The 136,760-nt window shown below is 57.5% G+C and overlaps 7 protein-coding genes and 1 long non-coding RNA gene across 21 annotated transcripts; 5 read left to right on the top strand and 3 right to left on the bottom strand.

The window, feature by feature from the left end:
• The first annotated feature begins 37,174 nt into the window (after positions 1–37,174).
• ATP5MC2 (ATP synthase membrane subunit c locus 2) lies at positions 37,175–39,964 on the top strand. Its single transcript, XM_090128308.1, has 6 exons — positions 37,175–37,186; positions 38,013–38,293; positions 38,869–38,941; positions 39,183–39,260; positions 39,472–39,632; positions 39,710–39,964. The coding sequence occupies exons 1-6, from the start codon at positions 37,175–37,177 to the stop codon at positions 39,822–39,824; spliced, it is 720 nt and encodes a 239-aa protein (XP_089984434.1). The 3' UTR covers positions 39,825–39,964.
• A 551-nt stretch (positions 39,965–40,515) lies between these two features.
• Positions 40,516–88,198, top strand: LOC116234944 (cyclic AMP-dependent transcription factor ATF-7). 3 transcript variants are annotated; one of them, XM_031602798.2, is made up of 12 exons: positions 40,516–40,627; positions 58,079–58,147; positions 74,546–74,642; positions 76,356–76,474; positions 78,695–78,829; positions 79,775–79,932; positions 81,900–81,999; positions 83,091–83,204; positions 84,019–84,165; positions 84,913–85,110; positions 86,272–86,380; positions 87,845–88,192. In XM_031602798.2, exons 2-12 carry the CDS (start codon positions 58,100–58,102, stop codon positions 88,054–88,056), a joined length of 1,437 nt encoding a protein of 478 aa, XP_031458658.1. In that variant the 5' UTR covers positions 40,516–40,627; positions 58,079–58,099; the 3' UTR covers positions 88,057–88,192. The 3 variants fall into 3 exon arrangements, with proteins under 3 accessions (XP_031458658.1, XP_089984670.1, XP_089984671.1); XM_090128544.1 differs by lacking the exon at positions 40,516–40,627 and adding an exon at positions 41,195–50,239 and having other exon boundaries at positions 87,845–88,198; XM_090128545.1 differs by lacking the exons at positions 40,516–40,627; positions 58,079–58,147; positions 74,546–74,642; positions 76,356–76,474 and adding an exon at positions 77,081–77,971.
• Positions 58,154–70,863, top strand: LOC149913927 (uncharacterized). The gene is made up of 2 exons (XR_016460832.1): positions 58,154–65,177; positions 66,164–70,863. It is a non-coding gene; the product is annotated as an uncharacterized LOC149913927 (long non-coding RNA).
• A 2,559-nt stretch (positions 88,199–90,757) lies between the features above and the next one.
• NPFF (neuropeptide FF-amide peptide precursor) lies at positions 90,758–91,697 on the top strand. The gene is made up of 2 exons (XM_031602797.2): positions 90,758–90,963; positions 91,586–91,697. Exons 1-2 carry the CDS (start codon positions 90,758–90,760, stop codon positions 91,695–91,697), a joined length of 318 nt encoding a protein of 105 aa, XP_031458657.1.
• A 214-nt stretch (positions 91,698–91,911) lies between these two features.
• TARBP2 (TARBP2 subunit of RISC loading complex) lies at positions 91,912–98,251 on the bottom strand. Its single transcript, XM_090128444.1, has 9 exons — positions 98,129–98,251; positions 96,621–96,802; positions 95,544–95,649; positions 94,975–95,058; positions 94,757–94,829; positions 94,210–94,327; positions 93,965–94,092; positions 93,190–93,379; positions 91,912–92,385 (listed from the first exon to the last, which is right to left on the bottom strand). Exons 1-9 carry the CDS (start codon positions 98,179–98,181, stop codon positions 92,228–92,230), a joined length of 1,092 nt encoding a protein of 363 aa, XP_089984570.1. The 5' UTR covers positions 98,182–98,251; the 3' UTR covers positions 91,912–92,227.
• A 1,945-nt stretch (positions 98,252–100,196) lies between these two features.
• MAP3K12 (mitogen-activated protein kinase kinase kinase 12) lies at positions 100,197–110,833 on the top strand. 3 transcript variants are annotated; one of them, XM_090128405.1, is made up of 14 exons: positions 100,197–100,441; positions 102,830–103,154; positions 104,774–104,954; positions 105,288–105,479; positions 106,027–106,185; positions 106,485–106,643; positions 107,055–107,163; positions 107,480–107,589; positions 107,921–108,037; positions 108,404–108,541; positions 109,006–109,453; positions 109,566–109,636; positions 109,864–110,119; positions 110,682–110,833. In XM_090128405.1, exons 2-14 carry the CDS (start codon positions 102,833–102,835, stop codon positions 110,772–110,774), a joined length of 2,355 nt encoding a protein of 784 aa, XP_089984531.1. In that variant the 5' UTR covers positions 100,197–100,441; positions 102,830–102,832; the 3' UTR covers positions 110,775–110,833. The 3 variants fall into 3 exon arrangements, with proteins under 3 accessions (XP_089984531.1, XP_089984530.1, XP_089984532.1); XM_090128404.1 differs by lacking the exon at positions 104,774–104,954 and adding an exon at positions 104,350–104,533; XM_090128406.1 differs by lacking the exons at positions 100,197–100,441; positions 102,830–103,154 and adding an exon at positions 103,246–104,533.
• A 564-nt stretch (positions 110,834–111,397) lies between these two features.
• Positions 111,398–126,129, bottom strand: PCBP2 (poly(rC) binding protein 2). Of its 9 annotated transcripts, none has more exons than XM_031602789.2 (16): positions 125,962–126,071; positions 123,643–123,778; positions 123,223–123,246; positions 123,085–123,117; positions 122,712–122,828; positions 121,283–121,414; positions 120,546–120,674; positions 119,996–120,070; positions 118,312–118,398; positions 118,071–118,136; positions 117,294–117,335; positions 116,209–116,281; positions 115,678–115,716; positions 114,773–114,825; positions 114,001–114,170; positions 111,399–111,932 (listed from the first exon to the last, which is right to left on the bottom strand). In XM_031602789.2, exons 2-16 carry the CDS (start codon positions 123,709–123,711, stop codon positions 111,896–111,898), a joined length of 1,146 nt encoding a protein of 381 aa, XP_031458649.1. In that variant the 5' UTR covers positions 123,712–123,778; positions 125,962–126,071; the 3' UTR covers positions 111,399–111,895. The 9 variants fall into 9 exon arrangements, with proteins under 9 accessions (XP_031458652.1, XP_089984561.1, XP_031458649.1 ...); XM_090128437.1 differs by lacking the exon at positions 111,399–111,932 and adding an exon at positions 112,847–113,233 and having other exon boundaries at positions 125,962–126,129; XM_031602790.2 differs by lacking the exon at positions 115,678–115,716 and having other exon boundaries at positions 111,403–111,932.
• A 1,709-nt stretch (positions 126,130–127,838) lies between these two features.
• Positions 127,839–135,953, bottom strand: AMHR2 (anti-Mullerian hormone receptor type 2). Of its 2 annotated transcripts, XM_090128430.1 has the most exons (13): positions 135,427–135,953; positions 135,048–135,197; positions 134,443–134,622; positions 133,859–133,948; positions 133,428–133,537; positions 131,842–132,066; positions 131,322–131,436; positions 131,079–131,236; positions 129,536–129,686; positions 129,284–129,420; positions 128,680–128,818; positions 128,037–128,075; positions 127,839–127,888 (listed from the first exon to the last, which is right to left on the bottom strand). In XM_090128430.1, exons 1-11 carry the CDS (start codon positions 135,437–135,439, stop codon positions 128,687–128,689), a joined length of 1,461 nt encoding a protein of 486 aa, XP_089984556.1. In that variant the 5' UTR covers positions 135,440–135,953; the 3' UTR covers positions 127,839–127,888; positions 128,037–128,075; positions 128,680–128,686. The 2 variants fall into 2 exon arrangements, with proteins under 2 accessions (XP_089984556.1, XP_089984557.1); XM_090128431.1 differs by lacking the exon at positions 134,443–134,622.
• Positions 135,954–136,760: the final 807 nt, after the last annotated feature.

Here is a 136,760-nt window from a genome sequence, read left to right as displayed (position 1 = left end):
AGAGGGACATGCCCAGATAACCCTCCCTGCTCCTAACAGAGCTCTGCAGTAAAAAGGGAAAACAACCCCACGGGTTTATATCCCCTGGGAGAAAGCATGTTGCAAAACTCCTCTTCCATTGAGCAGAGATGGTGCAGCCGCCATCCCAGCGCCGTCCGCTTGCACAACCCCCAAGCAACACCATGACGTGGCAGAAGGATTTTCCTTATAAAAATTTTTTCTGCCCTGCTCTGCAGGATTGCAGCGGGATGGAAAATTCAGCCGGGCATGTGCAACGCTGGGTCGTGCTGGATGCAAATTACCTTGATTACAGGTTGGGTAATTATAGCCGCAGCGTTGGCAGTTGGAGGGCTGTGGAGGAGGTGGTGGTGGTGGGGGGGAACAGGGGGGTGCCCTGTTTTTATTTTATGTATATATTTTTGTGAATTCATCTTAAAACTTTCAACAGAGGGGAGGTGTGCGTGCGTGGGGGAACTCCACCGGGCTGCTCTGCTCGGAGCATAAATCACTTTTAGGGAACCATAAATCCATCTCTTCCCGAAGCCCTCCAGCCCGTGAACGCAATGAGGCAGCAGCAGAGCTCATGCCTCAGCGGTGCATGCGGCTGTGGCAAGAAAAACACTCTCCAAACTGCTCAGAGCGTAAAGAAGGCTCAATGGTGTCAAAGCCCTTCATTCAGAGCGGGTTGACATGAGAGGATGGTGGAAGGGGCCACAGTACCTGCGGGTATTTGGATAAGGTGGGAGTGAGGAGGGCTGGAAATCTGCCCTGGGATGGGGGGAGAATGAGGGCTGAGTGTGGCTTTGTGTCATAGGGAAGAAATGGATCCCAATGGGATGTGGAATTTGTGTCCCAATGGGATGTGGGCTTTGTATCCCAATGGGATGGAGGCTTTATTCCCAATGGGATGTGGGCTTTGTGTCCCAGTGGGACAGAGGCTTTATTCCCAATGGGATGCAGGCTTCATGTCCCAGTGGGATGGAGGCTTTATTCCCAATGGGATGTGGGCTTTGTGTCCCAATGGGAGAGGTTTTGTGCCCCAATGGGACAGAGGCTTTATTCCCAATGGGATTTGGGCTTTGTATCCCAATGGGACGGAGGCTTTATTCCCAATGGGATTGGGGTTTTGTGTCCCAGTGGGACAGAGGCTTTATTCCCAATGGGATGTGGGCTTTGTGTCCCAATGGGATGTGGGCTTTGTATCCCAATGGGACAGAGGCTTTATTCCCAATGGGATTTGGGTTTTGTGTCCCAGTGGGACAGAGGCTTTATTCCCAATGGGATGTGGGCTTTGTGTCCCAATGGGATATGGGCTTTGTGTCCCAATGGGATGGAGGCTTTATTCCCAATGGGATGCAGGCTTCATGTCCCAGTGGGATGGAAGCTTTATTCCCAATGGGATTTGGGCTTTGTGTCCCAATGGGATGGAAGCTTTATTCCCAATGGGATGTGGGCTTTGTGTCCCAATGGGATGGAAGCTTTATTCCCAATGGGATGTGGGCTTTGTGTCCCAGTGGGACGGAGGCTTTATTCCCAATAGGATGCAGGTTTTATTCCCAGTTTGATACGAGCACACCGCTGTGTTCATCCCTCTGCTCGCCGTACCCAGCACTGAGGCACTGAGCTGCACTTTGCGGGTGGGTGACGCTGATTTCCCTCTGATGAGCATTTTGAGAAGAGTACGAAGCGCTCAGCATCCCGCCGAGCCCTCCACGCTCAGCATGGGTAATACATGCATTAATGTGCCAGCGAGACGCGGCATTATTCTTATTAAAAGTAATTTACGCAGCCCCATCACTTGACATTTATGTTTCGAAGCGGGGATAAATCTGGCGCGGCGCAGGCAGGGGGGTTCTGCATGGATGGGTGTCCCGAACGGGATGGTCCTGCCCTGAGAGCTCTGCTTTGAGATGAAGGGGAACCCAGGGGAGCATTTATGGGGGAAAAAAATAGAAAGACAGTGAAGAAATTAGGGATGAGGACCGAGGAAGCGTGCAGCTCCTTCTCCTTGTTTTGCCTCAGCTGTTAATTTGACAGTGAGTGACGATGGCTGTAAATCTGCTGCCTTTGGATGCAGCCGGGCCCGGCGCCGCCAGGTGAGGCACAGCCTCGTGGGGTTTGGCTGGGGGTGACCCCAGGAGGTGACACATCCCCACGTCCCCGGATCCATGAGCTCATCGCTCGGGGGATCTCTGACTTCAGCCAATGATCCGTCGGAAGAAGTGAGAGGGAACAATAGCGGTGGGGAGGGGAGAAATGAGAAAGGAGCAAAAGCTCTGGGATGCCAGATGGGTTTTGTGATGTTATCATGTCACCCACCCACTGCTCACCTCATGCCTCAGTTTCCCCATCCATAACCAGCTCACTGCATTGTGCAGTCCCCCTGCCTTCGTATGAATGAATGCATCGTGCCTCAATTTACCCATCCCCCTTCAGGGGTCCTGCAGTGAGATATGATGTGGGGAGGGGTGTTGGTATGGTTTATTCTTGGATGAATGGGAAGAAGACCCCAAAGAGCCCCAGAAGGTTTCCTGTGCACCCAAAGATGCCCCATTGCACCCCATTTCTCACTGCCAGCACCCAGACCCGGAGCAATTCTCATGAATGCTCCAGGCTGACCTACTTGTTGCAGAGCTTCGCTTGGTGCTAAGCACAAAATAAAGGTTTATAGCTCAATCTGCCCTGCGTCCCATGCCCAGCATCCCAAAGCATCTCTCCTTTGCCAGGGAATGCTGCAGCAGTTCCTCTGGTGCAATGAGGGATGAGGAGCCCACACACCACAAAATGATGCACAAAGGGTCTCTCCTTCAGCCTCCTCCTCTCCTTTGGGTGACTGAATTTCACTTTCCATCCACCCAATTTTGGGCAGACAAGCAGTGTTTTGCCAGACTTTCTTCCTTTTCACAGTGGAGTTTTCACCCCCCAGGACATGGTGGTGTGAACCCCTGGCACATCCCTGGTTTCCCATCCACTCTTCCTTAGGAGAAGCACAGCAAAGCGAGGTAGAAACGGGGGAGTGGATCCCTTGGCTCTGCAGAAATGCCCTTAATGCCTTAATATCCCCCTTTTTTTAGGGTACAATTATGGATCGGCTGCGTCTCGCCACTGTAAATCAGCATCAAAGGCTGCCCCGCGTCAATGGGAGAACGCATGTACTTACAAGACTCTGGCTGTTTGATGCTAATAAAACAAAGATTAAATGAGAAGTCGTCATCACAGCTCCCAAGCAGCGTGGGCAGCCTGAGGAGCTGGGTGCCGAGATAGAGCCCCCAGGGATGCCCCCACTCCAGGATCCCTCCCATGGGGTTTCTATCCCCTGCAGCCCCCTGCCCCACGCCCACACCCCGCGTTGGATTTCGGGTGCATTAATCACTCTCCATAAACTGACAGTCCGGCTCCTGCAGCCGCAGCGATTATCCAAGCGTTTTAATGACACCTTGGACCCAAAGGTATCAATTAGGCATGTCGGGAGAAGCAGTGCCCTGAGCTGATTCATCCCGACACGACCACGAGGCAGGGCCCTGTGCCAGGCAATCCCCAAAATGCGACTGAGCCTTTGGGGTTGGGGTGGCTCTGAACCGCCCCGGGGGGATAGAGGAGGGCTTTGTGTCTTTTATTTAGGTCTTCGTGCTGCTCACCCTTCTGCTTGTGCAACAGCTTCTGCAGAGTGCTCGGATGTGCAGTGTGGTGTTGGATAGTTTAGGATGCTGTTCAGGGGTGGTAGGGAAATCAGGTCTGGGTCTGGGTTGGATCAGGGGGAATTTGAGCTGGGTGGGATCACGGGTCTTTAGATCAAGGTCCTGCTCAAAGCAGGGTCTGCTATGGGGACAAGGTGTTCAGGGTTTGGTCCATTCTGGTCTTGAGAGCTTCCAAGGATGGGGAATGCAATAAAATGTACATTACTGGAGGGAAACGGGATGGGATGGATTGAGGTGGGTTGGGATGGGATGGGATGGGATGGCATGGCATGGCATGGCATGGCATGGCATGGCATGGGATGCGATGGGATGGGATGGGATAGGATAGGATGGGATGCAGAGAAGTTTTTCAGCCAGCCATTGGCATGAAAAGGACAAGTCCATTGGGCAGTAACCCTGAAAGCAGTCCCAGATATGAAACTGTGCTACCATTGCCCTGGCATCACTTCTCCTGATGGATTTGCCAGAACTCTTTTAGGGTCCTTTTGGAACTCTCTGCCCCCAGCATCCCATGAAGATGCAGTGCCACCAGGTGTGGTGTGGGGGCCCGGAGCTGAGCATCAAAACTTAGAATGCTGTACATACGAAGGACGGATGGGAACAACCCTCTGCCCACGCAGCTGTGGTGTGGGTCACACACTTCAACCCAAAACAGAGGAGCTGAAGGTCTCAAGATGACTCCTGCAGCCCCAGCTCCTTGTACAGGACACAAAGTCTCAGTCCCCAGTTGGGTCCATCTCTCCCTTTGAGTCCACCAAAACTCATGACCTCAAGGAGACCTCACACCTCCACTTCCTCCCATCAAAGCCTGAAATTCTGCAGGCTCCCTCTGACCCCAGGCGGTCAAGAGGAGGATTTCCACTCAGGGAGACCAAAACAAGGCAGAAAACCACTTGCTGTGAGCAGAGGCCGAAGGCTTGGGCAGCAGCTCGGCCCGTGGTCATTCATCTCCCATGGCCATGACTCAATGCGGTCATGGGCTCAGGTTCTCACATTCCTCCTTGCATTCCAGCAGCCTTCCCCAAGGGAAAAGCCTTGGAGAAGAGCAGGGAGTCCAAGCCAGCTGTGGGCAGCCAAGGAGCTCTTTGTGGTGACACAAGGCTTGTCTTCATCAGCCAGCCTGCCAAAAATGTGTCTCTGAAGGATGCTGGCAATGACAATTTTTTGGGAGCTGGCTGCCTCCTACTTTTCTGGAGCTAGAAGGGCTCTAAAGCCAACGAGCTGTCAAAGCCTGAGGGCTATAAACATGTGGTTTTGCCACACAAGGTCTTTCTCCTTGCTTTTGCCGTTCTGGTGTTGGGTGTTTTATTTTTCTTTTCTTATTTGAAGAGCCTCTGGGAGCAGGGAGATTTTGTGCACACAGCTATGGTTCCCTGCTGGTCCCGCAGGTTGGGCCAAAAACAACACAAGGCTGGGGAGAATTCACCACAAAAGCCACAGGCGTGCAATGCAGGACACCTCGCTCTTCTCCACCACAATGTCAGCCAACCTCTGCCCTTCAGTCATCCATTCCTGTGCCCGTGGGGAAAGAGTGAGGGTTGTCCAGGTGGGACATCACCTACACTCCCAAATTTATCCCTGATTTCATGCAATGTGCATCACCACGTCGTGCTGCACCCGGTGCAATTGAGATGGGCTCCTTCCCAAGAGGTGTCCAGTTAAAAGAGATGGAGGTGCTCCGGTTCTTTTAGGGAGGAAAAGAATGAGGTTTTTTTTTTGTCATCACACCTCCAAGGCCCTTTGGTACTTTGAGCCACTTCAGATCACACACTCCTCACACAGAGCTCAGCATTGGGCTGTGGTTATCATTAATGTCGATGGTCATTCCCAGCATTTTCCTCGATTTGTCCCTCGGATCGTTCCTGAAAGAGGAGCTGAGAAGCAGTGGCACAGGTCGGACCGGTCTGTGATAAGGCTGAGATAACAAACACTCCGTTATAATCAGAGGGGAGGAAGAGGCACCTGCAGAGGGTGAATCACCGCTGATCGGTACCCGAGATAGTGCAGGTGAATTGTCCTCGGCGTGCTCCCTGCTGCCATGCTGAAAGCCAGTGGAACCATCCTAACACACAGCATCCCAATGGCTCATGGGATGACAGCCTGGTGGGATTTTGCACCAAGTGAAGGAGGGTTCCATCCACCCCTCTCATTTATGGACCCCCATAGGAATACGCTGCCCCGGTCCCATTGCAGGGAGCAGGCTTTCCCCTTTTAAATCTTGCCTCGGAATCTTTATTTATTCATTTATTTAATGTGCCACAGAGCGTTGGTTTGATTCCAGGGCATTTTTCGAATAGCTTACAAAGCCAGCTGGAGGTGGGGCAGGGAAGAGCTCTGTTCTGGAGCTAAGCTGGGATATACGGGCTTAATTCAGCACTCCAAGGGAATTAATTCAGCACTCCAAAGGAATTAGTTTGCCACTCCGAGGGAAGATCGCTGATGCAAATGGGAGGCAAAGGTGCTGAGCTGAGCGTTGCAATCCCATCCTCTCCGGGGCACATGGGAACGTGGCGGTGACTCAAAAATCTGCGGTAGCTGCTGCTGGGAGAGGAGCTGTCTGAGCCCGTCAGTGCACGTGAGAGTGGGCAAGGGAGGGCAGGCAGGGTTAGAACCAGCACGGCAGAGAGGGGGAGAGAGCTGTGGCTTCTTAAAGCAAGGGGGAAAAAAATCCACGCTGGAAACAGCAGCTGTGGTGGCACAGTAGGATGGGAGGAGGAATATGGTGGGGAGCATCCATCGCCCACTGTCATCCTCATCCTTGAAACACGGTGGTAACTGAGGGCTGAATGGCAATGACCCGTGCATGGATGAGTGGATGTCCAACTCATTGGCTTGGGGTCCCAAAGGGCAACTCATCCCATCCCATCCCATCCCATCCCATCCCATCCCATCCCATCCCATCCCATCCCATCCCATCCCATCCCATCCCATCCCATCCCATCCTATCTCATCCCCATCCCCATCCCCATCCCCATCCCCATCCCCATCCCCATCCCCATCCCCATCCCCATCCCCATCCCCATCCCCATCCCCATCCCCATCGCATCATGAAGGCTGAGTGGAGGCCTGGCTTGGGTGGAGGACCTGGAGGAACAACAGGCTCCTGCCAAATCTCTTCCTATCCCCTCGGGTAAGCCTTTATCTTCTCAATCAACAGCCACAAAAGCATTTATTTTCAATGGACAGCTCCTCAACGAGTCCTAATCTGTCCATCTCAGAAAGCCCAGGTTGACCCTCACGAGGTGCCCATTTATCTCCAATGGGACACTGGCCAAGTTGACACCTCTTGGCCAGGGTAGGGCATCGTACGGACCACGCCATGCAGAAACCATCCCCTGCTCTACCTGCCATCTCCTTTAATCTCTTCGGAGATGAAGGCAGGGTTGGGAGGTGCACCAGAGATATAGAAGATGGTGAAGGCACCAACCATGCCCAGCCTTGCTCACCATCCCTGCGTGGAGACGTGCACCTAACGAGGTCATGGGTTGAGAAAAACCGCCTCAGCATCAACTGGCGGAGGCGAGGGGATGGGTTTGTTCCAGGCAAGGAGACAACCAGGCCAAAGAGTCATGAGTTCTTGGCTACGGAGGGGCCCATTCCTTGCAGAGAAAATTACTGGCAAGTGGCTGAAGCATTGAGTGCTGCTCCCCGGCCCTTCCCTCGCTGAGAGCGATGTGAAGGCAATTATTAGAGCTTCTGCAAGGGAAAGGGGGAGGGAGAGGAGGAGAAAAAAAAAAGGATATAAAAAAAAAAAAAAAAAGAAAGGGAACAACCTGGAGAGCTGAAAGCTGCTGCCTGGATATGGGTTTTCAACAAGAGTGCTTGGCACATCTGTTTGCCTAACCCAATGCATCACACAGGCTCCGAAAGCTATAATCAGGCAATTTTAGGGTGTGGAGCTGGGCACTAAATAAGTACTGAGATAAGTGCATGCATTGTTCACACGCCAAGAGTCAAAAAGACGTGCAGACAGTGAGCCCTGTGCTGGCCCAAAGGATGGGGCAAACCCCAAAATCCCAAACCCAACAGAGACTGGGGGTGGTGGGGGCACTCCAGGGCTGGATCTGAGCATCCCATAGCAAAGTGCCTGCGGGGAGAGGATGAGCGCTGGGGAAAAACCCACAGATCGAGGAGCAAAGAGCCTGGCTTTGCATCCCCACGCCAAAAAAACCCTCGGTGTAAGTGTCAGTGGCGTCATCGTGGAAAGGTGGTGCTTGTCACAAATAAATCACCCCTTGCCTTTTAGCTGTGATGATAATTATATGGTGTCTTAAGTATCTGTACAAACTGTCAGGGGAAATATATGGTGAGTAAAGAAACTTGGAGCTTGCTAGCAGGGAAATGTTAAGGTGTCTCAGCTTAGCTGCTACAAAGGAACCTTGTCTGGATTTATTTGGGGGTGGGAATGATGAAAGGTTGGATTCGTGTCCTTTCTTGTCCGTCAGGAGACATTTAACGCGGTTGTATAACCCTAATGGTTTTCTTTTTTTTCTTTCCTCTTTTTCCCTTCTCAAAAGGAAAATGAGAGCATTGGAGGTTGGGGAACACACACAGACCCCCCCCCCCCCCCTCCGGGGAGGGAGGGCAAAGGGGTCCCCTCTGGGTATAGCTGTATCCTGAGAACATCTGGATTCTGAGAACATCTGGATGATGGGCACAGCTGGATCCTTGGGTGCAGCTGGACGACAGGCACATCTGGATGATGGGCACAGGATCCCCATGCACAGCTGGATCCCATGCACAGCTGGATGCAGGGCGCTGCTCCATGCTGGGCACAGCTGGATCCCATGCACAGCTGGATCCCATGCACAGCTGGATCCTGGACACAGCCAGGTTCTGCTGCTCCCAAACAAAAGCCCCGGGGCCATCAGGGATTGCTGGTGCAGCCCCAAAAACCCCACCAGGGAGCTGCACAGAGAGCAGCTGCGTGGGGCTGGCACCCAATGGAGCCGATGTCACAGCGGGGGTGGGAAATCCCCAGATGTTGGGTCCCACACCGCACCCCATCCATCACCTCCCTGCACCCTACAGCAGATACAGCGCCATGGGAACGGAGCACGCTTTGCTTTGCCTTTACTCAACCCCCAGTTTTGGTTTCAGCATCCCCACGCAGAAATCTAATTTAACTAAAAATGCTCCGTTTTGCCAAAAATGCTCTACTTTGCCAAGAAATGCTCCGTTTTGCCCCAACCCCCCAAACCCTAACCTCGCTCTCTGCAATTTCTCCCCCTCGCTCTCTGCAATTTCTCCCCCTCTCAGATCTCCCAGTTTTGATGAATCCACACACGAGCTGGGCTCGGTCACAGCTCTTTCAGTTATAGGTGCGGTCTCTTACACAAACGATAATTACCCCAACAGAACCCCCACGGGGGATACGGCCCTGCACATAACGCTCCTCCAGCAAATCACAGCCAACTCTGGGGTCACCCTTGCTCGTCCCCATTGGGGAAACTGAGGCACGGGGCCTCAGTTGTGTTCAGAGCCAGTGCTGTCCCTCCTCCTCCTCCTCCTCCTCCTCCTCCTCCCTCCCATTGCATGATGCCCTGAGCACAGCTCCGGAGTGCAGGGATGCTGCATGCTCACACATGCTGCAGTGGGGTAATCCCCGCCTGCATTGGCTCCTGTGCTGCAGATGGATCCCAAATCTTTTTTCTTTTTTTTTTTTTTGGGGGGGGAGGAGGGGGGAGTGCCCTTGAGGGGGAGGTGAGGACCTGCTGGGGTGATTTCTTGCATTGCTCCCCAGTGCAACGGGTTTGTGGGGTGTTGTGGTGTCTTGTTGTCTTCATCCCCATCCTCAGCGCTACAGGATCGACCCAGTTTGCAACTGGGATAAGGCAGAGCATCCCTTAGGGATGGGGGGGCTGCACCCTGATCTGAGGGCTGCTCCCTGTTTGGGTCCCCCTGTCCACACAGAGCATCCCCAACCCCACAGCATCATCCCCCAAATCCACATCCCACCCTGCTCTCCCTATGGGGCAGCTCTCACTTATGGGGCTGAACCCTCAGCCAATCCCGCTCTGCCAGTTGTGCTCCTGACCAATCCCGTGCTGCCACCTGCCTTTGCTCCCAGCCAATACCACGCATCCACCCACATTCCCAGCCAATCCCGTGCATCCAGCCGGGCTCCCAGCCAATCCCATGCTGTCCCATTACGGGCTTTATAAACCCAGGAGGGGCCATACAAACCCCTCTGGTCTATTTTGGGGGGGAAAAATGGTGTTTTTTACTAAAAGAGGGCACGCCAAGCAGCCCATAACTTCCCCCATGCAGGCAGTGGGGCTGCCTGTATCCCACAGACCCTCTCCCCTCCATCCCTGCCTAATTAGTCCCCGATCCACAAAGCTCGTTAGGGCCTCATTAGGCCGTTAGGACTCTCATTAACCCCTGCCCAGTGTCCTTGCCCTGCTAACACATCCCACAAAGCCATAATTACGACAAAGCCGAGCTCCAGCTAACGAGCTCCAGGTAACGAGCTCCTCAGGCACCAGCGGGCATCCCATCTCTTGTTTTATTTTATTTTATTTTATCTTATTTTATAATCCCCTCTTTCCCCTCCCCGCTTCCTCTGCTCGTTTATTTATGGGCCTTTTATTGCGATGGATATTTGCACGGAAGCTGTTTCCTGCTGTTCCCGCATCCTCGGGTCGGGATGCGGCGGTTTCCATGGCAACGCAGCGCGATGCTGCAGAGGACCGAGCTGCCGTCAGGTGGGAGCAGGGAAGGAACAAAGAGGGGTCGAAGGGGAGGGGTGTGTGGGGGGGAAGGACCCCCAGTTCTGTGCATCTGTAGCAATCCTGAGCAGAGAAGAAGAGAGCAGGAGGTGTTGGTGGGGCTGATGGGGTCCGAAAGGGATTAGCTCCGCTCAGTGGGGTGATGGAGAGGAGAGGCTGAGGGCAAACCCTGAACGTAGCCCATTTTAGGGATCTTTTTGATGGGGATTCCAGCACTGACCTCAGGTTGGGTGCTGCTGTAGTTTCCATCTGTGTCCTAATGTGCTGCTGCCTCAATCTCACCCTCAATGCTCCCCAATAACACTGCCATCGTGTTTGTGAGCCCGAGACAAAGGCTCAAGGGCACACGTGGCAGTTTTCACTGCATCCCATTGCACCCCAATGGCTCCGTGCTTCCCCCAGAAAACCCATCTGAGGGCTCTACGAGGTGCAGCACTATGGGCAGCTGCCTTGGACTGAACCCTCTACCCTTTAAAACCCCATTTTCCTCCAAATTTGCCCCATTTCCCTCCAGATTTTCCCCTTTTCCCTTCAGATTTTCCCCGTTTCCCTCCAGATTTGTCTCATGTCCCTCCAGATTTGCCCCAGTTCCCACCAAGGGCACCATCTGGGACTGTGCCTTCCCTCCCTGTCTGGACATGGGGAATCTGGAGGCAATTAATCCCGATAACGTGTCCCCAAGAGTGAAGCAAGAAGGGGACAGCACTGGCCAATAAAACCCAGATCCCAGTGGTTCCAATGCATAGCCATGATTCTTGCATCTCCCCTTCCAACACAAAACAAGGAGCGGGATGTGTTGCAATGGGAAGAACCCCAAAGGTGATCATTTTTCCCCATGTTTCATGCCCCAGGAGAGGGCAGACAGCACATCTGCCTGCAGTGGGGAAACACAAACCACATCCATGCGTTGGCCTTCGCCACCGCACCCCATGGCTGCGGTTCTGCCCCACACCGCTGCCTCTCCGCTCGTATCTGGGCCATATTTTGTGCCAAACTCCATCTCCCCCCTCAGCCCCTCGGTACCTCTGTGCCTCCTTTCGTTGTGTTTTCATTTTTATTCCTCCACCAGTCTATAAAACGGCAGTAATAGGTGCTGCAAATCACGGGCGGCCGACGCTGAGCGCGCCGGTGCCGATGGGCTCTTTGTGACCCCGGTGCAGCAGTGCTGATTTTCTGTTTTATTCCTTTATTTATTTATTTTGTGCCAAAAAAAAAAGAAAAAAAAGGTAATTTCAGTGCCGACTTCCTGCAACAAAGGAAGGGAGCTGACTGCAAGAAATCAAACCAAATGATGAAATGGCTGCAGCCAGGGGTGCAGTCGGTGGCACATTGCTGCTCGTTGGAACCATTCCCTGCTGCACCCACTTCACCATATGTTTGTCCTCCTTCATTTTTTTCGGTTGCGCCGCTTTTGTTCCATTACGCATTTGGAACCGATGGGAGGAGAGGGAGGGGGGGGGGAAGGAGAGGGCTGGGAACACATCGGGGCCTTTTCCTTTTATTTTTATTTTTTTTTGCAGAACCATCCCCAAAAATCACGGCACGGCGCGACGCGGGCGGCCGAACCCGGCTCAGATTTCCATCCCAGCTCTGCAGTCCTATGAGTGCAGTGCAGGCATCTTCCATTTTTTGCTTCCCCGTGTGAGCCGCAGCGGAACAATCGGGTGCTGTGTTCAGGCTCCTCTCTATTCATACGGTAATTAGAAAGCTCGGAATGACAGCCCGCTTAATGACGGCTGTAATATGTACCTGCATCTCGCACAACAGCTGGCGCGCTGGAGAAAATGCGGCCATGTTTCTTTGAGATGGGCTAATAGGAAAATCTTGAGCTAACAAGGAAATAAATCTCCCCAAGGCTAAACTTCGCAGAAAATGGTTTTTGTGTGCAGAGAGAGGAATTTTAAATGAGTTGGCCAAATCCATCCCGGCTGCGGCGGGGCTGAGCGGCGCTTTATGGAGGGATAAATCGGGGCTGGGGGTCGTGAGCAATGGGGTTTGCTGTAAAAAGGGCTCTGAGATGGGGGAGGCGTTGAGCCCCCCACGTATGGCATGGGGTGAGGAGTCTGGAGGGGCTGATGTGTTGTGTTGGCTCTGGGATCCAGGAGGGAAAAATGGGATGAAGGCTGAAAAGAGCCATTCCCAGAGGCTGGATGGGCAGCCCTGTAGCTCTGTCTCTGTGATCATCATCTCCATGGGGTGGATGCCACTCCTGTAGGTGATGTGATGTCCTGGGGGCATTTTGCCAAGGAACAGAGGAACAGTCACCCCTCCCTCCCTCTCTCACGGTCTCCCTTCCCCTCTGGGTCCCATCTTCATTTTATTCTTTCAGCATTCCATGGAATGACAACAATAGGTGCCGCGAATCCAAAGTCTGGGTGCCCCATAGATCCACCAGCCCTGGTTGTTTCCCTCCTGGTGTCTCCTCAGAAAAGAAAAGAAGTCAAGAAGTTCCAGCGATGACCACAAAGCCCTTTTTACCCCCCTTTTTGCCCCCAGGGCTGGTCGCACCACGCACACACAGCTTGGTTTAGCACATGGGATGCAGCGTGGTGGGGATGGTGGGGATGGGTTGGGGATGGAGTGGATGATCTCAGAGGTCTTTTCCAACCCGAATGACTCCGTGGGGCTCTGAGCAGCCGTGGTTGGCTGATGGTTGGACTGGATGACATTACTCTTCTCCAACATGAGTACAAACAGTGGGGATGAGTTGGCCTTCGTGCTCTTTTCCCACCTGAACGACTCCAAGACTCTATGATTCCACCCCAAAGCTGTGCACCCACCCAATGCAGAAATCCCCACATCGCTCCCATCACCCAGACCTTTTGTGGGATCAGCACTGGAACCTCCAAATTCCCCTCCTGCACCTCACGACGGTGCTCAGCCCAAAGCTGGGAGCAGGATGAGATGAATTCCAGCCGGTCCCACGCGCTGCCTCTGCTCGATGATTTGCAGCACAGCGCAGCCCCTCTCTCTGCGTGCCTCCAAACAGCTCCGTCTGACCCGGCTCAAGTTCTCCCCAGCACTAATTGATTTCTGCTTCCTGCCGGTTCCCTTCCAGCCCCCCGCCAGTCCCCAGCCCTCGGGAACCCGCAGACAAAGCCTCCGGGCTCTCAGTTTCCTGCACTCAACCTCCAACCATCTGATCAAGTGTCTTAAAAAAATCTGTGAATTCCTTTATTTCTTTTTTTTCACCCCCCCATTTCTTTTTTTTTTTTTTTTCCCCTCTTCCCCTTTCTCAGGGAAGTTCCCAGAGCCCTCTCCCCATCTGCTCCGACCCACGGTGAGAAGAGTTCCCCCTTTCCTCTCCATCTCCCATTAAGGACCGTGTTAATCCGCCTCGCTCGGGTCGCACATGGCTGTTTGGAGGGACGTGGGAAATGGCTCCGTGAAGGAAGAGGCCTCAAAACCAATTTTGGGCGAAATTTCAGCCTTTTCCCATCTCAGCCCCCGGCCGTTATCAGCCCATAAATGCAAATCCTGCAAACAAGCCCTCGGTGCTCTCCTTCTGTCCTTCCTCAGGCTGTGATTTCAAATGAGGGATGGGGAATTTGTCGGTGTGGTTTCATCCCCAATAACCCATCCCCAAATCCTGCCCTGCGCAATGGTCCGTAGCACAGTGCCTCTCCCCAGCGTGGATTCTCTGCTGGCTCATAGGGTTGTGCTCCGTCTGCAGATTTCCTTTAGTAGGGAAAGTGGAGATGGGGCAGCAAATGGGCATTTCTCCCCCAAAACAAACATCCAAAAAGCACCAAAAGAACCAGGGGACGAAGCCAAAACGCAGCAAGCTTCTCACTGCACTCCATCCTGGCATCTCCCATCACTGAGCTCAGAACCACCACAGCTCACGGTGCCTTTTGCCCTTGGCAGAAGAGCTCTTCCAGAGCCCCACTCCACACCCAGGGGCAGCAGTTGGGCTTCGGGTGGACGCAGCCACACTGGAGATGCCCAACATTGCTTGCCACCATCCCAAGGCCACATTTTTCACCCCCCTCCCACCCCAACCCAACCGTTTTCCCACCCGACAGAAGCCACCATTTAACACCACCCACACTCCTCTTTTGTCCACTGAGTTCCCCAGCAGTGATTTCAGCCCTGAGGGCTCACATCCCCTCCCGGTTCTCCACACGTGGTGAATCACATCCCATTTTTTCCATCTGGGCTGAGATTTACGGCCCGGCAGCTCAGCTCAGATCTCGGGCTGATTCCGACGGTCGATGCTGGAATGTGATATTTTCCTAAACGTCCCCGTAGTGCCATGAAATCCAGTTATAAAGAAAACAAGGACATGTTTTAACAATAAAACCAATGTGCATGATCTAATTAAACGGCGTAATAAAATTAGGAAATAAATGCGCAAAGCATGAAAATCTGTTCCTCGAAAAGTGAATCAAATCGGCTCCTAAAAATGAACGTTTATTTCTGGTGAAAGCAGCCCGGATCCTTCACCCGGCTCCGGGTTTTTGGGGCCGTTTGGTCGCTTAGGGCCGTTTTTTCTCCCATCTCCGAGCTGAAGCCGGAGGCGGCCGGGAGGGGAAAAATGGGAAGCAATGTTTGCGAAAGGCTGCGTTTACCTGCTGGAAAACCCATCCCCGGTGCCGGGTTCATAAATACGGCACCGAGGGGCTGAAGAGAGAGAAGCGGGCAGCCGGGGGGGCCTGGAGTTGCGGGAGGATCGGAGCCGATGCTGCGCCCCCCCCCCCCTTTCGGTCCACAACAGCGGAGCCCCGCGGGCGACGCCGACAAACGGCCGCTTCTGCTTTTGCTCCCCTCGTTTTTCAGTTTTTCTCCCTTCGTTTTCATCCCTTTTTAAATTTTGTTTGTTCTCTTTTTGCTTTTTCTCTTTTCCCCCGTTTCCCCCTCTATTTTCCCCCTTTTTTACAGTTCGTCTTTTTATTTTTTTCCCTATCTTTTCTTTTTTTTTTTTTCCGCCTATTTTATTCTCAGCTATTTTTTTCCTCATCTCAATTTTTCTTTATTTTCTTCTCTTTCGTCTATTTTTTCTCTTTTTCTTTTTTCTCTCTCTTTTCTCTTTTTTTCTCTTTTCTCTTTTTTCTCTTTTCCTCTTTTTATTTTTTCTCTTTTTATTTTTTCTCTATTTTTTTCTTTTTCTTTCTTTTTTTTCCTCTTTATTATTTCTCTTTTTTTTTCTCTCCTCCTTTTTTCCTCTTTATTTATGTTTTTATTTTTCTTCCTCCTTTTTCTGCTCTATTTCTCTTTTTATTTTTATTTCCATTTTCTCCTTCTTTCTCTTTTTATTTCTTCTCTTCTTTCTTTTTTCCCCCCCTCATTTATTTTTCTCTTTTTATTTTATCCACTTCTTATTTTTTCTCTTTCTCCTCTTTTTATTTTTTCCCTTTTTCAATTCTTTCTCTTCTTTCACTCCCCCCCCCCTTTTTATTTTTCCCCTTTCCCCCCTTTTTATTTTCCCCCTTTCCCCCCTTTTTAATTTTTCTCCTCATCATTTCTCCCCACTCCCTATTTTTTCCTCCTCATTTTTTCCTCCTCTTAATCGTCCTCTTTTCACTTCCACTTCCCCCCTTTTTAATTCTTATTTTCCTCCCCTTTCCCCTTTCCCCTCCCTCTTTTCATCCCAACTGTCATTTATTTATTTACCCCCGTCTTTTTTTCTTTCTTTTCTTTCAAAATCTTTTATATCTTTATTTACTCCCGTTACTCCTCACATCTTCCCGCACGGATCCTGCATCCTACAAACCCCTCTCCTCCCTGCGCTCCGACAGCCCGCTGACGGCACGCGGTCTCACACCCATCCATCCCAACACCGTCGGGCTGCTGACCCCCCCCACCCCCCCCCAGCACCGCCCACCCCCTTCCCCTGCTCTCGGCGGAAGATTCCCTTTCTCTCCGCCGTTGGCAGCGCCGTCAGCCCCTCATCGGGCCCATCCATCAGCGACTCGGCGCGCTCAGCCTCGCAGTGTCTGTGTCATCTCCCGTCCCCCCGTGGTGTTAAATAATTAAAGCGTAGCACGTTGTAAAAGAGAGAGAGAGAAAAAAAAAAAAATAGCTTTCTGTCTTCCAGCTGCAAAATAAAACCGTTTGGCACCGAGGCTGAGATCGGATCCCTCCTGGCAGGCGGCGGTGCCGGCGTTTCTGAGCCAAAGCGATGCGAGGGGAGGTGGGATTTCGGCCGCCCCCGAGGCTGGGATGGGGGATTATTCCTCCTCGTTTGCAGCCTTTGTTTGGGGGACGACTGCAGAAACCCGACTGGAAAATAACGGTCACCCAACATCAGACTCTGTATGGGAACGTGAAGCATTTGGGGTCGTTGCATCCATCAGCACTGTGGGGCACTGCTATGGATGCGGGGTCAGATTTATCCCACTGGGGATTTCCAAGCACCTCTGTCCCACGGGAAACAATCAAACACCTCCAAACCCCATCCGAAATGGAGCAAAGGGACAAAAATGGGTAAAGCCCTCCCCCCCCCCAAAAAAAAGTGATGAGGTTGGGGGTTTTCCTGGCAGTTTTCCCCACTAAAAAACTTTCTGATTTATCCTCAGCCCCCATTTTTCACGCTTAAGGGCACGGCGCACATTATCATTCACCACCTTCGTTTACATGTAGCAAACATAGGTCAATTTATTTCTAAATCCCCTTTTTTATGGCTCTATTGAACTATTTGCCACATTATTTATACGTTAATGCGATGAATCCCTCTGGATATCACGCTGTCTAATAAATAACGCGACAAATCATTAAGCAGGGTGATAAAATCAAGCCATTTAAAAATACATCAACCTGTGTTGCTTTCGTGTAAAATAAGCTCCGGGGGCCCATCAGGGAGAGGAGGAAGGAGAGATACACGCACACACATATGTGCACATGCACCAAAAAAAAAAAAAAAAGGCAGAAAGCCTCTTTTTACCCAATATCCTGGAAAATGAAGGGTTGGTTGGCGGTTGTGGTGGGGTTGGTTGGGTTTTTTTTGTGAGGATGGAAGGGGAAGGCTGGGAAGAGAAGGGGAAATGGGGGATGATGTGGGGAGGAGGAGTAGCATCGCGTTCATCATTTGCTGGAGGAGCTGTGATGGGGGTCGGGTTGTGGGTGGGTTGGCTGTTGTGTCACTTATGGCACTCAAAATGCACCCAGGGATGAAGGAGGGGTTGAGGACGGCGGGGGCTCTGCTGGAGGAGCAGCAGCAGCCTTCCTTCCCTTTGTCTTGACTTTGCCACCCACCTCTGGATGGCACCACACAGCAGCTCATGAGTTCAAAGGCTTCGTCTTCCCCATCAAACATCCACCGGCTGCACTGGGATCCCACATCGACTCCAATAGGATCCCAAATCAGCTCCATTGGGATCCCAAATAGATTCCCACTGGTTCCTATATCAGCCTGGCTGGGACTTCAGGTTCTCTGTCTGAATCCCAAATCATCTTCATCTGAGTCCTGAATCTGCTCTGTTGGGATCCCACATCTAACCCAATGGGATCCTTGATCTGCTCCATTGGGATGCGAGATCTGCTCCATCGGGATCCCAGATCTGCTCTGTTGGAGTCCCACATCTACTCCATTGGGATCCTTGATCTGCTCCATTGGGATCCTTGATCTGCTCCATTGGGATCCCAGATCTGCTCTGTTGGGATCCCAGATCTGCTCCTTTGGGGTCCCAGCTCAGCCCCCTCTGCACCCCAAGCCATCTCACCCAAAGCCAAAGGAGAAAACCCGCAGAACTCGCCCGCTCACCGCTCCGGAGCCATCGCTTGCCTCTGGCACTTACAAATGATGTAATCCACTTTATTTGTGTGACAACAAAACGGTTATTATAGTAATAAGTATAATTAGCACAAGACAATTACCATAATAATACATTTCCCTTGTTCCAGAGGTACTTTTAAAAAACAGGTTTATTTAAGATTTTGAAGAAAGAAATCAAAATTGCTTAGCGAGGCACAGCAATAAAGCATCTCGTTGTGCTGATGCATGGCGAACCAAAAGCAGCCCCAGCCTGAGGCGAGCGCGTCCTCGGAGGTCGTCGGGTTCCTCATTGCACAGACTGCAGCAAACCTAATTCTGTCCCAAAGATCTCCTGCAAATGGGGAATGTGTGGGGAGTGGTGGAATCCCCCCTTGGGCGCCCCAAGACTTGCAAAAGGGTCTGCTTGGGGGCTGCCATAGCAAGATATTCCACCTCCTCTCCCTCCCCCCATGTTTCTTTGGGGTTTGTTGGAAGAGGCAATAAGGGATGGGGCCACCGGCTGTGGGGAGGATGATTACATCAGCTAAAACTCAGCTTTTTTGGGTTAAATCACACCCTTCGCGTCCCCCCTGGGAGCATGGAAGCGTGGGGCTGGCGGTGCTCCGGGGCTGGGAGGTGAGCATCACGCAGAGGGGTCAGGGTCTGGAGGCAGCATTTAAACACATAGAGGTTAAAAATAGTCCTGAGGGGTTGGGGAGATGAGATGTCACCATGTCCCCAATCACGATGGGACACGTTTGGCTCCGGCATCGCCTTCGTTGGACCGCGTGTCCCCACTGAGTGGAATTGGGTGAATTTGTCAGAGTGGTTTCATCCCCAATAACCCATCCCCAGATCCTGCCCTGCGCAATGGCCCGTAGCACAGTGCCTCTCCCCAGTGTGGATTCTCTGCTGGCTCATAGGGTTGTGCTCTGTCTGCAGATTTCCTTTGGTAGGAAAGGTGGTGTCCATGGAGATGGGGCAGCTCCGTGTTCTGGGGCAGCGTTCAGGATTTGGGTGGAGGCAGCCGTGTTGGAGATGCCCAACACTGATTGCCACCATCTCAGGGCCCGGACCACATTTTATCCCCCTTCCACCTCAATCCAACCAGTTTTCCACCCAGCAGAAGCCACCATTTAACAGAACCCATGCTTCCCTTTGCTGAATCCCCCAAACTTCTCGTGTTTGTGCATTTATCCCTTCCATTTGTCCCAGGGATGGGACCTACTGAACACCTTTTGCCCCTCTCCCTTCCATACGCTCCGACGTGGGGACATTTTCTCCTCCCATTTTCTCCTCTCACCCCAAGCCCACCGCAATTCTGCCCTCGGTATTTTTAAAAGAGCTTTGAAAATGTGCTTTAGGACCACTGTTCCCACAGCCTTATTATTTTCAGATGCAGAGTGAGCCGTCGGCAGCCGGCAGCCGGAGTTAATACGATGCAAATGCGATGAATCCACTGCAGCTGAACTCCCGACGTCCCCGCGCGGCTGCGCCCTTCATTTCTCAACAATGGGTCTTTGGAAAGACACCAACACATCTCCTGTGAAGGATTTGCTCCTCTCAAGTCTGGTTCAGCCGAAAGTTTATTAGTGGAAAGGGGGTAATGAAAATAACGTGAGCTGGCATCGTAAACACGCACACTCAGCCGGCGGAGCTGAGAGCAGTTTGGAACAAGCCGTGTAAGCACCACGGTGTCGTATTCCTCCCATCCTCCCAGCCAGCCAAATGCCAATAATTAGCCATAAATAATACCTAGGCTCCTCGCAGCAGGTTGATCCACTATAAACATGAGCCGAGCTGGGGAAATAACCCCGCGATGGAAAACAGCCTGGTAGCCAAGAGAGAAGGTTTGCACAGATGGAGCTGCTGCCAGATTTGGAGACGTGGATCTGAGCAGCTCCTTGGCTCGTCCTGCAGCTTCTTGGCCACCGGTGCCGCAGTGGGGGGTCGGGATGCTCCGAGGCAGCGGTCCTATCCCAAAATCCCATCAGGATGGTGGTGTGGTTGGCTGCGCCTGTGATGCTCAGCATCTCTTTGCTCAGAAGCGAAGCTTGGAGCATCCGAGGAGGGGTTGCCTACTGCTGGATCCAATTCCAGCTCAGGATGAATCTTGGGAGACACTGAGGAGCTCGTTGGATCTACAGCCCCTGGAATGGTCCATTGGTGGAGACAGGAGAGGAGAGCCAGCCAACGTGGAGATGTGGCTCCTGGGGGGCCACGGTCAGTGGCTGTGGTGGGGGTGGGCTGGAGTTGGACTCAGTGGTCTGGGAGGACCTTTCCAACCTCAGTGGCTCTTCTGATGTGTGATTCTGTGCAGCTTTCCTCCCATCTCCGTGCTGAGCCCCCAGTGATGATGACGATGGTGGTGATGATGACAGTGACAGTGATGATAGCGATGGTGATGCCCAGCAGCTGACTCACAACCAGGGATGGCCAAGAGGTGCCACAAAGAGATGGAAATGCATCCGGTCCCCATCCTGTCCCCTCATCTCCCACCTCATCACAGGGGCCTGGTCGTGCTCCCTTCCCCTCTGCAGGAGCCGCCAAAGCCTTGGCTAAATAGAGGACCATTAAGTCAAGCAAATTCCCACCCCGGCCCTCCCAGCTGCAATTTATAAAGCTGCTGCTTTCATTAGAGCCGAGCAGGAGAGCGAGGAGGGCTCGCACACGCTGGGGGAGGCGAAGCAGAGCAGAGTGTCTGGTTTGAAGACAGCGCCGTGTCCGTAACGCTGTGCAGATGTTTCACCAAAGCAATTTAGTCATCAGCTGCTTTCATTTTCCTAATGTGTTTTTTTTCCCCTCTTCCCCTCCCATATGCTTGAAACAATTTTTTCCATTTCCTTTTCATGCTGCAGCCCCCCCTGCCCCCCTCCCCAAGCTCTCTCTGCTCTCAGGCACAACACCAGTATACCCCAAAATGGGTCTGTATTGGTAGGACAGAGAAAGGACCCCAAATCCACAGCACATGGCAGTGCCCCAGGACCATGAGCCCCTCTCCCCCAGGTCCCTCGTGGTCATTTCTCTCCACCCCAGTCCTCCCAGTATGGGTGGGAGCTCCAGACTGGTCAGACGAGGAGAGGACTTTGAGAACCAGCTTTGGTGTCTAGAAGAAAAAGCCAAGGTCTGCCCTACATGGGATGCATTCATTCAGATCACAGAAAGGAATCCATAGCACTAAGACCCTGTGAAGGGGAGTGAGGGATTGATGGCCCCACAGCTTGGAGAAAGCCCTATAGCTGGGTGGTGATGTGGGTCTGGATATGGGAACAGGAGGGTAGCAGGGGGGCAGGGAGATGCAGACCCTAAGCAAAGCCACCACCTGTAGGGGTGGGAAGGGGCCAGAGCTGCCCTCATCCAAAGAAATCACCACGTCTCAGCCTGCCAAGAGGGCGAAGAAAAGTCGGCTTCAGTCCCAGCATAATTCCTCTTTGTCACTCTCCGTGAGGAGCTGCATTCCAGCAGCATCAGCCCGGGCCAACTTTCCAAAAATATCACTTTCACCGCCAGTTATGGTTTGCAGCTTCCTCTCCTGGGGGTAGAACTGCTCTCCACCCCTGTGGCTGTGATAGCACCGCTCCCCATCAGCCCCAGCAGCGTTCAGCCCCGCATCGCTCTGTCCACCGTTTGGATCTGCCAAATTTCATGGAATCCAGAGGCTGTCGAGAGGACCCTCAACCCTTTGTAGACACCAGAGAGTCCACACTGCCTCCCATTCATTCTCCAAAGTCCTTCACCACGATCCCAGGGAACCACTCCTGCCCTTCAGGTCCAACTTCCCACCCGAGATGCGTTTCAGTCGCATTTCAGAGAGGATCCCGTTGCCCAATCTCCTTCACATTAACCCCAAATCGTGGCTCTCTTACATAAACTGCATACCTCAAGGATGACACCGCTGCCAATTAGGGATCATGTGTTCGCAATTAAGTGCGTTGGTATCGTTGCGAAATAAAATAAAACTCAAATATCAAGTGGAGCCCATTATATCGGCTAATTGGCTGGCGGCATGGAGAGGGTGTTAAAATGGGTCTTTTAACTGTGTGTTAATCTCCCCGAAGACAAACTGTTTGTTTTCACGTTTTTACGACCCTCCCTCCCACACACATTGTATATTTTGACCCAGATGATGGACAGAGTTATGGGAGAGAACTGTAAAAAGTAATTACAAATTATGAAAAACATATATAGCCCTTTCAGCCCGGTGGATGCGGCGGTGCGGACGGTGTCGTGCAAAGATTTAATGCTCCTGGGCTTTATTATCTCCATCCAACCATCCATCCTTATAACTCGAGCGCGGCGCAGCGTGCAGATGGAACGGCCCTGTGCAGCTCCAGCGTCCATCGGCCGCTCCTCCAAGGTCAGGGAGCTCAGGGCCGACCCAAATCTCATCCATCCCACTGATATTAATGAGGGGGAGGGAATGTGGATGCCCCGGCTGAGCCCACCCCACTGCAGGGATGGATTTGGGGTCCCCACCGGGAGCGCAAGGCGATGGCATCCAGTTGAATTGGGTGCCCACGTTGTATTGACACCGAATGCGTGGTGCAACTCCGGTGGTGCAACACCTCATGCATGGCACAATGCGTGTGCAACGGCCTCAAGCCTCAGCACGTTGCAGTCCCACCATGCCAAGAGCTACGTGAGCCTTCGGTGGCAGTGGGGTTGCACGCACATCTCAGCCCCTGAGCTGCATTTTCTTGGAACGACAATCAAAAATAAGCAGGCGGATGGGGAAACCCATTGGTGGGGCTGCCCAAGGAAGGAGGTGCTCAGCACAGTCAGGATGAAGCCACTGTGCTCCTCCTTTGCGCTCGGAGAGCCGACGAGGCCGGATGCTGGCAAGGAGCTGATGGCAAAATGAGAACCATCAGCTTGGAGAGGCTCCAGATCCTCAACACGGCGACTGCTCGCACGTCACTGTGCCAGATGAGCGTTGGCCAAGAGATGAGGGCCAGCCCCCCCGGGGCACCGCTCCCCATGGCCGTGGCTGGGAGTGTGAGGGGGCTGGCAAAAAGATCTCCGTGCGTGGGATTTTGCAGCTCGCTTCCAAAAAGGTGTGGGTCCTCCAGGAGGAAGGCAGGGCGCTGACTCCCTGCCTGCTGCAATGTGCAGGTGGGTTGGAAACCATCCCCAAATGGTGGCCAACGCAACGTCAGTGGTGAGGTCTGCTCTGTATCTGGGACGTAAGGATGGTGTCCAAGCCCAGGGTGAAAGAGTCATAGAATTGTAGGATTGTAGAAGTGTAGAATCACAGCATCAGGTGACTCTACAGCTGTCATCTCCATCCTTGAGCTCTTCCAGCTTTGGCCATCTCCAACAACCTGATGTCAGCTGAGATTCCTCTCAGATCCCATCCAACGCTGCTGCTCCCTGCATTCAGCTGACACCAATCCTGCTGTGCCCCCCCTAGAACCCCTCCAGAGCCCCACACGTCTCCCACTTGGCACCAGAGCCATCCTTCACACCCACTCGAGGTCCTTTGGCCAAACTTGGAACCGCTCTGGGAAATCTGAACTCACCTTCTCCACTCCAGACTGCACACATTTAATTCACCATGAGATTCTAATATTCATTTACAGCACCCAGGCCCTGGATCTGGGTATTTTCACATTGATTCCAACCTGCTCTCTATTGATTTAGCTGAAGTTGGTGGGTGATCACTTTACATTAAGCAGCCACGAGGTGCTGTTAAATCAACCCATGTGGCCAAGCAGTGCTGGCATAGCAGCTTAATAGTGAAATATTCCCATAAAGCGCCGGTCATCTGGAAACCAATCCACACCATTACTGGGGCTGGGAGGGAATGCAGGAGGTGTTCTTTAACTTGAGACAAAGGCAAGGTTTGGAGGCAGAGGTTTTTGACAGGAGGGGTTCAGAACATCTTTGGGATTTGCAGGAGAAACATTCAGGTCAATTTGGGTTGGATGTAGTGTGGGCATTCCTGGGGTCTCCCCATCTCCATGGGGAGAGATGACCCCAAAGGACAGCACCCAAAGGAATGGGGCCAGGAGGAAACTGAGGCACGAGAGCCCACATCTACCTGCATCACAGGCAACAGTAATCTTCTGCAAAATGCCACCAAGTGTCTCCAGGAGGTGATCCAGATGGGTTACACCACTGCTTGTGATCCCACGTGAGCTGCTACAGGGGCCCCAGCACTACGACTCCCCTTTGGCAACATCCCTTTGCTTTTCTGTGGCTGGAAAACCTCACAAAATCATCTTCATTTTGTGAGTTTTATTGCACTATAAAAAGGTGTGGACCTTCCATTCCGGCCTGGCAAAGAAGGGAGAAAAAGATAAATAACACATCCTCATAAATCAAGCTGAAATTAATGGAGAGAGCTGAAGATAAAGCAAATAAGGGCACGTGCTGGAGAGGCAGCGTTGGGTCAGAGCTGCTGTGTCCTTCAGGGTGATGGTGGTGGGATGCTGCTGTTGTTGGATGCTGCTGGTGTTGGGATGCCACTGGTGATGGGATGCCACTGGTGATGGGATGCCATCCAGCACTGCTTGGTCTCTGACTGCTGCGTGCCTCAGTTTCCCTTCTCCATCTCTGCCTGGGTTGGATGCTCCCTGGGCTCTCTCTGCTCCTCCAAAGCCTCTTCTTCTCCCCATTCCCACCCCAAAACTGAGCTCAGCGCCCATCTCCACGCGCTCCCTGGCCAACAACAGATCCTGAACACAATTTGGTTCCTCCAAAGCTCTGGATCTGACTCCTGGAGCAAAACCCCTCCGCTCTCCTGGCTGCTCTGCCCGCTGAGCTGCACTCCCACATGTGCTGAAAGATTTATCCCTGGGTAGTTGGCTGAGTTTCTAACGAGAGCCGAGACGGATGCTCCGCTCGCCAGTTAATAGGCTGGGTCTTGGATTAGTCACACTAACTGGCATCAGTGCACTGATTTTCTTTTTATTGCACATTATAACTCATGCCTGGGGAGGCGAGATAGAGAGAGAGGACTCCGGTGGCACCGGGAGATACGGCTGCAGTCACTCATTCAAGGCTCTGCCAGGAGGAGTCTGAGCCCCGAATTGGGGACCCTTGTGGGAAGTGGGAGATGGGGAGAAGAAGAAGGGGGGACAGAATGAGGTGCTGGGTTGGAGTCCACCATAGGACGTTGTTTGGGGTTTTTTTTTGGTGCCTTCCCCACCCGGGGAGGAAAGAGGAGATTGATGGGAGCCCACACTGCACCTCCTGCAGCTCCTTTCACTGAGCGCTGGGCAGAATTTGGCTCACTGTGGGGGCTCCCCTCCATCGCCCCCTACCCCTGGAAACAGAAGGACCGTAGGGCTGGGAGGTGCCCAGGAGCGCAGCCCCCATCCCGAATCTGCTGTCTGGGTGCGGGGCGCGCACGGCTCTGCGGTGCCGGAGGAGCTGCAGCAGCGCGGAGCTCCGTGCTATCTCCCCATCTAGTGACCGCAGCACGCATAGCAAGGCGCTGCCGCTCGCTTGGGACGCTCCCAAATTCATCATCCCAACGCGGGATGGGGGAGAGAGCTCCAGGAAACCCCCTCCAATAAAAACCCGGTGGCTGAACGCTTCGATGCGCCGACAGCGCGATGTAACCTGCGATGCCAAAGCCGTGCGGTGCGTTGCCACGTCGCCACCGATTTGGGGACACATTGGACGCCCCCGGTGTCCCCATCGTCGGTGGCTCCGAGCGGAGGGCAGCTCCAACAGCAGCGCCGTGGGGATTCCCCTTCCGCTTCCCCCACTCAGCAGCCGGCTTTGATTTATGGCCTGACCCCCTCACCCCGACCCAAACCCGAAGGGACTTCTGTTCTGTTTTTGTGTTGTGTTGTGCTGTGCACGCCTTTTTTTTTTTTTTTTTGGATTTATAAAGATAGAGTGAAAGCAACGCTGCTCTGCAGTGATTTTTGGGGTTGTGTCCCATTGCCCCGCAGTGATTTTTGGGGTTGTGTCCCATTGCCCCGCAGTGATTTGGGGCGTTGTGTCTCAAAGCTCTGCGGTGATTTCAGGCTCTCTGTCCCACTGTGATCTCAGGGGCTGCAGAGGGCGCAGCGAGGCCGGAGGAGATGGAGATGCAGTGACTCCAATTTGAGGCTCCTCCACCCCAATTTCTTCCCCTTAGATGGGATGTGGGGATGGAGGCCGTGTTCTCCCTCCGACTCCATTCACCCTCACCCTCCTTGGCGACGCGTGGGCCAAACCCACATCCCACAGCCCACTTCCATCGGGGCACCCCCAGCACCGATCAGTATTTGGGATTTCAATCTCCCCGCTCCTCTTCTGTCCCAAGGAGGCACCTCCACGAGTTTGGGAGCGGCGGTGGAAGAGGCACAAAGCCGCATCCCAGCGCTGATTCACAGCGCCTTTTCTTTTTTTTCCAGACACTTCCATCCCTTTCCTAACCCCTTTTCCAGAGGCGGAACGCGGGTGATAATTGTTTTCATGCAAATTAGAGCCAATTAAACCAACACAGAGTTTTCCGAAAGGCGAGACGGACTTTCCACGGAGCGAAACCTGTTTGAATTTCATCACATCGTTAACGACCGATTAACGCGGAGGAGAGCGGTTGAGGCCAAGCGGCTGCACCGTGGCTGAACATCGGCCCACGGCGGGTTGGTTTTCGTTGTTTCTCGGTGTATTTATTGAGATTTCCAGCAAAAAAAAAGGAAAAAAAAAAAAAAAAAAAGCCTAAAACACACAGCAAACCAAACCGAGCGGCCATATAGAACCTGCCCTATAGAACCCGATGGGATCGACGGCAAAATGTGGGATCTGAGGGAGGGGAAAAATACTCAGAGAGCCATTTGCTGGAGGTGGGGGGGGGATGTAAAGGGGGGTCTGATCTACAGCCGCAGTGCCACGCAGAGCCCCAAAGGGGAGCAGAGCTGCGCCGACGCATCTGTAAAGTATGCAGGGAGCGAGCTGCAACAGGCCGGGCTGCGGGCGGAGAGCCCGGCGCGCCCCGCTGATGGGGAGAGGGGCCGACACTGCTCGGGGATGGGGGGGGGGAGAAGGAGAATTGTGCCGCCCCCCCCTCCTCCCCGCAGCCTTCTGCAAGGTTTTCCCCATTCCATCCCGGTGTCCTTGTCGCAAATGGCGCTCAGCGGTGATCGTGGCGGTGATGCGGGGTTGGGAGCTGCGATGGCGTGGAGAGAAGCTGATGTGGTGGAGTTCTGATGTTCACCTTTCCACCCCCCCCCCCCAAAAATAAAATAAAATAAAAGCTCAGTGACCCGGAGATGATTTTCACACGAGATGGGGGCACTTCTGTCGTGGTGAACCTGTGCCGGTGGTGCAAAGTGGGGGCTGCCACAGTGCGGGGGGGGGTGGGGGGGTGGGTGCGGGATGGAACCCGCAAAAAGTGGGGGTGGGAGCGCTGCCCCCCCTGCAAAAGGAAAGTGAATGTTGGGAGAGCTTCCAGCACAGTGTGACCCCACAGCCTCACACCCCCCCCCCCCCGCCCTCCCCATCCCCACAAACCCGACCGCGGTTCCCCCCTTTGGGTGCACAGAGCTGTGGCTGAGCTCTGAGCACGCAGCAGCCGACAGAGCCCCGGGGAGGGGGGGGGGAAGGGAAAAGAGGGGGGGGGGATTGTGGCTGGGAAATGCATCCTGCAAAGGTGACCCCTCCTGCAAAGCCTCACATCCTCCCAGCTCCCCGAATCCCCGCTCCCTCCCCCGTTTTCCTTTCGTGCAGCGCATCAAATACAACCATACAGCCCTTCTGTCGTCCTTTTCATCCCTGGGGGGTGGAAGGAGTGGGGAGGGGGGGAAAATTTCACCCCAAACCCGCAGCTCGGCGCCTCTGCAGAGCGCAGCTGCAGCGTCCGGCCCTTTGCAGAGCACTGCAGCACGGCTCCGTTTGCAACCATTGCCACCCCCTGCTCCCCCCCCCCCACGGGAAGCTCTCCCGCTCCATTTGCTGTCATTGAGACCCCCCCCCCTCCGGTGGGCTCCTCTTCTCGGGTCTCTCACACGGCGTCGTCGTGCTCCAGCACTGTCGGTGTTATTCACCACCCCTCCTCTTTTGGGGGTGATTTAAAGGTTCCCCATCCCTTTTCCCCCCCTCCAGAAAAAAAAAAAAAAAAATGCCCCCCGATCGGTTTAATTGTGACATCCCAGAGCTCTTCGCAGGGCGCGAGGACGCGTATACCCCCAAAAATAAGATTTGGGAAGGGGGGATGAGGGGGTGGGGGGCGATGGTGGGGGGGTTGGGGAGGGGAGTGAAGGACCCGGAGGTGCCGGGGGGGCTCCGCGCCGTCGCTGTGCGGTGCGATCTGCGGATCCGCAGCGGCATCGCTCCCCCTGTCGATACGCACCGCTGCGAAACGCCACTGCAGAGCCGCTCCGCACTGCGCTGCAGCCCCCACCCCAACCCCCCCCGACCCCCCCGCCGCCCCCCCCAGCCCCCGACCCAAACCGCCCCATCGCCCCCACAATTCCCGAATCAAATCCTCCCTCAACCCCCACCCCAAATTCACACTATTGCCCCAACAGCCCCCAACCCAAATCTCCCCACTGCCCTCATATCCCCCCCGACCCCCCTGCCTCCCCCCGGGGTTTGTTTCTAGAGGGTGTGGGGCTGTTTCCCCGCCTATTCGGGGCCCTCATATTTTGGGGGATTCAGCGCCGTTTCCCCACCGATTTGAGGTTCCCCCATTCGGAGACTGAATCTCCATCGATTTGGGGTCTCTATTTGGGGGATTCTATGCCGTTTCCCCACCAACGAGGGGTGTCCCCATTTGGGGGGATGCAGGGAAATTTCCCCACCGATTTGGGGTCTCCATTTGGGGGATTCAGTTCTGTATCTCCACCAATCCACCATTTGGGAACAGTTTCACCCCATCTTTGGGGTCTCCCATTGGAGCAGTTCTGGGACATTCCTCCCCCATTTGGGATCGCAGCATTTTGGGTGCATTCACCAAACATCTCCCCGACATTTTTGGGGGCAGCAATGAGGGTTTAGGGGCCGCGATGCCCTTTCCCCACTCCTCCCTTTTCCCATTTATGGACCTTTATTCCCCATCCCCATTTATGGACCATCTCTGCGGTGCTCATTACCGTCGCTTCTGTTCTTCTGGGCGATTTTTAACTTTATTTTTTATTATGATTATTATTTTCATTTTACGACTTTTTTTTTTTTTTTTTTTTTTCCCTTTCTCCAAAAACAAACAAGCAAAAAAAACCCCAAAAAAACCAACCACCCCAAAATCGGATCCCCCACCTCCCCTTTGCCCAAAGGGATCCGATATAAAACGTGGCTCAATGTGTCGGTTACAGCGGGACATAAAGATGATGGATCATCCCCCCCCCCTCCCCACCCACATCACTGCACAGCAAACACGTTTTGGGGGCAAAACTGGGGGATTTTGGGGCTTTGGCAATGTGGAGCTGTTTGTTTTAAGCATTACCCCAAAACCCAAAAGGACCCCAAAGTATCGGGGTGCGACGTCGTCCCTCCTGCAATAGGAATAGCACTGGGATCAGACCTGTCAGAATTCCTGAATCTTTTCCTCCTGAAAATAGCCAAATTTGGGGCTTTTAAAGCTCAAAATGACCCTTTTTGGTACTTCCAGCCCCCAAAAAATGAGCGGAGAAAAAAATTCATCCTGGAAAGATTGGGGGAAAAAATGCTTTTTTGTCATTCAATCCCTGATCAGAGCTACAGCAATAGGGCAGCATAAAGATCACCGCCCACCAGTAACCACCAGTAACCACCAGTAACCAGCAGTCGGGGAGAAATAAGACCTCCCAGCACTGCTTAATTAGCCGGGATAATTGCAAGGCTGATTAGCACTGGGGGAGGTTGGCATTCACCGCCTTCCTCCGGGGTTCCATCCCAGCATCTGCCTCAGAGCGCTGCAGGAGGACGTGATGCAATAATGGTATTTTTGGGGGAAAAAATGGCATTTTGGGGGAAAAATGGAGGATTTCACCCCGGGGGTAATAATGTCTGCGAAGGGAATTGGGGCAATTGGTTGGTCCCCATCTGTGGCAGCTTTGGGGCACTTATGGGGATAAAAGTGTTCGGTGCACGGTTTGGGTGAAAAAATGGTGAATTTGGGGCCTCGGATGGGAAAGTGATGTGTGGGTGTGGGGTATGGGGATGACCCCTGAATTTCTGCCCCTTTGTGTTTTGTGGGGCTCCAACACAAATGGATCCTCGTCCGATCCATGCAATGGATCCCATCCTGAGTGGAACTCATCCCTGATGGATCCCATCCCAAATGGAACATATCCCAAATGGATCCCATCCCCATGGGATCCCATCCCTGATGGATCCCATCCTAAATGGAACCCATCCCAAATGGATCCCATCCAGAATGGACACCACACCAAATGGATCCCATCCAGAATGGAACCCATCCCCAGTGAACACCATCCCCAATGGAACCCATCCCAAATAGAACCTATCCCCATTGGATCCCATCCCTAATGGACACCACACCAAATGGATCCCATCCAGAATGGATCCTACCCCAAATGGAACCCATCCCAAATGGATCCCATCCAGAATGGAACCTATCCCCAGTGAACCCCATCCTTAATGGATCCCATCTCCATTAGATCCCGTCCCAAATGGATCCCATCCCCATTGGATCCCATCCCAAATGGATCCTACCCCAAATGGAACCCATCCCAAATGGATCCCATCCAGAATGGAACCCATCCCCAGTGAACACCATCCCAAATGGAACCCATCCCAAATGGAACCCATCGTCAGTGGATCCCATCCCTAATGGACACCACAGCAAATGAGTCCCATCCCCATTGGATCCCATCCCAAATGAAGCCTACCCCAAATGAAACCCATCCCAAATGGATCCCATCCCGAATGGAACCCATCCCCAGTGAACACCATCCCCAAATGGATCCCATCTCCATTGGATCCCATCCCCAAATGGATCCCATCCCAAGAGAACACATCCCAACAGATCCTATCCCCGATGGATCCCATGGGAGGGATGGAGGGCCGGGGGTGGGGGGTGCCCCTCACCGTGGTGTCGGGGCTGCATCCCGCTGACATCCCAACGCCTTCCAACCACGCTGCCACCACCCCAAGCCCGGCGCTGTCCCTGCGATGTCCCCAAATCCAGTAAGAGGGAAATCACAGCGGTGACAAAGCAGCACCGTGAGGACAAAGGACCGCAGCGCTGCGCTCAGACAAAGGCTGACGGCGGGCGGGGGGCTGCCAGGAGCCCATAAATCACTGCTGTGCTTGTGGGGCCGCTGCCAGCACTGGGATGTGGCAGCATGGTGTCACCCGGTGGCGTCAACCCGGGGTCTGTGGTGTCACCTGTGTGCCATTGGGGGGGTCGGTTCCCATCGTGGCAGCAATGGGGGGTAATGGGGTGAGCAGAGGTCTTGGCTACAGGGCGTCTGTGATCTTCCTGATGGTGGAATTGGGGTGGGGGTGAAAGGGATGAGAGGGGAGAAAAGGGGGTGGGGAAATAGAAGGGGGGCAACGGGACAGGCAGGATCAGCCCCACCACCCCCTGACAACCAGAATAGATGGATGGAGTGGAAAGGATGGGGAGAGAGACTGGATGGATGGGAAGGAGAAATGGATGGGAAGGATGGATGGATAATAGGGATAAATTGATAGGAGGGAGAAGAAGGATGGATGGATGGATGGGAAGGACAGATGGGAAGGAAAGATGGAGAAATGGACTAGAAGGACAGACAAGTGGGCTGAATGGATGGACGGATGGATGGATGGATGGATGGATGGGTGGATGGATGGATGGATGGGCAGAGAGCAAGGACAGATGGACAGAAAGAGAAAGAATAGGGGGACAGAAAGGACACGTAGATGGGGAGAAAAGATAGGAAGGATAAACAGAAAGGACAAGGTGAGGAGGGATGGAAAGGGAAGAGACATAGAATGCAGGGTATGGGGAAAGACAGATGGACAGAAAGGACGGACGGAAAAGAGGGATGGAGAGAAAGGATGGGTAGGCAGGAAGGGCACAGAAGGATGGGTAGGAATGTGACATGGATAAGGACGGACGGATGGGAAGGACAGATGGATAAGGATGGATGGGAAGGATGGATGGACGGGAAGGACAGGTGGATGGGAAGGTCACGTGGATAACGACAGACGGAAGGGAAGGACAGATGGATGTGAAGGACAGATGAGGACTCCTCTCTCCTTGAGCACCTCTGCGCACCTCTCCCCCTCCACTCCCACCCTCCCCTCACCCCTCCTGTCCCTTTTTCCCCATCCCTTTTCTCACTGGGGGGGGTCCTATATAAGAGAGGAGCTGCACGGTGCTCCCACCTCCCTTACATCCCATCCCCTCCTGCTTCCTCCTGTAGGATTTTCTGCCTGGATTCCAGGCGCCGTGCGCCCGCCTGCATACAAATTGCAGCCTTAACCCCAAATGGAGAAATGCAGATGTAATTTTTTCTTTCTTTTTTTTTTTTTTTTTGTGTGCGGGTTGCCATGGAAACCATCCCTTGGTTGCTCTGTACTCGGAAGGTAGATGTGGTCGAGGTGGGATCGTTGGGATGGAAAGAGGTCCCCAATGGGCCCCAAAGGGATCCCAAAGGGATCGGGGATGGGAGGGGGTGCGGAGGTCCCCAGCACTGCAGTGCTGAGATCCCCACCCCAATGGGGTCACCCCAAGGACCCCTCCATCTTCCACAGGGAAAGGTGAGACAGCCCCTCACGCACCTCGTTTTGCCTGTTTTCCACCCAAAATGGGTCTCCCCAGCCATTTTGCAGCACATATCTTGTTGTCTCCATGCCCCCTTCCCACACTTCTGTGGTGGAATGGATCCCATGTTCTCAATGGGAACACTTTTGGGTTCAGAAGGGGCCCCAAAATGCTGCCCTATTGGGGGGGGCAAATCCTCAGCCCTGTCTTTGGGGTCCTCCATTGGGGATGTGTGTGTGGGGCGATGGATGGAGCAGGGGCAGCACGTGGCCCTGGCACAAACCTCTGCTTTTCCCCCATCATTTTATGGCTTTTCTCAAACAAATTTTAGGAGACGAAGAGAAAAATGCAGTGTTTACCAAATTGGGGTGAATTTGGAGGGAACTGGGCAAATAGTCCCATAGAACACAGCGAGCACAGCCCTTAGCAGCCATCGGAGAATCCACCGCCCGAGGGGCTGAACGGGGGAGCGGGGGGATTTGGGAGGGGGGGGGGGGGAGTCAGACGGACCCTGAGGGGGTTCGGGTCTCCCGGGAGGGGCGGCCACGTCGCTGCGTTCCTGTGCGATTCCGGAGGGTGGAGCAGTTGCCCCAAAAATGGGACGTGATGGAGTTTCTACCCCACGCACCAACCGGGTTGTAGGGCAAAGACCCGGCGGTGCTGCTGCCCTATGGGACATCCCAGCTGTCTGTGTCCCACCCCATGGCACAGCCCCATCTCCTGACCCATGGGTTTCCATCCCATTCCATCCTATTGCATCCATCCCATCACCCATCCTCTCATCCCATGCTATATCATCCCATCCCATCCCCGGCCCTTCATATCTCCCATTCCACTTCTCCAACCTATTGCCCCATCCCATATCCCACCACCCCACCCCGTGAACCACCCCTCCATCCTACAGCCCATCACCCCCCCAAACCCACCATCCTATCCCATGGTCCCCATCCATTCCATCCCATCATCCATTTTCCCACTCCATGGCTGCTCACCCATCCTACAACCCATCACCCACCCCAAACTCACCATCCCCATTCCCATGACCTTCCCCCCATCTCACCACCCCTCCTTTCTCTCCTACCTCCCCATCTCTCCATCCCAACATGGTGATGGGGATTGGGATCACAATGGGGTCAGCGTGGGGTGGAGGTCCTCACTTCCCCCAGAACAACTCAGAAGGAACCATTACCTCAAAACAGACAGAATAACCCCAAAAGGCTCAGCGCACCCAGACCTGGAAGCTGGAGGGGTTGGGGGGTGGGGGGGAACACGACGACACGACTCCTGATCAGAACCCAAATAACCACATTGGGGGTTATTTTCCCTTTCAAAAAATTATATCCAGTTTTATGGGGAATTTCTGAAAGAGAAGGGAAAAATACTACGACCCCACAGGCGGGGCTGTCCTTTCAACTCCCAGTGCTCTGAGAACAAAGGAATGGTTGAAAATATTGGGAGAAATATATGGGATTGATTCCCCCCCCACACCTTTGCCTTTTGTCATAGGTTCACAGTGTGGGGAGGGGGGAAACTTTGTGCCCATAAATCCCCACACTGCTGTAATGGGGGGCTGTTCCCCACCCTGACATCTGTTTAAGGGCACCCAAATGGCAATGGGGTATGGGGTTGTGGGGTTGTGGGGCTATGGGACCATGAGGATATGGGGCTGTGGGGTTATGGGGCTATAGGACCACTCCTGGTAGGTGATATTGTCCCCACCCTGAGATGATTCCCCAGATCTGATGCACAGTCTGTAGGTCACATCTCCAGGTCACACATGTCATCTTTAGGTCACATTTCCAGTACTGGGGCAGCACCTCTGACCCCAAACACATCCCTGAGTCCAAAACATGGTCCTTAAGCCATGCCCCCAAATGTTGTCCTTATGCTGTACCCCCAGCTCTGGGGGCAGCATGTCCCCAAACACATCCCCACATCCCAGGGGAAACACAACCCCATATTTGCCACTAGAGAATCCCCCCCACCGTCCTGGGGTTCCCATCACACCCCTTCTGGAGGAGGTGGGGAGCGGGGGGGACATCATCCCTGAGACCCCAATAAAGGGACGCCTACACCCGCAGTGCACCTCATGGCACCGCCAGGCGGACAGACGGACGGACAGACGGACGGACCCATAAGGGCGCTGCGCTATCGGAGTAAATCTCACAGCTCCCCCCCACCCCCCGACCCCAATAAATATCTCCATTTCCTGCTGTCCCGGAGGGAAGATCCGATCTGCTGTTAAATGTCAGAGACGTAAAGTGAAGTTTGCCATAAAAAAAAAAAAAGGGCCGTAAAAAAAAAAGGGAAAAAAAAAAAAAAAGAAGAGAATGACCCATAGCGGTGGCAGAATGGGGAGCTGGAGGGGGGGCAATGCCACCATCGGGTGATAGGGGACACCCAGAGGGCCCTACTGAGACCCCACACATGGGTGGGGGGGGGTTATTTGTGCCCCCAAATCCCGGTGGGTGCATCGATGCGGTGCAGTGCATCCCACCCCATCCTCATCACCGACACCAAAAAGGCCCAAAGTCGCCCCAAAAGAACCCCCCCCCCCCCCCCCCCCACCACCTCCCGTGGTTCTTCCTCCCCATCCCAGCGCCTCGCATGACGCCATCCCATTCGGGCCCCTCTGAATCACTTCGTTTCAGGCGCTAATTAAGCAATGAGCCACAACGGCGCGGATTTATGGGGCCGTATTTCAGACGGTGGCACCGCGACAGCGTCCCTGCTGGGAGCCCGGGGCCACCCCGGTATTGGGGGGGGTGGGGTCTGGGGGGGGGGTTGGTGGTAAAGTGGCACCCAGCACCCAAAGGTGCTGCTCTGTGTCCGGAGGGGAGGGGTCTGGTTGATCACCCACCGTGCAGATATGGGATTGTTCTCAGTGTCACGGGATCGACGTTGCTCTCTGCCCCCTTCCCCCCCACTCCCACCCCACCGCCCCCCCCCATCGGGATCCAGCTGTGCCCAGATGTGGCAGCGATCCCAGGAGCCAGCTGAGTGCAGGTGGAATGGTGATGCTGGGACCCAGCTGTGTCCAGATGTGGAGGCGATCCCAGGGCCCAGCTGTGTCACGGCAGCGCCGAGATCCAGCTGTGCCCAGATGTGGCAGCGAATCCCCCCCAAGGATCCAGCTGTGTGCAGCTGTGATGGCGATGTTGGGATCCAGCTGTGCACAGCTGTAGCAGAGCCTCACTCTGTCCCACCCCCTCTGCCACCGTCCCTCTGTCTGTCTGTCTGTCCCTCCATCCCTCAGTCCCTCTGTCCTCTTTCCCTACAACAGCCCCCCATCCCTCAGTCACTCTGTCTCTATGTCCACCTGTCCCTCTATCCTTCCATCCCTGACCCTTCAAGATGTGATCCTCTCTGCCCCTCTGGAAGTGTCCATCTTTTTGTCCCCATCCCATCCCCATCCCATCTCCATCCCCACCTCCATCCCACCCCCATCCCTCCCCCATCCCCATCCCCATCCCCATCCCCATCCCCATCCCATCCCATCCCATCCCCATCCCATCCCATCCCATCCCATCCCATCCCATCCCATCCCATCCCATCCCCATCCCATCCCCATCCCCATCCCCATCCCATCCCCATCCCCATCCCCATCCCCATCCCATCCCATCCCATCCCATCCCCATCCCATCCCATCCCATCCCATCCATCCCCCATCCCCATCCCCATCCCCATCCCCATCCCATCCCATCCCATCCTCATCCCATCCCATCCCATCCCATCCCATCCCATCCCATCCCATCCCATCCCATTCCAACCCCCACCCCCATCCCCATCCCCATCCCCATCCCATCCCATCCCATCCCATCCCATCCCATCCCATCCCCATCCCATCCCATCCCATTCCCACCCCCACCCCCACCCCCACCCCCACCCCCACCCCCATCCCCATCTCCATCCCATCCCATCCCCATCCCATCCCTCCCCCATCCCCATCCCCATCCCATCCCCATCCCATCCCCATCCCCATCCCATCCCTCCCCCATCCCCATCCCCATCCCATCCCATCCCATCCCATCCCATCCCATCCCATCCCATCCCATCCCATTCCCCCCTTCACCCCCACCCCCACCCCCATCCCACCCTGATCCCTCACTGGGACCCAGCAGGGACCACCACCACAGTGACAATGACACCCCCCCCTCCCCCATCACCCCCCCCTCCACCCCATAAAGGCCCCACACGTGGGCTCAGCAGCCGCTGTCCCTGCGGTGCTTTGGAGCCGACGTTCATCCCAAGGTCAAAGCCATCGCAGTGACATTAAAGCGGCGGCGGCGGAGGGGGACGGGGAGGGGGGATGTGGGGGGGGGGCCCCCCCGGGGGGGAGCACAGACACTGAGCTTTAATTTAAGCCGTTAAGGTCAATGGTGTTGGATGGAGCTGGGGCTTAAATCAGGGAATAAAGGGGGAAATGGGGAAAATGGTAATTAAAAAATAAATGAGGAGAGAAAAAATTGATGTTGGGGGGGGGGCATAATAATAAGGGGGTATAATAATAGGGATACAGTGATGGGGGTTTGTGGGAATTGGGTCAGGGGAGGGGGTGGGGATGGACCCCCCCCCCCATGACAGCTGAATGGACGGATGGATGGGCTCCTTCCAGCCCGGCTCCTCACTATTGATTTCCCTTTAATGAAAGTTAATTATAACAATGATTTAATTAATAGCGGCGCGCTCCGGCTTTATGGCTTCCCGCATTTGGGCGGCCCATAAATTCCCCCCGACAGCACCAATGGACCCCCCTATAACCCTCCCACCGCTGTGACCACATGGGAACGTGCACACATGTGTGTGAATGCACACGTTTGTACACGGGTACACACACACACACATACAAACGCATGCACACGCAAAGAGCATGCATGTACATGCATGTACACACACATACAGGCGTGCATGTGCATGCAAACACTTGCACAGAAGTGCAAGCACACATGCAACGACACGTGTGTGCATATAATCACATGCAAACACACGCATCCATGCACACATGTGCACACACATACATGCATGCACAAACACATGTGGGCAAACCTGTGTGCACATGCAAACACACGCACGCACACAGATGTACGTACACACAAACACACGAAAGTGTGCACACACGTGCGTGTCTGAACACAGACACACACACTCACACTCACACTCACACTCACACTCCGCCCTCCCGGAACGCAGCTCGCTGTTCTCCGCTGAGCCGCCAGGGGGCGCTGCATCTCTCATCGCATTTGGCCCCGCCCACCACCTAGCCCCGCCCACCACCTAGCCCCGCCCACAATTTGGCCCCGCCCCTCCTCCCTGCGCACGCCTCCTGCTCGTCCTCCAGCCCGACAGGCGGCGCTGGGCGGAAAGGGGACGCTCTGTGCGCAGGTCCCGCCTCCTTCCTTCCCGCTCTATGGTTTTTCCGGTGGCGCTTCCGGAAGCGCGTGCGCACTCGGAGCCCCGCGGTTTGCCCGCTGCCGGTGCGCCAGGTGAGCGGGCCCAGGGCTGCGGGTGGGTTCGAGGCGCTGGGGAAGAATCGTGCTTTATCGTGAGTGAGGGTGAGGGAGAGGGAACCCCCGTCCCGGGGTGGAAGCAGGGAGGGAGGAATCCCCCGAGGGGCTGCTTTGCGGTGAGGTCACCCCCACGTTGAGTTCTATGGGAACCTCCTGACGATGAGGGTGGGGGTGATTCTTCGTATTGCTTTGACGGGAGCCTTTCACTTCAGACTGAGCCCCCCCCCTCACGGCGCATCTTGGGGTCACCTTCCCCTCACACTGCACTTTGCCCTCCTCCCCCTCACCGTAAGATTTGGGAGCCCCCATTGGGACCCTCACCCACATCCCATCCCTCTGAGCTCCCTCACGTCCCCTCCCCGTGCTCTGCCCTCACCCCGTCCCTGTGACATCCAGGGTACCCCCCAACCCAGCCCCTCATCAGCCCCCCCCCCCCCGTGCCCCCCACCCTCTGACAACCCTTTAGGTAGCACTCAGCTAGCCTTGTCTCCTGGATGGCAGGGATTTGTCCCACCCATGTGGCTCAGCCCGCCTGGTGTTGCCTCAACCCCCTGCCTTTCTGCAGGGCCACCTTCCCCCTCATTCTCCTGTGTCCATGTGTCTCTTCCAGCTGTGTCCCACACGTGTGTCCCTCTTCCCTCACCATGTACGCCTGTACAAAGTTCGTCACTGTTCCTGCGCTGGTGAGTGGTGACAGCTGGTGACAAAGCATTGATGGGTGACAAAGCTTCAACCCCAACATCCCGTCCTGTCCCTCTGGTGTGGGGCTGGGCAGGAGTGACACGAAGTGGTGCCTCTGGGTTCAGGTGGGAGAGAAGTCTGGGGATGCTTTTTGCATCTGTAAGGCCACAGACTGTGATTGGGGTGGCTGGGGGGACTGTGTTATGTCCCTCCCAGAAATATGACAGCAGTCATGCCTTGCAGGTGTGGAGGAGCCCACGGGTGCTGTGCCAGCCTCTCTCTGCCTCCTTGCTCAGCATACCCAATGCACAGATGGAGCAGGTAACATGGTGGGGGGACATGTATGGACCAAGGGGATTCTGCACATGGGCACTTGGGGGACTCAGCACTCGTGGACATGGGGAAGGAGCTGAGCCCCGTGCCCAGTTTGGGGTCCACAGGAGGCTGCAAGGACAGAAACTAAGGCGTGAGGGAAGTGTGGTGAGGCTGCCTCCTCAACTCCACCACTTGTCTCCACCGCCCCATCCCCCAGGTGCACCCAAGTGCCCGTAGGACCATCGTGACGAGTGTGGCCCGCAGGGACATCGACACCGCTGCCAAATTCATCGGTGCTGGTGCAGCCACTGTGGGGGTGGCTGGCTCTGGAGCCGGCATCGGCACCGTCTTTGGCAGCCTCATCATCGGCTATGCCAGGTGAGGAGAGGACGGGGTGGGGGGGCAGGGGGAGGCACACCGGCTGCGTCCCACTGACCGTGTCCCCTTTCCCCCAGGAACCCTTCACTGAAGCAGCAGCTCTTCTCCTATGCCATCCTGGGCTTCGCCCTTTCTGAGGCCATGGGGCTCTTCTGCCTCATGGTGGCCTTCCTCATCCTCTTTGCCATGTGACAGAGCCATGGCAGTGATGCGGTGACGGTGACAGTGCCTGCAGCCCAGGCACAGCTGTGAATGTCCGGCGTGGGGCAGGGCGAGCCCCGCTCCCTACCCTCACCCCAACTGATGGGGAGAATAAATACGGTTGGATAATGGCTCTGTGTCCTCGTGCCTCCTTGGTGGCTCCAGGCCTTGTCACTTGGCTGGCCTGGGGACAGCACAGCCCCACTGGGTGCTCTGGTGGGTGACAGTGCCCCCAGAGCAGACACCTCGTGCTGAGTCCCCAGGGCTCTCAGCTGTGTCCCAAAGAGGCTGGAGGCATCAGCATCAGTGATTCTGCTGGGGAAAGCCAGGAGCCCGCAGGGCATTGGTCCAGGTTGAGTCAGCTCCAGGGACATCCTCGTGGGGACACTGAGCAGCACCTGGGGGCAGGACCTGGGCTCAGTCTGTCACTGGGTTGGGGATGTCACGGCCACGTCCCCAGTTCTCCCAGGGCTGTCCTGCACACCCTCAACCCTCCAGCGCAGCCCAGCTCTCCCAGTGCCCGCCGCGGGCGGAACAGCACTGCGAGGGCAGGGGGCGTGGCTAAAGCCCAGCCCACTTGCAGACCACGCCCCCCTACAGCGAAGCCCCGCCCACCCAGTTCCGCCATTGGTACCCACGGCGGCGTCTCCTCCCCTCGGGTCTCGCGAGATCTCGGTGCGCGGGGCGGGCGGGGGCTGGGAGGGGGCCGGGCCCGGCTGAGGGGAGGCGGGAGCCCGAGCGCGAGACGCAGCCAGCGCGAGGCCCCGGCAGCGGCGGCAGCGGCCCTCCCTGAGGTACGCGGCGGTTCCGGTGTTCGGCGAGGCCTCCCCGGTGGCGCTGGGGCAGCCCCGGAGGGAATGAAGGGCGGTGGGGAGCGCCGGCCCCTCCCCCCACAACTCTCCCCGAGTTTTCCTCAGGCGGCCGCTCTGCCCCCCCCCCTCCCACCCCCACTCCACCCTCTTCCCGCCTCTCCGCTGACTGACGGTGGGCGGCGGCCAATCGGCTGCGCGGTGGGCTCTGAATGACGGACGTCTCGGCCAATGGTGGTGTGGATGGGTGCTGCCAGTGGGGAAAGCCCCTCCCTTTTGTGGGCGGGGTTTCGGGAGGCTGAGAGGGGGCCCGGGCGGTGCCGGAGGGGGAGCGGGGAGGCCTCGGGGGGGGGGGGGGTAAAAGGGATGGGGGAAAAAGGGGAGAGTGAGGGGGGCTCAGGGACCCGGGGGGGCTCAGAGGTACAGGAGGGCTTTGGGGTGGGGGCCTCTTGGGGGGGGTGGAGGCTGTGGGGGGGTTTAGGAGTGGAGGGGGGTCTGGAGGAGCTGTAAAAAGGGGGTGGGGGTCTCCATACGGGGATATGGTGGGACATTGAGGTGAGGGGGGGTCTGAGGGTGGGGGCAGTCCCGGGGGAGGTTGGAAGAGTCCTGATTGTGGGGAGATGTGAGGGGGCTGGGGCAGGAGAGGGGATTTGAGTGAGTTCTGAGGTTTGGGAGAGGCTCTGATAGACAGAGCTGGGGAAACCCGAGGGGACGGGGGGTGTTTGGGGTGGGGGGGTGATCTGTGAGCCCTCCCCAAAGTGCTGCAGGGCTCACAGCTCTCAGGTGGTGTCCAGAGGCCACAATGCAGCTGTGGGTGCCCCGGGTTGGGGTGGGAGGTGGGGCTTTGAGCCAACCCCCACCCCACCGACCTCCAGGGTGATCCCCATAGCAGAGAGGGAGATCTGCAAGCAGCAGAATGTGGGGAATTTGGTGTTTGCTTCTCCAGGGCTGACCCCAGTGGTTCATTCTCGCTGGGGGGCTTTGGGAGCACTGAAGCATTGCGGTGCCTCTGGGCAGCTCCAGTTTGTGAGCACAGCTTCAGAGTTGCTTTGTAGAATTGTCAGCGTGGGATCGTGCAGCTATAATGGAGGGCTGCAAAGATGGTGGGGGGCCTGGAGCGTCTCTCTGATGGGTAAAGGCTGATTGCTCTGGGGCTGTTCAGCCTGGGGGAAAGAAGGCTGATGTCAGGGGATGAACTTCTGGAAAGCAGCTCTGCAGAGAAAGACTTGGGGGTCCTGGTGGCCAGCACGATGACCACGAGCCAGCAGTGTGCTCTGGTGGCCAAAAAGACCCATGGATTCCTGGTCACTGCATAGAGCACGGCCAGCAGGGCAGGGAGGTGCTCCCCACTCTGCTCTGTGCTGGGGAGGCCACATGAGGAGCACTGGGCCCAGTGCTGGGCTCCCCAGTTCAGGACAAACTGGGAATTGCTGGGAAAGCCCCACAGAGCATGCAGAGCTGTGGGGACATGCTGAGAGCCCCATTGGGCTGAGCACCTCAGGGAGAGAACAGTAGAGGGGATCTGATCAGTGCTGATCAATATCTCCAACCCTTACAATTCTGTCATCATCTGGTTGAGGTGTGAGGTGTGACAATGAGCATTCCTCATTCTGCCCAGCTCCAGTGCTCTGTGCTGCCCTCTCCTCGCTGCGTCCCACCGTTATCTTTGTGAAGTTATCCCTTCTCTCCCTGCTCAGGCCCCTTCCAACGACGACGTTCCAACGTAACATGGAGGAGTCCAACACGAAGGCGTTGCTCTCACTTCAGCAGGCTGCCCGATTTGCTTTGCCTCGCTGCAGCACTCTTTGAGTAGGGCCTTTTTTTTTTTTGGCCAGCGGCGCTGAAGTCTGAAGGGATTGTCTGGTTCTTTGCAAACTGCTTTAAAAATAGTTGTCACTGAAATGCAGTTGTTTCTGGAGGGAAATTCGGCTGCAGTTCTGAACCACGGGCTTTGTTGGATGGTTTTCTTGGATTGGGATTTTCTCGGTGGGGACTAAGAATAACTTCACTGTTTAAAAGTGGAGGAGAAGTCTGTGGGAGGTGGATTCAACGGCCAGATTTCAGAAAATGAGTAGGTTAAGTCCTCGCTCCTTGTTCTGTGAAGTGAGGGATTGCATTTACCTTCTGTGACGTGAGTGCAGGGATTGGTGTCACCAAGCATCATGGCTTTGTGGGCTGGAGAGTGCTGGAATGCTTGTTTGCCTTTGGTGTTAGAACAACCAACCCCAAAAGCAGTGGGGTCGGCTGATGGGAGCACCTCAGCAATGGAAATCAGAGAACTGTGGGGTGGTTGGGTTGGAAGGGTCCTGAAAGATCACAGAATCACAGGATGGTTGGGTTGGAAGGGTCCTAAAACCCCCCCTCAGTTCCACCCTTTCCCCTGGGCTGCTCCCACCCCCATCAGCTGCCCAGGTTCCCATCCGTGGCCCTGTGAACCTCAAGGGATGGGGCAGCCACACTTCTGGGTAGCACTGCCAAGAATTCCCACATCTCAGTTAGATTTCCCCTCCTGGAGCTCTACTTCTGAGCAACACCTTCTATTTCTGCCCTACTCCCAGCCTGGAAGCCCTAAAGTGGGACAATACGTAGCACCCAGCAGGGCTCACCGCTGTGAGAACTTTGACAACACAGCCACGATTCTCCTTAATTGTGTGCCAATCCTTTGCTTGTACCTAATTGCAGAATGCTAAACACTTCCTCTGCCTTTTGGCACTTGCCTGTCAACCAGCTAAAAATTATTCTGTCCACCTTCCTCAGCGCTCAGCCCAGCTCCACGCCCAGTTATTTTAATCTTCCCCTGTAAATCAATCCCTCCAGCTGCTTAACTCTGTTTTCCTGAATGCCTTCCAGTTTGCCAAAATCCCTCTGGTGGCTCTGAGCTGGACGTGGTTCCCTCCAGTGCTGGGGTTGGTTGGGGCTCTGCGCTGCGTCCCAGGTTATGAAGAAGGGAAAGCATTACAAAAGCTTTTAAATGAGTTGAAACCTTCCAATTGCATTTTCTGTTTCACTCCAATGTAACTTTCTCCCACGCTGAGGGGTATTACTGGCATTAATTTGTACTAATTCTTACTCTGCTCCTATTTCTGCTCTCTCAAGGTTCCTTGTTTTCCAGTCTTCTCCAGCATTTCCCACCGTGTGAGTTTGGTGCTCTGATTTATTTATTTTTTTTTCTTCTCATTGTGATTTATGGAGCTGTTGGGTGAAAACAAACTTCCCGTAGAGCCATGCTCAGTGCTGCAGTTGGATACACACCTTGGTATGCCTGTGTTGCCCTTCTTCAGCAATTCAGTGGGGCTGTGGATAGCCTGGAAGAGCTGCAGTCTGTATGGCACAGCTGCAGCAGCAGCGGTTGTGTAGAAGAGCAGTGTAGAAGCAGACAGGAATAATGGGACCAGGCTGCAAAACTGTAACTTCTCATCAGTGTCTTTATACAGAGCCCCTGGAACCTCAGCTGTGGGAGCAGGATGGCTCAGCAGGGCTGTAGGAAGGTCTGTGCGTGGTGTTGTGGGGCAGGCAGGAGGTTTCCTTCCCCTCTTATGAAAGGGGGAAGTTTGAGCGCTGGGCTGGCAGCGGGGAGGAGAGCAGTGCCCTGTGCTCAGCAGGACTCAATGAGCTCCACCAGCACTGTGCAGTGTGGTGGCTGAGAGCTGCAGGAGCCCTTTGGGGTGTGCACAGTGCTGGGGACAGCAGGGCATATCCACCCAGCACGCGTGGGGCCGTGCTCGTGGTGCACAGTGTTGTACAGAATGCATTACCACAGGATCTCTTCGGTTGGATATTGTTTTGGATTCGTTTTCTTTGGTTTTATTTATGCTGCTGACTTTCTTGGGGCCAGATTTCCAAACCTGCTCCTCCTCCAAGCATTCAGCACCCAAATACAACGCACATGCTACGGGAGGACTTTCCATTGCTGGCAGAAAACACATGTTATGGCAGACATTGGGGACTGGGGACCTGTTGCTTCCTAACTCCCTCCCCCCCCCCTACACTTCAGAGTAATTCTTTTTCTCATTTTCCATTTCAAGGAGCTGGTTGCACGTTGGGCAGGTGCAGAGCAACAGAGCAGAGGTGTGAGCGGGTCTGGGTGTCCCAAAGGGAACCCAAAAGCAGAGCCCTTTGGTGAGGAGGAAACCGCGCACCGTGAGCGCAACGAAAGCACATTTATAGCCTGCCTTCCTTCTCAGCCTACCACAGGTTCCCATCCACCACACGGTGCTGCAGCAGCGTCTGCCACATCTCATCATTGCTGGCAGATCCCCAGCTCGTGTCCCTTGGGAGTCCCCAGCAGATGGGTGCCCACACTGCGCCCGCAGCCCCTGCGTTCCTGGCCATGCCCTGCAGTGATGTTCTTTGCTCAGCCGCATTCTCCCTCTGCGGAGCTCGTGTTTTTCTTCTGTTTGGCTGCAATTAGTCTTGGCTGCTGGGAGCCTACCTTAATTGTTTCTGTGAAGCTCAGCTTTGTAGTCTTCCAGGAGGTTTCTTGCTGTTCTTTCCACCCTTTGCCACACCTGGTTGGACACGCGTGAGCGCACACAGCCATCCAGCAGCCCTTGCGTAGCACGCGCTGCGCGGTGCCGTGTGCCAAAGCTTGACATTTGTTTTTAAAACATGATTAATTCAGTGCCTTAAACAACTCCAACGCAGTGCGGTTTCACCAGAGCTAAACCCAGCTTTCGTGCTGGCTAATTACTGAGCGGAACAACTTTCTTGGATTGCACCTCTTCCCTCCAAGCCCTGCACACTCGGCTGGGAGGCCCGACTAGCTGTGGTGAGCTTTCCTCCCTCCATGCAGGAGCAAGGGCTGCTGTCCCACATGGGGACCATGGCAAAGCTGAGCTCCAGGATGCCAGCACGGCCATTTGTTGCACTTCCCAACAGCAGTGATGCACTCAGCTCGCAGGGATTGCCAGCAGAGCTGGCCCTGCAGCGGTCTGGAACGCTGCTGTGCTGTCCCACCCTCGTGCAGGAGATGCAGTGCCAGCTGCTTGGCCAGCAAACAAAGCGCTGGGCCGTGCTGCGCCATGCAGGGATTTCTCTCTGCACGCTCAGCCTCGCCTCTGAGCTCTCTTTGTGAGGCACAGCCACGAGCAGCCCCTGCAGGAGAAGCACCACGAAGGTGTTTTGCCCCCTTTCTCAAACTGCTTTGCGATGAAATGCTCATTGTGCTTTTGGTTCTGAAGAGTGAAGCTGCAAAATTCTCCACTTCCATGCTGTTGGGGACGGGCTGCCATGCTGTCAGTGCTGCTGCTTGCACAGTGCTTATGCAGCTTTCTCTTTTTTTCCTTTTTTTTCCTTATAGAGCTGTTTTCAGCCCTCGCTCCAAATACCATTGTTGCTATTAAAAATAACATTAAAAAAACCCCAAAGGCAGCCTTTCACAAACTTCAGCATATGAAGAACTTGGCTGGAGGTGGACTTGGCAGTGCTGGGGAATAAAGCAGAGTGTATTTATACCTGAGTGACTACGCTGAGCTGCGTTATACCCTTTAACTGTTTCCAACATGAGTAAAGCAGGCTTAGAGCAGAACACGGCGCTGCGTTTTCTGCCAAATGCTTTCATTGGTGCTGAGCCTGAGGAAGGACCAAACCTTCGTGGTGCAGAGCAGGTGCTGCTGGTGCTGCTGGTCGTGTCCCTGGTCGAAGGTGCTGGAAATTCATTGGGGTTTTTTGGAAGTGAGGGGCTGCTGCTGGACGAGCAGCCATGGGTTGCCATTGCATTACAGCTGTAACAACGCATGGAGTTTTCTTCCCCCCGTGCTACTCTTGTTGCAGTGGAGCTGTGGGGGGGGGGAAGGGAGGCTGTTCTCCTGCCATCCCTATGGCAGCAATGTCCCCCTCCTTGTGTGTGGTGGTGGAACAGGGCTGGGTGAGGAGAGGAGGGAGATGAGGAGGGGTGATGGCAACGGGGACGGCCCTGGGTCAGCTGTTGGGGCCCGAAATGTGAGAGCAGACACCACGAGCGCCTGCAGTGCAGATTTACTGTCTGCAAATGGGGCTGAGGAGGCCTGCCTGCAAGCTTAGCTGGATTGGAAGGAGTTTATATAAGAGCATTGCTCATCACCTGCACTGTGCTCATGCTGAGCAAAGCCAACGCAATGAGTCGTGGTTGTGGACGTCACCCTGAGCACAGTCAGCACCTCAACGAGCAGATGTTGTGATGGAGCTGCTGAGAGGCCCTGCGCTGCCTTCCTCTGGATGCTTTTCATCTATCTGCCCTCTGCTGCCTTTCCTTTGCTTTGGGAAGCTCTCTGCCCTTGTATGAGCAGCGTTTTGGTCACTGAATCCATCACCTAAGTGAGATTTTGAATGGATGTGTACTGTATGTAGGAAATGGTTGCTTTGTTCACAGCTGAAACGCAATCGCTCCAAAGGTGGAAAGCAGCTCTGGTTAAACAGTCGTGTGTTGAATTTCCAGACATGCCTTTTATTTGGAGGATTTCTTACTCCCCTCTGATTTTAGGGCTCGCATATCAAATAATGATTCCATAAAGCGTGTGTGCCTTCGAATGCTGAGTAAATAAAAACGCCTGCCTGCAGTGTAAATAATAACAGGTGGGACAAAATATTTTTCCTTTATGACAGCCCTCAAACAGAGCTCTGTGCCATCCCCCCCCCCGTCCTGCTGGTGCTGTTCCCATGGCTCTAATTCATGGGCAGTGCTTACATCAGAGCCTCGCAGCACCACGCAGCCCTGACTGGGATCTGCTGTAGAACTGCTTACACACCATCACAGGGAGAACGCATCTGAGTTTCACTCGGGCTCTTCAGTCCCATTTCTGGGAGCATTTTTTCTTGCTTCCATTGAAACATGGGCTCCTATCGACTGAATAATTTCAGGAAATGGGTTACAATTTTAGGTCACTTTGGCATTTCCTCGATAAAGCAGCACGTTCCGCAGGGCCTGTCACAGCTCTGCTGTAATTATCTCTGCTCAGTGAGAAGCAGTGGCTCTCTGAGGTTTTTCTCCCTTTCTTAAACTTGAGTTATTTCTCTCTCCTGTAGTAGATCTCTTGCAGCACGCTGTGAAGACACACACACCCAAAGATGTATTGCTGCTAATGAAGGAGCATGGGGAGAACCGGGGCTGCCGGCTGCTTTTTGGAGATGCTTTTGGAGTGCTCCTTTTGCTGCAGACCTGAGGGCAATACCCAAAGAAATCCCACCTGGTGATCTGTTCCGAGCATCTTTTCCTGCAGGCTGCGAGGGTTCGTTTGGTTGTGGCACGAAGGAGGGAAGCAGAGGTTGTGGGGAGGTTTGTGCTGTGTTGCTCAGTGTTGGGCACAGGTTTGCTCTCACCTGCTGTCCTTCTGGGTTCACACTGAGGTTGTTTTGTTCCCTGTGTCTGTGCTTAGCAGAGGAGCAGCATCTGCCCACGTCTTGGAGGTGGTGGAGCTGGGAGTTAAGTTGGTGTGACCTCGGGCTCAGGGGCTTCTGTGCAGCTCCCCCTAAGCTGGAGAGGTCCTGCAGCGGCCACTGGGTGATGAACCATGATTTGAGCCTTGCTGCTGCTGAGGAGCTGCTCTGTGCTCCCACCAAATCATATCCAGGTGCCAAGGAGCCACGCTCTGCCTGCTGCTGGAGTCCTTCAGCCCTTCTCTTACCAGAAACTGGAAGGGGAAGCACAATTCTGCCTTGTGAGTAATTGGACCATGATTTAGAAATGATCTTTCTCCATCTTCTTGCCTGGGGAAGTTGCTGACTTGCTGGTTTGTGTTGGATTTCGTCTCATATTCATCAAAGGCTTCCAGACCCTTTGGACAGATGCCTTTTTGTGTTAGGAATCTGATACTTGGCACTTCACTAGAGAAACCTTGCTCGTGTTAAAGCCTGTTGTGCCAAGCAAGGGCTGCTCTGGCAGTGTTTGGCGAGGCTTGGTGAGGGAAGGCGTTTCAAGAGAAGCCACTGTTTGTCTCCCAGGAATCTGCTCGTGAAAGGAGGAACAGGACGATGCACGGAAGATGGGGCCAACTCTGCTCAGTGGTGCACAGCAATGGGACAAGGGGTAATGGGCACAAAATAAAACCCAGGCAGAACTTTGCTGTGCGGTGCCTGGAGAGGTGGGGGGTGGGGGTGTCCCCAGACCCACCTGCGTGCTTCCCTCACCCTTCAGCTGTGTGTGTGACCCTCAGCATCCTTCCCTTTGTGCTGTGATGTGTGGGCAGCCCTGCAGCGTGGCTGGGAAGTGATGTGGGACCTCCATAACACCTCTCTCACATCAGAGGCCAAGCCAGATCTGATCTGGAGGTTGGCCAGGGCGAGGAGGATCACGGACAACCAGGCTCTGCTAACAGCTCTTATCCTGCCAGCTCCTGGCGTGGAGGCAGGGTTAAGGAATGGCACTTTTTGTTATGGTAACAGTAAACTTGTTACTGTTTACAAGAGTTATAAACAGTGAGTTGTGTGGCTGGGAGGACTGGTGGAAGCTGTGCTGGGGAAAGCATTCTGGCTGCCCGGGGCTCTGAGCCGAGGGGTTTGTTGATCTTACTGTAAGGGAAAGCTTTTCTAGTCCCAGCCGGGTGCCTTTGGCTGATGTGCTGCCCGGGGGCTCTGGTAATCCTGTGCTGGGGTTTTACATCTGACAGGACGCTGACAATGCCTCCCTGTCCCATCACATGTGTGTCTGGAGGAGGACAGAAGCTCTTGGTGGCGGCTGCTGCTTCATGTGAGATTTGACCCTTTTCCCAAAGCATGTGGGAATGCTCTTATTTGCAGCTGAGCTGCCGCTTTGCTCCTCCATGTGCTGCTGTCTGCTTTGTAAGGCCCTTCAGGGCCATGCCTGCTAGGAAGGGACATCCTGCTAACAACAGCTGCAGCTCACAGCAGTGGTGCAGCTCCAGGGCTGCTGGGTGGCTCTTGCAGGCAGGGAGCAAGGATGTATTTGGATGCTGTGTGGATCTCACAGCTCACCAGCAGGGCTGTTGTTGGGGATATGCTGTGGCCGTGCTGTGCGGGCTCAAGGCTCAGAGCTGTGCAGTCAGGAGGGACCCCCTTGGACTTTTTGCTTTTACTCTGAGCCATAGGTTAACTCGTAATGACTTGTTAAATATGGCGTGTCCATTGGAGATTTACCTCGTGGTAGTTCCTTGCCAATATTCCAGTTTATACAGTTGGGTTTACTTTATCAAGCTTATAAAGCATCAGGGTGTTGTGCCTCTGAAGCAGATTTTACAGCGCTGGCTTTTGGCGTTCTTTCCCAGCTGACAGTTTTAAGCTCGCCTGTCGCTTTTTGGTTGCAAAGCAAACATTCTCACTCCTTCCCTCACACCCCAGAATAACTCTGAAGTCAAAGCCTGGGGCTCCCAGCAGCCTGCACGCTCCCACTCAGTGCCATCCTCCCTGCAGAGCTGGAGAGCTCTCAGCACATCTCTGGGCGTGAGAGATGGTGATGAAGAGGTGAACAGAGAGCTGGACAACCCAGGGAGGAATGGGCAGCTTCCCTGAGACCCTCCAGGCACCAAAGTGGGGCTGAGAGCCAGCAGCTGCTTCCAGTGGAGCTCTGCAAGGACCTGAGGGCAACCGGGCTGTGCCTGTTGTGTGACCAAGTGGCTGCTCTTCCTAAAAAGGAAGAACTCCTCTTCGTTTTTATGGCACCTGAAGGTGGGTTTGGTGGGGCTCTGTGCCATGGCAGCAGTGCTGTGTGTTGGTGTGGGGATGGCAGCACCAAATGCAGCCGGGTGTGCTGGGATGGAGCCGGGTCCCCTCTGTGCTTTTTAGGGTGGCTGTTTGGGGTGGCTTTTTGGGGTGGCTGTTCGGGGTGCTGCTGCTCTCTGGCTCCAGATTTCAGCTAAGCGTTGGTTTGGAAGGTCAGGAAACACAAAGCAGAGAGCTGTTAATGGCTGCACTTAGACAAATAATAAAGAGCCTTTCCTGGAACGGGCTCAAAGCAACATGTTTCCTTCCTTGCATTTTAGTGGGAAATCTCTTACTATTTTTGAAAGCTTGGGGCAGTGCCTTACACTTCCTTCTTTTTTGGGTAGTGGCCTAGAAATGGCCATCGTGCTCTGCCTTTCCTTCCCTCGTGCTTATCCAGCAGCACTTTGCTTTTCATTGCACTGAACCTTCCCCCTCGCAGTTCCTGCTCCCAGTGGCAATTACAGATTCTGCACTGAGCCTGCCTGCAATCTTGTCTATTCCTCTGTATAAGATGTATGCCGCGGCACAGATCCTGTGCAGCCATCCATAATAATCTCGTTTATTGTGGTTTTATCTCCTCTTCCCAGTAGCGATGTACTGCCTGTCCTTGGGGCTCCTCTGGTGTCTTGAGCACCATTTGTGTTTGAATAGGCTTGTTTGTATCGAGGCTCCGCTTGTTAATGCTCTTGGCATGGCTCCCAGGTCTCGACAAAGTTACCCAAATTGATCTGGGATGGCCTTGTGACTCATTAGTCTGCGAGAATTAATCCCATGTAGCTCAGCCTCATCAAAACCGAACTCCTCGCTCTGTGCTGCCTTTCACACGAGCTGCCGTGGGCTGGGAGGTGGGAGCAGCGTGCTGCATTGCTCCCAGCTGGCCCGACTCCCTCAGGAGGATGCAGGGATCCTCACTGCGTTGTCATTTTCTTACAAAATCTGTCCCTCTTTCCAGGTCCTCCACCCTTCTCTAAAGCTCTTTACCCTGTTTGGCAGCGCTGGAGGACTGCAAACAGGTTTTCTCTGTTGCCCATCGGTGGAAAGGCACCTTGCCTCCAGCTGCACCCTGCTCAGGCTTGTTGCTGCACGCTCAGGCTGCCATGCTGGGATGCTGTGCTCTGCTGGGCTGCCATGCACTGATGAGAGCTGCATCGTCGTTTTGGAGAGCAGAACAACTCAATCCACAGCAGCCATGCGTCGGGTGGGAGCGCACCAGGAGCTGAAGCCTCATCAGCCCATACAGAGCACAGAGCTGATCCCACCCACAGCCATGTGTTTCTCTGCCCAAAGCCAGCAGCCCTTCTTTTTGTGCACTACACCTCTCAGCTCACAGCCGGGTCCCCAGGAACCTCCTTTCTCTCCGTGTCCCCATCTCCAGTGGTTCTGCTAATTTTGCAGCTCATCCTTCGGGCGAGTGAATGGTAGCAGAGAACACACACACACGTCAGCAGAGCGTGCCATTTGCTTTTGTTTTCTGTTCCACTTTCAGCCTATTTTTAGGAGGTAGCTCTTCAGCTCTTTTGGTTTTGTTTCATAGTTGGTGCAAACCTCTAGCTTTAATTTTGTGGTCATATTAATGTAAAGTTTATCCTTCTGATTTATGGGAATGAACCATAAATGTGCTGGTGCTGGGAAACCAGGGAGTGCATCCCTGCAGGGTGGGGAGCCCTGCTGTGGGGCTGTGCTGTGCCATGGGGCTGTGCCATGGAGCTGTGCCATGGGGCTGTTCTTTGGGGCAGTTCTATGGGGCTATGCTGTAGCGTGGGGCTGTTCTATGGGGCTATGGTGTGGGGCTGTGCTGGGATATGGGGCTGGCTGTGCTATGGGGCTGTGCCGTGGGGCTGTGCTGTGCTATGGGGCTATGCTGTGGGGCTGTGCTGTGCTATGGGGCTGTTCTATGGGGCTGTGCTTTGCTATGGGGCTGTGCTGTGCTGTGGGGCTGTGCTGTGCTATGGGGCTGGACTATGGGGCTGTGCTTTGCTATGGGGCTATGCTGTGGAGCTGTGCTGTGCTATAGGGCTATGCTGTGGGGCTGTGCTGGGCTATGGGGCTGGGCTATGGGGCTGGGCTATGCTATGGGGCTGTGCTGGGCTATGGGGCTGTGCTGTGCTATGGGGCTGTGCTGTGCTATGAGGCTGTGCTGTGCTATGAGACTGTGCTGTTGGGCTGTGCTGGCACATTTGCAACAGAACAATTTCTGCATCCACCCGAGATTCACTGGGATTTGAAGTATTTCAGCTTGTTTTGCAAGGCACAGATGTGAGAGTGTTGGGCACAGGCATTCCTGCAATAACAATAGTCACATGCAAGCACAACAATAGAGCCTTATTTTTAGAGTGTTTTTCATACCAGTCCTGTCCCCCAGCGTTCAGCAGTTTGTGGTTGGGGATTTGTGCCATCTGGAGATGTAAGGGGAAGGTTTTCAGTGGGGCTCTGTGGCAGTGCAGAAGAAGCGTGCGCTGTTTGGAGTCCCGTGGTGATGCAGGGGTGTGGGCTGTGTGTGGGGCCAGCTGGACGTGGGGCAGCAGGAACAGCTCTGGGGGGATGAGGGGCATCTTATCCTGGTCTCCAGGCCATGGTTGCTCATTACTTCTGCAAATCACGGCTCGCATCTGCAGATCTTGGCTTCAGACTGCTTTCCAATCTCAACTTCTAGTCGATAGTTGGCTGGAGCAGGTCTGAAACAGCTTTACAAACAGAATCCCTGCTGCCTCTACCTGCATCGTGGCACAGATGAGGGCCATCGTGGGCACCTGGTGGGACGTGAGACGTTTGCAGTGAGATGCATTTGTGGAAGAGTCCCCTTGGGTAACAAAAAGTACCAAAGAAGAGCAGTCAGGCTGTGGCTGTTCCTGTGCTGCCCAACCAAGGCTGTGGCCAAAACCGTGTCCTGAGGCTGCGGCACACTTCAGAAACCCTTCTGTGTAAAGCTGACCTGAAAAGATGCAGAGCATCTCGGATGAAAGGGCCCATAAATGCCAGAAGTGCTTTGGAAAACCTGCATCCTGCTTCTTGTCTCTTTCTCCTAAAGTGTTTCCAAATGGAAGTTGTTGGAAATGGGTTCCATGAGGTGCCAGCACCGTCCTGGGGGAAATCCTGTTCAGGAAGGCTGGTCTTTCATTGCTGCTGTTGATGCGTGTAGTACATCTAATTTGTTTTAAGGGAGTGAAAATGTTACCCCTAGGTGTCTGTCTAGACTAGGATAAGGGGCTCGGTTTTGTTCTTAATGGGTTAGTTAACGTGCTTTGGGACCACTTTGGTTTATGGACTGATTTACCAGGGGGAAAGCAGCATATGGGTCGGCTTTAATATCTGCAGGAAGAATGAAACTTTTTTAAAAAGGGAAAATGTTGCTGACTGAGGTAAGCAAAGGGAGCTCACCACCAGCACAGCATCACAGCTCGGTCCTTAGAACCTCAATACCCAGAATGGCACCTTTGGTGTGTGCTACAGTGCCAGGGGAGCAGCAGGGAATGGGATCCCTGTGTGGATGGGAGGCAATGCTGGGGAAGGGCAGCATTTCCCTATCAGATCGGGGAGCACTGAGGACAGCAGCAGAGGAGAATGAGCTGCAAAGCTGCACGAGGGGACAGCGCTGGGCAGGATTAGGGTTAGAACTCTTCTGTCTGCCTGCCTTCCCATTGCAGGGGCTTCATGGGGTCATTATGGTTGGAAAAGTTCAGATCATGGAGCCCAACCTTCTGGATTTGCCATCCCTGGGATGGATTTTCCATTTGCGCCCGAATTGTTCTGAAGGGATTTTGCCTGGTTTGAGTTCCGCAGGTGCTAATTTGATATTTTGATTTGTTTGAGGGTTTTCTGTTTTAATTCTCTTGACTCTTCACAAGGGAATTACGCTGGCAGGTTCCAGGTGGGTCTGCTGACCGTGTGATTTATTGAGCAGCCTGCAGCCTCCTTGGTGAGTTGCACACAGAATTGATGCAGTGTCTGCACCGCCGCCTTCACACTCCTGACTCAGATTTTCCAAAGCCTCGAAATAAAGCAGATCGTCTCCAGTTCTTTCTTCATCAGAGCAATAATCTGAGCTTAACTTCAGGAAAAAGTCATCTTTGTCAGGGTTGACACCCGTGGGTAAGCAGTGAAGTGGTAAGCAGTGGAGAGATGTGCAGCATGCCCTCGTCCTGCCTTTGGGAGCATCCTCTCTTGAGCTCCTCTTGCTTTGGTGAGGAACTGCAGGTTGCAGGTGAAGGTGGGGATGAAATCCATTGCAGAGATGCACTGTTGGAAGCCAGGCTCGTGATGCATGCTGTGCATCCCGTGCATGCCCAACCCAGGGATGCTGCTCTGGGGACTGCTGTGAAGTGTGGCTTTGGGTTTACTTCTTGCAAGCAGTCCATACTTGCATACTTGTTAGTAGGGTAAGAGAGAAAATCACACGTGAGCTACAGCAGCATGGTGTACTTTGCTTGGAAGTGACTTTTCAGTTTTCTGTGGCCACAGCAGCCCGTCAGCTCTGTGCTGACAGAGCTCTGAAGCACTCTTTGGTAATCTGTCTGCGTTTCCTCGCTTCCCCTCACCATTCCCAACATGCTAAAAATCATCAAAGCAGTGAAATACTGTCCCACGCCGCAGGAAGAGGGATGGGAGTGTGTTGCTGGTATCCAATCATCTGCTTATCCTGCCTGTTCTTAAGAAGAGAATTTATTGAAGCAATTTATCCTGGCTAAATGTGATATAAATCTGAGCACATGTATGTGCATAGCAGCCCTATTCCGTCGTGAAGGAGCGGCTGAATCTGCCTTTAAAGAACGAACAAACCTTCCTGCTGCCAGCACAGCAGCTCTGACTGCGTGTTGTCCCCAGTTTGTGGCAGAGCTGTGCCGTGGGATGGAGCTGGCAGGCAGAGCACACGGCAGCACCGGGCTCTGGTTTGGTTTGGATTGGTTTCCTTTGGTTTGCTTTGGATTGCTTTGCTTTGCTGTGCTTTGGTTTCCCCCTCTCTCATTCTCTTTGGGCCATTGGAGCCCCAGCAGCCACGGCTGATCCGTTTCTTTTGTTTCTCAGGCAGTTTGAATTCATATTGGAATTGTGGGCTTTGGGCTCTGCTGACCTCGTGCTGTTCTTGTTGGGAAGGCATAGGGTGGGATGGACAGATTTCCAACCTTAGCAGTGCAGTGTTGGCTGCCCTGGGAAACACAGCAGCTCCTTCCCATAATTATGCCACGTGTTGGACAATAAGATTTGTTTGTTGATGAAACAGATACATCCCCAACCTCATCCCACACAACCATACGCGTACAAGGGTGACTTAAGCAGTCTGTAAACACTTCCAGCACTGAGCTGTTTGACAGCAGGGTGTGTTATGGCTCTTCTTGCAGCTCGGTGCCCTCATTGCTGCAGCTCTCACCGTGGGGGAGCATCACTGCTGTAACATGGGCTGGCCTGGGAGCCTTTGGGTTTGGGGATGAGTTTGGGAGCCTTGGAGGCTCAGGGTCCCCTCGCAGCCTACGCTCCAGGAGGAGCTTCCAGGCTCTTAGGATGGTCGTGCTGCTATTTCCATCCAGGAATGCTTTTCAGACATTAACCTTTGAGCCCCACAAGTGCAAACTTGTGCCCCCGGCTCTGGAGGCATGGAAGCAACTTGTCAAAGCCTGCACAAATCAGTGACTAAATGCAGAGTGGAGAGGCTGGAAATAATGACTTGCTTCTACTTTCAGTGTGATGGACAACACTGCCTGCAGCTCTTGAGCTGAGTGCTGTGACACCTCCGTGCCTCCTATGGGTGAGGAGGACAAGCACAAAGTGAGGCTGTGATGGGAAAACGAGATCCAGGCTGCCCAGGACAGCAGTTATCAGACCTTTAGTTGCTCTGTATCCTAATGGCAGAGTTTTACCAGCCCCTGTACTGCAGGCAGTGAAGTGACTCCTGTGCTGAGCTGCAGTGTGCTGCGTGTCCCAGCTGTTATCCTTTTGTTCTTTCCTTACAGGAAGAGCAGTGACTGGGTGGCCCTATGCTAGCACTGGTGAGCAAGGACTGTTTCTTGCCTCACCCAGCCTTGCATTGCTCTGCTCAGCTAACAGGAGTATTAGATACTGTTCTTCTGGACTTTGAGTGCAGGTGACACAACGTATGAAGAGCTCTCTGCTTCCCTTCTCCTTAAAAGCTGTGGGTGCCACATCTCTGGAGGTGCTCATCCTGGCCATGGATGAGGTTCTGGGCACCCCATCTGGTGCCTGACATCGTGGTTGGCAGCCAGCCCGTGGCAAGGTTTGGGGTTGGATGTGAGATCCCTTCCAGCCCAACCATGCTGCATTCCATTTGCAGTGTTGTGCAGTCAGTGTGAGCAGCGTTTTGGTACCATGGGAAGGTTCGACCTCTCCATCTCTCCCTGCTCGAGGCTACATTGTGGGTAAAGCTTCATCTTCGGGGCTTCTCTCTGCCTTCAGAGCAGCTGCTGTGCTGTCATATGCTAGGACACAGGCTGCCCTTTGCTGGGATTTCATCTCCCTGCACAGTGCTGTCACCTCTCAGTGCCCCACTGCGCCTCAGGGGCTCCTGGTGGTGCTGGGATGTTTCTGCCCATCTTTACTGTCATCCTCATCCCATTCTGGAACGTTCTGGTCACTGTCCCATTCCACTTGGGATGTCTGTGGGTCTGTGTAGGCGCTGCCGTTCTGCTCCATAAATCCAAACCCCAGTGCTGTGGGATCCTCCCCCCTTTTGGATGGGGAGGAACAGGCGGCCGCTTCTGCACAGCTTTGGGTTGGTGCTGTGCTGTACTGCAGGGAGGTTCCGCCCTGCAGCCACGCGTTGGAGCCTCGCCTGGAAATTACTAAAGAATTTCTTTATTCCTCCTTAAGCAACATCGATTTTGAGCAACAGGGGACCATTTTGCACCCCGTGTGCTCACCCTGTGCTGCAAAGTTGCATTCTCAAAGCACTTTCCTATACCCAGATCCTAAAAGCAGTGCCCCCCCCCCTCTCCCCGGTGCTGTGTCCCCATGGATGCATTCTGACTGCTGTGCTTTCTGCTCCTGCACCCAACCCGGAGCACAGAGCTGCTGGAGCAGCCATGGCATTCTTTGCAAAGCAAAGGGAGAGCATTTGCTGCATGATGGCTTTTTAAAACCCCGCTATGAAAATAGCAGTGGGTGGAGGGAATGGTTATTCCTCCAATTTGGGGCGGTGGGGGCGGCTTTATTTACTCTTATTTCTTATTAATAAGAGTGGCTTCACTCGTAGCATAATAGGAGCGAGTGTTTTGTTATCCTTGGCTGTAATCTGTGATAAACTGCCCCTGCCATCAGCCTCGTAGTTTACCCACTAGGGAGCCGGATTATTGCCTTGTAAAATGGAGCACCACTCCTATAATCCCTTAATTAATTAAATGACAAATTTTAGTTCTCTCCCATTGAAAATATAACTTGCACATAGAGAAGGTTTGGATTTATTCCATCGCTTCACGCTCACACGCTGGGTTTTTTCCCCCCCCCAAAGACCATCGCTTCCTTCGCTCACTGCAATGCAGTGTGGGGACGAAGTGGTGACTGATGTTTGGGGCTTGTGGGGGCTCAGTGTGAGGCAGCCCCAAGTGGTTCCCAGTGGCCCTTTGCCCACAGGGCAGCACTTTTCCCATAGTTGAAAACCAGTGGGGCCCTCCGTACGCCTCATTAATGGGTCAGGTTGATCTCTGTTCCCCAATGGCGATGCAGGACTCAGCGATCTCCTCCTCCCTGATTAATTACAGTCCTGCACGGGGTTGCTTCTGCTCCAGGTATTTTAAATTTATTTATTTATTTTCCCCTTCTTATTTAACAATTTCCTCTTTTCTGCTCTCTCCCCAGCGTAGCGGAGCTGCATGAAATATGGGCGACGACAGACCCTTCGTGTGCAACGCCCCCGGCTGCGGCCAGGTACCTGCACAGTGTGCTTTATTGTGAACGTGTCGCTGTGAATCAAAGTGGCTGTTTTATCACTGAGGCAAAGAGTTTAAAGGCGGTGTTTTACGTGATCACTGGAGGTAATCAGATCGGAGGATTTGCAGTGTGTAAATCCCGGTTATGAGCGAGCGCGGGCACTCCAACGTAATGAAACCTGCTGTGCTTTGTGGTGTGTTGTTATTCTGTCCGTGTGTTCCACTGCTCAGCACACACTGATCTCCATTCACATCTGCCCACAGCACTGCTGTCTCCTTTCAGGGCATTCAGGAGGTCAGAGGTTCACTCCATGTCGGATGAGTTCTTTGCCACGTGCCTCAGTTGATGGTTTGTGTTATGCAGACCCCAAACTGCTGTCGTCTGTTCCGGGCTTGCTGAAAAATAGATGGGAGAGGGAGAAAAAAGACCCGTTGTGAATTTTTGCTCTGTGGGTGACAAGGTGGAGTCGGCTGCAGCCGTGCAAAGTGTTGGTGCAAACTGTGAGTGCTTGGAGTGAGCTCCATCCCAGCGCTGCGCTGCTGCGTGCTGCGTTGATGGGAGGAGCGGAGCATTGCACAACCCTGTGAGTGCTGCTGCAGTAGGGACTGGGAGGAACCAGCACAGCCCTGTGTGGGGTGTGGACAGCTGGAATGGTCTGTTCTGAAGCGTTCCGACCTCAGAATGCAACTGTTAGGATGGAGAGGAGGGGGCTGTGTGCCTTCAGTGAGGCCTCCGGCACTCTGTGCCTGCTGTGTGCTGCTGGTCACAATCCCATTGCGAGCTCTGACCCCCCACAGGGTCCCCCCATCCCCCTTTGGAGTTGAAATTAAGGCTAATGTTGCATCCCGTGTGAATTCTGTGATGTTTATTTGTGTAGTGCAGAAATGGGTCCAAAAAAAGGACTCAAAGCCTGCAGTTTTGGGGACTGTGGCTCTTTAACCAGCAGCACTTCAGCTCTGCTGCACTTCGGTTCCATCAGCAGCACTTTCCATCCACGTGCAGGTGATCTTCCTTCTTTTTTTTGTAGGCTGCTTTTTATCCTGAACTTCTTTGCCTGTGAAATTGTGCAAGTCATTTATAAAATGTATTAGCTGCATTTGAGCACTTAATGATGTGAGCACCTCAATCATACAACCTTAAAATCGGATTCAAACAAGCAATTAAGGCAAACAACAATGTATTTAAATTTAATCTCCCACAATCTCCCACAAATGACATATAAAGGTGGTTGCTTCCTCCTTTCGCTGTTCCAGACTGCTGCTTATGGGTAATTCTGACAATTCTTCATGTTAATATTGAAATGCTCAAATCCAGGTAATTCATCCCGCTGTGATTCATTGTGATCCAGCCTGACCTCGCGCACGGCTTCCTGGAACGTCCTTCAGTACCCGTTCAAACCAGAGCATGTATGAAATAATGATGATCCAAGCTTGATTTAAAATATTTCCAGTGATGGAAAATTCACCGCAGCCCTCGGTTAAGTTGTTCTAACAGTTAATTGCTCTCTCTGGTGGGGAAGAATTGCCTTATTTCCAGTCTGAACCTGCTCGGCTGCAGCTCCTGGGCTGCAGATCTTATTAATTTTTGTTTGTTAGACAGAAAATCCTTCCTAGCAAATCTCTGTGGGTGTTTACCGACTGATGGAGTCACCCTTTGCAGTCCTTCAGACTGCACACACAGCCCCAACCTCTCCCTGTAGGTCCCAGTGTCTCCTATGAGCGGAGCAGCAGCACAGGGAGATTCTTTCCAGCCCAAGAAAGAGCTGTGCTGGTATTGGAGGGGCTCTCCTGCAGCATTCAACCATTTTTCTCATTCTTTAAGACCTTTGGGTGCATTTTGTATACAAGCACTGCTGAGTGGGCAGCTGTGCTGGATATTGAACCACTTTGGTCAGCAGCGTCACCGTGTGTGGGGCAGTGCCTGCTGGTTGTGTCCCTTTGCCATGGCTCCAGTGTCTCTGTTCCTTTCACTTCCAGACCTCTTGATTTCTTCCCCGATCCATCAGTATGTTCTGGTCCATGCAGGCTCCTGCTCCTTTGGGTACATCCCCCATTTTTGGAGGGATCCTGTTCCCAAGGATGTGCTGCCAGGGCCCCAAACAGCTGCAGTAGGTTCAACTTCCATCACCAGAAGGCACAGAGCAACCATCAGCGCCGTTCCACTCCGAGTGCTGCGTCCTTCCCCGTGTGAGCTCTGCATTGAGATGCACAGCAGCACCAGAGGTGACAGGAGAAGGGAGAGCAGAGCCAGGCTGACCCGAGCAGGAGATTAAAGGCAATCACCATGAAGCCAGTGGTGATTTTCTCACTTCAGCTTAAAGGCAAAAGAATTCTTTTGCTTCCCAGTGCCATTCCTTTGACCCGTCGGCTGCTTCCTTCCCTCCATCCCTCACACCACCCCAATTCTTTGGCATTGTTCCTCTTTGCCCTGCTTTCCTTTCATTGCTTTGGGCAGAGGGAAGCCATAGGACTGAATTTCCAGGGAAGCAAGGAGAGGGAAATGGGAGCAGCCACCAAAAATAGATGCGCTGATCCCTCCGTGCCCCCCACATCACCGCGGTCAGTGGGGCTCTGGGGGGGGGGGCCGTAAACATGTTGTGGTTGCTAGGTCTGTAAGGGCTGTTATTTTGGGATCCTGTGTGTTCCATCACTTCCCAACAGCACGACTGCTGCAACACAGCTGACTTCTAAATGCGCCCCATGCACAGCTTTTAAAAAGGGTTTTTCCCAAGGTCGTGGGGTGGGTCCTCCTGGGGAGGGGGGGGATATGGGACCATTCCTCCCTGACCCCTCCTCTGTGTGCATTGCAGGGCAGTGGGCAGCTGCTGCCTCCTCTGGCACAGGGCTGTGCCTGCACTGAGGCTCCTATTGAACTCATTAAGCGAAACGAGGTGCTGCGCGCCACTAATCATCGTTAAAAATCTCCTAATGCCATTTATTGTGCAGAGATGAAAGTCAGCCTCAGCACAACCATGTGCTCACTCTAAGCCGACGCGCCGCCGGTGAAGTTGGAAGGTAGGGCTGAGTCTGTATAACGATACGGCTCTGACTCATTAACACGGGGTAATTAAAACTTTGGCCATCATGCTGAAGGGATCCAGAGCCATGGTCTGTAAGGGAGGAGGGCAGTGGGTGGTGCTGGGCTGTGGGGCAGTTGGGGGGGTCCTATCAAGGTCCGTTTCTCCCTGCAGCACTGCCAGCACCTCTCACCATGCCCGGGGTGGGCAGCAGAGCACTATGAAAGGCACCTCTGACTGCTCTGCTGCCTTCTGCTGCCCTCCCAGAGAGCTTTGGGTGCTCCAGACCTGACGAAGCATTACAACGGAGGAGCATCTTTACCAATAGAGATGTTTGGTCCGTTCCCATGCCTGGACAGATGGGGGCCCATCACACCAAGAGGCTCTGCACAGAGCAGGGCTTCTCCTGCCCGCACATCCTACACCGTTTCCCTCCTCGGAAGCGACGCAAATCACTGCTGTGTCCTCATTCAGCACTGCAGTTATCCAGGCCATTTCCTCAAACAATCGTTTGCTTTTTAAACCCGCCCTTAATTTAACAATTTATTCCCTTTAAGCCCACGGCACCGAGGTGATGCTCGTGCAGTGTCCGAGAAACGCAAAGCCCAGAACTTTCACGAGGCCAGACAATGATTTTTCTTCTTTGTGGTTTATTGTATCCTCTTATCTTGTCATATAATAGAAATAATGTTTATGGCATTGAGGCCTCAGCATCACTTGGCATTTAACCAACCTCAAAAGCAGTTTATTGCTTTGTATACTCTGCCACCATGACCATTATCCCTTAAATCTCTATTGCTTTGTAATATACGAGGCAACAAACGGCTTCAGCGATTGGTTCAGTGTGGGACTGAAGCTAAGGTGTGTTTTGTGGCTTGTATAATCCAAACGAATATGGATTATTCCTTTCATACAAGGCAGAAGGGGGAAGAAATGGGCAGCTTCTCCCTCCGAGGAGCATCCTAGTGACGAGCTCTCCTTGCTGAGGTCTCATTTTGACGGGGACTGGAACGTGCCTGGTGTTGGGGCAGCTCAGGTGCTGCTGTGGGTTGTTCTGGGCTGTGATTTGTGCTGATATTTCTTTGTCCCAGCATTAGGCAGGGAGCAGCACAAGGACTGAGCCTGGTCTGCGTTCCTGCAGAGGCTGAACGCCCTCGATGGAGGCAGGTTGGATTCAGAGCAATGGAGTGCAGCAGGTAGGGAGGTGTGCAGGCAAGCAGGGTGAGGGAGAGCAGCGCCTGCACCGGTCTGCTTTACAGCTGAGTGTTTTCCACTTTAATTCTTGGTGCTGATTTAATGGCCCTGCTGGGGTCTGCCTCCTGAGGCTCCATTCCTGGCGCTGCTGAAGGGCAGCACGGGAAATTCAGAGGGCTGAAATCAAATCTGTGAGCGGCGTCAGCCCCACTGGCGACCTGTTGTGAGAGCAGGCAGAATTTAAATGGCTGTTAAGCAGAGTTATGGCACCCCGTCCTCCTGTAGAAATTGTTCCTGTCTCGGCACTGGGAGTGAGCAGGGCTCAGTTTGGGCACAGATTGGTTTTCCTAGAGAGCTTTGGCTCCTGGCAGCCACAGGTTTAATGAGGTCGGTGCTGATTTGTCTTTGGAAACCTGAGCTGATTAAGCAGGAGAGCAGCCGATAGCATTGGTCACAAGTGGGCTGCTGAGGATGGACAGCCGTGGGGTGGCACAACACAGTGCAATAGGGCACCAGTGGGCCCACAGGGGTCTGGATCCCACGTGGAGCAGATCCCATCCATCCATGAACCCTTACAAACTGCCCTGCCTGTCCCCGAGGGCCGTGTCCACATACGGCCAAATGTCAAAGTGAAAAATGGTGGATGGGAAAGACGGAGCGAAGATAACGCCCTTCCCTGAGCTTTTCCTGATGCGTGGGCACAAACACCCCTGTCCTGCACTTAACATGCAGAGCCACGTCCGCGTGCAGCCCCCTGCACCCGCGTGGTTCGCAGAGCTGAGCCATAAAGCGCAGTTTTTCTTCGCTGTGTTTTAAATGGAAGCAAAACGTCTGCAGCTCTGCGACTGCTCACACCACATCTGCAGCCCTTTATCTGCAGCTGCCAACGACCCAGGTGAAATTCTGCAGAGAAACATCTCGCTTTAAAGGCCTTCCATCACTTCCTAGGAATGCAGGTTCGCGGAGTTAATTATTTATTTCCAATTACAGCCCTTCCAGCTGCGGTACCTGCACGAATGGCAGAGGCTGCACATTGACAGTGTGGAAGGAGGGCTTGCTTGGAGCAGCTCTGGGGTTGTTAGCACCAAAAAAGTGCATTCATCTGAACTGCAATTCGTGCGTGTTGTCAGCAGAGCGGAATGATCTCCCCCACCTCTCACGAAGGTGTTTTTGGAGGTGGGGAGAGGAGAGCTAATTTTGAATAGTAATCAGCTGGAGAAGGCATCTGAAACCAGTAAACGTTTATTTTTTACACTCCTATAACTTAAAAACGGCCAAACCAATTTAAACCAAATTGGATAATAAAAAATATTGCTCCTAGGCTGAGCCCCTCTATGCCAAGTTCCAGCCTAGAATGAATTTTTATGACCAAATTATAAACCCCCTAGAAATGAAGGCTTAAAATGGAAATGTTGACAGACCTTTAACTACAAAAGCACTATAACAGAACTTCTTTTTTTATAAAATGGCTGTTTTAAAATATAATTAAGACTTAAATATTATTTAATAGCAGCATTTCCTGTAAGTTAAAGCCTTTATCATTCCTATGGCTGGGATTCATTGCCAGCTCCAAGAGGGCCATTTCTGCTTTGCATTGGAAGCACGTGTGCGCGCTGAAGCGGTGCAGACACTTGTCTGTCAGATGGAAATGGCTCCGGACAGCTTTCCAGATCCCTCTCTGCTAAATAAGAGCCCGGATGCCACAGCACTGCTGGACTTGTGCACAAATCCCACAGCAAACTCATGGCAACCTGTGCCAAAGGACCGACGTGTGCTCGCGTGAAACGCCGGTGCAGGAAAACGTGTTTGCATTCCCTCTGGCTGACGGGGCATTAATTAGGAGCCGTGAGGTATTAACGAAGAGCTCTGCTGTCCTCAGCCCGTGCCTGGAGCAGCTGTCTGCACTGCAGCATAGCAGGGAGGGCCATCCCCTGTGGTTGTGCTGCTCTGCTGCAGAGCTCCCTGCAGCCCTGTGTGCTGCAGGGCGGCTGCTGCACCGTACCCAGCACAGGGCTTGCTTTCCATCCTGCCCCTTTGGGATAATTCCTCAATTTTGCTGCCGTCCCCCCTCCCTTCAACCCCTTTGCTATAGGTTTATAAGTAACCCCACAGTGGTTGCTGCAGTGCTGCAGTGCAGGGGCTGTTGCTACACCTGTTCCCCTCATGGCACAGCGCTTTGACAGCGCGACGAGCAGTGGAAGGGCGACAGCACAGTGACCTCTGCTTTCTGCTGCTGCCTTTCTCTGTGTCCTCCCTGGGTTAACCCAGCTGCCTTCCTCACCCTCCTCAATGGGACGGGCTGCTCTCCACCTGCAGCCATGGGGTGGGTGCTGCTTCCCAGGGCACTGCAGCTGCTGTTCCTGTGCTGTGTTTTTCTGTACCGCAGTGCACGGTGTGGGCACGGCCAGGAGGTCTCTGGGAGCTGCTGGCTCTGCTCCATACAGCTCTGCAGCAAATTTCACTAAAGAACTCTCAGATCCGATTCAGTGTATATTTGGGGGGAGGAGGTTATGAATTGCTTTACGTGTCCATAGTGGAGATAAGCGACTTCAAACTCGTGTTGATTCTTTTCTAGCTCCAATTTTCTCAGCAGCAGCAGCTGGGCCGCCTGGCTGCTCGCTGTGGAGCTGCACCGAGGTTTGGCAGCAGTTCTCACATTTCTTAGAGTTATCTGCTCCGGCTGCGTTAGGATTTCCACCCCATTGGCTGCAGCAGCAATTAGCAGGAAGAAATAGCAGCTCTGGATTTGCAGCAGTAGCGGCGTGGCTTTCCCCTCTGTCTCTGATGCTGCGCTGAGGCTGAGAGCAACGCCTCCAGGTATGCAGCAGCTGCCATCGCTGGGTGCAGGTTTTGCAGAGGGTGCACTTAGATTTTGGTGCTGCAAAAGGGGCACAGAGAGCTCCCATCCTTTCCATCAGGGGCCCTCCTGCAGCACGGCTGCTTGCAGCCCACGGAGCCGTCTCTGCAGTTCCTCCAACGCTGCCAGGTTTCTAACAAATCACGTCTCTGTTTCTTTTTTTTCCTGAGCCGTATCCTCGCTGTTTGTTCCCACATTATGAGGCAGTTTCCACTTTCCAAAGCGGGGGGAACGGGGAGGGAGGGTTTCTCCTTTCTTGGGAACATGATCAGGGTTGCAGAACTACCCACAAAGGAGCACGGCTGGGCACTGGCAGGGAATGCTTTCTTCTCCTTTTGATTTAAGGGGCTCCACAACCACAGAGTGTCTGCTCTGAACAAAGTAATCTCAGCCTGGTCCTTACCTCGAGCTGTTGCTCTATATCACAGATGCAAGCTGCGTGTGCTGCCAGCACGAGGCCGTAAATCGAGCTGGGCTCTTTTATTAACTCAAAATTAGATGGATCTAAAATCATGCTTGTGGTCTGCAGCTTAACAGGAGCACGAAACTGCCCAGGTATGCATGCTCCTGCAGCAATGCACATTGCAGTGCTCCGTGCTGACTGTGCCCCTGCAGCAATGCACATTGCAGTGCTCCGTGCTGACTGTGCCCCTGCAGCAATGCACATTGCAGTGCTCCGTGCTGACTGTGCCCCTGCAGCAATGCACATTGCAGTGCTCCGTGCTGACTGTGCCCCTGCAGCAATGCACATTGCAGTGCTCCGTGCTGACTGTGCCCCTGCAGCAATGCACATTGCAGTGCTCCTGCAGCGGGCACAAATACTTTGCTATGTTAAAAGCAGTCTTTTGCTGACCAGGCTGTTTGCTTTGGGGGTTTTGTTGTTGTTGCTCTGAGGTTCCCATCTCACCCCTCTGCTGATCTCTGCACGTTCTGTGTTTTATGGCAGGAGCAGATCTCTCATTCTGCAGCGCAGATGCAGCATGCAGCTGTGACAAAGCCCTTCTCCTCCATGCCTGCACGGAGACATTTAATTCCCAGACACGTGCGTGAGCATGCAGGACTTGCTGTACACAGTCTGGGACAAAAATCACCCGGGGGGGGCTCAGCCTTCACCTCCCACCTCCTTCCCCAGCCCCAACGATGCAGAGGAGGGTCCCAAGGAGAAGTAGAGCTGTGTGTTCCTTTGCTGGCCTGATTCAATTTCCATTGCTAACCGACACAGGGGGGCACTTTCAGCCGCACTGCTGCCCCGTGCAGCTCTCCCATGGCTCTGCATGGCAGCAGGAGACCAAGCAGAGCTCAAACCCCTCGCAGAGGCTGAACCCCCCCTCGGGGTCTGGACCCCCCCCCACCCTCTGGTGCTGTGGGGGTCGCTCCGCCCCTCTGCGGCAGCGCAGCAGTGATGGGTACAGTGTGAATGGGGACGGTGCGTCCTTCTGCAGAGAGCACACAGCTCCACATGGGGGAAAAAACCCCACTGAAGAGCACAGGTTCTCCTTGCTGGAGGAATGGGGGTGGGGGTAGGACACCTCTCTGCAGCAATATCTGGGATTTTTCTTTTGCATTTTTTTTCTTAGAGCTTTGAGGGTGTGAGCAGAGCTTTGCATAGGAGGCATTTCTAAATTTTAAGCTGGAGGGTTTTTTTGCCATCCCCTCTCCTCCCTCTGTGGCTGCTGCTTTGTATGATGAGCTCAGGGATGCAGCTTTTCCTCAAGGCACAGAACCCCACACCGCTGTGCCCATTGCTGGCAATGCTGTGTTCCTGTTGAGCAATAAATGGGTTTATTTCCAGGGATTGGTTTGGAGGACACGCAGGGTTTGCAGGGGTTGTAACCACAAAAAAGGGCCACGCAGCTGTGGGCAGAAGGGAGAGGTGCAGTGCATTCCCATCCAAGGGCACAAAAAAGGGTCCCTTCGTTGTGCAAAATGTGGCAATGAAGGTTTTGCTTTGGGAGCATCACCCCTCTGATGTCCGGGGGGATTTGGGCTGAATCGGGGGAGATTTGGGCTAATGGGTGCTAATGATGGGAAATGCAGAGGTGTGGGGTGGGGGGGGGAATGGGGGCTTTGTGATGTCCCCCCATGCTGGTATGGGTGGGGGGTGAGGGGTGTTAACTAAGGAACTCTGCTTAACGATGCGCCGACAAACCGCACCGCCACATCGCCGGCATCGCGGCAGCTGTTCTGCTCAAATCATTTTATTTTATTTTATTTTATACGGCGGATTAAAACAATAAAAACATTAAAAGTCCTTAAAATTCCCCCCGGAGAGTAAAGATGCAGACAATGTGTGTGTGTGTGTGTGTGTGTATGTGAGCAGAGGATGTTAGAGCCGTAAATCCATCGGGCGGCGGCGTCTCCGCTAAATGGCACCATTACATGAAATGAGGTTCTGCAGAGTGGCCGTGTGAGCAGATCTGAGCTGGGAGGGACCTGGAGAGACCACAGATCCATCCCTGCAGCCAAAACACCCTCCCTGTGCTCTGTCCCCTCTGGCTTTCCTTGCACCGAAGGAGCTGCTTCGCTCCGTCCTTATGGAGCAGTGCAGGCACACAGCGATGCTGAGGGGGTTCCTGGTTAGGCAGCCCTGTGAATGATGAATTGGGCAATTAGGAGTGTTGGGGTGTGCTGCAGCTGGGATGGCTTCTGGGGGGGCTTTGCTCTGCTCCCCAAAGCTGTGAGGTGCACAGCCCTCGCCCAGCATTCGGGTTCTATGTGTAGACAGCAAAGGCATCCGTCTGCAGTGCCACATCCAAGGAGCATCTCCTCCTTTCCAGGACCATCCCATCCCAGTCCAGAAGCTCTGCATCCCAAGAGAAAGGAAGGCAGGCCAGAATGCCAGGAGGCCTCCTCCTGAGGGCCCTAATAAGGCACATAGAAAATGAAGAGGAGGGGATTGGTGGTAGCCACCATGGATGCACCAAGGGCAACTCGTGCCTGAGGAATCTGTGGCCTTTCGTGGTCCCTTCCAACCCAAACCGTTCTGTGATTCCAACCCAGTGCAATGTAGGTGAGATGTGGGGGAAGAGCCCTCGCACCGAGTGGCTGTGATGGCACAAGATCCCACTTTTCTCCTTCAGTGCCACACAGCTACCCAAACAGCTCAGCCCTGGAGCTTCCCATTGTAGAGCAGGGCTGAATGCAGTTCCCTGCTGTAAGGCAGAAGGGAATTGAGCTTCCTGCTAGAGGACAGGGCCTAATTTCATCTCCCTGCCATAAGTCAGGAAGGAATCAAGCTCCCCGCTATAGGGCAGGCAGGATTTCAGCTCCCTGCCCTTCCCTTTGCTCTCAGGAGATGCTGAGCTCCCAAGGAATCCCAGCACTCGCTGTCGGACACGCAGCCATCATCTCCTTTGTTAACAATTTTCCTGCAGTGCAGCTCCATGCACGCTCTCAGCTCCGTCTGCTCTCCCCCTGCTGAAGCTGAGCGGCTGCCTTTCCCCGCTCTGTGTGCTGGGCTGGTAGGTTGGGGGAGGATTGATGGCTCTCCCAAGGTCACAGCGGTGCTGCTGGGAGTCGAGTCGGGGCCGTACAGATGATTCACATCCACGCAGGAGCCATCCAGGGCTTCCCATGGGGCGGCCACGCATCCGTGGGCTCCGCTCCGCCCCTCCGCTCAGCTCCGTTAATTACCGCTGCGCCTCTCGAGTTATGTGGCAGCGGTAATTAATACAGGGGTTCTGATAACCTTCCCTTGTCTGGGAAGGAGGAAGGGAATGCACCGCCGTGTGGAGGTCAGAGCTCACTGCAGCTTGGGAGGGCAGGGATGGAGGTGTGGGGGATGTTCTGAACCCAAATTGGGGGTTTGGGGTTTGGGCTGCTCTCCTCCTCCGGAGCACCTCGGCTGTCTGCTCCTCCTCTGCCTTTGTTCACATGGGCTTTTGTTGCAAAGTGGGGGAATGTTCCTTGCTTTCTCTTTGCCCGGTGAAGTGTGGGTGCCCCGTCCCTCGGGGTGCTCAGGGCCATGGATGGGACCCTGGATGGCTGATGGGGGTGGGAGCAGCCCAGGCAAAGAGTGGGGCTGAGGGGGGGCTTTGGGGCTCTTCCAACCCAACCATCCCGTGATTCTGTGATCTTTTAGGACCCTTCCAACCCAACCATCTCATGGTCCTATGACCTTTAAGAACCCTTCCAGCCCAACTATCCTGTAGTTCTGTGATCTTTCAGGACCCTTCCAACCCAACCATCACGTGATTCTATGATCCTTAAGGACCCTCCCAGCTCAGGCCATACAACCATTCCATGCTTCCTGATCCTTCAGCACACCCTGCAGAAATCCCTTTTTACTGCAGTGGTTTTTGGTGGTGGTCCTGGTGGTGCCCACAGCAGTTCAGTCCCATTGGGATGTCAGCCCAGCATCAGATCTACTCCTCCCCCAGGGCTTTGCTGCTGCGGAACTTCAGCTCTTGTGCAGGCGGAGGAGATGCAGCACCTGCTCGATGATAGCAATTAAAAACCATTTAATGATAATGAAAAGTTGAGGGCGGTTTCTGAAGGAGTTCTCCCCTCCGTCCTTGGCCGAAAGCTTCTCTCCTCGCTGTGCTGTTGGACAGATGGTTGCTGCCCCCCCCCAACACCTGCATTCAGCGCAGGGGATGTGTGTGAGAAGCCCTCTGGGACAAGCAGAGCTATAGAAATGTAAATTAAATTATTTACCTGCTCCCAGCTAAATGCTCTGCCCTTCTGGCCAAGGAGGAACGGGGTGGGATGAGATGGGATGAGATGGGATAGGAGCACTGTGACGTTTTGTTTCAGCTGCAGCAAAGTGCTGGAGCAAACTTGGAGGTGTTCCCATTGCCTTATGAATGTGGGGGTGCTCCCTGACCCACAGCTGGATGTGCTGTGTGGGTGCAGTGCCCCAAAGTGCTCTTTGCACTCCCTCATCCCTTTGCACATCCCTCATTGGGATGCACGGAGCTGCGGTCTTTCCCTTCCTCTGGTGGAAGGGCACTGCTGGTCATGGGGTGGTTTTGGGAGTGCAGGCATCTCCAAAGAGCCGTCCTGGTGAGAAAACCCACCTGGGAGAAGGGAATGGCAGCAAAGAGAAAACAGGGCTGGAATTGTGGAGCCATGTGTGTCAGGAGAGGCAGTGGGTAGCAATGGGCAGCAATGGGCAGCGGTGGGCAATGGGAGACAATGGGCAGCAATGAGAGACAATGGGTGGCAATGGGAGACAATGGGCAGCAATGGGAGATGATGGGCAGCAATGGGAGACAATGGGCAGCAGTGGGAGACTGGGCAACAATGGGAGACAATGGGAAGCGATGGGAGATGATGGGCAGCAATGGGAGACAATGGCCAGCAATGGGAGACAATGGGCAGCAATGGGAGATGATGGGCAGCAATGGGAGACAATGGCCAGCAATGGGAGACAATGGGAGATGATGGGAGATGATGGGCAGCAATGGGAGACAATGGACAACAATGGGAGACAATGGCCAGCAATGGGAGACAATGGGCGACGATGGGAGACAATGGGAGACGATGTGAGATGATGGGCAGCAATGGGAGACAATGGGAGACAATGGGCAACAATGGGAGACAATGGGAGATGATGGGCAGCAATGGGCAACGCAGCAGTGGGAGGCATTGGGCAACTTAAGTGTGGCAGTTGGCAACAATGGGCAAAAATGGGCAACAGTGGGCTGTGTAAGGATGGGCAATGTTACAGCAGGCAACAGTGGTCAACTTTAGTGTGACAATGGGCAACAAAACGGGCAATGTCATTGTGACAGTGGGCCTCTGAAGGGTCTCTGATGGGCAGCAGTGCATTGCATTGCTCACCTCCAGGCTCCCGGGGTTCTCACCCTCATGGGTTCCCACTGAAGTGGGGGTTTCTGGGCACTGCTGGGGGCAGAGGCCATGCAGCCCCCAACCACCAGTGCTGCACTGAGCTGCGGTTCCTCCCTGAGCCCTTTTTGCTCAGCTGCAATGCTGTCACCGTTCTCCTTTGTCTCCCGTGTTGTCCATATCACATTGGGTCAGAGTGCCATTCTGCCTTCCCCCATTAACAGCAGCTGTGTTAATTGAGCTCCGTGATGAGTGTGGGGCAGCAGGTTCAGCCCCCCCCCCCACCATCTCTGCTAAGGCTGCACCAGGGCTTGTGCTTCCCTGGACATGAAGTCTCCCTGCTGCAGGGAGCTCTGTGCCATTGCAGTCTCATCTGCATTGAAGCTGAATTCTGGCTCAGTGCTCAGCCAGCACTTTGTGTGCTCTGAATGCCCTTAGCGAGGTTAAAACCCATCAAGCTCAGTGCAGGGGGCTCTGCACCGTGCAGAGGGTGCAGGTAGCATTGCACCCAGCAGTGCTCTGCCTTGCACCCAGCATTGATGTGTTTTGCACCCAGCGTTGGTCTGCGTTGCACCCAGCATTGATGTGTGTTGCACCCAGTGTTGCTCTATGCTGCACCCAGAATTGCTCTATGCTGCACCCAGCATTGCTCTGCGTTGCACCCAGCATTGCTCTGCGTTGCACCCAGCACTGCTCTATGTTGCACCCAGCATTGCTCTGCGTTGCACCCAGCATTGCTCTGTGTTGTACCCAGCAGTGCTCTGTGTTGCACCCAGCATTGCTCTGTTTTGCATCCAGCATTGCTCTGTGTTGCACTCAGCATTGCTCTATGCTGCACCCAGCGTTGCTCTGCGTTGCACCCAGCATTGCTCTATGCTGCACCCAGCATTGCTCTGCATTGCACCCAGCATTGCTGTGTTGCACCCAGCATTGCTCTGTGTTGCACCCAGCACTGATGTGTTTTGCACCCAGCATTGCTCTGCGTTGCACCCAGCATTGCTCTGCGTTGCACCCAGCGTTGGTCTGCGTTGCACCCAACATTGCTCTATGTTGCACCCAGCATTGCTCTGTGTTGCACCCAGCACTGATGTGTTTTGCACCCAGCGTTGCTCTGCGTTGCACCCAGCATTGCTCTGTGTTGCACCCAGCATTGCTCTGTGTTGCACCCAGCATTGCTCTGCGTTGCACCCAGCACTGCACCCCACTCAGCTCCCAGCTCCTTTTCCTTCCATGCAGATGCACAGCCCAAGAGGAGCTCTCGGCACGCTCCTGTTTTCCTCTTTTCCACACTGTTTGCTAAATGGATGCTGGGCATCAGTTTTGCCCTGCAGTGAGGCATCAGCTGCATTTGCTGTTTGGCTCAGTAAGGGAGGGCAGCGCATCGCTGTGTCCCACAGACAAAGGTTTGCACAACGCACAGCTCTCATCCCCACGCTGTCACAGCCCTCCTCGGTTCTCTCCAAAAAAACTTCCTTTGGGATGCAGGCACTCAGCCCCATGTTTACCCAGAACCCCAAAAATGAGGCAAAAAAAAGGCCAAAATCGGGTCTGCACGTGGCACTTGGGGGGGATGCAATGCATGACATCCCACCCCAAATCCTTCAGCCCCTCCAAAACAGCAGCTGCAGCCACGGCAGCTCTTCAACTGCTGCTGGAGGGGATTGGATATGAAAGGCAGCGCTGCGGCCGTAACTCATCCCATTTTTTTATCCCTCCTTCTCCCCCCCCCGTCCCCCCGACGCTGCTCTCAGTGTAACATGACATGATTTAGGGCTGAAGTGCTGGGCTCTGTCTCAGGGTTTTTTTTGCTGCATGGGGTTGGGGGGTGGGGGGGGATGATGGGCGCTGAGTGCTGCCAAAGCACCCAGCAGAAAGCGAGCTGCAGAATGGAGGATTTTCTGCCTTTCCCCTTTTTTCAGCATTTGGAAATGCTGTGTGGGTCCCTCCCCTTTCCCCCCTTCCCCCCCCCCACCTCTGCAGAGGGTTTATGTGCTGCAGATTTCAATTTCCCTTTGGAAAAATGGGGTAGAAAGTGCAGCTTTTGTCCTTGGTTTGATTGTGTTGTGCTGCAGGTGGGGAACGGGGAGAGGGAGCTTGGGTACAGTGGGGAATGGTGGGGAAAAATGGGGAATAGTGGGGAAAAATGGGGAATAGTGGGGAGTGGGGAATAATGGGAAATAATGGGAAATAGTGGGAAATAGTGGGGGCTGGGGAATAATGGGAATAGGGGCGAATAATGGGGAGAGAGGATGGGGAATCACAGGGAATGGGAAATTGTGGGAAATGGGGATGGGAGATAAGGAATGGGGAAAAGGAATGAGAAATAATGAGGAATCCAGGAATGGAAAAGAAGGGATGGGGAAGGGGAAATAATAGGAAATAGGGAATTGGGAGTGGGAGATAATGGCAAAACGAAAATAACCCCGTCCCGTGCTGACCCCCATCCTGATGGCTGCGATGCGCCCGCCCTGCAGCCGTGCTTTGTTGCAGCCCAGGAGGAGCAGCTCCGTCCTCCTTTGCAGGAGGGTTTGCTTTAACCCTGTCCTCCCCTCTGCCCTTTCTGCCTTTGTCTGTGTTCAGGCAGCATCCCGTCCCCGTTGCAGAGTTCTGTGGGGTGACCATGAGCCCCCCGGCCCCACAGAAATCCTGTTATTTTTTCCCCACTGTTCTGCTTCTGGTGGATGTTGGACCGGCTGCAAATTGCACAGCATCTGCCCCATCCTAAAGAGCTGAGCAGCCCTTAATTATGGCCTCTAATTAGGGCCGGCATCAACCTGCATTTCCTATCTCAGCTACGATCTTCAGAAATGGGTTCTCAGCCATCTCTGTGCCCCATTCACTGCACAGTACTGTTTTCCATCTGAGCAGTGTGCAAACACCTCATTGTGCCCCAACCTCATCCCAACCCCAACACCATCCCCAACCGCAACCCCATTCCATGTCCATCCTCATCCCCATCCCCATCCCCATCCCCATCCCCATCCCCATCCCATCCCCATCCCCATCCCCATCCCCATCCCCATCCCATCCCATCCCCATCCCCATCCCATCCCATCCCATCCCATCCCATCCCATCCCATCCCATCCCATCCCATCCCATCCCATCCCCATCCCATCTCCATCCTCATCCCCATCCCATCCCATCCCATCCCATCCCATCCCATCCAATCCCATCCCATCCCATCCCATCCCCATCCCATCTCCATCCTCATCCCCATCCCATCCCATCCCATCCCATCTCCATCCTCATCCCCCTCCCATCCCATCCCATCCCATCTCCATCCTCATCCCCCTCCCATCCCATCCCATCCCATCCCATCTCCATCCTCATCCCCATCCCCATCTCCATCCTCATCCCCATCCCATCCCATCCCATCCCATCCCATCCCATCCCCATCCCCATTCCCCATCTCCATCCCCATCCCATCCCACCCCATCCCACCCCATCCCATCCCCATCCCCAACCCCCCACCCCAACCCCAGTCCCATAAAACGCAGCCCGCATTTATTCACCCTTTTCTGAACCGTTTCATTTCAGAGGTTTACAAACGAGGACCACCTGGCAGTTCATAAACACAAACATGAGATGACATTGAAATTCGGCCCGGCGCGCACCGACTCGGTCATCATGGCAGGTACTGCTCAGCCCCGCGCCGCGTTAATGCCCACGGCTGCAAGATTAATGCTGGGGAGCAGATGCAGCGAGCCACGTCTCTGCCTCCCATAAAAAGCCCTGTGATCTGCATTTAATCAGGAGGAGAGCGGAGCCGGAGGCTGCTGACTTTCTGCTCGGTTTTTTTCCCCTTTCTTTACGGCGGTGTTGGGTTTTTTTGGTGGGTTCTTTTTTTTTTTTTCCTCTCTCTCTTTTGTTTTCCTCCCCTTTTTGTCATTTGGAGGGGGTGATGGGTGGATGGAGGTTCCTCTGGTGCTGGGTGTGCTTTTGGATGTGACAGCAAAGCTCCTTCCTCGGCGCAGGCATCGGCTTTTCCTTTTTTGGGGTTTTGTTTTGTAAACCCAAACAGCTCTGAATGCTGCAGGGTCAGCACAGCTCTACAGAACGGGGAAAAGAAAGCACATATCAGTGTCTGGCAGCAGAGCATCACTGTTTACTGATGCTGTCCTGCTTCGTTGGGATCCTCTTTTGGGTTTCCTATGGGTTGTGTAGGGCTGAGAGCAGGAAGGGAAGCAGCCCTTGGGAAGGACACACTGGCTGACGGAGAACTGGCAGTTTAGATTGCTGTGAGCCTTTGAGCCAGAGTTAGCGTTAGGGTTTAGGTGTAAGGTGTGTAGGGTTGGTGTTGGCAGCTATGAGTGAGGTCCTAAGAGAGCTGAGGGTGGACACCAAGGGACATAAAATGGGGAGAATTCGTTCCATGTGGGATCAGCCTCATGGGAGCTGATGGGGAAGGCATTGGGGTGGGAGCTGCAGGCAGGCTCAGTTTCCTGAAGGTCAGTTTTCCTTCAATGAGCCCTTTGCTAAATAGGCTGCAGAAGGGGGGGTTGGCTTTTCCTCAATGAACCCCCATCCGTGTTGGCTGGGAGGGGATGGGAGCACAGATGGGGTGGTCCCATTCCCAGATCCTCATCTCTGTAGCTCCCACAGGTGCACACACTCATGGATGAGATGTCAGCACAAAACACTTCAGGAACTGCTTTGTCCTGGAGTTTCCTTCCTCCCTCCCTCGTTAGCTTTGTGCTAATGAGCAGCAGGATTCACCCACACCAACACACTGCAGTGAGGGTGTGGAGGGTCATAAGGAACAGAGCTCTCCCCATGCAAGGACTGATTGAAATGGGAATTGGGCACTTCTGGGCAGTTCCTGGAGGTTGGGATGGGAGAGGTGGTGAGGTGGGAGCAGTCCTGGTTCTTTGTGGCATCAGGAGAGCGATGCTGAGCGGGGAATGGTCCAAACAGAGTCTGCAGAAGCAGCATCCCACTGAGATCTGCAGCCAGAGCAGGTCGTGGGCTTAATGGGGAGAAGTGTGGGCGAGCAAAGCGTGCTTAATGAACAAACCTTAATGGGGCAGGGAGGGTGAAATACACCACAGCTCAAGGGAAGCATCCCAAGGACCCCCTTTGTTCTGGAAAGTGCAGGAGGCTCCCGTGCAGGTGGATTGCTGCTGGTGGGTTTCTCCTCCTCCTCTGATCCCTCTGTGCTTTGGGGTCTGCTCCTTTTGGGGACACCAACCCCACTCCTCCCATCCGGTGTTGCCCCTGAGGACAGGCAGAGCCCCGGTTTGGGAGGGACAGGACAGGAAAACATCATCAGGTTTTGTGCTGAGCAGGGGGTGCAGGAGGGGCACGGGGGGTGCGGTGTGAATTGGTGTTGTTGTGCTCCCCCCCCCAGATCAGACCCCGACGCCGACTCGGTTCCTGAAGAACTGCGAGGAGGTGGGGCTGTTCAACGAGCTGGCCAGTTCCTTCGAGCACGAGTTCAAGAAAGCCACGGAGGATGAGGAGAAAAAGGCAAGAGGAGAAAGGCAGCGCTGGGAGCCTGGGTTGGGAGGCTGTGCTGGAGGGTACACATTGGGTGCAGGCAGGATTTCCTGCTGTGCACGTGTTGGGGTTTTCCTTTGGGGTGACTCTGGCTGGCAGTCATGTGATGGGAGCCCCGTTTAGAGCTGCTTGGAAGGGTTTATTATCCCCTTATTCCAAAGAGTAAAGAGGCGGTACCCCAAATACTGTGCAGATCAGGGTGGAAAGGACCAACCTTGGGCGCTCCGGGATCTGAGCAGAATCCTTTCTGAACCTCTCCAGGTGTCAGATCCCCAACGATGCTCCCCAAAGGTGCAGTTGTGGGGTCCCCTCGACAAAGGAGCAGAGCAGGGCTCACCCAGCACCATCCACACATGCACAGTGCATTGCAGTGGGGAGAGGGGCTGCGTGCAGGAGGGGCTGCACTAACAAAGAGCCCCCTCGGCTGCCAGCAGCATCGATCCGGGCTGCCCCCGCCACCCCGGGGCTGAAGGACGGCGGGATCTCATCAGCCAGCAGCTCATTAAGGACGGTTCCCCCCCTTCCCTTCTCAGGGATCGGAGGAGCACAGCTGCGTGCGGGGCTCTTAGGCTGCCACATACATTTACGGGGTTGATGGATGGACGTCCGTCCGCCCGCAGTCAGCGGCGCTGCTCGGAAATAAACCGCGGGAGCAGAGCGGCGTAAATCTTCCCCGAGATGGGGAACGGAGGAATTGGGAACGAGCGCTGCAAAGTGCCTCTCTCTGCTCCTGGCAGCACCAATCCATCTCCGCTCAGCGCTGCGGGGCCGTGCGGGCCGTTCTCCCCTCTCCACCTTTTGTTCTCTGCAGCTCAGAGTGGAGGCTGCGCCCCGTTTGCGGTTTCGGGTCGGCGTGGCTGAGCCGCCCGCAGTCTCGCCGCTCGCTTTATTGGGAGACCACCCAGCTCCCATTGCTCTGCAGCCTTCAGCTCTCGGATATTTGCCTTTTAATTTTTGTTTTGCACTTCAGGACGGCCTCAGGCAAAATATTTCCGCCAGCAGTCGGGAGAACGCGGCGGCTCCGAGCTCAGGGGGTGGTTTGGGTGGAGGGGATGCATTAACCCTCCCCAAAAAGCTCTGCACAACCCGCAGCCCCCAGCCCTGCTGGCTCTGTGTGCCCCCCCGGAGCTGCTGTTGCGTTGCTGTGATGCTCAGAGCGTTGGCTGCCCGCGGCCCCGCGGCTGCTGCCGGGTTTTGTCCTCTGTTTCCAAGGGTGGTCCGACAGCAGCGCCTTAATTAAAACCATGGGAGCAGCAGGAGCTTCCCTGGAGGCACTTTAAGTGGTTTGAAATTTCCCTGCATGTTAATCCCTTCTCCTTTGTGCTTCCCATCTCTGCTTAGCAGGGCAGGTACGTGGCCACAAGCTCCGGTGTAAATCAGCGCCAGAGCAGCCCCAGAGGCACAGATTTACCTTTTTGCCTCAATTTTCCCTCCCTGGAGAGGACTTCAGATGCAGCAGAGGAGGAGGTGTGGGTTAGGGGCTGGGCTGGGCTGCTGAGCAGGGATGGGGGATGGAGAGCAGCTCTGCATTACGGGCATTTCTGCCCTAATCTGATGCTCAATGCAGGGACTTCTCCATCCAAATCCACCCCACACCCCCATCCCACTCCATCCCCTCCCAGCCCCAGAGAAGCAGCCGCTCTCTCGTGTCCCCCCCATTGTCACCCTCTTCCCATCCCCATCAGCTCCCCTTCAGCTGAAGTGGGGCACGTGGCACTGCAGGAGCCCGGGCTGGCGGCGTGTTGCCATCTGTGGGCATGCAGTCGGGTTTCATTTTAATGGGGAGCCCATGGATGTTTAATAACTTGCATGGCTCTTTGTTTGCTTTCGATAATCGGGCAGTAAAATAATTCAGGCTGATTTATACAACGCTTTGCAGCTCTTTCTGCGGATGAAGGTGCCCTCTGTGGCTCAGGGCTTTGTTACCTGCTCTCCTCCGCAGAGCCCTTTTCTGAACAGAGGGATGCAAAGAATCAGGTCTGTGTTCTCAGCACGAGGTGCCATTGGGGCTGTGCGCTCACGGGGCCGACGCGGCTCCGCTCTCCGCCTCGGGCTCCCAGCTGCTTCAGGACCAATAAATAATAATAATTTGGCAGCTCAGAGCTGCAGCTCTTCCTTTGGGAACGAGCTGCCGTTCGGCAGGCGATGTGAGCTCATTGTCCTCTCAATCCGTCGCTGGTTTTCCCGCAGAGCAACGCAGCCCTGGACATGTCGCTGCCCTCCACCCCAGACATCAAAATAAAGGAGGAGGAGCCGGTGGAGGTGGACTCATCCCCCCCAGACAGCCCTGCCTCCAACCCACGGTCACCGCAGAGCAAGGAGAAGGTACGTCCGACCCCGAGCCCTGGCAGAGGCTGCACAGAGCAGAGCTTGCCCTCATTTGGGTACCACCGTGGCTCATCTTGTTTGTGAAAGAGAGAAATGCTTCTTCCCTCCCTCCCCACCACTCTTCAAACACACTTAAATCTCCAAGTGGAGGTGAGGAGAAACTTCCTGCCTATCCCAGGAGTGCTCTTCAGGTGGGGATGAAGTGCAGCAGTGCAGCTTCGCCTCCAGGGTGGGCTGCAGGTGGTCAGAGCAGGAGAGGAGCAGTTCCCATTGTGGAGGTGTTGGCTGGGCAGGAGCAGTGAATCATAGAGGGGTTGACTTCCCAGAGCCAGAATTTCTGTGCCCCATTCCCTGCAATGACATACAATCAGTTTGGGTAAGTCGTGCCACTCTGTGCCTCAGGTTCTGTGCCTTAAGGTTCACTGAATGGCTTCAGAGCCATCAGAGGGAAAGCAGAAGAGGTAAAGTGTGGGAACTTCTGAGTCCTTGCCTGACCCACTGATTGAGCACCTGGGGAAAGGACAGGGTCAGCCCTGGGAGCACAGGTGAAGGCAATGCAGCTGTGCAAGCAGAAGGGCTGGAGCCTGGCTGCATCTCTCTTAGACCCCATTTAAGGGCTGACTGCCACTGGGGAAGGGTCTCTGTTTGGAGATCCCTCCTTGTGCAGTTCAGAGATGAGTGAGCACCTTTCCTTTGTGATGCCTTCCCATTCCCTCTGGTTCCTTTGCTGTTATACTCCTGCATTGCCCTTCCACCGCATTGATCTGTCAGATTGTAACAGGTTTTGGTGAAGGTAATTCATGGGATTGTGGAGCATTTGGGCTGGAACAGTCCTTAAAGATCATAGAACCATAGGATGGTTGAGCTGGAAAGGATCTTACAGCTCCAGTTGATAACTAAACAGTAACCTCGTGTCTCCTTTTATCTGTTTACCACCTTTAGGAGATCACTCCCAAGCCTGTGATCATTTCCACACCAACACCAACCATCGTGCGCCCCGGATCACTGCCCCTGCACCTGGGCTACGACCCCCTGCATCCCACACTGCCTTCCCCAACCTCTGTCATCACCCAGGCCCCGCCATCCAACAGGCAACTCGGGTGAGTTTGTAGCAGGGAGTCCTTGCCCTGAGGCTTCCTTCCTGTTATGCTGCTTGAGCAGTAATTAGGGACCCAGAGAAGTTCCTTGATTGGCAGAAGATCTGAGGTGCTGCGGCTGCTTGGGCATAAGGGCCTCATTGCAGCGCTGTCTGCAAAAGCAGAATGGGGTGGAAGTGCAGGAGGCAGGAACTAATTGTTGTAGTGTAATGAAACGAGGCGGATCTCACTGCAGGGAGAAATTAATCCCCAAACACAGAATCATAGAAGCTTCCACCAGGAGGTGCTCTGGGCTCCCACAGCTCTGCACGCTCCGTGGGGCTCTCCCAGCAGTTCCCAGTCTGCTCTGAACTGGGGAGACCAGCACTGGGCCCAGTGCTCCAGATGGTGCCTCCCCAGCATAGAGCAGAGTGGGGAGCATCTCCCTGCCCTGCTGGCCATGCTCTGTGCAGTGCCCCACTGGGAACCATTGGCCTTCTTGGCCACCAGGGCACACTGTTGGCTTGTGGTCAGTCATTGGTCAACCAGGATACCCTTGGTGTTCTTAGCCACCAGGGCACGCTTTTGGCTCACAGTCTCCCTTGTTGCCACCAGGACTCCCAGGTCCTTTTCTGCAGAGCTCCTTTCCATGAGCCCAGCCCTGATGTACACCAATGCTCTGAATGGTGTCTGGGGACTCCCAAACTGCTTTTGCAGCCTGGTGCAGAGCAGAGAGCTCAGCAAAGCTATCCATAGGAAGCTGTCTGTGTCTTTAATGGCTTTGGGATTTTCTCAGACAGCCGCTGCCTCTGCAGCATAACCTCTTCTCCAACCCTCTGCCCTCCTGCATGCTCAGCATCTGTCGTGGGAGCCGTTCATTTCAGCACAGCAATCGACTGCTCCTTTTTGCCCCTTGATCCATGTGAACAGCATCAGCACAGTGCTCACTGCTGGCTGCAGCCCTCGGGGGATGCCCTTTTTCTGCCTGTGCTCTGCCTGCATTCTGCCTGTATTCCACCTTTTTTTTGCCCTTGTTCTGCCTGCATTCTGCTTGTAACTCAGGCTGTTCGGTACAGAGTCCCCCCTCTCTTGGAGACATGAGAAAATCAAACTGGAGCATTCTGGGCTTCAATGAGGTTTTGTGTCCTCTGCAGCTCTCAGGGATGGATCCATCCCAGAGCTCCACGGGGGGGGGGGGTTTGGCTGCAGCCATAATGGGGCCGCAGCGGCCGCGGGGGGGTTGTCAGCATGACAGAGATGGAGGGGAGGGCTGTGACCTCCCCACAGCTCGCCTTGTTAGCCTGGGATTTTCAAAGCAGCCTGGAGGATTTGGGATGCCCAATAGAAATGAATGAGAGCCGAGCGTTGGCGTTCCCAGGGCAGCCTTAAAAATTCCAGCCTGAGTTATGGGCACGCGGAGCCCCCCGCTCTGACCCCACTCCCCCCACGCCGCCGTCGCTCCACGCTGGCTCCATCCATCCCCCATCCCCTGGGCTGTGCTGGGAGGAGGGGGCAGCGTTTTTCCTCCATCCCAGCAGCTCTGCTCTCCTCCAGCTGCTCTCTGCACCGTTCTGCTCCCGGCAGCACAGCAATCGACTGCTCCTTTTTGCTCCTTGATCCATGTGGACCGAGCAGGAGGAGCTCCAGGGACATTTTCCTTCCTCTCCCCATCGGTTGCTCCATTCCCTCCCCTTTCCCTGTGCAGGACGGTCACTGCCTGAGCGCAGCGCTCTGAAATGGAGTGAGAGGAGTGAAATGGAGGCAGAGCTGTGCGTGCCCGTTTAGCCAAGCGATCTGCACTGGAAAAAAAATGCTTGGTTGTTTTCATTTGTAGCAACAAGGCTCCGTCCCCGTCGCCTCCACCCCACCTTCCACACACCTCTCAGTTCACAAAGTGCCCTTCGGAAAGGGGACAAATGCCCGGAGTTCATTTGTGCTGCCTGAATAACTGCGGCCCCAAATAACCCCTGAGCCCTGGGCTGTCTTTGCAGGTCACCCACAGGTTCCCTTCCACTCGTCGTGCAGCTGCCAAACGGGCAGACCATGCCCGTCCTGCCCGGCCCCCCCATGCAGATGCCGTCTGTGATATCGGTAAGGGAAACGCAGCACGGCTCTGCGAGGCGGAGGGGAGGGAGGGACGGCGCTTTTCCCCCTGCCAAGCCACTTCCATTCTGCAGAAATTAAAGTGTATCTCCCCCCCTGTGCAAGATAAGGCTTGAGCAGGAGGGGAGGGTGGGTTTTGGTGGGGGGGGCAGCTCTGGCAAGGCAGCAATAACGCGGCGATCACACTAGAGGGCAATCAGTCTGGAGAAAAAACAAAGCCGTGCCCAGACAGATGGCTCACGCCGTGGATCGAGGCTGGGAGCTGCAGGGGCACTGATTACTGCTCCCATTTGGAGCTGCGTGCTGCAGTCGGAACCATCCGAGCTTGCAGTGAACGTGTTGCTCTTTGCAGGCCAGCAAAGCCCCCCCCTTTCCCTCCGCCTGCATCACCAGAGTGCCGTGCAAATGTTCTCCTCACGTGCTGGGCTTTTTGCGTGCGGGGAATTGCCAGTGGTGCAGAGCTCAGGAGCAGCTCTGAGCCCCCCAAGAACCTCAGCCCCCCCCCCCAGGCATGAATCCCGCTTTGTGTTTTGGCTTTGGAGCGAATCGCAGCCAAATCTGCCCCAGGTTGAGGGAAGGTTGGTGTCAGAGCAGGCAGCCCCACGCAGCTCGTGGGCACTCAGCTCTCTGCGCCGTGCTGCTGACTGCAGGCACGGCTTTGGGGCTGCAGTGCTTTGCAACAGCGGACCTGAGCGGCGTGCTAACGCAAGTGCAGGTTCTGTTTTCCCTGTGGTGAGGGCAGAGCTCTCCTTGCTTAGCAGGAGGAGACGCTTCGATGCACCCCCGGTGCTGCTGCAGCTCCGCAGCGCTGCCGAGAATCGCAGCGCTCCGTTCCCTCCCTCCCCACTCAGGGATGGGGAGAGGAGGGAGGTGTGGAGCTGCTGAGGCTGGGCAATCCTTCACCAGCAACCGTGGCCACCAAAGGGGCGGCTGCTGCCCTGGGCTGACAGCAGCACTGATGGATGGCGGCAGTTAAACGCCGAGATTTGTCAGGGCTGATAAATGCGCTCGGTCGGGGAATGATTGCGGAGCTCGTTGGCACCGCGGCTCCTAACAGTGCGTCGGTTCCTCCCCGTCAGCTGGCACGGCCCGTGTCCATCGTGCCCAACATTCCCGGCATTCCCGGGCCGCCCATCAGCAGCAGTGGCTCCGTTTCCCCGTCGGGTCTCCCCGTGCACTCAGAAGCCAAAATGGTGAGTGTGCAAAGCGTGCCCCGTGCCCGCAGCGTTCCGTCTGCGCCGGCCCCTCCAGGAAGGCTTTTTCCCCGTGGCTTTTGCAAAGAGCTGCTCCGAAAGCAGAGTGCTGCTCTGTGCTGGGATCAGGTGTTGGTGGGGCTGCGGATCTGGCTGGCAGGGTGGGCACCCAGTGCTGGTGGGATGCAGCTCAGCCCAGCGTCGTTTGTGCAGAGCTGCTGCCCGCGGTTCCAAGGTAACAGATGGGCTGGAGGTGGGCTTGGGGATGGCAGAGCCAAGAGCAGGGATGCTGTGCTGCAATCCGAGGATCTGGGTAATGGGTTTTGTGCAGAGCCTTCAACTAAAGGTTTGCGAGGAAAAAAAACACCTCATTTTAGAACAAAGGGCAGCGAAACCCCATTGTTTTTTGGTCAGAATGGGGTGTTACAGATCTGCCTCCTGGCAGCTGTTCCATGCTGCCACTGCTCCATCCCACCACCAAGTGTCTGCAGGGCTCACAGGCAGAGCTGCACAATGGGTGAGATATCTCAGAACGCTCAAGGGATGAAAGGAGCCATCCTGCCCTGCTGCTCAGATGGGTCTCCACCATCCTCTTCCCATCCCCACGTGGGTCAGTTTGGGGATGCAGGCACCTGTCTGAGCTGGAAGCTGCTGCCCGCCTTGGGGCAAGCCAGGTGATGGTGGTGATGGCTTCACTTGGGTTTGGAACCCTGTCACTCCTCAGTCACCTGGCTCCCTGGGTGGGAAAGGAGCTGCATTAAGCCTCAGCAGAGCAGGGAAGGGGTGACTGATGTCCTTTGTTCTCCTCTGGCAGAGGCTGAAGGCCAGCTTGACGGCGTCTTCCTCGCTGAACGGCAGCAGCCTGGTGGTGGGCTCAGCCAGCACGATGGTGACGGCGCGCCCGGAGCAGAGCCAGATCCTCGTCCAGCACCCCGACGCTCCATCACCAGCTCAGCCTCAGGTCTGCTGCTGCCCAGCCCCAGTGCTGGGGGTTACTGAGCCTCAGGGGAGCAAACCTCACACTTTTCTGGTTTGCAAAATGGGTTAAAAACTTTGTTTTTCCAGCACTGCTTCAGCACTGACGCTCTCGAATGCCACCAGGCAGAAAATTCCAGCAAGGCGTTAATCTGCTTGACAAGGGCTGGAGTTCTGAAAGAATATTTTGCTCCCTTCTCCCCGTTCGATTACGAGGGTTAAACGCTCCCCTCTCAGGCAATCAGCTCTGGCAGCTCCTGCCAGCTCACCAAATGCCAGCCCTCCATCAGCACCGCCACCTGCTCTGTCAGTTACAGTGCCTTCCAAAAGTTTTAATGTCCATCTGCTGCCTGACAGCCCAGCAGCCGCAGTGGCAGAACCCACCAGGTTGGGACCCCACACCCTCCCCAACGTTTCCTTTGTTCTGAAATGAGACTGGGATGTGGCGTGGAGCTACAAAATCTTCCCATTGCCTCCGAGAGCGCGCCTGGCTGAAGGCATTTGGAGAAAATGGAAAGCAAATTAATCTTGAAAGCAAATTGCCCACTCAAAAAAGACTGTGCTGTGCCTGTGGTTATGAACGTGGTTCCGTTCCTCCCCAGCCTGCTCTGCAAACCAGATCCCTCTTTCCTCCAGCCCCAAGATCCCACATCATCTCTGCCAGACCTGATGGGAAATGCTTGCTCCGGGCTCTGTTATGCTCACTTTCAGCATCTCTCTTCCCCACCTCCAGGTTTCCCCTGCCCAACCCACTCCCAGCACCGGCGGTCGGCGGAGGCGGACGGTTGATGAGGACCCCGACGAGCGTCGGCAGCGGTTCCTGGAGCGGAACAGAGCTGCTGCCTCACGCTGCCGGCAGAAACGCAAGCTCTGGGTGTCTTCCTTAGAGAAGAAAGCTGAGGAGCTCACAACCCAGAACATCCAGCTGAGCGTGAGTATGTAACCATTAAGGCTGAGCTCAGCCCGGCCGCTCTGGGTCGGTCACCGCAGAAGGGAACGCCATCCCTGTGCTGCAGAGAGAAAACACGTTTGGGTGCTGCTGTCTGGAGTGAACTCTACACATATCAGTGCAGGTCAGGGGCTGAGCTGTTGGAAGGGAGCTCTGTGGAGAAGGATCTGGAGGTCCTGGTGGACCATGAGCCAGCTGGTGGCCAAGAAGGCCAATGATTGACCAGTGGTTGACCAACAGTTGACCAATGGTTGACCCTCATGGCCAAGAAGGCCAGTAGTGCCCTGGTTGGCCAGTGGTTGACCAACAGCTGACCAGTGATCAACCACGAGCCAGCAGTGTACTCCAGTGGCTGAGAAGGCCAATGCTTCCCTGGGGGGAACTGCACAGAGCACCTCGTGCTGGGGACAGGGTGAAAGCAGCTGTATTTATAGGATGGAAATCTCCCTTCCATAGGTGAGAGCTCTCTGCTGGCACAGGGTGAGCACAGCAGTCCCAGTTCCCTTCATGGGGCAGAGAGCTGAGCAAGGAGGTTTTGCAGCTGCAGCCACACTGATTTTTGTGAAGAATTGGGACTTTCTGGCTGCACCTCCTCGTGCCTACAGAAGTGCAGCAAATCTCAAAACAGCTGAACAGAACCTTTCTCCTTTTGCAGTTATCCCCCTCGTTAATGCCCTCAGCATTGGTTGAGCATTGGTCTGCAAAAATCAAACTCGTGTCCATCCTGGGCTTTTTCTCCCACTGGTTGCCCATGACTCATGGAATGGAATTTTTTTCATAAGCACCAATCATGGCATTTAGTTCTCTTCCCAGAGTAATTATAGAAACTGTTTCCTTGGGCAGTTCTGCACCGTAACTGACCAAGTTTCAGCCATTTGTCCAAACCTTTCCATAAAGGGGAGTGATTTTGCTGCACAGAGCTTGGAAGAAAGTGGACCTGAAAGTTGTGGGAGCTCGGGAAGGGTTGGGCAGATTTAGCACAGCGAGGGGCAGCTTAGGGGAGTCGGTTGGTCACCAAATTCCCCCACCCAGAAGCTTTGGTGTCCCCAGGCCATCTCCAGTTCGATGCCAAGCAGTCAGCTTGCAGGACGAGCTGACAGCAGTGTGTCCACATGTCCACACATCCTTGTTTTTCAATCGCAGAACGAGGTGACGCTGCTGAGGAATGAGGTGGCTCAGCTGAAGCAGCTGCTGCTGGCTCACAAGGACTGCCCCGTCACCGCACTGCAGAAGAAGACCCAGGGCTATCTTGGTGAGTGCTACCTTCTGCTGCTGCTGCCAGGAGGTTCAACCACAGCAGGGACCACAAAAGGAGGGAACCTTTGCCTCAGGCTTTGCCCCATCACTTCCTGACTGCTGTCTCCATGTGCAGCCTCACCGTGGCCTTTTTGTCCCTGCACTGGGGGCCATTACACCCACACAGCAGCTCCGAGCACCACTCAGAGTCTTTAAAGTCAAAAACCATCATTGCTCTGAAAGCAGGGGTCAGGGATGGGCAGGTTCTGTCAGTGACATCCTGGGGTTCCAGATCTCCTTCCCTGCGACTGGCATCAGAGTGGCTCAGGAAGCTGAAGGCCTCGTTTTTATCTTCCCATTTCCTTCATTTCCTTCCTCTTATTTTTTATACCACTATTTCATTCTCGTCAGCTGGGCAGTCTGCCTGGCTGCTTCTTACCTCATTGCCTTGTGTTTGTGCAGAGACCTTTGGAGGACTCTGGACCTCCCCACCTCCCCCATTCCCTTCCCAACTTTACAGTTCCCATTGCAGTGTTACGTTGAGACTCTCATCAGCTTCATTTCCAGAGCTCACTCTCTTTTGCCCAGTTGTACCAGTGGGGGGATTGGGGTGGAACTGTGGCTCCTGTTGGGCTCAACCCTTCAGTTCTGGGCTGAGAGGTGAGCATTCAGGAATCACAGAACCATGAAATGACAGAATGGATGAGTTGGGAGGGTCCTTAAAGGTCATAGAACTGTGCAATGGTTGAGTTGGAAGGGTCCTTAAAGATCACAGAACCATAGGATGGTTGGGTTGGAAGGGTCCTTAAAGGTCCTGGACCTATGGGATGGTTGTGTTGGAAAGGTCCTTACAGATCACAGAAACGTGGGACGGTTGGGTTGGAAAGGTCCTGAAAGATCACAGAACCATGAAATGGTTGTGTTGGAAAGGTCCTGAAAGATCACAGAACCATGAAATGGTTATGTTGGAAGGGTCCTGAAAGATCACAGAACCATGAAATGGTTGGGTTGGAAGGGTCCTTAAAGGTCCTGGAGCCATGGGATGGTTGTGTTGGAAAGGTCCTGAAAGATCACAAAACTGTGGGACCATTGGGTTGGAAAGGTCCTGAAAGATCACAGAACTGTGGGACCATTGGGTTGGAAAGGTCCTGAAAGATCACAGAACTGTGGGACGGTTGGGTTGGAAAGGTCCTTAAAGATCACAGAACCGTGGGATGGTTGGGTTGGAAAGGTCCTAAAAGATCACAGAACCATGAAATGGTTGGGTTGGAAGGGTCCTTAAAGGTCCTGGAGCCATGGGATGGTTGTGTTGGAAAAGTCCTGAAAGATCACAGAACCATGGGACGGTTGGGTTAGAAAGGTCCTAAAAGATCACAGAACCATGGGACGATTGGTTTGAAAGGATTCTTAAAGATCCCAAACCCACAAAATGGTTCCCCAACCACTTCTTCTCCATTTTTTTTCCCTTCCTCCCCAACAGAAAGCCCCAAGGAGAGCTCGGAGCCCACCGGCTCCCCTGCTCCCGTCATCCAGCACAGCTCCGTCACCGCCTCCCCCAACGGGCTCAGCGTCCGCTCGGCAGCCGAAGCCGTGGCCACGTCGGTGCTGACTCAGATGGCGAACCAAAGGACAGAGCTGGCCCTGCAGCCACACGTCATCATGGCCCCACAGTCGCAGTCTGCCGGCAGATGATGCGCGTGGCCCCAAGGACTGAGCGCGGCCGCCTCCCCCCCTTTCCCCCTCTTCCCCCCCACCCCCCACCGCGGGACGGCGCGGATTTGGGGTTTGATTTTCTTTGTTTTGAGTGAAGGGCGGCTGTGGGGCTTCTGAGGCTGCACCGCGGCCCCCCCCCCCCCTCACCCCCTCCCCATCCCCGGATGCGTCACCCGAAGGCGCACAGCCGCACTTTGTGAAGCACCTCCAGAGGTTTTGCTTTCGGCTCCCCGTGAACACTAAAGCTCAGCTCCCAACAAAGGAAAGCCTCGGGGGGGGGGGGGGGGGGGGGAAGGCGAGAGGTTTCATTCCCGCTGCCCGGCGCTGTTTGAGACTGAGCAGAGCTGCTGCTGAACGGATGGAGGTCGGGCTCCTCTCCAGGGACGGATTTCGGAGCTCAGAACCGCACCGGGAGACCCTCGGCTGGGCTGGTCGCTGTTTGCGGGTTTCCTGCGGGGCGAACCCGGCGCTCCTCATCGCTCCCAGCCCCGAGGATCGCGACGACCTCGCGTTGGTGGCCTTAAATCACGCATCGTTGCCTCTTCCGAGGTGCGGGGGGGGGTGGGGGGGGGGCACAGAGTGGGGTGCCGCTGGTTCGTCCTGAGCTTCCCCTCTCCATCCCCATCGCCTTCTGCTCTTCTGCGGCTGAGCAGAGAAGAGCCGACCCAGCACCGCAGGGCTCCGTGTGCGGGATGGGGTCGGCATTGGGGATGTAGTCGGTATTTTGCAAGCGAAGGGCTCCTCTGGGACCCCCACCCCCCCCCCCCGCACACACACAGCTTTGTATCCCCGCATCCCCCCCCCCCGAGCTCCCCGCACCCTCAGGTCGCACTTCGCCACTTTGGAGCTGAGTTCGGTGCTCAGCGCCGCTCCTTCGGGACAGCAGAACCCAAAGCGATGATGCGGGAGCGCCATGGGTTGTTTTCCCATTGATGGGCTCTGTGCTTTCCCTACAAACCCACCCCTTTTTTTCCCTGCTCCCACTCCCCAGATCCGCTGCTGCGCGGGGCCGCGCTGCGCTGACGGTGGCTCAGCAGCTCCTCCAAGCTGCGAAACGCGATGGGAACGCAGGAACTGATGGAGGAGAGCAGTCGGAGCTGCTTCGCTTTCCCCATATCCGGAACAGAAGCTTCCACGACCCCGCAGTGCCCACCGGGATCCCCCCTGTGCCCCCCTGGTTCCGCCCCCCAGTGCCACCCCGGAGCTCCGCAGGGTGTGAGATCTCAGTGCCTCCGGGTTCGCTCACGATCCCAAAAGGGATTTTCCAGCTCTCAACCCAACCCCGCGTCCTTTCACTGCCTCACCCCATAGGGGACCGCGCTGCCCTGACCCCAACCCAAATCCCTCCCCATTTCCACGTGCCTTGAGCGGACCCCAGCCCTGACGTGCAGTGAAGGCCCCACAAATGGGTGCGTTGGATAAAGCCGGGCATCTCCCCCCCCCCCATCTTGTTCCCATCCTGGGGGGGGGGGGGCACAACATCCCAAAGCCATAAATTGGGGGCTCTGTGGCACTCCGGGTTTGGTCCCCCCCCCCTCCCCTTTAAGGTGGGCGTCTGCCCGTCTTCCCAGCTCAGCTCCGGGACTTTGGGGGAAGGGGGGGGGAGAACACAACTTCTGCTCTGGGATGAAGGATTTCTGCTTTGCCCCCCCCTCCCTGCCCTTTGTGGTGCCTTAACCCCTCTGTGCCCCCCCCCCTCGACCCCCCCTCCCTTCAGCTTTGGGCCGGAGCTGCCCGTTGTGTCACTTCTGGACCCGCTCCCCTTTGGATCCCCATTCATTCGGAGGCGACGGAGGGACCCCCTCAGCTCTGACGATCAATAATGGAAGAAGCCAAGAAAAAAAAGACCCCCCCCACTTCCCCCCCCCCCCAAAAAAAAAAAAAGTACGCGTAACCACGAGGTGTAGTATATACAGACCCGCATATTATGAGTATATCCAGACCTATATAGACGTGTATCACTTCCGAACGGACGCGCAGCCCTTAACGCTACGGAACGGTTTTTTGCGCCTTCCCCCCCCCCGCGACCCCCCCCCAGGGCCGCCCCTGTGAGCGGGACCTCACAGCCCCGGGGGGGCGCGGGGGGGAACGGCGTTCATGTGCCTTTATTTATGCTGCAGATACGACATTAAACTGTTACCGAAGAGCGGTGGCTGAAACTGTGTGCTGCGGGGGGGGGCGGAGTGACCGTCCTGGGGGGTATTTATGGCCGTCACCCCCCCGGGGGGGGCTCTGTCGTCCATTGGGGCCAATGGCGGCGGTTCGGGGCCGCCCCGTCGGGGCTGCGGGAGCGCTGCGAGGCCGCAGGGTGGGGACAGAGAGCGGCTCGGGGGGGGTGGGAGGAAGTCCGAAGTGGGGGGGGCGGTTTGTGGGGATGGAGGGCAGGGGTTGGAGGGGGTCCCGAGATCGGAAGGCTCCCGTGGGGGGGGGTGGGAAGGGGGGGCTCTGCTGTCGGGGTCCGCCGTCTCAGGGCCGCCCCCCCCTCTCTAATCCCCGCCCGTCCCATCATCGCGTCCCCGCGGCGGTTGTCACGGCTGCGAAATGACTTCAATTAACGGAGAGCCGAGACCGCGCCCCCCCCCCCTCATCCCATCCCATCCCTCGGGACCCCCCCGGCCGCTCCCGGGGCCGCGGCCCCGTCTATAAGAAGCGGAGGGCGGCGGTCGGGGGGGCGGCGGCGATGGCAGCGCGGGTGGTGTTGGTGCTGCTGCTGCTGTCGGCCGGGACCGCTCGCACCTCCAGCGCGTGTCCCGAACCCCCCCGGTCCGATCCGCTCCCGGACGGTCCCGGTGCCGCCGCCCCGTCGGGTCCGTCCGCTCTGAGCGCGCTGCTCCGCTCCATGGGGCGCCCCCGGCACGGCGCTGCCCCAGAGCTGCAGCCGCAGAGGTGAGGGGGGTGGGGGGCACCGGGGGGGGGGGGCACAGAGGGGCTGGGGGACTTCGGGTGTAGGGAGGATGTGGGGGTCGGGGAGTCCCGAAGGGTGCGCGTGGCCCCGTGTCTGTGTGTCCCGCGTGTGTCCGTCCCCATCGGTGTCATCGCACCGTCCCTGTCCGTCCCATCTGTCTGTCTGCCCTGCCCTCTGTCTGTCTGTCCTGCCCTCTGTCCGCATCCACCCATCCATCCATCCTCCTCAGCACTAACTCGGTCCTCCTTCATCCATCTTTAGGTGTCCCCGCAGCCTCCTGTCTGTCCATCCATCCATCCGTCCCCATCCGTCTGTCCCCATCCGTCCCTTTGTCCATCCGTCCTTTGCCATCTCCTTCCAATGTCCCCATTGGTGTCTGTCCCCAACTGCCCACGGCTGTCTGTTGCTTTGTTACCATCTGTGTCCGTCCATTCTGTCTGTCTGTCCACGTCCGTCCATCCCTGTCCATCCATCCCAATGTAATCTGTGTACATCTCTCCATCTATCCATCCATCCATCTGCCCGTCCCTTTCTGTCCACGCCTGTCCATCCCCATCTGTCCGTCTGTCCCCCGGTGGCCATCAGTCTCTCCCCTCCCCGCAGGTTTCCCCGTGGGCCGGGGGCCCCTTCGTGGCTCAGCCCCCGAAGTTGGGATCCCCCATCCGCTCCATTCTGGACCATGGCCACACCGCAGCGCTTCGGCCGCCGTCGCTGAGCGTCCATCCACACAGCTGTCCGTGGGTCCGTCCCCCTGCATGGGCCCGAGTCCGTCTGTCCGTGGGTCATCCAATAAAGCGGTGCCACCAAACCCTGAACGCTAGCAGTGGTTTTGCCTCAGGCAGGGGGAGATGAAGGGGGGGGGAACGTCCCCTTCCTGCCCCATAAGTGCCCCCTTCCACAGCCCCCCAAGAACACACCAACACGGGGAGTTACAAACCCCCCCAGCTTTATTCCTGGGGGCTGCCTGTGCCCAAGGACCCACCTGGGGGTGGGGGGCAGAACAGAGGCCCCCCTGGCCCTGAGCTCCATCCAGGGCCCGAATGTCCATCCGTGTGTCCGTCAGAACACCTGAGGGTCCGTCCAGGTGCCCACACGGCGCGTTGCTGGATCTGGATGTCCGTCAGGGTGTCCACGTGTCACTTTTGTGACTCCATCCATCCGTGGGTCCGTCTACGCTCCCATCCCCGGCTCCATCCAGGGGGCCTCCGGGTGCCGGGGGTCCATCCGGGCGGGGGGGGTGGGGGCTCATTTGCCCCCCGCCATGATGCGGAGGTACTGGAGGGCGTTGCGGGCGGCGTGGGAGCGGGCGCCGTCGCGGGAGGGGGCAGCGCCGTGGCAGACGGTGGCCGGCTGCGTGGACAGCTCAACCAGGCATTGGTGCAGCCCGCTGAGACTGAGCGCATCTGAAGGGAGGGAAGAGGGGGGGCACAGCGTCACTGGGGGTCTGGATAGATGAAAAACTGAACGTGAGCCAGCAGGGTGTCCTTGCGGCTCGGGAAGCGAATGGGATCCTGGGCTCCATCAGCAGAGGGGTGGCCAGCAGGGACAGGGAGGTGATTGTCCCCCTCTGCTCTGCTCTTGTGAGGCCCCAGGGCTGGAGCCCCCAGGACAAGAAAGGCAGGGAGCTGCTGGAGAGGGGCCAGAGGAGCCACGAAGATGAGCAGGGCTGCAGCACCTCCCTATGAAGACAGGCTGAGGGAGCTGGGCTTGTTCAGCCTGCAGAAAAGAAGCTGCGGGGTGAATCATTGCAGCCTTCAGCACCTCAAGGGAGCCTGCAGACAGGAGGGGAATCAACTCTTTGAAAGGGTTGGTAACTGCAGGATGAGGGGATAAAAGGCTTGAAGTTTAGGGAGGGCGGATTTCAGCTGGATGTCAGGGGAAGTTGTTTGCTGTGAGTGGTGAGGTGCTGGAACAGCTGCCCAGAGAGGCTGTGGATGCCCCGTCCATCCCTGGAGGTGTTCGAGGCCAGGTTGGATGGAGCCTGGGCTGCCTGGTCTAGCATTAAATGTGGAAGTTGGTGGCCCTGCATGTGGCAGGGTTGGAGCTTCGTGATCCTTGAGCTCCCTTCCAACCCAACCATTCTGTGATTCTGTCACCCTGAGACCCCGAATCATCCCTCAGCCCACAGTTGGGGCACCCGCAGGTGGAGAATTGGGGTCCCTGAGCCCAGAGCTGGGACAGCACTGGGTGCAGGGGTGGGGTCTCACCGATGTCGAGGTAGCTGATGGCGAAGCTCTGCTCCTCAGACAGCTCCTGCAGCAGCGCGCAGGCGCCCGCACCCATGGGTGCCAACGGGTGGCTCCTCAGCTGCACAATCTTTTCGCCCGCGGAGTTACGCAGGGAGTCCCACGTGCAGCCTGGAGCGCGGCCCCGCAGCCCCTCCAGCCGAGGACCCGCCTGTGGGGAAGGGGCAGAGTGTGAGGAACCCCATTTTGGGGGAGATGGGGAGCAGAGGGATTGCAGGGACCCCCCCGTCAGGGCACCCTTGGGGACATGGGGGGCTCATGGAACTATAGGGACCCCCACATGGGGACACCCTTGGGGACATGGGGGGCTGAGGGACTACCAGGACCTCCATACATGGACACATTTGAGGTTGGAGGGGTTGGGGGGGTGCTCAGGAACTACAGGGACCCCATTCTGGGAACGATGTGGGGACACAGAGGTTCAGACCCCAGTGGTGCCCTCATGGGGACATTTGGGGGACAAAAGGGCACCCTGGGGGTCCCCCATGTGTGAGCAGTTGAGACGTGGGGGTGTTGGGAGCCCCAGGTAGGGCCCCCCTGGGTACACAAGGATTTGAGGACTGCAGGACACCCCCAACCTCCCAGAAACCCCAAATTCAGAGGGCATCCCCTACACTTCCACCTCCCCCAGCTTCAACCATTTGCATTCCCCTTGCCCTGAAACGGAGCACAGAGCCCCCAGTGCTCCCCCCCAACCCCCGGGTGGTCACCACGTGCCCCCCTCTCCCCCCCATACCATGCAGAACTGATCCTCTTCCACCTCAGCCTCGCTGCCCTCGCGTGGCTCCATGGGGACGTTGTGGATGCGCACCAACATCTTGGCGGCCGCGTTGCGCTTTGCCAGCTTCTTCGAGGTGCCACTGCCTGCAGGGGGGGGGACAGGGAGGGGGGACGACGACATGGGGGGCACAAGGGGGGTGAGCTGGGTGTCTCCCAGCCCCCCCCAAGTCGTGTCTGTACCCCACACTGTGCCCCACACACCGATCTCCACGAAGCGCTCCACGCGGCACGTCATGGTGAACTCCTTGCGGTGCGCCGGCCCCGACTCCTGTGTCACTGTGTATTCGGGCAGGCGCCAACCCTTCTGCACCACCAGCTCCTGGGGGGGGGCACGGCAAGGAAAAGAGGGGGGTCAGGGAGGGTACGGCCCCAAAACGGGGAGAAACGGCCCCAAAATGGGCAGCGGGGATGCGGGGAGAATGGGGGCAGCCGCCCTGAGAATAGGCACAAAATGGGGACAGGCGGCCCCAAAATGGGGATAGGTAACCCCAAAATGTCACAACCCCCCCCCTCCCCAATGGCACCACACCACACAAATGGGTGTGGGCACCCCCCCACACCCCAATGGCTCTCAACAGGAATGGCCAGTCTCCAAAATGGGTATGGGCACCCCCAAAATGGGGACAGCCACCCCCAAACACGGGCCCAACCGCACCCTAGAATGATCCCCAATAAGGACACCTCCCCCCATCCCCCCAAAACAACCCCCCCGAGCCCCAAAGCAGCCCCTGGGGAACCCCTCACCCACCTGCAGAGCCCCCACGGGGTTACACTCTGACTGAGGGGGGGGCACGGGCGCCTTCACCTCCAGGGGGGCACCCCTGTGTGGGGCAGAGGAGCACAACATGAGGAGGGCATCCAGGACCCCCTCACCTCCTGGCCAAGACCCCCAGTTTGAGGGGAGCCAGGAAGGGGTATCAGGGTGCTGGGAGCTGGGGGGGGGCTTGGTGCCCCCCACCCCCTGACCTGGGGGAAGATGGGGCCACAGCGGGGGCCGGGGGGGTGGCTGTGGGGCTGGGCTCTGCCAAGGGCTCTGAGGGGAAAGGAGAGCTTGGGAACAGAAGGTGACACGTTAACGCCCGAGCCGCACCCCCAGCCCCAAACCTCCCTCCAAATCCTAACAGGCACCCCAAGTTATCCCTGGACCCCCCCCCCTCCTCCAGGCATCCCCAGTTCTCTCGGCTCCCCCCAGAACAACCCTCAATGCTCCCACGAACCCCCAGACCCACCCAGAGCCTCTTAACCCCCCTCCCAGACAACCCCAACCCCCCCCGTCTTACCAAGTAGCCTCAATTCATACCCCTAAGCCCCCAACCCCTCACCCCAGTCACCCTGGATACCCCCAAATTCCCTTTGGGTGCCCCCTATCACTCTCCATGCACTCCAGAACCTCCCCAGTGCCCACCCCCGGGTACCCAAAACCCTTTCAGGTCACCCCAAAATCCCACCCAAAACCCCTGAGCCACCCCACGCTCCCTCCAGCCCCTCCCCTCAAAAGTTCCTCTGACCCCCAGCAGCCCCCCTGGGCTCCCAACCTGGGCTCCTCGGGGGCTCCGGGCTCCAGCATGTCCCCCCCCTTCAGCAACTTCAGAGCCACCTCTGCTGCTTTGTGCTTTGCTGCCTTCTTGCTGGGTCCCTGCCCTGGGGGGAGCAGAGGATGGGACAGCAGCTGAGTGGAGCGGGGGGCACCTGGGATGTTCCCCCCTCCCCCCCAAACTCCACAGAGCTCAAGAGATGGGGTGAGATGACTGAGGACCCCCCCCTCAAGTCTTGGGGAAAGTGAGGGTGATGGTGGGGGCTTCTAGACTGAGTGGTGAGGGGATGGGGGGGAGGGAAGGAGGGGGACACGAGTGCTGGGGTCAAGCACTGGGGTCTGTGGGAACCCCGAGTGTGAGGGTCATGGGGAGTCACCACCAGGATCCACTTTTGGGGCTACCAGAAGACCCCCCTCTTCTATAAAAGGATGCACTTTTAGGGTCTCTGGGGCTCCTTGAGGCACAGGCCAATGCCAGGTCCTCCAGGGATGCCCTCATATGTCCCCATAACTCCCAGGCATGGGGTTATGGGGGAATCTCACCCTCCAGACCCCGCTTTATAGGATCCCTCTACACTCCCCAGCCCACCCCACCCCAATCCTTGTCCCACAGCACCAAATCAAGGGAGATCCCTCCTGGCTCCCCTTTGCTATGGGATGCTGTGGGGGCACTGTGGGTTGCCGTGGGGGTTACCATGGGTTGAGTCACCTACAGGATCCACTTTTGGGGCTACCAGAAGACCCCTCTCTTCTATAAAAGGATGCACTTTTAGGGTCTCTGGGGCTCCTTGAGGCACAGCCCAATGCCAGGTCCTCCAGGGATGCCCCCATATGTCCCAGGCATGGGGTTATGGGGGAATCTCACCCCCCAGAACCCACTTTATAGGATCCCTCTACGCCCCCCAGCCCACCCCACCCCAACTCTTGTCCCACAGCACCAAATCAAGGGAGATCCCTCCTGCCTCCCCTTTGCTATGGGATGCTGTGGGGGCACTGTGGGTTGCCGTGGGGGTTACCACGGGTTGCTGTGGGGTGCCGTGGGGCACTGTGGGGTACTGTGGGGCACTCGAGGACCCACCAGTGCAGCTGACGTCGCCGACGGTGACACGGAAGGTGAAGTTGGGCTGGTGTGCCTGGCCCTCTGCCTTCAGCAGGTCGTAGCCCGGGGTGCGCCCTATGCGTGTGCCATATTCCTGAAGGAGGCTGATGGGGGTCTTCCCGGGGCTGGAGGCCAGCATCTGCTCCAGGCTGCGGACAGGGCTGCACCCCACGGTGAGATGGGAGGGGTTGTGGGGTGGGGGAATGGGGAGGGGGATGCAGGGACATGGGGATGGGGTGTGGGGTGGGGACAGGGGGATGGGGACGCAGGTGTGGGGATATAGAGAGGGGGAGATGGGGATGGAGGGTAGGGAAAAGGGGAGGGGGACAAGGGGATGGGATGTGGGGAGATGAGGAGGGGGATATGGGGGGAGGGACACGGGGATGGGGTGTGGGGTGGGGATGGGGACATCGGGAGGGAGGACAGAAGGATGGGCAAAAGGGGATGGGGGCATGGAGGGGGTGTGGGGAGGTGAGGAGGGGGATGTGGGGATGGGGTGTGGGGACACAGGGAGAGGGTGTGGGGTGGGAACAAGGGGATGCGGCCACGGGGATGCAGTATGGGGACACAGTATGGGGACACAGGGATGCAGTATGGGGACACAGGGATGCAGTATGGGGACACGGATGGGGTGGCACCACTGCAAGGGGTGGGGGGAGAGGGATGGGGTGGTGGTTAGGGTTAGGGTGTGGGGATGGCACTGCTATGTGGGGAGGGGACATCACAGAGAGGGGATGTGAAGTGGGGACAGGGACAGCAAGGATGGGGAGATGGGGGTTATGGGGGTTATGGGAGTATGGAGTTATGGGGGTTGAGGGGTTATAGGGGTATGGGGTTACGGAAGTTATGGGGTTATGGAGTTATGGGGTTATGGGGGTTGTGGGGTTATGGGGTTAGTTATGGGTGTTATGGAGTTATGGGGGTTATGGAGGGTACGGGGTTGTGGAGTTATGGGGTTATGGGGGTTATAGGGGTTATGGGGGTTGTGGGGGTTATGGGGGGTTATAGGGTTATAGGGTTATGGGGTTATGAAATTATGGGGGTTGTGGGGGTATGGAGTTATGGGGGTTATGGGGGTTGTGAGGTTATGGGGGTTATGAAATTAGTTATGGGGGTTATGGAGGGTATGGGGTTATGGAGTTATGGGGTTATGGAGTTATGGGGGTTGTGGGGTTATGGGGATAACACGGATGGGAACGTGAGGATGGAGCCGTTTGGGACAGGGATTTGGGGCCGGGGCTGTGGGGAGCACAGCGATGTTGGGGGGGAGAGGGGGGCAGACAGGGAGTGGGGGGGGGTCGGGGTCCGTAGGGAGGGGGGCGGCACACGGGGATGGGGGGGGGGGGGGGGCACGCAGGGCCGCAGCGTCCGCCGCCGCCGCCGCGCACCGCCAGGCCCCGAGCGGGCCCGGTGCCCCCGGGAGGGACGGAGGGGGCGGAGGAGGGGATGGGGGTCGCGGTCGGGGGGGGTCCCGGTGCCCCCCATACCTGGGGAAGCCGCCGCTCCGCCTGGCCCCGCCGCCCGCCCCCTCCTCGCTCATCCCCGCCGCGCTCCGAACGCCGCCGCCGCCACCTCCGCGCCGCCGGGGGGCGCTGCGCCGCGATGAGCTGCGGTGCGCGGGGGACGACGGGAAAGGGAGGGGCGGCGCGCGGGGGGCGATGGGAGGCGCAGTCCGCGCGGGGGGCGACGGGAAAGGAGCGGGGCGGGGCCGTCGTGGAGGGGTCACGTGGGGGGGGGAGGGGCCGTGCCCCAATTTCCCCCGGGGGGGGGGAGGGGAGGGGGAGGGGACAATGTGGGGACAGTGGGGGGTGTGGGGTCATGGGGAGAGATGGGGAAATGGGGAGCAGTGGGGGGATGGGGGGACACAGCGACAGTGAGTGGCAATGGGGACAATGGGGGCAGTGGGGGCAATGGGGGCAGTGGGGGCAGTGGGGGACAATGGGGGACAATGGGGGCAGTGGGGGCAGTGGGGGCAATGGGGGACAATGGGGGACAACACAGACCGATAGGAAGCAATGGGGGCAGTGGGGACAATGAGGGCAATGGGGGACAATGGGGGACAATGGGGGCAGTGGGGGCAATGGGGGACAATGGGGGACAATGGGACATGGGGGACAACACAGACTGATAGGAAGCAATGGGGGCAGTGGGGACAATGAGGGCAATGGGGGACAATGGGGACAATGGGGGCAGTGGGGGCAATGGGGAACAATGGGGACAATGGGACATGGGGGACAACACAGAGCCAATAGAAAGCAATGGGGGCAGTGGGGGCAATGGGGGCAATGGGGGCAGTGGGGGACAATGGGACATGGGGGACAACACAGACCAATAGGAAGCAATGGGGGGAGTGGGGGCAATGGGGACCAATGGGGACAATGGGAGAGACAGAGAGAATTGAGGCAGTGGGGCACACGGGGTCAGTGATGGACATGGGGACAATGATGGACGTTGGGGAGCAATGGGGACAGTGGGGATGTATGGCAGGGACAGAGAAGAAAACAAAAGCACAGAAGGGGGAGATGGGGACAGACGGACACGGGACAGACAGAGGAGAACTGGGACGTGGGGAGGTGATGGGAACAACGGGGACAGAGACCAACAGAAAAGGGGGGACAGGGAAATGGGGGACAATGGGGACGGGGATGGACAGGGAGCGAAGCGGGAGGGGGGGGGGGGTCACCGGATTGGGGTGGGACAGTGGGGATGGACAGCAGACGGGGACAGACAGACGGATGGACTGGGACCAGTGGGGCTCAGTGGATGGAGCCAGATGTGATGCAACGGGGACAGATGGACGGGGACAGACGGCACCCCGCAGGACAGAGGGACAGCGGGGATGGACAGGGAGCACCGGGGACAGACGGACACCCATAGGGAGCACTGGGACCAGACTGGGACCCCCGAGGGGTACGGGGGGAGCACAGGGGTGGGCACAGAAGTAGTTTGGGGGTCCCGGTGCCGGTTGGAGGGGACCTTTGGTGGGTCGGGGGGGGGGGTCCCGGTGCCCCCGTTATTATGTGAGGGGGATCCCAGGGGTTCTGGTACCGTTTTTGGGGATCCCAGGGGTCGCAGTGTCGACTGGAGGGGGTCGTGGGGCTGCAAAAAGCACCTGGGTGCTGGTATGGGGGGGCGGGTGGTGTCCCGGTGCCTCTATTGCAATTTTGAGGGGGGGTCCGTCTGCCCCCGGTACCGATCTGGGAGCATTGGGGGAACCAAATGCTGACTGGGGGAGCCCAGTACCGAGGGGGGGGGCGTCTCCGTGCCCCCAGTCCCGGCTTTGCGGGGTCCCGGTGCCAGTATTGGTGGGGCTCCCGATTCCCCCGGTACCGATTTTTTTTTTTGGGGGGGGGGGGGGATGATCCCGGTGCCCCCATTAAGAGTTTTGGTGGGGGGATCCCGGTTCTCCCCGGTCCCGGTTTCGTGGGGGTCCCGGTGCCGCTCAGGGGGGATCCCGGTCCGGGGGTGTCACCGGAGGATGGGGAAAGGGGGGGGGGTCCCGGTGCCGGTTCCGGTGCTCCCGGGGCGGGGCCGGGGCGGGGCCGAGCGCCGGGCGGGGCCGTTCGGAGCCGCTTCTCCCCCGACCGCGGCACCGGGTCCGGTACCGGCCCCGCCCGCACCGCCCCGACCCGGCCCGGCCCCGACCGCAGCGCTCCGAGGGCGGCAACGGAACCGGTACCGAGAATAACGGGAACGGCCGCGGAGCATCACCGGGAGAACGGGAACGGCCCCGCGGATAACGGAGAGCGGCACCGCCGGCGTCGGGAGCGCGCAGCGGCCGCGGGGCCGCGCATCCCGAGGTACTCACAGCACCGCGACGGGTGTTGAGGGGGGGGGGGGCACCGGGCCGGTACCGGGGATGGGGATGGAGGGGCGCGGGGCCTTTGCACACGCGCGTGCCCCCCCCCCCCCACATTGCACACGCGTGGGCGCTGCTGCTGCCGCCCCCCCCCCCCCCCAATTCCTCCTCGTGCACGCGTGGGATGCGCGCCCCCCCCCCCTCAGGTGCGCGTGCACCGCGCGTGGGAACCGCTCGTCCGTGTGTGTGCGGGGGGGGGGGGGGGGGCACAGCACCGCAACTCCCCCCGCTTTGCACACGCGCGTGCACCCCTGCACGACGGTTCACCCCACCAGGCCGCTTGCACGAGCGTGTGCCCCCACGGCCCTTCCGCGCTCCTTGCATCCGCCGTGTCGCGATAAGGCGCTCTGTCGCGATATTCCGCACCGCCATGGGTAGCGCGGGGGCGCTCCTTCTCCCCCTTCCTCCCCCATCTCCGCTCTATCGCGACACGGGCCTGGCGCTAACGTATGTCGCGACAGAACCCCCTCCCCCCACCCCCACCTTGGGCTCTGCCTCAGTTTCCCTTATGCGGGGACCCCCGTGGAGGGGGGTGAGGGGGGGGGGGCATCTCCTCCCTCTCCCCGCGCCGCCATGACGTCACCGCGTGACGCGATGGCCCCACGGGGGGGGGGGGGGGCGGGGCGGCACCTGGCGGGGAGGGGCCCCCCCTGACCCCCCTGACCCCCCCCCCCCATCCCGGGGTCCCCGAGGTGAAACCCCGCCCCCCCCCCGTGACTCACCCCCCCCCCCCCTTCACCTAAATTTAGGGATGACCTCATCCGCTCGCGGCGCTGTTGCCATAGCAACGCCCCCCCCCCCCCCCCAAATTCAGGGGGCGGAGCCTTCCCAACACCCCCCACCCCGATAGGAGCTGAGCCCCCCCCCCCTTCCCCTCCCAGCCTCAGTTTCCCCCCTCGTGCACACCTTTGCACACCCGTGCACGTGTGCGAGGGGCTGCGCGCGCACTGCAGGCACCGCACGGGGATGGGGTGCAGGCGTTGTGCAAAGGGTTTGCACACGTCGGTGCAAGGGGTTTGCACAACATGGGGGGGCTGCAGGGGGGGTGCAGGCTCATGCATTGGTGCAGGAGATGCACGCTGGTGCAGGGACGCGGGTGCGTGCAACGGGTTGCACGTGGAGCGCGGGGGTCTTGCACAGTGGTGCACGTGGGTGCACACGTGGGTGTAAAGGTGCACGTGGGGGCTGGAGATGCGGACGAGCGCCGAGGCGCGTGCAGGGGGTGCACACCAGGTGTGCAGGGTGCTGCTGAACGTGTGAGGCTGCACGCAGGTGTGAGCAGTGTTGGTGCACACGCTGGGCTGCCTGACCGTGCAGGGGGTTGCCTGGGGTGCAGGGTGCACGGGTGTGCAAATGATGGGGGGCAGAGGGGTGCAGGTGCGTGCCAAGGGGGCTGCAGGTGCAAAGGATGGGGGTGCTGGTGTGTGCCAGGGGGTCTGCAAGTGCAAAGGCTGGGGTGCAGGTGGGTGCAGGTGCATGCCAGGGGGTCTGCAGGTGCAAAGGATGGGGTGCAGGTGTGTGCCAGGGGGGGCTGCAAGTGCAAAGGATGGGGTGCAGGTGGCTGCAGGTGCGTGCCGGGGAGGTTGCAAGTGCAAAGAATGGGGTGCAGGTGGGTGCCAAGGGGGCTGCAGGTGCAAGGATGGGGTGCAGGTGCGTGCCGGGGGGGCTGCAAGTGCAAAGGATGGGGTGCAGGTGGGTGCATGTGCATGCCAGGGGGTCTGCAAGTGCAAAGGCTTGGGTGCAGGTGGCTGCAGGTGCATGTCGGGGGGGCTGCAGGTGCAAAGGATGGGGTGCAGGTGGGTGCGAGGGGGGGCTGCAGGTGCAACAAATGGGGTGCATGTGCGTGCCAGGGGGTCTGCAAGTGCAAAGGATGGGGTGCAGGTGGGTGCAGGTGCATGCCAAGGGGGGGCTGCAGGTGCAAGGATGGGGTGCAGGTGGGTGCAAGGGGGGGCTGGAGGTTTAAAGGATGGGGTGCAGGTGGGTGCAGGTTGGTGCGAGGGGGAGCTGCATGTGCAAAGGATGGGGTGCAGGTGGGTGTGAGGGGGGGCTGCAAGTGCAAAGGATGGGGTGCAGGTGCGTGCCAGGGGGGGCTGGAGGTTTAAAGGCTGGGGTGCAGGTGGGTGCAGGTTGGTGCGAGGGGGAGCTGCATGTGCAAAGGATGGGTGCAGGTGGGTGCAGGTACATGCCAAGGGGGGGCTGCAGGTGCAAAGGCTGGGGTGCAGGTGGGTGCAAGAATGCAGGTGGGTGCGAGGAGCAGGGGGAGGGGGGGGGTTGCAGAGGGGTGCAGATGCACATAACGGGGTGCACAGCCACCCTCCCCCCTCCCCAGGCCATGGCCTGCCTGCACGAGACACGGACGCCCTCCCCATCGCTGGCGGTGGCCTCGGAGGGGACCCCGGAGCAGGAATTGACCCCCACGCAGTGCGCCCTGAGGGAAGGACCCCCCCCCATCCCCGCAGCCCCCGACGCCTGGCCCCGCCGCGGACCCCCCCGTGCTGCAGAATCCGGAGCTGCGGGGCCGCTGGCGGCGGATGGGGCTCATCTGCGGTGCCAGGCGGCGGGGGGGTTCCTGGAGGGGCTCTTCGGGTGCCTGAAACCCGTGTGGAGTATGATTGGAAAGGCTTACAGCGCCGAGCACAAACACCAGGCCGAGGGTGAGGAGCTGGGGGTGCTGCGGGGATGGGGGGTGGGGTGGGGATGGGGGGTGCGATGGGGGTCAGGGGATGCGATGGGGCGGGGAGGATTCAGTGATAAGGGTGCAATGGGGTTGGGGTTGCAATAAGGATGCAATGGGGTTGGGGTTGCAGTAGGATGCAGTGGGGTTGGGGTTGCAGTAGGGATGCAGTGGGAATGCAATAAGGGTGCAGTGGGGTTGGGGTTGCAGAAGGGAAGCAGTGGGGTTAGGAGGATGCAGTGGGGTTGCAATAAGGATGCAACGAGGTTGGGGTTGCAGTAGGATGCACTGGGGTTAGGAGGATGCAATGGGGCTGGGAGAATTCAGTGATAAGGGTGCAATGGGGTTGGGGTTGCAATGAGGGTGCAGTGGGGTTAGGAGGATGCAGTGGGGTTGGGGTTGCAATAAGGATGCAGTGGGGTTGGGGTTGCAGTAGGATGCAGTGGGAATGCAATAAGGGTGCAATGGGGTTGGGGTTGCAGAAGGGAAGCAGTGGGGTTAGGAGGATGCAGTGGGGTTGGGGTTGCAATAAGGATGCAGTGAGGTTGGGGTTGCAGTAGGGATGCAGTGGGGTTAGGAAGGTGCAGTGGGGTTGGGGTTGCATTAAGGATGCGTTGGGGTTGCAATAGGGATGCAGTGGGGTTGGCAATAGGGGTGCATTGGGTTGGCTATAAGGGTGCATTGGAGTTGCAATAAGGATGCAATGGGGTTGGGGTTCCAGTAGGGATGCAGTGGGGTTGCAATAGGGATGCAGTGGGGTTGCAATAGGAATGCAGTGGGAGTGGCTATAAGGGTGCATTGGGTTGGCAATAAGGGTGCAATGAGGTTGCAATAGGGATGCAATGGGGTTGCAACGAGGGTGCAGTGGGGTTGCAATAAGGATGCAATGTGGTTGGGGTTGCAGTAGGGATGCAGTGGGGTTAGGAGGATGCAGTGGGGTTGTGATTGCAATAGGGATGCAGTGGGGTTGCAATAAGGGTGCAGTGGGGTTGCAGTAGGGATGATGTGGGGTTGCAATAAGGGTGCATTAGGGTTGCAGTAGGGATGCAGTGGGGTTGCAATAAGGGTGCAGTGGGGTTGCAATAAGGGTGCAGTGGGGTTGCAATAAGGGTGCAGTGGGGCTGTGGGGAGCGCAGCGGGGAAGGGGCGCAGCGGAGCAGTGGAGGTGCCCGCAGACCCCTGGGAGGTGCCGTTCGAGGAGATCCTGGACCTGCAGTGGGTGGGCAGCGGTGCGCAGGGTGCCGTTTTCCTGGGCCGTTTCCACGGCGAGGAGGTGGCGGTGAAAAAGGTGCGGGACCTGAAGGAGACCGACATAAAGCACCTGCGCAAACTGAAACACCCCAACATCATCACCTTCAAGTGAGCGGGGGGCACGGCACAACGTGGGGGGGGTGTGGGCATGGAGATGGGTTATGGGTGGGAGATAGCATGGGGATGGAGACGGCATGGGGTGCGACATGGGTATGGGGTGGGAGATGCTGTGAGTATGGGTGCAGAATGGGGAAGGGACACGGGTACGGGGTGGGAGACAGCACGGGGGTGGAGACAGCATGGGGTGTGGGGGACAGCATGGGTATGGTCACGGTGTGGGGCATGCAGCATGGGGAACACAGCATGGACATTGCATGGAGCACGGAACGCAGCACGGACGCGGCGTGGGCATGGAGAACACCGTGGATGTGGCATGGGGGCATGGCATGGCATGGACACAGCGTGGACACCACACGGGCATGGAGAGTGTTGTGGACATGGGCATGGACACAGCATGGTCAGACCATGGGTATGGCTTCTTGGGGGACACTGGGGCACGGTGTGGGCACAGACACGGGGCCACGGACACAACGTGTGCATGGGGAGCACCAACACAGCATGGCCCCGTGTGTGGCACAGAGCAGGGGGCACACTGGTGATGGGGAGAGGGGAGGGACACAAATGGGTGCCCAGTGCTGTTGGGTGCTGGAATGCAGGTGGGTTGGCACCGACCCCAACGGGTGCCGCAGTCATGATGGCACCCCAGCACCCACAGGCACCGGGTGCAGCCAGGTGCCCCCACAACAACGGGTGCCCCCACAACAACAGTGGGTGCTGCGCTGACGGTGCCCTGTGCCAGCAGGGGTGTGTGCACCCAGGCGCCCTGCTACTGCATCATCATGGAGTTCTGCGCCCAAGGCCAGCTCTACGAGGTGCTGCGTGCTGGGCGCAAGGTCACCCCTTCTCTCCTGGTGGATTGGTCCATGGGCATCGCCGGCGGCATGAACTACCTGCACCTCCACAAGATCATCCACCGTGACCTCAAGTCACCCAAGTGAGCGGGGATGGGGGCTCAGTGAGCGCCTCTGGGTGCTGGGTGGGTGCTGGGTGGGTGGGTGCTGCTGGTGGAGGCACACGGTGGTGCCAAAGCTTTGGTGGTACAGATGTGTGTCCATGGTGGTGACTTGGCCATAGCAGTGCTGTGCCCCAGTGTCCATGGCGTTGACATGTCCATGGTGGTGCCACGTCCATGGTGGTGCCACGTCCACGGTGGTGCCATATCCATGACATTGACATATCCATGACATTGACATATCCATGACATTGACATATCCACGGTGATTCTGTGTCCATGTTGGTGCCACGTCCATGGTGATGCCATGTCCACAATGTCCATAGTTGTGCCCAACCCCATGGCAGTGGCAAGACCACGACAACGCGGTGTTCCGTGATGGTGCCATGCCCATGGCAATGCCATGTCCATAATGTTGCCATGCCCGTGGTGGTGCCATGCCCATGGCAGTGGCATTCCCACAATGGGATGTGCCCATGGTGATGCCACCCCTGTGCCCCTGGTGTGACGCTGAGTGGCTGCCCCCCAGCATGCTCATCACCTACGACGACGTGGTGAAGATCTCAGACTTTGGCACCTCCAAGGAGCTCATTGACAAGAGCACCAAGATGTCCTTTGCTGGCACGGTGGCCTGGATGGCACCTGAGGTCATCCGCAATGAGCCTGTCTCTGAGAAGGTCGACATCTGGTGAGGGCATGGGGACAGCGGGGACCTGGGGAGCAGCAGGGAGCCGTGGTGGCATCGGGTGCACAGTGGCACTGGGTCTACTGGGAGTCAATGGGAATGCACTGGGAGCATCGAGGGTAATAGGAGGGGGGGAACGCAGGGGGGTAACCTCAGGGACACTGCGGGTGATTGGGGATGGGGACACGGAGGGGGACATTGCAGGGATTGGGGGCGTTAAGGAGGGATGGGGGGCAGCCTGGGCAGAGGTGGGGGGAGGGAACAATGGAGACGGGGGTTCCCATGGGTGACGCTGCACCCAGGTCTTTCGGGGTGGTGCTGTGGGAGCTGCTGACGGGTGAGATCCCCTACAAGGACGTGGACTCCTCAGCCATCATCTGGGGGGTGGGCAGCAACAGCCTTCACCTGCCCGTCCCCTCCGGCTGCCCCGATGGCTTCAAGGTGCTGCTGCGGCAGTGCTGGTGAGCGCACTGGGGGGTGGGGGGGGGAACACAGCTGTGGGGTGTGTGGCACAGAATGGGGGCACAGAGGGGGGATGCAATGTGGGGATGCTCCATGGGGACACATTGTGAGGACATGCGGGGAAACCCCGTGGGCACGACGCATAGTGGCACCCCCTGGGAGCACCCGTGGCTTTGGGTGGGGGGATCCTAGCCACAGGGAACCCCACCATGGACCCCCACCTTAGGGACCCCCATGAGAGACCTTCCACTGTCACCTCGATGTGGGGAACCCCATCACAGGGACCCCCGCCCTGCCTGCCCGTCCCGTTGTTTGTGGGACATCCCCATGGGTGAGCCATGCTGTCGGGAGCCATTCCCCCCACCCGTGGTCCCAAAAAGCCCCCAGCTTCGTACTGCCCCCCCCCCCAGGAACAGCAAACCCCGGAACCGGCCGTCCTTCCGGCAGATCCTGCTGCACCTCGACATCGCCTCCGCCGACGTCCTCTCCACCCCACAGGAGACCTACTTCAAATCCCAGGTACCTGACCCACAGCCCCATGGGGACACCCAGCTCCACGGGGACACCCAGCTCCATGGGGACACCGGGATCCGTGGGGGGACCCATCACCCCAGTACCATCTAGGACATCCAGGGACCCCCAAACCCCACACTTCACATCTCAGGGGTGGTGCTGGGGGGTCTCTGGTGCCTGCAGCTGGGGGAATCCATGCCTAGTACGTCCCAGTGCTTGGGGTGGTCACACCCAGTACGTCCCAGTGCTCAGGGGATCCATGCCCAGTGCATCCCAGTATATCCCAGTACATCCCAGTACATCCCAGTGCCCGGTGCTGCAGGCGGAGTGGCGTGAGGAGGTGAAGCTGCACTTTGAGAAGATCAAATCGGAGGGGACGTGTCTGCACCGCCTGGAGGAGGAGCTCATCAACCGGCGGCGAGAGGAGCTGCGGTGCGGGGCTGGAGGGATGGGTGGGGGGTCATAGGGACATGAGGATGGGAGGATGGGGAGACATGGCAAGGAGCATGGGGATGGGGGGACGTGGGAACAGGGGGAGTGGGGAATGGGGAGTAATGGGGACGTGGAGATGGGGGGGTCAGTGGGTTTGGGGGGTGTTGGGACACAGGGGCGCCTTTGGGGACCCACAGTGGTGCAGTTGGGTGCCATGGGGGTGTGATGGGGCAGCAGAGGGTGCCACGAGCTGTCAGTGGGGTTGCATGGGGTGTGATGGGGTGATGCTGTGGGGCGCCATAGGGTGCCATGGGGTGCCCACACCAAGCAGGCACGCGTTGGACATCCGGGAGCACTACGAGCGCAAACTGGAGCGTGCCAACAACCTGTACATGGAGCTGAGTGCCCTCATGCTGCAGCTGGAGCTGAAGGAGAAGGAGCTGCTCCGGTGAGTGGGAGCAGCACCCAGGGGGATCCCTGCCCACCCCATGGCCACCCCATGGCCTTCACCAACCTTATATGCACCCCATGGTCCCCCTGTGGTCATGGCCACCCCTACACCCGCTCTGTTTCCATCCCACAGTAATGGCTATTCTTGTGTCTATGACCACCCCTATGCCACCCATATGGCCACCCCACAGTCATGGCCAACCCTACACCCATCCCACATCCACGATCACCTTTATCCCACCCCCACAACCACCTCTGCCTCACTTCGAACCTTTCCCCATCCCATAACCATCACCCCAACCCCATGCTTGCCCCTGGGGGAGGACTGATGCCCCCCCATGTGTGGTCCCATGACCCCATCCAGGAGAGAGCAAGCTCTGGAGAAGCGCTACCCCGGGCTCTTCAAACCACGGGCGCCGCGGGGGCTGCTGCATGGGAACGCCGTGGAGACCCTCATCAAGAAGCGCAACGTCCCCCAAAAGCTCTCACCCCACAGCAAGCGGTGCGTGGGGGTCCTGGGATGGGGGGGATCCAGGTTTTTGAGGGGGCTTTGGAGGGGGGTCGTGTGTGAGGTGTCCTGGTTTTTGAGTAGGGGGCTTTGAGGGGTGTCAGATATATGGGGTGGTCACCAAGGGGAGATGGATGTGTGGGACTTGAGGGCATTGGGGTCCCTTGGGGGGGGTCTCATAGGTGTGCGATGCCCATTGCGGGGGGGATATTTTGGGGACGAGGGGACGTGGATCCATGGGGAAAAGGGACACGTATGTATGTGGGGGGGGTCTTCTTTATGGCTGGAGTCCTTGGGGGTGGGGGTCTGGGCTCCCTTGGTCCTTTTGGGTCCTGGGGGTGCGCTCTCTGGGGGTGTCCCCATTGGCGTGAGGCTATTTGGGGACGCACCCCCCCCCCCAGGCTCTCCCCCTGCTCATTGGAGTTGGGGGTCTCCATGTCCCCATGTCCCCCCCACAGCCCCGACATCCTGAAGCCGGAGGTGCTGCTCCCCAAACTGGACGCAGCCATGGCGCAGGTGGCCCTTCCAGGCTGTCCCAAAGGCCCCCCCTCTCCAGGACGCAGCCGCAGAGCCAAAGGACGACACCGCAAAGGGGGGTCCCGGGGGGGCTGCGGTGAACCCGGCCCCGAAGCTGGACCCCCCAGAGGGCTGCCCGGACCCCCCTCATCCACCGCTGGCCCCGACCTCCTGGGGGGCACTTTGGAAGCTGCGGGGGCCCCCCCGGTAGCAGAACCCGATTTGGGGTCTGGGGGGGCGGTGGGCACCCAGGGAAGCCCCCCAGCGCAGCCCCCCACAGCTGGGGACAGCGAGAGGGACAGTGGTGCTGCTCGGGGGGGGCGAGGGGGGGCCGGGCAGCACCTGACCCCCGCGGCAATGCTGTACCGTGCAGCCGTGACACGGGGACAGGTGAGTGGCTTTGGGGGAAGGAGTGACCCTCCTGGGGTTCGGGGGGAGGGGGGGGGAATAGGGACCTTGGGAGCAGCTGTGGGACCCCCGGTTTCCCCCTCTGTGCCCCCAGAAGCGGGGGGTGTCGTCGGAGGAGGAGGAGGGAGAAGTGGACAGCGAAGTGGAACTGCCGCTGCGGCAGAGGTGGGTGCAGAGGGGGGGGGGTCTTGGATGGGGATCTGTGGGTGCTGGGGGGGGGGGGGGAGGGTCCGTGAGCGCTCAGACCCCCAGGAGGGCTGCTGTGGGGGGACTATGAGTGCTCAGACCCCCACCCCTCCACAGAATGAGTTGTTGGGGGGTTTGTGTGTGATGGATGCTGGGGTGTTGGGGAGGGGGGGGTCCATACCCATCTCCTCACTTCCCCCCCCCAGGTGGCCCCCGGGTATGACCAAACGGCAGTCGCTGTCGACCTTCAGCTCGGAGAATTTCTCGGACGGGGATGGGGACGGGGATGGGGATGAGGGGCACACGAGCGAACCCTCCCACAGCGCCACCCCCGACGTGGGCAGCACCAACACGGACGAACGCCCCGACGATCGCTCCGAGGATTTACTTTCGCAGGGCTCCGAGATCCCCCTGGATGCCGCCCCCCCCGAGGGTCGTCGGCACGGGGGAGGCAGCCCCAAGGTGATGTGACTCCCCCACCTCCTACCCCAGCCGTGGGTTTGACCCAAATGGGTGTGGGAGGGGAGGGGGTCCTTTGGGAATGGGTGATGTGGGGGGCTTCTCCATATCCCCCCTCCCCCCCCAGGGGTGGTTATGGGGTGGATGTGGGGAGGGGTCACCACTGAAGTGGGTGGATATGAGGAGGGGTCACCATAAATGAGTTGAACAGCGAGAGGGGCCCCGAAGATGTGTGCAAATAGGGAGGGGTACCTAAAAGGATGGGGAAATATGGGGAGGGGTCTCTGAACCAATGGGTGGTTATGGGGAGGGGTCCCCACAGAGATGTGATCCCCCAGAATGAGGTGTTATAGGGGAGGGGTCTTCATACCACGGGTGGAGACACAGTTTACCTCTCTGGGTAAAGCATCATTGCGAGGGGGGGCTGCCCCCTCCCCAAGGTCAAATCCCACAGGATGAGGGACCCCAAAAGCAACTCAGAGAGGGGGGTGGGTTCCCCCAAAGCCCCCATTTACAGCTGTGGGGTGGAGGAGGGCTCTGAGGGACCCCCATCCTTCCCCCCCAGGTCTCGGAGGACTCTGACTGCGACAGCGCAGAACTGGACCATTCGGGCAGCGCAGAGGGACCCCCCCGGCCTACAGCCCCCCCCGGCCTGTGACTTGCACCCCCCCCGACCCCCCCCCTGCACACACACACACACCTCCCTTCCCCCCCCACACACCACCACCACTTGTACAGCCCCAAATATTTATATAAATATTTATCGATCTCTACAGAACTCTGTGCTGTCTCTGTCCCTGGGGGGGGGGGTGGGTAAAAAGGTGGGGGGGGGGGTCTGTCCCCTTTTTGTGTAGGTCACACTGTAAGGGGAGGGAGGGGAGAACAGGGAGGGGCCCACCCCCTTTTTGTTTGTGTAGGACCTACTGTAAGGGGGTGGAATGGGGAGAGAAGGCAGCTTATCCCAAAGGGGTGGGCAGAACTGTAGGGTGGGGGCACAGTAGGATAACTCCTCACTTGGGGGGGGGGGGAAATAGGGCAGACAACAGCAGCACCAGCTCTTTATTGGTGCAACTGGGAGCACTTTAGGGGCAGAGCCCCATAGAGCACAACGTGGGGGGGAGGGGAATTTACCATCAGCCCCCCTGCAAAGGAAAGGGGGGCAGGGGGATGCTGGGGGGCACAGAGGGACCCCCACCCCACAGCAGGATGGGGGGGGGGGGGTTCAAATAAAGACGGAGACAGGCAGATCCATTAACCAAAATATCCTCCGGTTTCTATTCACAAGGAAAAGCTCCAGTCCATCTTTTTTTTATTATTATTATTTCTTTTTTTTTTGTTTTTTTTTCTGAAAAATCTCCTGACGTTACAGAACTAAACTGAAATGTCGCTCTTCCACTCTTTAACAATGTGACCAACAGAAACTTCATGAGCCGAAAAAAGGGGGGGGGTGGGCAGGGGGGGGCAGAGGAGGGGAGAGAGAAGCTTTAATAAAACTAAGATGGGCGCTCGGCAGCGGAGCGGAAAGGAAATTAAATGCTGTAATGAAAACAAAAATTAAACCGACGACGACGAAGAAGAGGAGAAAAAAAAAAACAAAAAACAAAACCCCCCAAAAAAATCAATGAAATAAAACTGAAAGAATCCGATGAGTGGCGAGGAGAGCAATGGGAGGAACCGAAAAATTTACAAACTAGTTTAAAACCTGGGGCTGCTGCTAAGGGACTACACAGATGGATGGTGAGGTGAGGCCGAGGGTCCGCTGGCCGTGCCGGGGCCCTCCTAGCTGCTTCCCATGCCCCCGGTCTCGGAGGAGAGCCTGCAAGGAAGAAGAGGCGTCAGAGGGGGGCTGGAGGGGAGGTAAGGGGGGGGTTCTGCCAGCTGGAGGGCTGGCAGTGTGATGGGGATGCAGGAGTGTGGGAAGGGGTGCAGGGCTGAGGGCTGCTGCCCCCCTCCCCAGCAAAGCGCAGTGCTGCAGATGGGGCTCCCAGCAGAGCAGTGCAGAGCCCCCCCCCCCCCAAAAGGATCCTGAGAGCAGGGGGCAGCGAGGAGGGGAGGGGGCAGCAGGGAACGGGGAACCCATGAGGAGCCCTCAGGGAGCAGCAGGAAGTGGGGAGGGGGGGAAAAACAGCGCAGCATCCCCGAAGCACAGCCCCAGAGCTGCACCTCAAAGCCTCTCCTCCCCTCCCTGAAATGGGGGCACAGAGCGCTGCCCCATGGAGGGTGGCTGTGAGCCCCCCCCTCTGCCACAAGGAACCCCTCCGGGCCCCCTCCCCACACGTGGGGCTCAGCTCGGCCCCCCCTCTCCCCCCGCACAGAGCTGCAGAGCACATTCTCACCGTGGCAACTTTATTACAGGTACAGACATTAAAGAGACAGCGAGGCCGCGAGCCCCGTGGGCAACGGAACCGGGAATGCAATTAAATCCAGACTCGTTTATTCGGTAACGACCCCCTACCCCTCCCCTCTCTCTGCCCCCCACCCCCCCCACCCCAAACCCACACGATTGCAACCGAGCTACTAAAAGAAAAAAAAAAAAAACGGAAAAGAGGAGGGAAAAAAAAAAAGAACCCAAAAAACCGAGGGCTACAAAGCTCTAGTGGGATGGATGGGGGGGAATGGAGCACTGCACCCCAGGGCACGGGGATAGGAAAAGCAATGGGCAGCCCTGGTCAGAAAAGTGGGGGGGTCTAAGAAACATCACAATGGGGGGGGAGAAGGAAGGAGGGGGGAAAAACCCAGAGGGGAAATGAGATCTGAGCTGCCCGCATGGGGCAGCGCTGCCCTATGGCTCAGTAAGGAGAGAACCTCTGCTTTTCCGCTTTCAGTTTGTTAGTAACGCACGGCACGGCCGGGGCGGAGGCACCCTTAGCAGCAGACACAACATTTAGAGCCAGGAGAGGGACAGGTTTCATGCCAAGCAGACTGGAGACACAAGGGGCGGTCGGAAGAGGGTTGGGGAGGCTGGCGGGCGCGTCGGAGGCCCCCGCTGTGGCGAGCGAGGGGGTGGTGGTGGAGGAGGAAGAAGAAGAAGGGGTGGAGGGTTGAGAGAGGTTGATGCTGAGGTGGTCAGGGATCGTGACGGAGGCTGCCTGGGAGGAGGGTTTAGCGCTTTCTAAACTGTAACAGAGGAGAAAAGGAACAAAAAAATGGGTGGGTGGGTGGGAAGAGCACAGAGGAAGCACAGGACAAACAGCGAAACCCGGCTTAGGGAGGGGGGGGGAGCGCAGCACGGAGCCGAGATGAGCAAAAGTGGGGCTGCTCCTCCATAGGGAGAGCCCCGCAGCCCCAGTGCCACCCCACAGCCACCACTCATCTCCAGCATCCAAAGAGCTGAGGGTCCCAATGAACCCTAATTCCGGCCCTAACGCTCACCATGGGACACATCCACACACCCGCAGGCCTCAGTGCAGCCGTGAGGGCCCAATCCCTCACCCCACAGCACTGCAGACCCCACAGGGAACCCAGCGGTCCCCGAGGGCTCACAGCTGCAGGGCTGACACTGCCTGCATCCATCGGGATCCCTGGGATCCCCACATCCCACTGGGAGGTGCTGGGGATCCCGCCTTGATCCCCCCTCAGCTGCAGCACCCCCAGAAGCCCTCAGCACAGAAAGCCACGGATCCGCACCACGCAACCCAAACTGCTGAAATCCCAAACACAGCTCCGGGGACCCCACGGTCCCCTCAGCCCCACAGCAGCCTTCCCTCATCCTACAGCTTCCCACAGAGCAGGAGGCGATCGCAGCAGGGGGGGGCAGGCGTGGGGAAGGGGAAGGAAGGGCACAGGGATGGGGGGGTGGGGAGGGAAGCCCCTTCCACTCATGCTTGGGGCACAAGGGTGGTCCCAGCCCTCCCCCCCCACACTGCCTCATCACAGAGACTCACCTGACATTAATTAGATACTGGGCCAAGCTAATGCTTGCTGCAGATCCAGTTATGGTAACCTGCCTGTCAGTAGATCCTTCCACTGGATTGGCAATTTTGATCTGCGCCCCGGACATCTGGCGGATCTCATTGATCTTGGCGCCCTGACGCCCAATGATGCAGCCAATCAACTGCAGGGAGACAGCGGCTTCGTTAGCAGCTTCATCAGCAGTGGGCAGAGCACCCCATCCCCCTTCATCACCTACAGGGAGCATCACCCAGAGGTGGGGTTGATGGCTCCCAGGAGGGCTTTAAACCCTTTCCAGTACTCTTTTATAAGGAGACTTCTGAGATGGGCAGACAGTGACAGGACGAGAGGCAACGGCTTCAAACTGAAAGTGTGGGGAGGGAGCTCTGCACCCAGAGCTGTGGGTGCTCCTTCCCAGGAGGAGCTTGGGGCCACAGAGGGGTCCCCGCATGGCTGATGGGTGGGAGCAGCACAGGGTTAGAGCTGGGTGACCCCTAAGGTCCCTTCCAACCAAAGCCATTCTGTGGTTCAATTTAAAATGGCAGGAGAAAAAGTAGTATGTACAAGATTTCTGCCTTAAATCTGGCTGGAAGGAAGAGGGATGAAGAGAGCAGCCCAAGGAGCTGTTTGGGGTGAGGCCATCACTCATAACACTGCCTTGAGCCCCTCTACAGACAGGGAGGAGCAGCCTCACATCCCATCTCATAGGGGCACAGATTCTGCTGAGCCCCCCCACCCCTCAGTGAGGTGGATGCTGATACTCACATCATTTGGAATGGTGAGTTCATGAGAGGTGGTTTGAGCAGAAGCATCCAAACCTGTTTAAAAAGACAGAGACAAAGCAGGAGAGGGTCAGGGGGGGCAGTGGGGGACACGGGCACAGCGGGCAGCCAGCACTCACTGCTGGCCTCACAGCCACCTGGGAGACAGCTCAGACAGGAGGGGAAGGGAGAGCAAGCGGTGAAGTTACTCGAGCCCCACTCCCCTCTCCTCCTCCCCACTCACCTGCTGCCCCCCCACCCCCTACTTCTCCCCTCATTGCCACCACAAGCTCTCCTCTGCAGTGGGGCAGTCCTAGAGCAGCACACCCCATCTCCATGGGGCCACCATCCACATCTGCAGCCTCCGAGCGTTTCGCTCCCTCACCCCAGCAGGGCAGTGCCAGGTCAGGCCCCCACCAGGCTGCTGCTCAGGTTTCTTACTCTGCATTTTGCCCCCCTGCCCCACTCCGGGAGCTGAGACCTCATTACAGGGCCCTGGCAGGGGAGCAGCAGCTCAGTGCAGACACAGCAGTGATCCCTGCAGCGCCAGGCAGGGGCTGCACTGCTGGATGCAATCCAGGGCAAAAGATTTGTGGGGGCAGGGAGGAGGGGAGGTGGGAGTGGGCTGCCTATGGGTGAATTATGGGGGGCTCAAATATGCTCAAGGCTTTCTAACAGCGTCACACACCACACAGCTGAGCCCTCTGGCAAAGTTCTGCTCTCCAGAATCCAGAGGGCAACCTGACAGCTCCTGAGGGGCATCCGGGACCTCCAGCCCTCCTGCAGCTCCCCTGGCCCCCCCTTGCCCCTCCCACCCGTGCACAAGGCGGGCAGCGTTTAACAGGGAGAACGAGACCCCAGTCAGTATTAATACACAATAAACTACAGATTTTGTGTTTTAATCATTACCCCAATAGCCTTTCACCTCTGGAGAGCTGGATTCAATGCCTGTTAAGACATAAGTGACAATGAGTTTGGCTGTCTTATGTTTAGAGCCCCAAATGGAAATGCAGCCACCTTAGCAAACGCTACAGCAAATTTGGTGCAACTCAGCAGCTGCCTGCTCAAGGCTGGAGCTGCTGGAGGAGAGAGAGCAGGTGCTGCAGGCCAGGGGGGTCCCCAGAGCATTGGCAGAGCCGTGAAGGACAGGGTGGGAGGGAGGAAAGCAGTACGGAGGCCCTGCCTGCTCACTGATCTGCCCTCTGCGGGGAGGGGGAGGGGGCAGAGACCACAGTTGCCCCCAGAGGCAGCACGACAGAGATGGTTACCTGGCCAGACTTCATCATTCAGGCTGTGGGTTTATGGGTTTGTTTGGTGTTGGTTTTTTTTTTTTTTGAGCACACGAGACCCCGTGCAGAGGCCCTGCTTAGAGGGGAGCCCAGCTCCCAGGTTGGCCTTCAGCCCACGTTAGCGTACAGAGGAGAGAAGGAGTTTCCATACCACTGAATCCAGTGTTGCCATGAGACATTGGAAAGTGTGACTGTTGCATTGCCAACTGGTGCAGCTTGGTCAGCTAGAGGGAAGAGAAAAAAAAAAAAAAAAGGCTGATGTTAGCTATTTCCCAAGCCCAGCAGGGCCAGGACCACGCGGCAGGCACACGGACACAGCGAGCGGCACCAAAGGCCTCCCCCCACCCTCGGCCAGGAGTGGGCTGGGGGGCTGCGCCCACCCCCCAGGAGAAGCAAGGAGCTATGAGAGGAGCTCAGGGAGACGAGCAGAGAGGAGCAGGAGAAATGAGACCACAGGGTGCTCACACCACACCATGCAGGGAGCAGCATGGGGAGAGGGATGTGATGAAGGGAGGTCAGGATGGAGCCTGGGGCGGTGCGCGGCCCCTGCAGCAGCTCAGAGCACAGCTTCCTCCTACCCCTCCTTGCCAGAGCCCCCCCTCACTGCTCTAAGGGCGCCAGGAGAAGAGATCAGCCCCGCCAAGCCTGCAACGAGCCTACGGGATGAGCATGGCTGCCAGAGGAGGGCGGCATCCCAGCAAGCAGGGACAGCACCCACGGTGAGGGAGGGAAAGGGGGGGGGGGTGGCCACCACCTGGACTGTTCTCCTGTACCCAGCGGCCCCCACAGGCTGGCAGCAGCCTGGGCCAGGCCAGATCCCCCCCTCCACTGCCACCTGCGACGGCTCAGCTGTCCCCTGCCCCAGGAGAGCCACCGTGACAGCGTCCCGTCATGCGCTGTGATGTCCCTGGATGGGACGTGTGCCAAATTCAAGAGGGGAGGGAAAGTCGGAGCTGGAGTGAAATGCCAGCCAGGGGGGAGGTGGTGGTGTCGGTGAGGGAGGGGGGAGCAGAAAAACGGAGGAGGGTGATGTCAGAGAGAAAAGGGGAGGGGGGAAAAGGAGAGATCTGTGACCAGGTGAAGCTGGCTGCAGGAGGGCGAAGTTTTTTGGGGGGGAGTTCGGATCAGATCGAGTTTCAGCCCAAGCTGACAGCTCGAATCGAGAAAGCACAGAGAAAATTTTGGAAGGGGGAAGAAGGGTGGATTTCAAGACAAGAAGTGTAAACAAAAACTTACATCTGGCTGTGGAATGGCATACTGTCCTTGAATGGTATAGGCCTACAAAAGGAGGAAAACAGTCCTATTAACAACCATCGGACAGCCACCCAGGGACAGACATTTCAACTAGCCAGGAAGTCAGAGAGCCAAGGCGGAGAGTTCTCCGGGGCAAGGGAAGTGGGGCAGGGAGAGGCAGGGGACGGATAATGCTGTACCAAGCAGTTTCTAGACGGGAAGGTACTCGAATTGGCCTTAGGTGGCAGTTACAGGGAGGGAGTGGACAGTATGGCGCCGTCCCCCCCAAAAAAAGGTGGCAGACAAACAGAACGGCTGGGATCTTGATGAAGATGTATGGTGTGGTGGAGTCCGACAATGCTTCTAGCCCTGCGCCCCCCGCCTCGCCGACAGGGGAGGGTCTCCAGCGCCCACCAGCCCTGCTAGCTCCCGGCCCCTCCTTCCCCGGCCCAGCAGCCCCCCAAAAGTCCCGCTCCGAGTCCTCTCGTCACTCCGCACGCCTAGGAAACGTCGCCGGGCAAGCTAGAGGTCACTGCTGGAGCTGGCTACCGATGCTAGACAAGGCAAAGAGAGGCATTCGGGGGGTAACGAGGCTGAGCGCCTGACCTGCCAATTCCTCGTCTCGAGGTTAAGGGACAGCCACAGACTTCAGATTCCTCCTGAAGCTACCCAGAAAGGGCGAGTCACTGGCTGGGGCCTGGCTGGCTAAGGTGGGGGGCCGGGCAGGGGGGACAGGAGAGGCAGGGGAGAGGGGGGTACACAGCCTCACTTCCAGGTCACCGGAAGAACTGCAGCCCAGGCTGGAATTGGCCCAAGTTCGTTGCCATGCAGTGGCTGCCGGGTGGCCTGCGTGAGGAGAGGTTGGTGGGCTCAGAGTCCAGTTCCCAAGTGGACAGGAGTCCACAGCACAAAAGCCACCGTGACGGGTTTTGGGGGACGGGGACAGGGAATGCCACCCTTGTTGGCAGTCTCAGAGAGGCCAAGGATTGAACGGGCCGTGGAGACTGAACTCCCCTCTCACCTCCTGAGGTGGTCCCTCCAAGTCAGAGTTGAGGCACATGGATGGGGCGGTGTGGGGGTAGCTCGCACTGCCGCTGCTGTACCTGTCCTGTGGATAAATTAGAGGACTTCAGTCTCCAGGGCTGTCAATCCGAAACCTTCCGCTAACACCAAAGTCACATCGACATTAGCTCTGCTTTCGAGGGCTAACCCTGCTCTACGCACGACTCTGAGCTGCGAGACAGAGCACAACACCACCAGGAGCGGGCCCGGACGGCTGCAGCGGGCTGGCCCTGGGCCGGGGGAGAGGGGTGGAAGACAAGGAGGGGAGAAAAAGGGAAAGGGAAGGAAGAGATGCGTGGCTGTCGGGAGCCTGCTCCTCACTGCTCTAAGGGGGATGGCGGCCGGCTCCCTTGCCGGGGGGGCTGCACGGTACGACCCTCCGCTGGCAAAGGGCGCGGGTGGCTTCGCCCGGCGCTCCCCCCCGGGTGCAGAGTGGCAGGAGAAGCTGTCGGAGAGCGGGGGCTGACCAGGGTCAAGGGGGGGAAGGAAGAGGCAGGGAGGGCGAGGGGTGGGGGTGCTGAGGCGAGGGTGGGGAGGGGACGGCAGCAGCTCCGTCCCCACACAAGCGTGGCACTCGGAGGCCCGGCTCCAGGGGAGGCTGCCAGCAGCTCTCCACCCCAGCTGCAGCATCGGATCCGGTCTGTGTGGCCATGGCTCTGCCCTACAGCAGGACCCCAAGGCTGATGGCAGGGGGCTCCGGGCCCCCCCCATCAGCAGGCACCCACCCTGGGGGGGGCCTCCCTGGCAGCACGGAGGCAGCAGATGCATCTGCGAGTTGCCCTGTGTTGCTCCAAGCGGTAATGGCAGCCCTGGGAACTGAGGGGTGGGAAGCGGTGACCCCCACACCCCAACCTCCTCTCTCACCCAGTGGGGACCAGCACATCCCCAAAAAGCTTTGGGACTCGGAGCTTTACAGCAGACAGGACCCCAAGGGAGCCCTGTCGCCTGTAACGGCAGCGCCTGGCTCCATGGCTAGAGCACTGGGGTGGCCCAAGACAGCTGCCCTCCCCGAGGCGGGGCAGGGGGGGAGCAAGCGACTCCCCAGGATCAGGTCAGCACAAGAAGGGCTGCATCACTGATCCCTTAAGGCTACTTCTATCTGACACCCTCCCCTCGCCAAGACGAAGCTTTTCTACACCCCAACCCTGCCCAAGGCACAGGCTGAGCCTTTGTACCCTAAGAGCCAGCCCCAGAGAGCAGAGAACCCTCAACCTCTGGGCCAGTCACCCACACAGGTCGCACCGAGTCCTCGGAGCCAGTCCCAGAGAGGGGACAACTGGCTTTGGCAGCTGGAGTCCCATCCCAATTCAAATCCCCAACCACCACCATGTCAGGATTTCCCCCCAGTTGCTTCAGGAGCACTTTGACAACACCACCCTCCTCCCCAAATTAACCCTCCCAGCTCCCTCCCTGCCTCTGCCCTCCTGCCTCCCGCAGCAGGCTCAGCGAGGAAGGCTCGGAGCAGGCTCTGGGAGGCCAAGGCCAAGCAGAGCTGCTCCATGCCAGAGGAAGCGGTGTGGGTGACAGGCACGCAGAGCAGCTGATGTGCGCTGGCGGTGTGGCAGCTTGTTTATCCCCCACCCCCCCTGCCACACAGACACCCCTCCCCTCCCAGCACCCCACGAGCTGAGGAGAGGCCTTACCTGACCGCCTGCAAAGATGACGGGAGAGCTGGATGGCTTGGGTCGGTACGGGATGGTGACGCCCTTCGGGGGAGACTGGGTGACAGCAGAGAAGGGACATCAGGCACCGAGCGCTGCCAGCCACCCCCTCCCAGCACCCAACGCTTTGCTTCAAGTGCAAGTCTGCTCCCAGGAGGCCACAGAGCCTGGCTGAGCCCCGAGGGCTACAAACAATCCTACTTATTCTCCGCTCCACACGCTGAGCAGAGGGAGGCTTGCAGCACCGTGCTGGGACAGGGGGACGCTGCTGCTCGGTGTCACTGCTCACCAGGGCAGCAAGCAGCACCATCAGCTGGCAGGAGCTCAAGAGGGCTGGCTCGACCCCAGCTTAAAGCAGCTCCAAGCCTCACTTGTAATCCCCAACTATCCTTTTATCCCCCAGCAGCCGCTCCTCTGTCCTCAGGGGTTTCTATTGGTCAGGAGGGCTGCAGCCAAGAAAGGGCAGAGGGATCCCTGTGCCTCACACGTGTCCCCAGGGAGAGGGCCCGACACGCAGCTGGGGGGGCCCTACCTCAAGCATGACAACGCAGATCTGTTTGACGCACTCAATGATGGACTGTGGGATCCCAGCAATGGTGATGGCTCGCTCAGTCGAGTTGGGCAGCATGTCTCCTGCCACCTGGACCTGTGCCCCTGTGCTCTGCAAAGTTTAAGGATAAAAATAAACGGTCAGACCCGGGGAGGACAGTGAGCTCACTGCATCCAGCAGCCCCGTGGCCAAGTTATACATAGCTAGAAGTGCCCCCCTTCTCCCTCAAAATAATGCCTTTTAATCCTAGCTGGAAATAATTCGGTCAGGAGGAGGAATCAGGCTGCGGCCTTCCTCTGTAACCCAAGTCAAGCCCATCTCTGCTGCGAGCAGAACCGGACAGGGTTAATCCCTGGCAGCTAAGGGTCAGTGGCACTCAACACTAAGAAGCATTACATGCCTTTCTCACTGAGAGCTGGGGGCTTGGCAGGCTGGTGGCATGCATTCCCCCCTCCCGCCAGCTGGGAAAAAGCCTAAGGAAAGGAATTGAGAGTAGCAGGAACCCAAGCACCCCGCTCCAGGGGACAGTGCCGGGAAGGGGAGGCTCTGACCCAGTCTCAGTTTCACAAGCACTAAAAATACGAGGAGCTTTTTAAAAAGGGCCAAATGATGCTGCCTCTACACTATGCAGTTCCACTTATGCAGGGCAGACACAAGTTCTTGCCCGCTCCGCCACGCACCAGGCCCTGCACATCATCAGCAGGGCAGCCAGCACCCACCTCTCGTATCTCCTTGATCTTGCAGCCTCCTTTTCCAATCAGGGAGCCGCACTGGCTGGCAGGCACCACGAGCCGGAGGGTGACCGGGGGCCGGCTGGCAGCCGTGCTGTTGGTCATGGAGCTGCTGATGTCCTGTGAGGAAGAGGAGTTGCTTAGAGGGGCCAGTTTGGTGCAAGACCCTCGCCAGAGGGATGGGGCTGGTTTGCTCCAAGGTGATGTCTGAACCTCCCAGATCCCATTTTTCAGGGCTTTGTTAACGTGCTGGAATCAACACAGCCACATTTTTGAGGTGAAAGCAGCCAAACTCTGTGGCTTGCTGTATTGGTGAAATGGGGGCTTAATCCCCACCAGCCCAATGCAGAGGCATTGGGTCAAGCCACAGCTAAATGGGAACCAGCCGTGCTGAAGAGATGAGGGGCTGGGGGCTCAGCCTCCCCCTGCAGACAGCTCCCAGTTCAGCTCTGAGCCGTAATGGGGATGAAAGCTCAGTGAAAACAAGCTGGGCGCTGATTAAAGCAGTCATATGTGGGCAGGGGGAGGGGAGGCACACGGCTGGGCTCAGCTGACCTACTAAAAGAAAAGCTTTTGCTGAGCCCCAGGCTCAGAGCACCAGCAGCGAGAGCCAGGAGGATGTCAGCTCCCAGGACACAGCAGCAGTTTGGGACTCACAGCTTTTTGGGCGTTCCCATGAGCACAGGGGTCTGATGTGTTGACAGGAAGGGGGTCCTGAATCCAAAGGGATAAAGCACTGGGAGCTTTGAGTCCCACAAGAGATGGGAGGGCCAAGGAGCTCATCCTTTCCAAAAGCCCAAAGTTCCTCAACCACAGCCCTGAGCAGGCTCTGACTCCCACAGTTGGGATTCAGATCAGCATCCCACTGAGAATCAGCAGTTCTGCAGGAGCAGGGTTGGGATGCAGATTGTCCTTCAGTGCTGCAGGACCCCCAGACCCCTCCTCAGCAGGGCTGGATATTGGGCTGAGCCCCCACTGCACACAGAAACATGCAGGCAGGGAAGCAGCAGAACAGTCCAGAAGAACAAGGCAAGCAGGGATTCAAAGCCCCGCTCTGTTTGATGCTGTTTTAGTGGTGGTCACAGGGAGTTCCCAGCCCTGGGCAATCACCACAGGGCTCTGACGCTCAGCAAGCAGGCACTTAAGGTTGGCTGAGCACTCAGGAGGAAAAAATCATACCTGGACCCTGGACTCTGCTGAGGGAAGGGCAAAGATCAGCCCCTGCTGGGAGAACACTCCTCACCCATGGGGAGGATCATGAGGCTGCTCCAGCCCCCCAGGAGCTGTAGGGCAGACCCCAGCCTTGCACAACAGCTCCACAGGGCAAATTTGTCCAGAAAAATAAAATAGCTTAAAAAAAAAAAAAGTTGAGCATCGTCCCTGTAGCACACAGGGGAAGCTCAGGGCTGAGACGCACCTCTTCCAGTTTGTCAATGATCATCGCAAAAGCTTTGAAGATGGCATTGGTGGGGCCGGCAAGGGTGATGATCCGCTCGGGGCAGTTCCCTTCTGAGATGTTAATGCGAGCACCACTCTGTGGGAAGGAAGCAGCGTGGGACATCAGGGCCCCGCAGAGCCACGAGGCCGCCCTCCTCCCTCGGCTCAGCGCCCGGCAGCCATCTTAGCCATGCTGGCTTCCTGCCCCAGCCCTGACTACATCTCCCAGCATGCCTTGCGCCCACCGGCTCCATCTGCTGCCGGTGCTGCGCCGCCAGAAAATTCCTTTCAAGGCTGGCAGCGCTACGGACCCCTCAGCCCCCCCCCCCTCCACCCCCAGCCCTAAGGCTCACCTCCTCGCGCATCTTCTTCACTGATTCCCCTTTCTGTGAAAGAAAATGAGAAGGGAGAGGTGTCAGCGTGGCTGCGCTGGGTGGGGGGCAAGGGGGAGCACTGGGAAGGGGGTGGGGGGGGTTTTGCTGCTCGCTTACCTTCCCAATGATGCTGCCGACCTCCTGGGAGGGGAACAAAAGCAACAATTAGGAAGTGCTGAAAGAACTCCCCCAGCACCAACGGCATCCCCACAGCTCCCGACTACAGAGGATAAAACACAGTTTTTGGGGGCAAAACAAACTCCTGGACGCCCTCTCAACCACGCTGACATCGCACCCACGGTTGTGCTCATTCTTTCCCAACCCCCCCCGCTGTTATTTTTATTGATGTGCTGTGCTTTTAAAGCGCTGCCTCGGTCGTCACGAGCTGCCCGAGCCCCGGCTGGGTGCCAAGGAGCACATTCCTCACACCACTGGCTAATGGCGGCCACGAGGCAGTGGGGGGGGATGAGGGAGCACTGCCATCGAGCGCTGCTGGCTGGATTTGGGGGGGGGCTCAGTGGGGGGAAACACACGTACCTTTCCATGCATGAGTAGCCGGATGGTGAGCGTGACATTTAATCCACCTTCAATGACACCGGTGTCCATCTTGGGCTGCGTTGGGTCAGGTCAGGCTTTGTCAGCAGTCAGATCTTTGGTCGCTGGGTAGCGGGAGCTGGGAAAGAGAGGGGTCGGCTTTGAGGCCCCTCCCTCACCCTCCCCACCTGTGTCAGACCCCATCCCGCATAGAGCCGAGTCCTCTCGGAGTTCTCCCCCAACAGATATGGGGCTGATCTCCTCCCTAGGGCAACCCATGGGGCTGGGAGCCCCACGAGGCTCCTCATCCCCACTCAGAGTAGATGGGCAGCACAGCTGTGATCCCCACCTGCACCCAGCACAGCCAGGTTCGCTCATCCCCCACATCAGAGGCTTTGCCCACTGCTCCAGGACTTGCCTCGACTCGAAGCCTCTGCACCTCAACCCAACCAGGAGCCTCCCCGGGCAGCCACGTGTAGGCACACACAGCTGCTGCCCCATTTCCCTCTTGTTTCACCCACTTGGGGAGCCAAGTTGTTGAAGGGAGGGGGGATAAAAAACAAAAAAGCTTTCTCCCAGCTCCGCCTGCACTGAGGGCTTTCAGAGCAGCTTCCAAGTTGATTTACTCAAAGCAGATAAGGCCACATGAGCCCATGATCAGGTTTCAAACAACCTGCGGCCCAAGCCGACAGCAGTTGCAAAACACCACAGTCAGCCTAAGAGCTGAGCAGCTCAGCAAAATGTCTGTTTAACTCTCACCTCTCTCAAAAAAAAAAAACGAAACAAAACAAAAAAAACCCCCACTACATGCAACTCAACTAAATAAACTGAATTTCGGCTGTGCTCTGCTTTCATCAGCTCAGTGTCTCATCAAAGTTTAACCAAACCCAGTGAAGGACTGAGCTGGGCAGAGCAGGGCAAGGGCAGGGGGATTAATCTCACAGGGCCGTGCCAAGCTCCGAGCGAATGCTCTTTTAAGGGGAAGCTGCTGGCAGTGGAGGTTTCTGCTGTAGTGAGCAGTGAAGGCTCCCAAGAACTCCACGTTTTGGGTCAGAGCCGTGCGGCCAAAATAGGGCTGGAAGTGGGGCTGGAGGAGCACGGAGCCCCAGCCGCAGGATTTGGGGCATTTCAGGGCTCCTGGCTGCCCGCTCCTCCTCCCCCCCCAGCTCAGCACGCTGCCATCGTTTGCATTCATTCGCAGCGGTTCTGCCGGTCCAACGAGCCGCCCGGGGACAAAAGGCGGCGTGGATCGGGCAGAGGGGCTGAGCGGGGAAACTTCCCCGAACTTCTCCTCACCTCCGGGCCTCAATCGGCCCAGCGCACGTGGGGGGTGGGGGGGAGGCCCGGCCCTAACGAGGGCTTGGGGGCTCTGCTCCAAACTGAAGGCAGTTCTGGGGGAGGATCCGAGTCCTGCGAGGGTATCCGGAGGTGAACGAGAGCCCAGAAGGGTTTCACGGGGGAGAAAAACGAGGAGGGGAGTGGGAAAAGCAGCTCGGAAATGGGCCCGGGAGCAGAAAACGAGGGGCCTAAACGCGGGGCGGCCCCAAACAGGGAACGGAGGGAACGAGTAGAAATAGGGGGAGAGGGACGGGGGGGGCAGCAGCGGGCCGGGCCCGAAGGAGGGAAACGCTGCGACCGCGGCTGCGAAAACATTGGGGGGGGCGGTTTCAAAAACGGGCCGGAACCGGGACCGCCCCCCCCACGAGGGGCCCCGGCTCCAACCGGTCCCTTTTTTTTTGAGGGGGGGTGGAAAAAAAAAAAAAAAAACAACGAAAAAAAAAATCGGGAATCGTCGTTAAAAAAAAAAACAAAAACAAAACAAAAAACGGCTCCGCGAACGGCGCAGGATTAAAAAAAAAAAATAAAAAATTTAAAACATCCCGAAAAAATTAAAAAAAAAAAAATTGATAAATAACAAATAACCGCCGCTCTCCCCCTCCCCCCTCCCCAACCCCCCCGTGGTGAGGGGGGGAGCGGGGGGGGCAACGTGCGTCACGCGGCACCGCCACCCCCAACCCCCCCAACCCCCCCCGCTCCGGTCCCGGTGGCGGCGCGGGGGGGGGAGGGGCGGCGGCACCCCCCTCCCCCCCCTCCAGAGGCGGCGCGGCGCGCAGGCCGCGGCCTAGGCCGCAGTAGGCCGCGCTTAGGCCTCGGGCTGGCGTGAGGGCGCGGCCGGCGGCGGGCGTCGCAGGGCGGGACGGCGGCGCTACGCGAGGCCGCGGCTTCGCGGTTGAGGTGGAAGAGGGCGGCGGATGGCGCGCGGGGAGCGGGTAAAAGGAAAGCGGGGGGTGATGGGGGTGGGGGGGCGGAGGTCGGGCCTACCTGGAGCGGCGCCGGTAACGGCGGCGGCGGGAGAAGGGCGCTCCGGGCGGAGCGGGAGGAGGGAGGGCGGGGAGGAGGGGAGGGAGGTGGGGGGGGAGAGGGAGCGCGCCGGGGCGGGCGGGATGGCGGCGACGGGAGGAGGCGGCGGCTGCTCCTGCTGCGGCGGCCGCGGCGGGTCTGGGCGGGGGCGGCGGGAGCGGCCGATTTACAACCGCCCCGACCCGGAAACGGACGGCGCGCACCAGCGAGGCGCGGCGGGGCGGGGACAGAGCGGCAGCGCTCCGCCCCCTCCTCCCTCGTTCCGCCCTCCGGCCTCAGCCCGCGCCACAGAGAGGAGGGCGGGCAGAGCGCCGCCGTCCGCAGGCAGCGCCCCCCGCGGCCGGGAGGACTGAGGGGTGGCAGCGGGCAATGGGGGGAAACGGGAGATTGGACGGGGAGGCGGTGGGGGCTGGGACAAAGGGGGACAGGAAAGGGTGGGGATGGGGAAAGCAATGGGGAATTAGGGTTAGGGGTGACCCCCTCCCCAGTGGAGTTTGTTCCACACAACGCAAAGGAGGCTCTGACACAGACTGGGGGGGGTTTCAGGGCTTTATTGGAAGGCAGCAGCAGCAATCCCGGCAGCTGTGACACCGCGGAACCCGCCAGAACCACAGAACCCCACAGAACCCCACAGAACCCAATGGGACCCCACAGAACCCAATGGGACGCCAGAGAACCCAGTGAGGCCCTACAGAACCCAATGGGACCCCAAAGAACCCCACAGAACCCAATGGGGCCCTACAGAACCCAATGGGACGCCAGAGAACCCAGTGAGGCCCTACAGAACCCAATGGGACCCCAAAGAACCCCACAGAACCCAATGGGGCCCCACAGAACCCAATGGGACCACCCCATAATATGCTGACACCCACTGAACCCAAAACACCCCCCCAACAAGCCCATGGGGTGAAGGAATATGGGGACACCCCGTGGGCACGGGCCATGGGTGGCCGGGAGGGGGGGGGGATTCCCAGGAGATCAGGGGTGGATATGGGGTGGTGACAGGAGGTCCTACATGGATATGGGGTGGTCAGAGTGGTCCCAGACAGTTCCTGGTGGTCATGGATCAACACGGGTCACGGTGATGTTCGTTATGAGTGGTTCCAGGTGGTCGCAGGTGGTCATGAGGGTCATGGGGGGGGTTGTGGGGGGGTCCCAGGAGGTCTCAGATATGGGGTGGTCGTGAGTGACTTCAGGAGATCCTACATGGACATGGGGTGGTCACGGATGGTCCCAGGTGGTCGTGGGTTCCACGTGGTCAGGGGTGGTCCTGTGGGACTCCAGGAGGTGCCCATGGGTGGTCCCACAGGTAGTCACAGCACGTGGGGGGGCCACAGGAGGACACGGGTGGCCCCCAAGTGGCCCCAGGACACCGATGGTGGCACCGCCATCAGTCGGAGTCGCTGCTGGAGGAGGAGGAGGAGGAAGAGGAGGAGGACAAATTGCGCTGCAGGACAACAGGATACAGTGAGCACTGGGGAGGTGACCCCAAAATGTGTCCCCCCAAACCTTGTGTATGTGTTGTCCCCCCCCCCCATCACCTTGTGCCTCTTTTGAGCCTTCTTCATCCTCTTCTTCATCTTCTTCGCCGCCTTCTTGTCCAGCCCAGGGGGGATCAGAGGGGGAACCCCAGCATAGGGGGGCTGCAGGGGGGGGCACCCTGGGGGTCCCGTTGGGCACAGAGGAACCGAGGGGGGCAGGACAGCACCGGGGGGGTACGGAGGGGTGCTAGGGGGGTATGGGGGGGCTATAGGGGTGCTTGGGGGAGCTGCGGGGGGGCACAGGGGCTGCCCAGGGGGGTACGGGGGGACCGTGGGGTGGGGGGGGTAGGAGGGGTTGGGGGGTGGTGGCTGTGGGGGATACACAGGGTTGGGGGGGGGTGGTTGCCCTGTTTAAGGGGAGAAATGAGATAATTAGGGGGGAGCAACCTTCCCAATCGCTCTGGGGGGAGGGCAGGAGCTGGAGGTGAAGCTGCTCCCCATTTCTGGGGGTCATTTCCAGACTTTTTGAGATGTTGCCCCCCCGCCCCCTCTTACCTGCATTGGGGTCCCACATGGCCGAAGTTGCTCCGGGACCTGGATATGGGGGGAGAAGATGGGGGGACATGGGGTGAGCTGTGACCCCAACCCCCCCACGGGTCCCCCCCCCTCCTGCACAGGGACGTCCCCCCACGATGCTCCCAAAAGGAAACCAGAAAGGGGACAGGGGGGGAGGAGGGGGGGTCAGAGATATTTGGGGTTCTGGGTGGTGGGAGATTTGGGGGGGGGGGCTTTAAGGGTATAGGAGGGGGAGGATGGGGAGCAATAGGGATTTGGGGGTGCAGAAGCAATGGAGATTTGGGGTACGTAGGGGTGCAGGGAGAGTGAAGGGTGCAGAAGCATTGGGGGGGCGATTTGGGGTGCACTGAGGGGGGGGGGATCTGGGGGTGTGGGATCCGGGGGTCCCGCCCGCTCCGCTCCCACCTCCGCTGCCTCCACTCCGAGCGCGGCCCCGCCCTGCAGGAAGCGGGGAGGGGCGTGGCCTGCGGAGGGGGCGTGGCCTGGGAAGGGGCGGGGTCAACAATGGCTCCTCCCTTTGGGGGCGTGGCTTTCCGTCCTCCTCCCGCGGCGGCGTGGAGGACCCCTCCCCCTCCTTCCCCCCCCCTTCCCCGTGCCTCAGTTTCCCCATTTCGGGTCTCACCTCCGGGTCAGCTCCGCTGGGGGGGTTCGGGGGGAGCCGCCAGGCGCTGTAGGCGCTGCAGGGCGCGCTCGGCCGACAGCCGCGCTTCGGGGTCGGGGTCCCAGCAGTCCTCCAGCAGCTCCTGCAGAGCCCCCGAGGGCTGCAGGGAAACCCACCCCCCCCCCCCCACCGCGGTCAGTGATGGGGCACTCGGGATCCCCACCCCCAAGGTACCCCTTGGTGGGGAGCTCCTGGGATTGGGCACCCCTGGTACTCGATTAGGGCCCCCCCGGGCATGGGCACCCCCCTCCCCTCATATAAGGTCACCCCGGGCACCCCTATGGGACCCCCAAACCTCTCAGCGCACCCCTAGACTTCCACACAACCCCGACCCCCCCCCCAGTATTGAGCCACCCCAGCCACCTCCAGACCCTCACAGGCACCCCCTGCATAAAGCCACTCCTATGGGACCCCCAAGTCCTCATGAGCACCCAAAGATCCCCCAACCCCCCCCCCAATATAAGGTCACCCCTATGGCACCCTCCCCCCCTTGGGCACCGCAAGGACCCCCTGGTCACCCCTACGTGCCGGGTCCCCCCCTTTCCCCCCCATGTCGGGGTCCCACCTGCGCCGTGCGGTGCCACGTCGGGGGGATCAATGGGCGCCGCCGCTCCTCCACCGCCAAACGCCGGAGCTGCGCTGCCGTGGGGCTGCCCCCCAACTCGGCCTCATAGGCAAGGCGGAACTCCGGCACCGGAACGCCTGGAGGGGAGGAAGGGAGATAAAGGGGGGAGGAGGGGCTCAAGGAGCCCGGTTGCATTGATGAGACCATGGGGGCGGCTCACGGGGCTTTGGGGATTTGGGGGTGGGCGCTCACCGGGGGGGCTGAGGGTCTGACAGCGTGAGAGGATCTCCCAGAGCAGCAGCGCCAAGGCGTAAACGTCAGCCTGCAGCAGCGCGCGGCCCCACGAGCGCAGGTCCAGACTCTCATCCAGGATCTCGGGGGCCAAATAGCGCTGGGTGCCCGCCTGCAGCCACGCACCGTGCTCACAGCAGGGCCATGCTTGCACCAAAGCCAAGTTTGCACCAGGGCTGTGCTTACACCAGGGCTTTTCTTGCACCAGGATCATATTTTCACCAAAGCTATGTTTGCACTAAAGCTATGCTTGCACTGGGGCCATTCTTGCATTAGGGCTATGCTTACAGCAGGACCATGATTACACTGGGGCCATGCTTGCACCAGGATCATGCTTGCACCAAGACCATGCTTGCACCAGTCATACTTGCACCAGGACCATGCTTGCTCCAAAGCCATGCTCGCACTAGGACCATGCTTACACCAGGGCCATACTTGCACCAGGCTGCACTTTCAACTGGGCCATGCTTGCACCAAAGCCACGCTCACACCATGGCCACGCTCACACCAGGGCCACGCTCACACCAGGGCCATGCTCACATCAAAACCATGCTTAAACCAAAGCCACGCTCACACCAGGACCATGCTCACACCAAAGCCATGCTCACACCAGGACCGTGCTCACACCAGGACCGTGCTCACACCAGGGCCGTGCTCACACCAGGGCCATGCTTATACCAGAGCCATGCTCACACCAGAGCCATGCTTATACCAAAGCCACGCTCACACCAGGGCCACGCTCACACCAAGACCATGCTCACACCAAAGCCACGCTCACACCAAAGCCACACTCACACCAGGACCATGCTCACACCAGGGCCACGCTCATACCAAAGCCATGCTCACACCAGGGCCACGCTCACACCAGGGCCATGCTCACACCAGGGCCACGCTCACACCAAGACCATGCTCACACCAAGACCATGCTCACACCAAAGCCACGCTCACACCAAAGCCACACTCACACCAGGACCATGCTCACACCAGGGCCACGCTCATACCAAAGCCATGCTCACACCAGGGCCACGCTCACACCAGGGCCATGCTCACATCAAAACCATGCTTAAACCAAAGCCACGCTCACACCAGGACCATGCTCACACCAAGACCATGCTCACACCAGGACCATGCTCACACCAGGGCCACGCTCATACCAAAGCCATGCTCACACCAGGGCCATGCTCACACCAGGGCCATGCTCACACCAAAGCCATTCTCGCACCAGAGTCACGCTCACACCAGAGCCATGCTCACACCAGGGCCACGCTCACACCAGAGCCACGCTCACACCAGAGCCACGCTCACACCAGGGCCACGCTCACACCAGGGCCACGCTCACACCACAACCATGCTTACACCAAAGCCACGCTCACACCAGGACTCTGCTTACACCACAGCCATGCTTGCACCAAAACCACGCTCACATCCAGCTCATTCTCACACCACAGCCCGGCATGCCCCGGGTCCATCCTCCCCCCCGTGCCCCCCACCCCCCACATCTCACCCTGCGGATGTGAGCCATTCCCTGCCCGCTGCCGCTGTGAGCGCGGGGCGGCAGCGCCATGGCGAGCCCAAAGTCCCCGATGGCGCAGGTGCCGTCCTGGCGCACCAACACGTTCTGACTGCTGAGGTCACGGTGCACCACGCTGGGTTTGTACAGCCCTGCGGATGCGGGGAGGTCACCGGGTTGCACATGAGGGGGCATTTAGGGGTCGGAAGGGGGGAGGGTTTAGGGTTAGGGTCTCACCGTCGCGCCACAGCTCCTGGTGCAGGAAGGCGAGGCCACGTGCCAGGGACAGAGCCAGGCGTGCGCTGCCGGCCCACGGGGAGACGTGCTGGCGCAGGAAGTGCTGCAGGGAACCCTGGGTGGGGGACAAGGGGGGGTGGGAGGGCACCCACGGGGGTCGGGGGGATTGGGGCATGGTGGCACGGTTGGCACCCGGTGGCTGCAGGTGGAGCGGTGCCGGTGTGGGGCTGCGGCGGTGCTGTGCGCACCCAGCGCTCTGCAGCCCCCCCTTGCCAAGCCTTGCACACCCCCCAGGGCACTGCGCACACCCACGTGCAGCGATGCACACCAACACCCACCCACACCCACGTGCAACGACGCGCGCCCGCACATCCCCATCCACGCCCGTGCACATGGATGCGCGCCATCATCAACACCCACCCACACCCACGTGCTTCGATGCACACCCATGCACGCCCACCCACACCCCAGTCCCCCCCCCCCCTTAAACCCCTCCCCTTTTGCCCCTCCCCGCACTCACGGCTGGGTAAAGCTGCAGGACCAGCAGCCCCCCCCGCGCACACGGCCCGGCTCCCCGGGTGCCCAGCAGCTTCGCCACGTTTTCGTGCTCCATCAGCGGCAGTTCGTGCACCGCCCGTTCGGCTGCCCAGCGCCGGGCCGCCCCCGCAGCAAAAGCCTTTATGGCGACCGGGCGCTGCTGCAGGGTGCCCCTCCACACCGCCGAGAAGCGCCCAGCCTGCAGCACCTGCACCCAACGGGGGGTAGGGGGGAGGCTGTGGGCTGCGTCCCCATAGCAGGGAACCCGGCACCCATGGGTGTCTCCAACCCCCAAACCCCAAATCCTCCTGCCACCATCCCTAAGGACCCCCACCCCCGTGCACCCATGGGTGTCCCCAACCCCCAAATCCTCCTGCCACCATCCCTAAGGACCCCCACCCCCGTGCACCCATGGATGTCCCCAAATCCCAAATCCTGCTGCCACCATCCCTAAGGACCCCCACCCCCGTGCACCCATGGATGTCCCCAAATCCCAAATCCTGCTGCCACCATCCCTAAGGACCCCCATCCCCGTGCACCCATGGGTGTCCCCAACCCCAAACTCCCAAATTCTGCTGCCACCATCCCTAAGGACCCCCATCCCCCTGCACCCATGGGTGTCCCCAACCCCCAAACCCCAAATCCTGCTGCCACCATCCCTAAGGACCCCCATCCCCGTGCACCCATGGGTGTCCCCAACCCCAAACTCCCAAATTCTGCTGCCACCATCCCTAAGGACCCCCATCCCCCTGCACCCATGGGTGTCCCCAACCCCCAAACCCCAAATCCTGCTGCCACCATCCCTAAGGACCCCCATCCCCGTGCACCCATGGGTGTCCCCAACCCCAAACTCCCAAATCCTGCTGCCACCATCCCTAAGGACCCCCATCCCCGTGCACCCATGGGTGTCCCCAACCCCAAACTCCCAAATTCTGCTGCCACCATCCCTAAGGACCCCCATCCCCGTGCACCCATGGGTGTCCCCAACCCCCAAACCCCAAATCCTGCTGCCACCATCCCTAAGGACCCCCATCCCCGTGCACCCATGGGTGTCCCCAACCCCAAACTCCCAAATTCTGCTGCCACCATCCCTAAGGACCCCCATCCCCCTGCACCCATGGGTGTCCCCAACCCCCAAACCCCAAATCCTGCTGCCACCATCCCTAAGGACCCCCATCCCCGTGCACCCATGAGTGTCCCCAACCCCAAACTCCCAAATTCTGCTGCCACCATCCCTAAGGACCCCCATCCCCGTGCACCCATGGGTGTCCCCAACCCCAAACTCCCAAATTCTGCTGCCACCATCCCTAAGGACTCCCATCCCCCTGCACCCGTGGGTGTCCCCAACTCCAGAACCCCAAATCCTGGTGTTCCCATCTCAGGGACTCCTGGGTGTCAGCAGCCCTGAGCACCCGCATGCCCAGGGAACCCCATCCCCGTGCACCCATGGGTGCCCCCCAGGCACCACGACCCCGTTACCCCACTGCTGCACACCCCAAATCCCATACCCACAGTTCCCAAATAGGGGTTCCTTCCCCCCCCAAACCCCACCCATGGGTGCCACCCCACCTGGAGGAAGCGCAGCGCAGGAAGGTCTGGGCTGGGGGGCTTTGGGGGGGCTCTGAGATCCCGGCGTCCCTGTGATGTCTGACCCATCTGTGCCTGTGTCCGTCTGCGCCCTGGGAGGTGGACATGGGGACATGGGGACACAAGGACATGGGGACACAGAACCTGGGGTTGCACAGGAGCCCCCCACTTTGGGGACATGGGGGATGGGACACCCAAAGACCCCCCACCCCAGAAACAGTGCCATGGTGCTTGGGGACCTTTGGGAATACTGGGATGGGACATGTGGGGACACCCACAGCAGCAATGGGGACTCAAGCACCCATTTCCATGGACACAGCACTCAGATCCCTCCCAGGTGGGGCTGGGGGTGCTGTGCAGCCAGCTGCCCCCCTGCCCCCCCCGTGTCACCCCGTGTCCCCTGATGACCCTACCCAGCGCAGCCAGGCAGGCGAGGAGGAGGAGGAGGAGGGGGACAGCACCCCACAGCCACAGTGTCCCCATGGGTGGCACCTTGCTGGGCACTGGGACAAAGACCTCGGTGACACCAGGACCCCCCACCCTGGGGACCCCCCCTGCCCTTGTGAACCTCCCACCTCAACATGACAGGGACCCATCACCCCTTTATTGGGAGACAGAGCCCCCCAGGACTCCCCCTGCCCTTTGTGGGTCCCCCACCCCACAGAAATCCCCTATGGCTCCAAGTCCCCACCCATGGGTCCCCACCACCCCAACCCAACTCCCACCCATGGATCTCCATCCCCCCATGGATGCCACAGCTCCAAAGACCCCCCCCCCCATGTGTCCCCTTGGGTCCCCTCCCCCATTTCCATGAGCCCCCTCAAGGTCTCTGCATCCCTCTGAGTCCCCTCCATGTCCCCCACAGCCCCCAGAACCCCCCCCCCACCCACTCAAAGCCCCCCTCCATGACTCATTCATCTCCCAGGACCCCCCCCCCACCCTCGAAAGACCCCCACTCCCAGATTCCCATCGGACCCCTCCCAATGCCCCCCCATACCAGAGTCAGGGGGTGCCTCCCCCGGCCCCAGGGCCCCCCCGCCGCCCCCCCCCCCGCTGGCGTTCCCGTTGCAGAGGTGACCGTGGCAGAGGCACACGAGGACAGTGGCTCCGGGGGCTCCGGCGGGGCTGGGGGTGCAAGAAGGAGAAGGGCAGGCGGCCCCCCCGCCCCCCCAGCAGCCTGGGGACAGCGGTGATGTCACCGGGACACCCCCAGAGATCCCCCACCTCTGCTAAGGGGGCTCCCCTGCCCTGGGGTGGGAGGGGGGCAGGATGGAGAGCCCCTTCCTGGGCCCCCCCTTTCCTTGGGAACCCCCCCTTCCTTCATACACCCATTACCTACCCCCCCCTCTTTCCCCTACACTCCCAGCACCTCTTTCCCCGGGACCCCCCCATTGCTGGGACCCCCCCCATCCTCTCCCCATTCCCACCCCCTCCACATTCCGCTCTATTACTTCAACCCCCCCCCTGCCCCGATCCTTCCCAGCACCGCCGCAGCCCCATCCCAAGGCCGAGGTCGGAGCAGGGAGCGAATCAAACCCCCCCCCGCACAGCTGCTCAGCCCCGCAGCCCCCCCACGGACCCCCCCCCCCGGGGGGGGCTCACCCTGCACCAGCGCCTGACTGCGGTTCCAGATCCCAATGCAGCACTGCCGGGGGGGGCAGAGGATGGTAGTGGGGGTCGCCCCCACCTCCCCCCCCACCAGGCTGCCCCGCACGCTGGGGTGCTTATAGGACACGCAGCTCAGGTTGCGCCCTATGGGGGGGGGAAAACACAATGGGGGGGTGGAGGGGACACCGATGGTGGCCCCCACTCCCAAAAATCCGACCCACCCCCCCCCTCCAGCGAAGTTGGGGGTCAGCACCCACCTGCTGGCTCCGCTGTCGGCCCCATGGGGGACACATTGGGAGAGGATATTGATGGTGACCCCCACCCCCAAAAATTCGACCCCCCCTTCCCCGGCAAGGGGGGAGGCAGCACCCACCTGGTGGCCCCATGGGTTCCTCCGGCTGTAGGGACGGAGCTGAAGGATCCACGCGGGGGCTGCGGAGCGCTGACACAGAGAGGAGGAGGAGGAGGAGGAGGAGGATGAAGGCACCGGGGGGGCCCCGCAGTAGGGAGGAGCGAGGCTGGGGGATGGCCCATACCCCCCCCCCAGCACCCAAATCCGGTGGCAAAGGGGGGGGTGGAGGGGGGGATCACAGATCGCTCCATACCTCAGTTTCCCCATTTGGGGTTGAAGTTGTCCTCCAAGCACAACAGAGGTCCCAAAGGTGGCCACAACTCCCAAAATTACCCCCCAGTGTCCCCAGGGTGGTCTCAGGGACCCCAGAAAATGGCCATAGGATCCCCAAAGGTAACCTCAGGGTGTCACCAACCTCCCCAAGGTGATCCTCTGTACACCCCAAAAACCCCAGGGACCCCAAGGTGGGCCCAGGTTGGCTTCAGGGATCCCAAAAGTGGCCTCAGGGTGACCCCCAGGGACCATGAAGTGGTCCTTTATGCGCCCCCAGAGACCCCAAAGTGTCCCCAGGGACCCCAAAGTGCCCCCAGAGACCCCAAAGTGCCCCCCAGGACCCCCAGGTGCCCCCATTGATGCTCCGCAGACGGTGCAGACAAAGCCAGCGACTTTATTACAAAAGAAGTCGTTCACCCCCGTATTATTATTCTTTTTTTTTTTTTTTTCCTTTTTCTTTCTTTTTTCTTTTTTTTTTTTCTTTTCTTTTTTTTTTTTTAAACAAAGGAGCCCAAAAAAAAAAAAAAAAAAAAAAAAAAAAACCTACAATTTGTCTACGTCCGTTTGTACAAAAAATAGCACTTCTGAAAAACGTCGGGGGGGGGGGGGGGGGTTTTTTTGGGGGCCGCTGGGTTCCAAACAGCCCAGCCATGGCAGAGGGCTGCAGTGCCAATGTGGGGGGGGGGGGGGCATTTATTGCCAGCAGGGCCACCCCCCCCCTCTCCCCCACAACCCCCCCGCCGTGCTTAAAGCTCAGGGGGCAGCCCCCAAAACCCCCATTTTTTCCCCCAAATCGTAACCCCGGCAGTATGGAAGCCTGGAGGAGGTGGGGGGGGGGGGGGGGAGCTGAACTCTGCCCCCACGTTCTCCCCCCCCCCCCCGGATCAAGGCACGTTTTGCTCCCCCTGTGGTCATAGGAGCTGGTTTTGTTTATTTTTTTTTGGGGGGGGGTTGGGGGTGCACAGAGTGAGGCTGGGGTGCCACAGAATTGAAATGGGGACAAATGGGTCCAGGTGACCCCCCCCCCCCAGTGCTGGAAGTGCCACAGCTCCGGGGTCATTGCCCCAAACCCCCCCCCCCCC

This window comes from Phasianus colchicus, chromosome 33 (genome assembly GCF_987193195.1).
Source record: "Phasianus colchicus chromosome 33, bPhaCol1.hap1.1, whole genome shotgun sequence".
In the NCBI taxonomy this organism is placed as follows: domain Eukaryota; kingdom Metazoa; phylum Chordata; class Aves; order Galliformes; family Phasianidae; genus Phasianus; species Phasianus colchicus.
The sequence above is the reverse complement of the archived record's forward strand: the minus strand, read 5'-3'. Positions and strand labels throughout refer to the sequence as shown.

Bases quoted from the DNA above. Each gene is read 5' to 3' on its own strand.
- ATP5MC2 (XM_090128308.1), top strand. The intron at 38,942-39,182 runs GTGAGTGGTGAC...CATGCCTTGCAG, and splicing joins TCGTCACTGTTCCTGCGCTG to GTGTGGAGGAGCCCACGGGT. The intron at 39,633-39,709 runs GTGAGGAGAGGA...CCTTTCCCCCAG, and splicing joins CTCATCATCGGCTATGCCAG to GAACCCTTCACTGAAGCAGC.
- LOC116234944 (XM_090128544.1), top strand. From the start codon at position 58,100: ATGGGCGACGACAGACCCTTCGTGTGCAACGCCCCCGGCTGCGGCCAG. The intron at 83,205-84,018 runs GTGAGTGTGCAA...CTCCTCTGGCAG, and splicing joins TGCACTCAGAAGCCAAAATG to AGGCTGAAGGCCAGCTTGAC. The intron at 85,111-86,271 runs GTGAGTATGTAA...TTTCAATCGCAG, and splicing joins CCCAGAACATCCAGCTGAGC to AACGAGGTGACGCTGCTGAG.
- NPFF (XM_031602797.2), top strand. From the start codon at position 90,758: ATGGCAGCGCGGGTGGTGTTGGTGCTGCTGCTGCTGTCGGCCGGGACC. The intron at 90,964-91,585 runs GTGAGGGGGGTG...CCCTCCCCGCAG, and splicing joins CCAGAGCTGCAGCCGCAGAG to GTTTCCCCGTGGGCCGGGGG.
- TARBP2 (XM_090128444.1), bottom strand. From the start codon at position 98,181: ATGAGCGAGGAGGGGGCGGGCGGCGGGGCCAGGCGGAGCGGCGGCTTC. The intron at 94,093-94,209 runs GTGTGTGGGGCA...CCCCCCCTGCAG, and splicing joins GGAGCGCTTCGTGGAGATCG to GCAGTGGCACCTCGAAGAAG. The intron at 92,386-93,189 runs GTGAGACCCCAC...CCCTCCCTTCAG, and splicing joins CATCAGCTACCTCGACATCG to ATGCGCTCAGTCTCAGCGGG.
- MAP3K12 (XM_090128404.1), top strand. From the start codon at position 102,833: ATGGCCTGCCTGCACGAGACACGGACGCCCTCCCCATCGCTGGCGGTG. The intron at 103,155-104,349 runs GTGAGGAGCTGG...AGGTGCCCGCAG, and splicing joins GCACAAACACCAGGCCGAGG to ACCCCTGGGAGGTGCCGTTC. The intron at 104,534-105,287 runs GTGAGCGGGGGG...CTGTGCCAGCAG, and splicing joins CCCAACATCATCACCTTCAA to GGGTGTGTGCACCCAGGCGC.
- PCBP2 (XM_090128437.1), bottom strand. From the start codon at position 123,711: ATGGACACCGGTGTCATTGAAGGTGGATTAAATGTCACGCTCACCATC. The intron at 121,415-122,711 runs GTGCGTCTCAGC...TCTTCCTCACAG, and splicing joins TCATTGACAAACTGGAAGAG to GACATCAGCAGCTCCATGAC. The intron at 120,675-121,282 runs GTGGGTGCTGGC...TAAACTTTGCAG, and splicing joins AGATCAAGGAGATACGAGAG to AGCACAGGGGCACAGGTCCA.
- AMHR2 (XM_090128430.1), bottom strand. The intron at 132,067-133,427 runs GTGGGGTGGCAC...CGTTGGGTGCAG, and splicing joins CTGCGCTGCGCTTCCTCCAG to GTGCTGCAGGCTGGGCGCTT. The intron at 129,421-129,535 runs GTGAGCGCCCAC...CCTCCCCTCCAG, and splicing joins TCAGACCCTCAGCCCCCCCG to GCGTTCCGGTGCCGGAGTTC.